Below are 144179 nucleotides of genomic sequence, written 5' to 3'. Positions count from 1 at the left end.
GCTGATCGCAGACAGGAGCCTACCTTGAAGTCGATTTATACACATACCGGTACCTTGCTCAGACCGGCGATAGCGTCGGCCTGGGTTTGTAGCGCTGTAGCAGCTTGGACAGATACCATGTCTGCTGAACTTGATACCCTGGATAAGGATACCATTTTATTGACCTTGGGTCATATTATAGATGCTGTCCTATATATGAGACATGCTCAGAGAGACGTTGGCCTACTGGGTTCAAGAGCCAAAGCCATGGCGATTTCTGCTAGGCGAGCCCTGTGGACCCGTCAATGGACGGGTGATGCCAACTCAAAGAGGCATATTGAGGTTTTGCCTTATAAAGGTAAGGACTTATTTGGGGAAGGTCTCACGGATCTGGTTTCCACAGCTACTGCAGGTAAATTTACTTTTTTACCTTATGTTTCCTCACAGCCACAGAAAACGCCACATTATCAGATGCAGTCCTTTCGATCGCATAAATCCAAAAGAGGTCGGGATCTTCCTATCTTACCAGAGGTAAGGGAAGAGGGAAAAAGCTGCCAGCTACAGCTAGTTCCCAGGAACAGAAGTCCTCCCCGGCTTCTACTAAATCCACTGCATGACGCTGGGACTCCACTGAGGGAGTCCACCCCAGTGGGGGCACGTCTTCGACTTTTCAGCCACATCTGGGTTCAATCACAGGTGGATCCCTGGGCAATAGAAATTGTATCCCAGGGTTACAAGCTGGAATTCGAAGATGTGCCTCTTCGCCGATTTTTCAAATCGGCCCTACCAGCTTCTTCCCCAGAGAGGGAAGTAGTTTTAAATGCAATTCAAAAACTGTGTCAACAACAAGTGGTGGTCAAAGTTCCCCTGCTTCAACAGGGGACGGGATTCTACTCAACCCTGTTTGTGGTCCCGAAACCGGACGGTTCGGTCAGGCCCATTCTGAATTTAAAATCCCTAAACCTATACTTGAAAAGGTTAAAATTCAAGATGGAATCGCTCAGAGCGGTCATCGCCAGCCTGGAGGGGGGGAATTTTATGGTGCCTCTGGACATAAAGGATGCATACCTGCATGTCCCCATATATCCTCCTAATCAGGCATTCCTGAGGTTTGCTGTACAGTATTGTCATTACCAATTTCAGACGTTGCCGTTTGGGCTTTCCACGGCACCGAGGATTTTCACCAAGGTAATGGCGGAAATGATGGTGCTCCTGCGCAAGCAGGGAGTCACAATTATCCCATACTTGGACGATCTCCTGATAAAGGCGATATCGAGAGAACAGTTGCTGAAAAGCGTGGTACTCTCCCTGAGGGTGTTGCAGCAGCATGGCTGGATTCTCAATCTGCAGTTGGTTCCAACGACCCGATTGCTTTTCTTAGGCATGATTCTGGACACGGAACAAAAGAGGGTATTTCTACAGAAGGAAAAAGCCCAGGAACTCCAGATCTTGGTCAAGGACCTGTTGAAGCCGAAAAGGGTGTCGGTCCATAAATGCACTCGAGTTCTGGGAAAAATGGTGGCGCCTTACGAGGCCATTCCCTTCGGCAGGTTCCATGCGAGGACTTTTCAGTGGGGCCTTCTGGACAAATGGTCCGGGTCCCATCTGCATATTCATCAGAAGATCAGCCTGTCCCCCAGGGCCAGGGTATCTCTCTTATGGTGGCTGCAGAGTGCTCACCTTCTAGAGGGTCGCAGGTTCTTCATTCAGGACTGGGTTCTGGTGACCACGGACGCGAGCCTACGAGGATGGGGAGCAGTCACACAGGGAAGAAACTTTCAAGGACTGTGGTTAAGCCAGGAGGCTTGTCTACACATAAACGTACTGGAATTGAGAGCCATCTACAACGCCCTCTGTTGGGCGGAGACTCTTCTTCGGGGCCTGCCTGTTCTGATTCAATCAGACAACGTCACAGCCGTGGCTCATGTAAACCGCCAGGGCGGAACAAGAAGCAGAGTGGCGATGGCGGAAGCCACCAGGATTCTTCGCTGGGCGGAGAATCATGTAAGCGCCTTGACGGCTGTATTCATTCCGGGAGTGGACAACTGGGAAGCAGACTTCCTCAGCAGACACTATCTCCATCCAGGGGAGTAGGGACTTCATCAAGAAGTCTTTACAGAGATTGCAAGTCAGTGGGGACTTCCTCAAATAGACATGATGGCGTCACGCCTCAACAACAAGCTTCCGATATATTGTGCCAGGTCAAGGGACCCTCAGGCAGTAGCAGTGGACACCCTAGTGACACCGTGGGTGTTTCAGTCGGTCTATGTGTTCCCTCCACTTCCTCTCATCTCAAAAATATTGAGAATCATAAGACGAAGAGGAGTACAGACAATTCTCATTGTTCCAGATTGGCCTCGAAGGGCCTGGTATCCGGATCTGCAGGACATGCTCACAGAAGATCCGTGGCCTCTTCCTCTTAGAGAGGACCTGTTGCAGCAGGGGCCCTGTCTGTTCCAAGACTTACCACGGCTACGTTTGACAGCATGGCGGTTGAACGCCGGATCCTAGCTGGGAAGGGCATTCCGGATGAAGTCATCCCTACTCTGATAAAAGCTAGGAAATATTATCACTGTAAAAGCTAGGAAATATTATCACTGTATCTGGAGGAAGTATGTCTCTTGGTGTGAAACCAAAAATGCTCCTCCGGAAGATTTCCATCTGTGCCGTTTTCTCCATTTCCTACAGACTGGAGTGAATATGGGCCTAAAATTAGGCTCCATTAAGGTTCAGATTACGGCCCTAACCATTTTCTTTCAGAAAGAATTGGCTTCTCTTCCAGAAGTCCAGACTTTTGTGAAGGGAGTGCTGCATATCGAGCCTCCTTTTGTGGGGACCTTAACGTGGTGTTACAGTTCCTTAAGTCTCACTGGTTAGAACCTCTTCAGAAGGTGGAATTAAAGTATCTCACTTGGAAGGTGGTCATGTTGTTGGTCTTGGCATCTGCAAGGCGAGTGTCCGAGTTGGCGGCTTTGTCACACAAAAGCCCATATCTGATTTTCCATGTGGATAGAGCTGAGTTGCGGACTCATCCTCAATTTTTGCCTACGGTAGTTTCATCGTTTCATATGAACCAACCTATTGTAGTGCCTGTGGCTACCCTGGACTTGGAGGATTCCGAGTCCCTTGATGTGGTCAGGGCATTGAAAATTTATGTAGCCAGAACGGCTCGGGTTAGGAAAACAGAGGCACTGTTTTTCCTGTATGCAGCCAACAAGGTTGGCGCTCCTGCTGGATTGCCGGTTCCAAATTCGGTAAAGGCCCATTCCACTAGGAAGGTGGGCTCTTCTTGGGCGGCTGCCCGGGGCGTCTCGGCATTATAGCTTTGCCGAGCGGCGACTTGGTCGGGTTCAAACACTTTTGCTAAATTCTACAAGTTTGGTACCCTGGCTGATGAGGACCTCATGTTTGCTCAATCGGGGCTGCAGAGTCATCCGCACTCTCCCGCCCGTTTTGGAACTTTGGTATGATCCTTACGGAGTCCCCAGCATCCTCTAGGACGTAAGAGAAAATAAGATTTTAAACCTACCAGTAAATCTTTTTCTCCTAGTCCCTAGAGGATGCTGGCCGCCTGTCCCAGTGTGGACAACATTCTGCAAGGCTTGTATATAGTTATTGCTTGAATAAGGGTTATGTTACAGTTTTGATCAGTCTTGACTGATGCTGTTTGTTTCATACTGTTGAGTGGTTCGTATATTCCAGGTTATATGGTGTGGGCTGGTATGAATCTTGCCCTTAGATTAACAAAATCTTTTCCTAGAGGGAGGAGCCAATGCACACCCATTCTATAGTTCTTTATAGTGCCCGTGTCTCCTGCGGAGCCCGTCTATACCCCATGGTCCTTACGGAGTTCCCAGCATCCTCTACCGACTAGGAGAAAAAGATTTACCGGTAGGTTTAAAATCTTATTTTACCTCATTCTGAATACCTGGTTGACATACGTCAGGAATCCTGGGAAAATCCGGGGACAAAATCACACCAAATAAGAGAACTGTTGGCTCGCTATCTTCTCTCTTCGGAGGTATGTAAGAATTGGGAAACTCCTCCACCCGTAGATTCTCATGTGGCGCGCATGATAGTTTCCTCTGCCAGTAACTACCGTCACCCCTCTGAAGGAACCGACGGATAGACGTGTGGAGGGTTGTTTGAAAGCGATTTACATCCTAACGGGGGCTGTGCATAGGCCAACCATTGCAGCGACATAGGCTGCTGAAGCTGTTGAGGCGTGGGCTAAGGAGCTTGAGGCGGAACTGCCTTCCAACGCATCTAAGCATGCTCGAAAATGTCTCCTATATTACCACGGCTCCTCTGTACCATAAAGGAGGCGGCCTCCAATGCCGCGGTGCTGGCGGCCAAGGCTGCTACTACGTCCGTCTTGGCCAGACGTATCCTTTGGTTGAGATCCTGGTCTGTGGATATGGATTCCAAGAAAACCCTGGAGGTGCTTCCTTTCAAGGGAGACATTCTCTTTGGAGAAGACCTCAATAAGATTGTGGCTGATCTGGCTACTGCTAAAACAGCTTGCTTACCTAGTACGGCTCCTTCCGCACAGAAGGCTAGAAGTATTTTCCCTTGGCCCTTTCGTCCTCCAGGTAAAGCAAAAGGTCAGGCGTACCCAAAGCAAGCTCGTGCTTCCAAACCTGCAAAGTCCAGACCGAAGCATGCCTGGGCTGCCCTTCAGCCTGCTTCCAAAACTGACAAGCCTGCCGCATGATGGGGCGGGCCTCCCTCCGGTGGATCCCAGGGTGGGGGGCCGACTTCTAGGTTTTGGCCAAGAATGGTTGAAGACCACTTCAGATACCTGGGTAAGAGAAGTCGTCACTCGAGGTTACGCCATACCCTTCCAGAATCGTCCCCCTCATCGATTTTGCCTGACAGATGTGCCTCTGGATCTGGCAAAAGCAAACATTTTGCACTTGGTGGTACATTCCCTCCTGACCACAGGAGTGGTGGTACAGGTGCCTCTAGCTCAGAGAGGCAAGGGGTACTATTCACCACTGTTCCTAGTCCCGAAACTGAACGGGTCCTCGCGGCCCATTCTCAATCTGAAGTCCAACTGTGCTCTATTGTTCTGGCCTTGGAGCCTGGGGACTTTATGGTCTCCCTGGACATACAGGATGCCTACCTGCATATTCCTATTGCGGTGTCTCATGAGCAGTACCTGAGGTTTGCGGTGGGCAACCTCCATTACCAATTTCGGGCGTCACCCTTTGGTTTGACAACGGCTCCCCGAGTTTTCACCAAAGTTAAGGGGTCAGGATCCTACTGTATTTGGACGATTTGTTGATCCTGGCAAATTCCCCAGAACTTCTGTGTCATCTCGATCTGACGGTCCAGTGCATGAAAGCCCACGGGTGGCTGATCAACTGGAAGAAATCCTCCCTGATTCCTGCTCAGAGCATGGTACACCTGGGAGCGTTATTGGACACTCGCAACCAGCGGTTGTTCCTGTCTCAGGAGAAAGTCCTGAAACTTCAGGACAGGATTCAATGCTTCCTATCTCGTCCGCAAGTGTCGATTCATTCGGCAATGCCAATGCTAGGTCTCATGGTGTCAGCTTTCGACATGGCGGAGTATGCTCAATTCCATTCTCGCCCTCTGCAGAAATTGATTCTGTCCAAGTGGGGGACGTCCTGCCTCACCGACAAATCTCACATGATCTCCTTGTCTCCGGAGGTCCGCCTGTCACTGAGCTGGTGGCTTCAGGACCAACGATTGAGCAGGGGCCGTCCCTTCTGGATATCCAACTGGGTCCTGCTGACGATGGATGCCAGTCGGAGAGGTTGGGGCACGGTGTTGGAACAACACTCTCCAGGGTCGGTGGACCGAGGAGGAGTCACTACTCCTGATAAACATTGTGGAATTGCGGGCAGTGTTCAATGCGTTGACAATGGCCCAGCATTTGATACAGAACAGACCTGTTCAAGTGCAATCGGACAACGCCACCACGGTGGCGTACATCAATCATCAAGCCACTCGAAGCCGCATGGCAATGAGGGAAGTATCGCGGATTCTTCAGTGGGCAGAGCGCTATCTACCGCCCATATCCGCAGTGTTCATTCCGGGCGTTCTGAACTGGGAAGTGGACTATCTCAGTTGTCAGGACGTACACGCCGGAGAGTGGAGCCTCCATCCGGAGGTGTTTCAGCTTCTCATGGTTCTGATGGCGTGTCGACACAATCACTAGGTTTCGGTCTTCGGAGCAAGGACAAGGGATCCTCAAGCTACGTTCGTGGACGCTCTGGCAATTCCATTGAACTTTCAGCTACCGTATGTGTTCCCTCTGGTGTCAGTCCTGCCCAGAGTAATACGGAAGTTCAAGCAAGAAGGAGGAAACCTACTTCTGGTCGCTCCAGCGTGGCCCAGGCGGCACTTATTCTCCGACCTACAGGGACTCTCATTGGATCGTCCCCTTCTACTTCCACCACGACCAGACATCTTTGTCAGGGCCCTTGTGTTTACCAGGATTTGCCCCGTCTGGCTTTGACGGCATGGCTCTTGAAGCTTCCGTCCTGAAGGCCAAGGGATTTTCTGAGGCGGCCGTTCAAACTATGTTGAAGGCCCGTACGCCGGCTTCTGCTCGGATCTACCGTAGGGTCTGGAATGCTTACTTTATTTGGTGTGCGTCTCACAATCATGACGTTTTCAAGTTTAGTACGGCCAAACTATTGGCCTTTCTACAACTGGGTCTGGATTTAGGCCTGTGTCTGGCCTCCCTCAAAGTTCACATCTTTGCCTTGTCAGTTTGGTTTCAGAGAAAGATTGCTACCCTACCTGATGTCCATACATTCACTCAGGGTGTGTTGTGGATTCAGCCTCCTTATGTGCCACCTGTGGCCCCTTGGGATCTGTCTGTGGTTTTGGAGGCCTTACAAGAGTCTCCGTTTGAGCCTCTTACCTCTTCTGACCTTAAGTGGCTTTCCCTTAAGGTATTATTCTTGCTGGCTATTGCTTCAGCTAGAAGTGTCTCGGACTTGGGTGCCTTATCCTGTAAGTCTCCCTATTTGATCTTTCACCGTGACCTGGCGGTTCTTAGAACACGGCCAGGTTATTTACCCAAGGTGGTGTCTTCCTTCCACCTTAACCAGGATATTGTGGTTCTGGCCTTTAATTCTCCTGAGTTGTCTACCAAAGAGCGGTCTTTGGATGTAGTACGGGCTCTCTGTATCTATGTGAAGAGAACTTCCTCCATTAGGAAATCTGATTCTCTTTTCATGTTGTTCGGTTTTTCCAAACGTGGCTGGCCTTCTTCCAAGCAGACTCTGGCCAGATGGATCAGAATGGTGATTGCACATGCTTATGTACAGGCTGGTCGTCCGGTTCCTGCTACCATCAAAGCCCATTCTGTCGATTGGACCTTCTTGGGCGACCCACCGTGGTGTAACCCTTGAACAATTGTGCAAGGTGGCTACGTGGTCCTCTGGTCATTAGATGCTATGCCTTCGATTCTTCCGCCTCCCAGGATGCTTCCTTTGGATGCCGGTTTCTTGTGCCCGCTACAGTGCGTCCCCTCCCATAAGGAACTGCTTTAGGACATCCCCAATGTTAATCCTTGTGGAGCCCAGTGTACCCAGCAGCAGAAAACAATATTTATGGTAAGAACTTTAACGTTGATAAATCTCTTTCTGCGAGGTACACTCGGCTCTACAAGGCGACCACCCTGACGTACTTAGCTTCTTTGGGTTGGTATGGCATAGCAGCTGACACCCTCTCCTGTGGTGAGTGTGTGGTGTAATTGGCTACAAGCGATTGTCGTCTTTGGTACCTGCTACCGCATTGGGCTGGTTAACGAAACTGAGCTCCTGTGCATGGAGGCGGGGTTATAGAGGAGGCGGCGCTGTGCATCTTGGGAACAGTCAAAGCTTTGAGCCTGTTGGTGCCTCGGATCAAGATCCTACTCTACACCCCGATGTTAATTCTTGTGGAGCCCAGTGTACCTTGCAGAAAGAGATTTAACAACATTACGTTCTTACCATAAATCTAGTTTTTGCCCCAGCTGCGAGCTGGCAGAGATCACATGTTGGAGAAGAAGAAAATACCAATAAATGGAGTCCTAATGTCCTCTCCTTGCTGTAAGAGAGGATAGACCGAGCAGTATCTCAGGAGAAAATCTATCAATGTTTATTTAATAAAAGGAATGTTTCTAACGGGTATGGATTGATAGGACGACAGGCAATAAGCCAACACCAGTCAACAGTGAACACTTGAAAAGGTTGACGGCTAATATCTGACCGTGAATTAATTTAACAGGGTTAAAAGGGCAACATGTTGAAAAGGTCTACACAAGGTCTTCAGATGGTCTAGACCAGGGCTGGCCAAACCGGTCCTCGAGATCTACCAACAGTTCACATTTTCCAGACCACCTAGCTGGTGCACAGGTGTAGTCATTACTAATTAAGATGTGCTGCATTTATTCCTAGCTGACAATTCTACAGATCTCCAGGAGGCCTGGAAAACAGGAACTGTTGGTAGATCTCGAGGACCGGTTTGGCCAGCCCTGGTCTAGACGAAAAGCTAGACATGATTTTTTTTTCTTATTTTAGCCTAACTCTTCTCCTAGTCAGTGCCTAATCCTAGCCCTCAAACTCGCAAAAAATTATTTATTGACCTTTTGACCCTTCTCAAGACTACAAGGCGGATATTCTAACAGAAGGTTGAATTGGATGTGGTGTTTCACTGTTATACTCGGTACACACTAGACGATGTGTGTGTACCCAGCTATATCGACAGCGACGGGATTGGCATGCACACTTGCCAACGATGGCCGTGGGCCATGCACCATGGCCTCGCAATCGACATCCCTGGATTGCGCTGCATGTACAGATGATGGGGGATGTTGCTTGCGACCCGCAGGAGTGCGCATCGCAATGCGTACACACTGGGTGATATCATGAACGATGTGTCGGAATCGGGCAGAGTGTGCATTTTCAGATCTTTAGAAGTGTCCTGACAAATGCCTCCCGAAAAGAAAAGATTAGTTAAAACCAGCCACCAGAGGTCACTGTTGTGTGTAACCGTATCAGACTACAGCAAGCATTTGTAGTTTGATTCAAAAGTTTATTTTAAAGTAGGCAACGGGAAACGATTGCATTCAGTTACTTTAATTACATTTAATATCTTTTCTGTTGCTTTCTGTAGATATCAGTAAATTAAAGTTGTTTATAACTTGTACTTGAGAGCTGGAGCTGTTGCCACTGCCGCCCTGAAGTGGTTTGTCCAGGTGGTTTGCTGAACACGAGTCACGCTGTATTGTGTCATTGTAGCTCCGCCCCTGCTTTACAATGCCAGGAATCACAGGTTTGTATAGTAGGAGGCGGGGTTTTGTGATGTGATCGCACCACCACAATCACGGCACCTCCCACCTAGCTGCCTCCTCCCGAATCGGACAGCTTAGATTTCATCATGTTTTGCATCTATAAGGAGACGTGAGGGATATAATAATATTAACAAAACTCCCACCAAAACTCTAAATGTTGCATGTTTCAAGGCTAAGGCGTCCTTCCTATATTCATACATCTGCATGTAAGCTGAAATGCACTCTTTGGTAAATATTACTGAAGGTCATTCTCCATCCAATTTTTGGCTTTTAAACCACACCACTATCTTCAATAAATCACTGGTTAAGTAACTGGGCTGTTCATAGTTTGTGGCATCTGCCGGTGTTTGCCTATTTAACACTGCAATATCAACACCTACACACACAGTATTTCCAAAAATATCATCGGAAGACTCCTGGGGGTAAATTTACTAAGATGGAAGTTCTAAGTTCCACTGCATTGTGGGACTTGGGGACCGAACCAACCTCTTATAGGTTTAATGGTCCGGATCCCTGCTGACAGGACAGTAAGCTCCTGAGGTGTTGTTGCGCATTAACCCCTGGGTGTGCGAACCCTCCGACAGCATGCCGCCACCCCTAATAGAGCTACACTCAAATCCATTTACACTGCGGAGGGTGTCGTACAGAGGCCCACCATTGCTTGTGGTTGGATCACCAGGGCCATTGTACGATGGTCTGGTAACATAATAGAGGGTCTTGATACCATGCCGCGGGATGAGCTACTGACACTCCTGCAACACATTCAGGATTCAGCTAACTTCATGAGTGAAGCAATTAAGGAGATTGGCATGCTCAACTCACGTTGTACCGCTAAGGCTGTGTCGGCGCGCAGGGCTCTGTGGCTGCGACAGTGGTTGGCGGACGCCAATTCCAAAAAGGGTATTGAAAACGTTTCTTTTCCCAGGGTGAAGAACTGAACAAGTGGATTTCGCAAGTGACTGCCGGGAAATCCACCTATCTGCCATCGGCAACACCTCCGGCCAGTCGTGCCTATCCCGGTCCCTCTTTCCAGTCCTTTCATGTGGCCATATTCAGGAGCAGAGGTGCTACCAACGCAGCTTGAGGAAGTGGAGGTTAGTCTCGCAGAGCAGCTGCCGCAGGTTCCCTCGAACAGAGCTCTGCCTCTGCCAAGCCCTCAACATGACGGTTGGCCTGGGGCCCAAGAGGAGGCTCAGGTGGGTGCCCGCCTCAAATATTTCAGCCACGTCTGTGCGGAATCCTGCCGGCTGGGAGACCTGGTCTCCCAAGGAGACCGGTTGGAGTTTCAACAGCTTCCTCCTCACAGATTCTTCAGGTCAGGCTTACCAGCTTCACCTATAGCAAGAGTTACCTTACAAGAGGCAGTTCAAAAACTTTTCAAGAGGAGTTATTGTTCCAGTACCTCCTCCATTCCACACTAAGGGTTTCTATTCAAGCCTCTTTGTAGTCCCGAAGCTAGACGGCTCTGTACGGCTGATCTTGAACCTCAAATCCCCGAACGCTTATCTTCAAGTGTTCAAATTCAAGATGGAATCACTAAGAGCAGTGATATCAAGTCTGGATGAGCAGGAGTTTCTAGTATCCCTGGATATCAAGGATGCTTACCTGCATATCCCAATATGGCCACCTCATCAAGCGTTCCTCCGGTTCGCTGTACTGGACCAACATTTCCAGTTTCAGGCCTTCCCCTTTTGTCTCTCCACAGCCCCAAGGGTATTCACGAAAGTCATGGCAGAGATGATGCTGCAATTGCGCATGATGGGTGTCAACATAATCCCGTACCTGGACGATCTGATAAAGGCGGTGTCCCGGGAACAGCTGCTGCACAGCATCAATTTGGCTACTCATCGTTGGCTACTCGTGTTTACGGACCACCGATGGATCCTCAATTTCCAGAAATCTCTGGTAACCTGGAACAGTCACAGAGAATTCAGTTCCGGGGAATGATCCTGGATACAGTGTCTCAGAAGGTTTACCTTCCAATGGACAAGACTTTGACTATTCAGTCTATGGTCCGTTCGGTACTAAAACCACGCAGGATCTTTGGGCAAGATGGTAGCCTCCTATGAGGCAATACAGTGGCAGGTTCCATACACGGACATTTCAACTGGATCTGTTGGACAAATGGTCGGGATCTCAACTGCACATGCATCAGCATATAACCCTGTGTCCGAAAGCAAGGATATCCCTACTATGGTAGCTACAAGTCTCCCATCTTGTGGAGGGTCGGAGTTTCAATACCCAGTCTTGGATGCCAGCCTCCGCGGTTGGGGGACTGTGACCCAAGGGTCGTAGTTCCAGGGAAAATGGTCGTGTCAGGAATCTGCACTTCCAATCAACATCCTTGAACTCAGCACAATTTACAGTGCTCTCCTGCAAGCCACATACCTCCTTCGGAATCTGGCCATCCAGGAGCAGTCGGACAACACCATGGCAGTGGCGTACATCAACCAACAGGGAGGAACAAGAAGCAGGGCCGCAATGCGAGAGGTATCAAGAATACTCCTCTGGGAGGAAGGCAACGCAAGGGCCATCTCAGCCATATACATTCCAGGACTGTTTAACTGTGAAGCAGACTTCCTAAGCAGGCACGACCTACATCCAGGGGAATGGGGCCTTCACCCTCAGGTGTTTCAACAACTGATTCACCGGTGGAGCTGTCCGCAAACAGACCTCATGGCTTCTCGTCTCAACAAGAAACTCCGTCGTTACTATTCCAGAACGAGGGACCTGCAGGCGATAGCAGTGGACGCTCTAATGACACAGTGGACTTACTAGAGAATAGAGGGATATACTCATTAGAACAACAGAGAGAGAATAGAGGGATATACTCATTAGAACAACAGAGCGCAGGTGTTATTTCCCTTTTTTTCTGTGACTACATTTATTGGGGATTACCACCCCCTACACCAGCTGCTATTGACAGCGCACCCCACTTGTATATTTTATTTTACCAGTTTGTGTACCTGTTTCCTCCAATTCCTCTCATTCCAAGAGTTTTAAAAAGACTCAAAAAGGAAAAAGAGTTCAGGCAATTCTAATTGCCCCAGATTGGCCTCGACGGACCTGGTATGCGGACCTCCCGACCTGGACTCTGACGGAACCCTGGCCTCTGTCTATCCAGACTTACAGCGGCTATGTTTGACGGCTTGGAAGTTGAGAGGGAGATTTTAACCAGAAAGAGTCTCCCATCCAAGGTTGTTTTAACTATGATCCAGGCCCGTAAGGTGGTAAAATCCAAACATTACCACCGTATTTGGAAGAAATATGTTTCTTGCTGTGAGGGTAGAAAATATTCTCCTGTGTCGTCTGGGCCGTTTTCTACTGTTCCTGCAAGCAGGCGTGGAAAAGGGCCTACGGTTAGGCTCTATTAAAGTTCAGATTTTGGCTCTCTATCTTCTTCCAGAAACAAATGGTGGTATTTCCTAAAGTACAGACCTTTCTAAAGGGGGTTATGCACATTCAACCACCCTTTGTCTTTCCCATGGCTCCGTGGGACCTCAATGTGGTCTTGACCTTTCTCCAGTCAGACTGGTTGGAAACCTTGCATAGGGTAGACTTGAAATATCTAACGTGGAAGACAGTCATGTTGCTGGCCTTAGCCTCTGCAAAACATGTGTCGGAAATGGGGGCCTTATCCTACAAGAGCCCGTACTTGATAATTCATGAGGATAGGGCGAAGCTCAGAACTTACCCACAGTTTTTGACTAAGGTAGTGTCGGGCTTTCACATAAATCAACCAATTGTGGTTCCAGTGTTATCCGACACTTCCGTTGCTCCAAAGTCCCTGTATGTGGTGAGGGCTTTGAAGATTTACATCAAAAGGACTGCTTGTCACAGGAGGTCTGACTTGCTTTTTTGTCCTTTATGATGCTTCTAAAATTGGTGGCCCTGCCTCAAAGCAATCCATTGCTCATTGGCTCAAATTGACTATTCAACAAGCCTATACTTCAGCAGCTCTGCCGCTGCCGAGTTCTATTCAGGCCCACTCCACAAGGTCAGTGGGTTCATCCTGGGCGGCTGCCCGGGGTGTCTCGGCCTTACAGTTGTGCTGGGCAGCTGTTTGGTCTGGTTCGAACAAGTTCGTAAAGTTCTACAGGTTCGACGTTGGCCACAGATGACCTTCAGTTGGTCTGGTGGTTTTGCAGGGGTCTCAGCACTCTCCCACCCATTCTGGGAGCTTTGGGACTTCCCAATGGTGGTAATGTCATCCCAGTATCCACTAGGACGTTAAAGGAAATATAAATTTAATACCTATCGGTAATTCCTTTTCTCGTAGTCCGCCTCAGTGCTTCGTTTCCTGCTTACCTGGTTGTAAGTGTTCTTGGTTGGTATTGCTGTTGCTTTCTCTGTTCCATGTTTGGTTAGTGTTGATATCCTTCTTATAGCTCTGCTATCTTTATTAATGTGTGTGTTGGTTCGTTACCTCACCGCTGTTTTGTGTTATATCCTTCTCTCTAAGTATGTCCGTCTCCTGGGGCACAGTTTTCCTAGACTGGGTCTGCAGGAGGGGCATAGAGGTGAGGAGCCAGCACACACTAATGATTACTTAAAGTACCAGGTTCCAATGGACCCGATCTATACCCCATGGTAATCTTCAATTCCCAGTATCCACTACGGACTACGAGAAAAGGAATTACCGGTAGGTATTAAATTCCTATTTTCTCTTACGTCCTAGAGGATGCTGGGGACTCTGTAAGGACCATGGGGATAGACGGGCTCCGCAGGAGACATGGGCACTTTAAGAAAGACTTTAGATCTGGGTGTGCACTGGCTCCTCCCTCTATGTCCCTCCTCCAGACCACAGTTTACTACCGTGCCCAGTGGAGACTGGGTGGTTTTCAGGGAGCTCTCCTAAGCTTCCTGGCAGAAAGTATATTTGTTAGGTTTTTTATTTTCAGGGAGCCTGCTGGCAAAAGACTCCCTGCCTCGAGGGACTGAGGGGAGAGAAGCAGACCTACTTCTGTGAGTTGAAAGGCTCTGCTTCTTAGGCTACTGGACACCATTAGCTCCAGAGGGATCGGTCCGCAGGTCTCACCCTCGGCGTCCGTTCCAGTGCCGCGCCGCTGTCCCCCTCGCAGAGCCGGAAGATAGAAGCCGGTTGAGTATGAGAAGAAAAGAAGACTTCATGATCTTCACTGAGGTAACGCACAGCAGTAAAGCTGTGCGCCATTGCTCCCATACACCTCACACATGGCAGTCACTGTAAGGCTGCAGGGCGCAGGGGGGGCGCCCTGGGCAGCATATAGACCTCTTTTTGGCAAAAATAAGTATGTATACAGCTGGGCACTATATATATATATATATATAAGAGCCCCCGCCAATTTTTACTGTTTTAAGCGGGACAGAAGCCCGCCGTCGAGGGGGCGGGGCTTCTCCCTCAGCACTCACCAGCGCCATTTTCTCCACAGCACTGCTGAGAGGAAGCTCTCTGGACTCTCCCCTGCTTATACCACGGTAGAAAGAGGGTTTTAAAGAAGAGGGGGGGGGGCACATAATTAGGCGCATATTGTATAAAACAGCGCTATCTGGGTAAACTTAAAATTATTGTGTTTTTTTTCCTGGGTCATATAGCGCTGGGGTGTGTGCTGGCATACTCTCTCTCTGTCTCTCCAAAGGGCCTTGTGGGGGAACTGTCTTCAGATAAGAGGATCCATGAGTGTGTGGTGTGTCGGTATGCATGTGTCGACATGTCTGAGGTAGAAGGCTTTCAGGAGGAGGAGGTGAAAATGAATGTGGTGTCTCCGTCAACAACGCCGACACCTGACTGGATGGATATGTGGAAAGTTTTAAGTGCTAATGTAAACTTATTGCACAAAAGATTAGACAAAGGTGAAGCTAGGGAACAGTCAGAGAGTCAACCCATGCCTGTCCCTATGTCGCAGGGACCTTCGGGGTCTCAAAAGCGCCCACTATCCCAAATAGTTGACACAGATACTGACACGGATTCTGAGTCCAGTGTCGACTACGATGATGCAAAGTTACAGCCAAAAGTGGATAAATGTATTCGATATAAGATTATTGCAATAAAATATGTTTTGCACATTACAGAGGAACCCCCTGTCCCTGACACGAGGGTACACATGTATAAGGGAAAGAAACCTGAGGTAACCTTTCCCCCCTCACATGAGTTGAACGAATTATGTGAAAAAGCTTGGGAATCTCCAGACAAAAAACTGCAGATTCCCAAAAGGATTCTTATGGCGTATCTTCAAAGAGACATTAGTCTACTGGGTTCTAGAATCAACGCTATGTCAATTTCTGCTAGACGAGTCCTATGGACCCGGCAATGGACAGGTGATGCAGACTCAAAAAGGCATATGGAGGTTTTACCTTAAAAGGGTGAGGAATTGTTTGGAGAAGGTCTCTCGGACGTTGTCTCCACAACTACAGCTGGTAAATCTAATTTTTTGCCTTATATTCCCTCACAGCCTAAGAAAGCACCACATTATCAAATGCAGTCCTTTCGATCACAGAGAAACAAGAAAGTACGAAGTGCATCCTTTCTTGCCAGAGGTAAGGGCAGAGGAAAAAATCTGCACAACACAGCTAGTTCCCAGGAACAGAAGTCCTCCCCGGCCTCTACAAAATCCACCGCATGACACTGGGGCTCCGCTAAGGGAGTCCGCCCCAGTGGGGGCACATCTTAGAATTTTCAGCCACATCTGGGTTCACTCACAGGTGGATCCCTGGACAATAGAAATTGTTTCTCAGGGATACAAGCTGGAATTCGAAGAGGTGCCTCCTCGCCGGTTTTTCAAATCGGCTCTGCCATCTTCTCCCCAGGAAAGGGAGATAGTGTTAAATGCAATTCACAAATTGTATCTTCAACAGGTGGTGGTCAAGGTTCCCCTGCTTCAACAAGGAAGGGGATATTACTCGACCCTGTTTGTAGTCCCGAAACCGGATGGTTCGGTCAGACCCATATTAAATTTAAAATCACTGAACCTATACTTGAAAAGGTTCAAGTTCCAGATGGAATCGCTAAGAGCGGTCATCGCTAGCCTGGAAGGGGGGGATTTTATGGTATCTCTGGACATAAAGCATGCATACCTTCATGTTCCCATTTATCCACCTCATCAGGCGTACCTAAGATTTGCGGTACAGGATTGTCATTACCAATTTCAGATGTTGCCGTTTGGTCTCTCCACGGCCCCGAGAATTTTCACCAAGATAATGGCGGAAATGATGGTGCTCCTGCGAAAGCAAGGTGTCACAATTATCCCGTACTTGGATGATCTCCTCATAAAAGCGAGATCAAGAGAGCAGTTGCTGAACAACGTATCACTTTCACTGAAGGTGTTACAGCAACACGGCTGGATTCTCAATTCCCGAAGTCGCAGTTGGTTCCTACGACTCGTCTGACTTGCTTGCGCATGATTCTGGATACGGACCAGAAAAGAGTTTATCTCCCGATAGAAAAGGCCCAGGAACTCATGACTCTGGTCAGGAACCTATTGAAACCAAAACAGGTGTCAGTGCATCACTGCAGTGTAGAGTGCTCACCTTCTAGAGGGCCGCAGGTTCGGCATTCAGGACTGGATCCTGGTGACCACGGACGCGAGCCTCCGAGGTTGGGGAGCAGTCACATAGGGAAGAAATTTCCAAGGTCTTTGGTCAAGTCAAGAGACTTGTCTTCACATCAACATCCTGGAACTAAGGGCCATATACAACGCCCTACGTCAAGCGGAGACCTTACTTCGCAACCAACCAGTTCTGATCCAGTCAGACAACGTCACCGCAGTAGCTCATGTAAACCGTCAAGGCGGAACAAGGAGCAGAGTGGCGATGGTGGAAGCCACCAGAATTCTTCGCTGGGCGGAAAATCATGTAAGCGCACTGTCAGCAGTGTTCATTCCGGGAGTGGACAACTGGGAAGCAGACTTCCTCAGTAGACACAACCTCCACCCGGGGGAGTGGGGACTTCATCAGGAATTCTTCGCACAGATTACAAATCGGTGGGGACTGCCCCAGATAGACATGATGGCGTCCCGCCTCAACAAAAAGCTACACAGGTATTGCGCCAGGTCAAGAGACCCTTAGGCAGTAGCTGTAGACGCCCTAGTGACACTGTGGGTGTTCCGGTCGGTTTATGTATTTCCTCCTCTTCCTCTCATACTTAAGGTGTTGAGAATAGTAAGAAAAAGAGGAGTGAGAACAATACTCATTGTTCCAGATTGGCCACGAAGGACCTGGTATCCGGATCTGCAGGAAATGCTCACAGAAGATCCGTGGCCTCTTCCTCTAAGACAGGACCTGTTGCAACAGGGGCCCGGTCTGTTCCAAGACTTACCGTGGCTGCGTTTGATGGTATGGCGATTGAACGCCGGATCCTAGCGGAAAAGGGTATTCCGGATGAGGTCATTCCTACGCTGATAAAGGCTAAACATCTAAACATTATCACCGTATATGGCGAAAATATGTTTCTTGGTGTAAGGCCAGGAATGCTTCTACGGAAGAATTCCATCTGGGCCGCTTCCTTCACTTCCTACAAACGAGTGAATTTGGGCTTAAAATTAGGCTCTATTAAGGTTCAGATTTCGGCCTTATCCATTTTCTTTCAAAAGGAATTGGCCTCTCTCCCTGAAGTACAAACTTTTGTGAAGGGAGTACTGCATATTCAGCCTTCTTTTGTACCTCCGGTGGCGCCTTGTGACCTTAAAGTGGTGTTAAGTTTCTTAAGTCACACTGGTTGGAACCACTTAAAACGGTGCAGTTAAAATATCTCACTTGGAAGGTGGTCATGTTATTAGCCTTGGCTTCGGCTAGGCGAGTATCGGAATTAGCAGCTTTATCACATAAAAGCCCCTATCTGGTTTTCCATATGGATAGAGCGGAATTGCGGACCCGTCCTCAATTCCTGCCAAAAGTGGTCTCATCTTTTCATAATGAACCAACCTATTGTGGTGCCTGTGGTTACGTGTGACTTGGAGGATTCCGAGTCCCTTGATGTGGTCAGGGCTTTGAAAATTTACGTGGCCAGAACGGCTAGAGTCAGAAAAACAGAAGCACTGTTTGTCCTGTATGCAGCCAATAAGGTTGGCGACCCTGCTTCAAAGCAAACTATTGCTCGCTGGATCGGTAACAAGATTCAGCAGGCACATTCTACGGCGGGATTGCCGTTACCTAAATCGGTCAAGGCCCATTCCACTAGGACGGTGGGCTCTTCTTGGGCGGCTGCCCGAGGGGTCTTGGCACTACAGCTGTGCCGAGCTGCTACTTGGTCGGGTTCAAACACCTTTGCAAAGTTCTATAAGTTTGATACCCTGGCTGAGGAGGACCTCCTGTTTGCTCAATCGGTGCTGCAGAGTCATCCGCACTCTCCCGCCCGTTTGGGAGCTTTGGTATAATCTCCATGGTCCTTACGGAGTCCCCAGCATCCTCTAGGACGTAAGAGAAAATAAGATTTTAAACCTACCGTCCCAAGTGCGGACTGCTTCTGCAAGACTTGTATATAGTTATTGCTTACTTAAGGGTTATGTTATAGTTTTCATCGGTCTTGGACTGATGCTATGTTGTTTTCATACTGTTAACTGGGTAGTTTATCACAAGTTATACGGTGTGTATGGTGTGGGCTGGTATGAATCTTGCCCTTGGATTAACAAAAATCCTTTCCTCGTACTGTCCGTCTCCTCTGGGCACAGTTTCTCTAACTGAGGTCTGGAGGAGGGGCATAGAGGGAAGAGCCAGTGCACACCCAGATCTAAAGTCTTTCTTAAAGTGCCCATGTCTCCTGCGGAGCCCGTTTATCCCCATGGTCCTTACGGAATCCCCAGCATCCTCTACGGACTACGAGAAAAAGATTTACCGGTAGGTTTAAAATCTTATTTTCTCTCTTGACCCTTTTATAGCTTTTATAGCTTGTGCTATGTCTTCAAAAAAGTGGGAATTCCTGCTCCAGTGACATGCACGTGCAGGGTTTGTGTCGAAGGGCCTAAGTCAGACCTGATCGCAGCAGCAAATTTGTTAGCCAATGGGCAAAACCATGTGCACTGCAGGAGGGGGGGGGGGGGGGGGGGCAAATATAACATGTACAGAGAGAGTTAGATTTGGGTGGGGTGTGTTCAAACTGAAATCTAAATTACAGTGTAAAAATAAAGCAGCCAGTATTTACCCTGCACAGAAACAGTATAATACCCCTTTCACACTGACAAATATTTCCTGGGGGGCACATGGACGCGCATCAACCCCGGAATTTGCTCAGTGCGAAAGGGTCCTGGAAGAATATCCCGGGTCAAGCGTCCCGGCATTTCATCCCAGGTGTCAACCTGGGTCGAAGCCGGAATCGACCCGGGATGCATCCAGTGTGAACAGGTAAGCTGGGTCACCCGTTCTCTGCATAGGAGGAGGTGGTGCTTGGAGATGATTATCTACAAGCACCACCTCCGGTAGCATCAGCGGTGACGTCACCAACCCGGCAATATGCCGGGTCGGGCCACAAGTCTGAAGGGGTCTCAAGCCGGGGCGCAGCTGGGAAGCACCCGTGTACACATTCCCGGGTGCGACTCGGCTATTGAGAATCTGAAAGGGGTATCACCCACCCAAATCTCTCTGCACATGTTATATCTGCTCCACCTGCAGTGCACATGGTTTTGCCCATTAGCTAACAAATTAGCTGCTGCGATCAGGTCTAAATTAGGCCCAATATCCTTTCCCCACACGATCCGGATAATGATGGTATGTGTGTTCCATGTTTCTCTGCTCTTTCTAGAACACAGCCGGTGACACAAGATTTTCAGGAGCCGGCCTGGGCTTCTATACTAACTCAGGTAATGTCTCAGCTTGTGGATCGTTTGTCTGCACCTCAGCTGTTAACCCCAGCAACTCCTCAGGTGGTCACTACACCTATGCTTGAGCCACCATGGATGCAGTCTTTTACACAATCTGTACAAAGTCTAACACAGGCTTCTACTTTGGTGCAACATTTCCTGGAGAAGGAAAGGTCTGCTACATGTAGACACCTAGTGGGGGAGAGCTCTTTTCTGGTCTCAGATGAAGAATCAGAGCCAGGGCTCCTCAAGGATCAGGAGGATAGCGGATCAGCCACATCCGAAATGGGATCGGCTTCTGTCCCGGATGATTCCTGGTCACTGACTGATGTTGAGGTGTTGCAGATTGAGGAAATACCAGCCACATAAGGCGCCTCTCTTTAAGAGGAAGAAGAGGGAGGCGACACTTTCCTCCCTCAGCACAGTCAGAGGATTTATAAGAGGTTGCGTGGACACAGCCATCTAAAAGGTTTCAACTTCCCAAGCGAATTTCTACATTCTGTCCTTTTCCACAGAAGGAGAGCGCCAGATGGGAGAGTTTGCGCCAGTGGACACTCACATGGCAATATTAGTGAGATCTTCGGTGCTCCCTATTCCTGAAGCTTCCTCACTTAAAGACCCTACGGATAGGAAGATAGAGAATTTCCAAAAGACCGCTTTCTCCCATGCAGGAGTTATTGCTCGCCTGGCATTAGCATCAGCTTGGGTAGCCAAGGCCGATGGTACCTGAGCAGAAAAGTTAGAGCATGGTCTGACTGCTAAGACAAGCAGAAAGGATCTTCTCACATATGTGAAAAACATTCAGAGGCTACGTAAGTGAAGCAGCAATGGATACGGGAGTATTGACATCTAAAGTGCCGTCCGCTACTATTACAGCCAGGAGGTCTTTATGGCTCCGCTCTTGGAGGGCTGATGCAAATTCAAAAAAGGCCTTGGAGGCACTTACTTTTGCAGGGGATACTCTCTTTGGGAGTGATTTGAATTGGATTGTTGAGACGTTGGCGGCTTCCAAGTCGGCATTTCTACCTTCTGGAGCTCCCACGAAGCCTAGGACTACTTTTTGCTCCTTTCGTCCACAGGGAAGAGTCAGGGGTCAGGCTTCGTCAAGGTTCCAAGCCCCTGCTAAGACGTCAAAATCCCAGTCTAAGCAGCCCTGGTCTACTAGACGTCTAGCTTCCAAGCAGGCTGACAAGCCTGCCGTCTGATGGGGCGGGCCTCCACCTAGGGGATCCCAGGGTAGTAGGCCATCTTCTGTCTCTCTCTCCAATGTGGATGAAAACCACGTGAGACGATGGGGTCAGGGGCATCATTTCCTAGGTTATGCTTTGGTATTTCAGAAGCATCCACCCCAGAGGTTTTTCGCCACACTCTTCCAGGCGACCCTCAGAAGCCAGGAGCCCTGAGGGGGGGGGGGGGGGGGGGGGGGGGCAGTCATTAGGTCGACCACTATTGGTCGACATTGACATGGACACATGGTCGACACATGAAAAGGTCGACATGAGTTTTTTCACTTTTTTGGGTGTCGTTTTTTGCGTAAAGTGACTGGGAACCCCAATTAGTGCACCGCTTCGCTCGCCATGCTTCGGGCATGGTGCCTTTGCTTCGCTCGGCACAGATTACCGTTCCAATCGTAGTCCACTTGGATCGTAAAGTATGGAAAAGTTCCCCAAAAGAAAAAAAAAGTAAAAAAACTCATGTCGATCCTTTAATGTGTCGACCTTTCACGTGTCGACCATTTTCATGTGTCGACCATGTGTCCATGTCGACCATGTCAATGTCGACCAATAGTGGTCGACCTAATGACTGTCGACCATAACATGGTCGACCATGTGAACGGATACCCTCTCTTGCAGGGCAGCCCAGTAAAGATCCAGTCAACAGCAGTCGCATAAATAAACAGACAGGGCGGCAGTAGCGAGGCCATGGCAGAAGTAAGACGCATCTTGAGATAGGCAGAGGATCATCTTCCGGTCATCTCGGCAGTATTTAATCCGTGCGTTCTCAATTGAAAAGAGGACTTCCTGAGCAGACAGGATGTACATTCAGGGGAGTGGGCTCTCCATCCGGAGGTGTTCCAGTTGTTGGTCAACAGATGGAGCCTTCCGGGCATAGATTATTTTTTTTTTTAACAGAGAAAACAAAAAGAACATAGAAAGAAAAAAAACAGTACAGAGAATAAACAGATACAAGCCGTGTTACAATGTCAAATATATAGCAATAAAAAAGTGCCATGTTTATATCAATACACAAGGGATTTGTAGTCATTAATCTCGCTTATAGTACAATCAATCAGAGAGTTGAGCTGGAGCCGATATAGCCGTAGCCAGACGGGAACTGTTCCATCTGTCCCATTTATTGAAATAATGGGGCTCTAGACCTATGTGTAAACCTTTCATGCCCAGATACTTCATTTACCAGAGCCCACCAGTTGTATAGGTTAGGAGGGGATTCAGCAAACAAGTTACGTGCTGTAATCACCTTCGCTAAGATAGTCAGGCAAAGAACATATTTATAAAGTGCCGGTCAGTAGGTTTCCTCCAAATCCAGGGCGAACCTACACAATTTAGGAGAGAAGGGAGGTAACGTTGGTTCAATAAGTAGTATATCTGACCAAATTGCTTCCCAGAAAGCATATACAGTTGGGCATAACCATAATAAGTGCCAGTAGTTAGCTCCATAGGCACCACACCTCGGGCAGATATCACTAGGCCGCAGCCCCGCATTAAATAGGGAGACTGGGGTTTTATAAGACCTATGAAGAATAATAAAAAAGACTTGTTGATATCTGATACAGGGAATAGTATACTTAAGAGAACACAACACCTGAAGCCATTGGTCATCTTAAAGTGGACCGATGTCCTGTTCCCATTTAAGTTTAAGCGGGTCAAAAACATTCGGGCAAATGTGGTCATTAAGGCTAGCATCAAAGTGGAAATTTGATGCCTCGTACCCAGGTACATAACCAGTTCTTTAATTGGCGAATTAGAAATGGACGGAGGCGAGACCCCAAATTATGCCCATACTGTATGGCGGCGCTATAGGAAATGATAAAAATATTTATTGGATATATCAAGCTCCTCCCGCAGTTGCGTAAAAGATTTTAAAACACCATTATCATATAGCTGTGAAATTGTTGTAAGGCCTGCCTTGATCCATATATTATCTTGTGTGAGATGCAATAGTTCCCTATATGTAGTGTTAAACCAAAGGGGCGTATCGGGATCTGTATCGCTCCAGTCATAAAAAGAGTGAGTCTGTCGCTATACAAGTAGCGACTGATGGAGAAAAGGAGGAAGACCAGCAGTAGAAGAGGAAGAAAGAAGGAACTGAACAGGGGACAAATGAGACCCCACTCACTCGGCAAAGAATCCCTCAAACCTGGGACTATCCCTATTTAAAATCCAATTGGACAAATGCACAAGTTGAGCAGCCAGATAATAAACGCGCATATTATAAAAACCCAATCCTCCATCAGATTTAGCCCTAACCAGAGCTCTCAGGGCAACCCTAGATGTCTTGTTACCCCAAACAAATGAAGAGAGTACACTATCGATGCCAGAGAATATCTTCTTGGGGATATAAAGAGGAGAATGTTGTAATAGATAAAGATATTTCGGTTGGATCACCATTTTAGTTAAATTAATGTGACCCGTGACCGTAAGGGTGGGCTTCTTCCATACATGGACCCGGCGCTTCAGATCCTCCAGGACCTGGTCTATGTTATGATGTACAAAAGTTGTAACACCAGGAGTGATCCAAACACCAAGATATCAAAAGCAGAGGGTCCACTTCAGTGAGCAAACAATAGGCATCGGGTCGGGGATAACACCAGATATGGGAAGGATATTAGATTTGTTCCAGTTGATAGACAAGCCAGAATATAAGCTAAATGTGTCAACAATATTCAGTTGGAGGTGAGTGAAATGTCGGCATCATTGAGAAACAAAAGCATATCAGCAGCATATAACGCGATGGCATCTTCATGTCCATCAATAGTAATGCCCCTAACGTCAGGGGATACCCTAATAATAATAACGGTCCTATAGCCAAGGCAAAGAGGGCAGGGGATAACGGGCAGCCCTGTCTAGTACCATGATACAACGCAACGGGGGACGTAACATAACCATTAACAGATAGTCGAGCCATAGGAGAGGAGTAGATCAGTTGCAACCATCGTATAAATTTGGGGCCAAAAGGAAATTTTCTAAGAACCTCCCATAAGTAATCCCATTCCACGGAGTCGAAGGCCTTAGCAGCGTCCAAGGAAACCACCACGGCCTCCGACCCCGAGTGATCCCCCCTCTGCAGATGACAAAACAGCCTTCTCAGGTTTTGAAGGGTAGACTTGCCTGGCATAAACCCTGTCTGATTATCATGAATAATTGATGTTATAACATTATGGAGCCGAATTGCCAAAATCTTGGCCAAAATTTTCACATCAGTGGATAACAATGATATTGGGCGGTAGGAGTCTGGGACCATAGGGTCTTTACCAGGTTTAAGGATCACTGCAGTAAGTGCTTCTGACATAGAAGGGGGCAAGCAACCACCTGCCAGTAGAGCATTAACAAGATTTAGAAGATAAGGGCCAAAATATTCATGATACTGTTTATAGACCTCAATAGGTATACTGTCACTACGCGGGGCTTTCTTATTGGGGAAGGAGGCAACAGTATCTCTATCAAGGAGGTTGAGGCAGCTATTATCGAGAAAATCAATATCTTGTTGTGACAATTGGGGCAAATCGATACCATAGAGGTACTGTTGCAATTGACCCAAGGTATAAGTGCTTCTAAAAGTATATTACGAGGAGTAAATGGACTGGAAAACTTGGGCTATCTCGGGGGCAGTATAGACCATTGCATCTTGGGGGTCACAAATCTTCTGAATGGATCCTCCAGCCCTCTCATGCCAGAAAAGTTAAATAACTACTGCCTGTGTCCGACTGTGAGTAGAGGGCATGTTGTGAGAAAAGCAATTTACGTTTGGATTTATCTAGTAAGTGGTCAGAACAGGCCTTCCTCGCCATATACCACTTCCAACGGTCACTAAGGGTTGTGGCAGAAAGATAAACAGATTCACTTTGGGAACAGGCAAGGTCCAGGCGTGATTCCTCTTCCTGGCTAGATTTTTTAACAGAAGCAATGCGCTGTATAAAAGAGCCCCTCAGCGAAGCCTTGAACGCATCGTGTTTAATAAGTGGGTCTCAACAGGTTACATTATGTGTTTCAAAGTCCCTCAACTCATGAACCAAGGCGTCATGATCAGTCAGCAAGGTCAACCAGAAGGCGTTAAGATTTTGTCTCCACATGCAGGTATTATATCCAAGGCCACCAGCAAGGGCGAGTGGTCCGAGATCCCCCTCTGAAAATACAGGACATCAATCATTCTGGTGGTGAGATCAGGGGAAACCAAGGCCAAATCTATCCTTGAAAAGGTGTGAAAACTGTCTGAATGGCAAGAGTATTGCAGCTGCAGAGGGTGTCTTAGTCTCCAAACATCTACGAGCCCAAGTTCAGTAACCAACTTTGCAAAAGGTATAGGGGAAGGGGTAATAGAGGGTAAAGAAGGCGGACGCTTAGACCACCTATCTAAAACTTTATCCATAACATGGTGAAATACCTCATTATTATAGGGGGGAGGAACATAGACAGCAAGTATATGGAGAAGTGAGCGATTAATATAGGCCCTAAGGAACACATACCTACCATACTGGTCAATTTGACTATGGACCAAGTGAAAACTAACTGACTTCCGTATCAAAACTGAAACACCTCGAGAATTAGTGGAAAAAGTGGAATGATATGACAGACCAACCCAAGGCTTCCTGAGAGCGAAGGTCCTAGTACCAAACAGATGGGTTTCAGAAAGAAAGATAATATCTGCTCTATACTTCTTCACCACGAGAGTACACTTAACATGGTCATTCAGGCCCCTCACACTCCAGCCGAGTATGCGGAGTCCATCAACCCCTGTAGCCATAAAGAGAAGAAAGAAGGGACAGAAGGAGAAAAAGAGCAAGGTGGAAATACAGAGGAGCAGAGGAGACATAGTACCTAAGAGAATAGAGGCACACAGTAAAGAGGAACCTGAATTGGAGAAAAGGAAAGACCAAAACGGCCTTTATGGCACCCCTCCAGCAAACAAATATGACATAGAGAAACCACAAAATATACACAGCGGAAAATGGAATCACACGGCAGTTCAAGAAAAAAAAAATAACACAGTGACACAGGTACTAATAGACAAATAAAAACAAAAATGATCACAAAAAAGCCCAACCACCCCCCACCCTGTATATTCATTACAACCAAGATACACTTAGATCCACAAAACAATCCTAACTAAAGCTAAAAAACGATTGCAACCCCAGTGTATAGAGACAAACGATACAGCTATAAAAAAGCTATATCCTAGCATTCAGCTCTGCAAACTAAAACAACATCCCCGCTGTATGGACAATGAAAAAGGTACATGGCTAAAATAAAAAACCCCAGCATACATTGTAACACCTAAGAGAACAAAAAGGGTAAGAAAGACCCCCGAAATATCAAAAAGCAAACAACCGTCCTCAATGAGGGGCACAAGGTCTGCGGTCCAGCCAGGCCTCCACCTCCTGTGGGGTATTGAAGAAGTGTGTAGAGCCATCAGGCACAACCCGTAAGCATGCCGGGAACAACCTGGAATACTGCAGCTGGCAGTCACAAAGCTTCCGCTTTACTTGAAGAAACTGCACACGTAACTTTTGGACATCCACAGCGAAATCCGGATAGACAGAAATAACATGGTTGTCAAACTTTAAAGGCCCCTGAGTGCGGGCCAGCCGGAGGGCCGCATCCCGGTCTTTGTAGTGTAGAAAGCGAGCTATGAAAGACGTGCAGGAGCACCCGGTGGAGGAGCCCTAGCAGGTAAACGACGTGTTCTTTCCACAGAAAATTGAGGACTGAAGTCGTCACATGGAAACAATTGAAGGAGCCATTTTTCAAGGAATGATTCTGGAGAAGAGCCTTCCACTCTCTCCGGGAGGCCAACAAAACGTACATTATTACGGTGAAGCCTTCCTTCAATGTCAGACAGTTTTGCTTTAACTGCTGACATCTGGGTTAGTGAGGTCTTCCAAATCTGAGATACAGTGCTCGGCCTCCCCCACCCGTTCACGGATTGTTTGCATATCATGTCTGATCAGGGTAATATCCACCTGCACTTGGCCAATTTTATGCATAACTTGCTGTTCGGATGTAGATATGACCAGAAGAATCTGTTGCGTCGACTGGGATGTGTAGTCAGCCTGAGGAGGGGTCCCTGAAGGTGAAGGAGGGGATGGGAGAGCAGCACCTTGGGAGGGCTGAGAGGAGGAGCAAGAATCCCTGGCAAATTTTTCAAGCAAAACTGCCCCCACGCACCATAATGCAGTATGAGAGCAGTAGGGAGGGTCAGCAGAGATAACAATAAAATCCAGGTGCTGGAACACACTCAAATATGGTGAAGAGAATGTACCTATATTAAGGATACAGTCAAATGGGAGCACAGGACTACGTGGTCCCCAAATGTACATCAAATGGAGGACAGAGAGTGTGTGTATACCTCAAGCTGTACAGAACACAGGCTGCCTTTCACAGGGGAGGGAGTGCAGCGTCAGCACAGGCAGGAAGAGACTCCCAGCAGACACAATCAATGGAGGCCAGAGCTCCTCTGGGAAGTGTGCAGCGATTCCCTGTATATGGTGTCCCCAGTCCGTCGGCCACAGTGTGCGGGAGCTCAGGGCAGTGGAGAGCAGGCAGGAGTGGCAGAGGTAGCGGGTATCGCTCTGGAGAGGAGCTCCGGTGTAGCACGCTCGTAGCCTCCACTCACAGCTCCCAAGATGGCACCGCACTTCCGGCCAGACGGAGACAGGGAGATTGAGCGTCTCAGACCACAGGTCGTCCAGCCGGCTGCACCAGGTAAGTTCACACGCCGGGAGACCGTCCAAAATGATCAGCGCAGGATACTAGGCAGGGTGAGCAGGGTCAGGGGTGTCCAGCAGCGGGGAGGACAGGATTATTGGAGGATTGTAGACAGAGCACAGTCACCTAGCTTCCTACTGCATGCTCGGCCAAGCCACCCCCCCTTCCGGACATAGATTTGATGTCAATACGCCTCAATCATCAGGTACCAGTATACAGCTTAAGGGTACGAGACCCAGAGGCAAGTCTGGTAGACGCTCTGACATCTCCATAGGGATTTTAGCTAGTTTACGTGTTTCCTCCAATCCAGTTGTTGCTAAGGGTTCTCCGTAAATTCAAGAAAGAAGGCATGTTAATTCTGGGGGCTCCAGATTTGTCACTGCGAGCATGGTACGTGGATCTACAGGTGTTGTCGGTGGATGTGCCGCTACCATTACCACGACGTCCGGATCTTCTAATACACGGTTCCCGCTAATGAAACATCTGTCTTAAGGAAGAAGGGGTTTTCATAAAAGGTGAGGGATACCCTGCTCGGGGCAGGAAAACCTTCCTTGGCAAGGGTTTATCACAGAGTATGAAGACGTTTTTTTCAGTGGTGTTCAGCGAGAGGATTCAGCCCAACGTCTTTTCGTCTGTCACGTTGTTGGCTTTTCTGCAGTCAGATCTCGATTTAGGACTCAGATTGTCATCCCTAAAGGAGAGAGAGCGTTATCCCAGAGGCCAGATGTTCGTACCTTTCTTCAGGGAGTGATACATGTGCAGCCTCCCTTTGTACCTCCGGTAGCCCCGTGGAACTTATCTATAGTCCTAGGGGCGTTGAAGAAGCTGCCGTTTGAGCCTTTGGAAACTGGATTTATGTTGGCTCACCTGGAAAACATGTTTCCTGCTGGCGATTGCTTCAGCTCACCGGGTATCAGACCTCAGTGTTCTGTGGTGCCGCTCTCCGTTCCTGGTGTTTCACCAAGACAGGGCTGTGCTTCGGACTCGACTGCATTGTCTTCCTAAGGTTGTCTCTAAGTTTCATGTGAACCAGGAGATTGTGGTTCCAGCTTTAACCGATTCCTTCCAAATGGAAGCATCATTTGATGTGGTGCGGGCTCTCCGCATTTATGTGGACAGAACCAGGGAAGTTCGTAAGTCAGGTTCCCTATTTGTCCTGTACGACTTTCGCAGGCGGGGCTGGCCGGCCTCAAAACAAACAATAGCCCGTTGGCTTTGTTTGACTATTTGTCAGGCTTATACGGCTGCTGAGCTTCCCGTCTGGTGGGGGTCAGGGCCCATTCCACTAGCTCGGTAGGAGCATCCTGGGCAGCTCAGTGGGGGGCTTTGGCAGAGCAGCTATGTGGTCTTCAGCCCACACTTTCCTGAGATTTTATGTGTTTGACACTTTTGCGTCGGATGATGCAGCCTTTGTGCGTAAGGTTTTGAACACAGTCCAGGAGCGTCCACGCCCTTGAGGGGACAGCTTTGGGATGTCCCATTGTAATGACTCTTGTGCCCCCTAGTGGACAAAAAAGAAAACAGGATTTATGGTCTTACCTTGTTAAAGCCTTTTCTTTGAGTCCATAGGGAGCACCCTCCCGGATGCACCTGACCTGCAGGGATAATGGCCCTCATTCCGACCTGACCTCTGCTACTTTTAGTCCAGAGCTGACGTCAGGAACCCTCCCTGGAAACAACTGGACACGCCTGCGTTCGCCTGGACACGCCTCCAAAACGGTGAGTTGACACCTCCGGCCGTCCTCTTCCTGTCAATCTTCTAGCGTTCACCACTGCAAACGCTTTCTTCGCTTAATTCGTCGCTGCCCGCCGACGGTCGTCACCGGGCAGCGACACGCCTGCGCATTGTGGCCCGCACGCATGCGCAGGACATACCCGATCGCAGGGCTCAAAAAACTGCAGCGTGCGATCGGGTCGTAATTATCCCGAACGTTCCTAGATTGTTTAGTGTGTCCTTAACTTGAGTGTTAGTGACTCGGTAAGAGTATTGGCCTTCCTTCCTTCCTTCCTTCCTTCCAGTTCCTTACTCCTGCCACAGGCTTGGTAACCAAAACTGGTGGGGAGGGGGGATATAGGGGACGGGAGGCCCAAGTGTTGCTGGGTTATGAAATATAACTCATTGGCGCACGGACGCCTCCGCATCCCACCTATACCCATTGTAATGACTCCTGTGCCAACATGGACTCAAAGAAAAGGATTTAACAAGGTAAGACCATAAATCCTGTTATTGCACCCATCAGTCAGTGACCTGTTATATATATATACCAGTGGCCCACTGTACAATGGGTAGCACTCTAAAAAGAAAAAGTATACACATAGTTGAATGTGAGCAGACTAAAGTCAGCATTTGCATATTAATGTTTCTTAGATTATGGATGGTATTTACTTGTCAGTGTAAAGTGAAATGTATATAAGACCTTATAATACTGTATGTAGACTTAGGTGTCTGAAATCTGAATGCCTAGGCTTACCATACTGTCCCTTTAAACCAGGACACTCATGAATTACACATGTTCTGTGGCTGCTGCATGTCACCTGGTTTTAATCAGCCACAGAACCTGTGTAATTCATGAGTGTCCCGGATTAAAGGGACAGTATGGTAAGCCTATGAATGCCCATATGTACGATATCGGCTATATTCATCTGAAATAGTGACGTTTCCTGTTTAATACAGTTGTGACACTTTAATGTCTAATTTTATTGCTATTCTTTTGCTTTGAAAACGTGTTTATTGGAAAAGTCGCACAAAGAATAAGAATAACGCATAATAAGATTGTTAGAGAGATCAAAAGAGAACACACAGAAGATGTTCCAACCAGCACTAGAAATGTGCAGACCGCTTATATACAATGCTTCATGGATGTGCAGATCACATGGAGAATAAACAATATAAAGTAGCACAAACAATGATGATAATAATAATGTGTATATAAAATGTGAAAATATATGCTCCGCGGCTTGGGCCCCCACTGGGCCACTCCAACAAGGCCGGTGTGTACTCACTACCCACCCCGCTTCCCTACAGTAAATGGTGGTAGTCATTTTTAAAGTAGCAATCATTTACAAAGCAGAACCAGATTGGCTTTGCCGTGTAAATGATTGCAGCTTTAAAAATCTGGTCAGACTCGCAGGAAATCCCGCACTTCTGGCTTCTCATAGGCTATTACATTTAGCCCACAATGTTAATCACAGTTGCCATTTGGCTGTAGGATGCTACATGTACTGATATGCCTACTGTAGTAGGGTAAGTATACTGCGATGCACAAATACAGAAATATGGAACACCTTGGGGAGTGAATGAAACAATGGAAAAGAACAGCAATAGAAATAAGGGTCCTTAATCCAGAACCACAACCTTCAGATCTTCTGATATTTGATAAGAAAGTAAGGGTAGAACTGGTCATTATCAAACACAACAAATATGTCTGGGCTTTGGAGTTTGTTCACACAAGAGTCATAGAGGAGACTTGCGGGGTCCTCGGCACTTATAGGTGGCGGACGAACATAAGTAGATTGGCCCACAGAAGGATACCCGGGTAGCACCTTGGCGAGGAACATGAAGCGATAGCCATCAGTGGTGGGAGGAGAATAGGTATTTGAAAAGCAGGCGTCCCTGGCGAAGTAGCAGCCTCTACCATATACAGTCTCATTGCACACACGAGGATCAAAGTTTTGCCTACAAATGGCCTCTACGTTGGTTGCGTTTGTGCCATGGAATAGATGTCGCTCCAAAGTACTTTTCTCTATGTCACCAGGAGTCTGAGACATGTACACCCTCTTCCTGTAAGAAACAACCATTGTCATAGGCAAGTTGTCACATAACTATGGTATCTGTAAAAGATATATTGCGGCCGAGAGAAAATGAACACACACACAATTAGTGTTCAAACAATACTCTGATTTTTAGGGGGTTTTATAGTTTCTTCATTGCTTATCATATATTCAGAGCATGCGTAAACTTTTGCCAAAAGTGTTATCAAAATCACATACACGCTGTAAGCTCTTCTTTGTATTAGCAGCAGGGGGCAACATTGCCTAAATTATTAAAAAACAAATAACTACTAACGTCTAGATTTTTCTACTGTCCGTGAGAACATACAGATAAAATCATTCCAACGAATCCATTGTTACATTTTATATATCTATCTCTATTTGGTGAGAACATGTGAAAATATGTGGAACATCCTTGTTTCTGCATGTCAGCATACATTTGAACAAACCATTATTTAACACTATTATCATAAATTTCAATAATTTACATTTCATCCAATGGCTGGATTATGTAAGTGTGAGCAGCAGTCTACGGGCGGTCTCATTCCCAGGCTTCTGGCCGATATCGAAGCAAATATTATTTAAGCCGTCAATCTCACCTGAAATATTTCTCCCACTGGAAGTAGTTCTGTACCCGGGAGATCTGGTGGATGATATATTTGTGCTCCGGCATTGTCTTGTGGAAGTAACTGTACACAGCCCAGTACACTCTGTTCGCCCATGTCAGTGGGGTCTTCTCGTAAACGAGTGAGGTATCTGTTATCAGCCAGGTATTGGGGTACACACTTCCAGCGGTCTTGTGCTTGTTACACTGTGCAGTTGAGTTTGGGGGCAGGCAACTGGAGAATTTATAGACGGAGGGTGTACTTGTATTGGCGTGACTGGGGAGTGTCCTAAAACAGGCAAAAAGCAACTATTTAATTTCAGTCACTGTCAGTCATTTCCATCCACATTTCCCCTTCTATTTTGGTGACACAAGTTTTAAGCAGCCTTGAAACGCTAGATTTACTGGCTCCAATATCAGCAATATCAGGAACAGTCAGAGATGTGTGCTTTCTCTCTAGTCCCCACATTTACATCATAAAAATTTACTGTCACAATTTACTTGCACACCTTTATAGCTTCAAGGACACTTGGCTGCATAGACATTAAAGGAGTACAATCCCCACCATGAAACTACTGAATTTGTTTTTAATTTCTAAGGTTTCTGTTCAATAATACCGTTTTCAGACCACCAGCTACTAACACGGGTTATTGCACAAGACCGCGTATAGCCCATGTTGCTGTGCGGTCTGAAAGGTGCCAGGGAAAATATCCCGGATCGAGTGACCCCGTAATTTCAACCCTGGTCCCTCTGTGGTGTGAATGAGTTGCTGGGTCAATGCGACCCATTTCTTGTTCACACTGAATAGAAGGGCAGCGCTTCAAGATTATCTGATCTCCAAGCGCCGCCCCCGCACACGTCACCAACCCGGCTATACGCCGGGCTGGAGTCGCCAGTGTAAAGGGACCTGAGGTGGGTTGCACCCATATATGGCTCCCGTGTGCGACCCGCCAATAGCGGTGTGAAAGGGGTTTAAATATTAATCTGTAAAACACCATACATTTCAGGAATTGCACTGTACTTATGATCACTATGGAAAACTAGGGACCTTTCTAATTACATATTTTTACAATCTGGGAGTACACCCAGGAATGAGGGACATATACACTGTGTGGACCAAAGTGATTGGACACCCCCACATAAGTGAAATGGTGCGCTCCTGCCGCAAACACAAGTTCATGAAGGTATAAAATGGGTAGAGGGGCACTGATTAGATCATTTGCTAATGAAACGGCTTGCTAGACGGAGCTAATCGAGTTTGAAAAGGGGATTGTCGTAGACTGTGTGATGTCATGTTTCCAGGGTGATGCTCGTATACAGAAAATTCAGTAACCAGGATGGATTGGCCATTTTAGAGTCCAGAGAGAACCTCTGGGACGAATGGGAGCAACGGGTGGTGTTCTAGGCTGACTCGACCTTCAGCGTCACAGTTGGTCACTGTACTTAATGCGGAATGGCAAAACATACCACCTGCTGCTGTCCAGGAACTTGTGGACGTCAATAACATCTTCTTAATCTATTTGCTATCAGTGTCCAATCACTTTTGTCTACATAGAGTAGAAGCTCCACATTCAGTCATTGGAATAAACAAATGGTGATACAAGTGGTGGCTTCCTCCCTCTGCTGGAGCACGGACAGGAGACTGGGACAGACTGGAGCAGGGGCAGAACACTACATAGCCGGGACGCATAGTAATATTTCTCAGGGAGACCATGTTGCAGGGTGATGCTCGTATACAGAAAATTCAGTAACCAGGATGGATTGGCCATTTTAGAGTCCAGAGAGAACCTCTGGGACGAATGGGAGCAACGGGTGGTGTTCTAGGCTGACTCGACCTTCAGCGTCACAGTTGGTCACTGTACTTAAGACGGAATGGCAAAACATAACGCCTGCTGTTGTCCAGAAAATTGTGGATGTTAATAAGGAGATTTATGGTAGAACTTGCCATAGTTAAATCTCTTTCTGCGAGGTACACTGGATTCCACAGGGAATAACAGCGGGGTGTAGAGTTGGATCTTGATCCGAGGCACCAACAGGCTAAATATTTGACTATTCCCAGAATGCCTTGCACCGCCTCCTCTATATCCCCGCCTCCAGGCACTGGAGCTCAGTTTTGTTAACCAGTCCAATGCAGTAGCAGGTAAAAAAGACGATAGTAGTTAGCCACATAGACCCACATTCTCACAACAGGAGAAGGTACCAGCGGCTAATGCCATACAAACCCAAAGAAGCTAAGTGCGTCAGGGTGGGCGCCCTGTGGAATCCAGTGTACCTTGCAGAAAGAGATTTAACAATGGTAAGTTCTACCATAAATCTCCTTTTCTACAGTGGGGTACACTGGTATTCCACAGGGAATAACATCAGGGATGTCCTAAAGCAGTTCCTCATGGGAGGGGACGCACTGTAGTGGGCACAAGAGCCCGGCGTCCAAAGAAAGCATCCAGGGAGGCGGAAGCATCAAAGGCATAAAACCTAATGAACGTGTTCACTGAGGACCACATAGCCGCCATGCACAACTGTTCGAGGGACGCGCCACGGCAGGCCGCCCAAGAAGGTCCAATAGACTGAGTAGAATGGGCCTTGATAGCAGCAGGAGCTGGAAGACCAGCATGCGCATAAGGTTGTGCAATCACCATTCTAATCCATCTGGCCAAAGGTTGCTTATTCGCAGGCCAGCCACGCTTGTGAAAGCCAAAAAGGACAGAGAGAGAGACTCAGATTTCCTAAGAGAAGCGGTTCTCTTCACATAGATATGGAGAGCCCGTACCACATCCAAAGACTGCTCTTTGGAAGACAAACCAGGAGAGATAAAGGCCGGAACCACAATCTCCTGGTTAAGGTGGAAATATGACACCACCTTAGGTAGATAACCATGGTGAGTTCTAAGAACCATCCGGTCACGGTGAAAAATCAGAAAGGGTGACCGACAGGATAAGGCACCCATGTCTGAAACCCTTCGAGCAGAGGCAATAGCCAGCAAAAATAAGACTTTAAGCGTAAGCCATTTAAGGTCCTCAGACTCAAGAGGTTCAAATGGAGACTCTTGTAGGGCATCGAGAACAACAGACAGATCCCATGGAGCCACAGGAGGGACATAGGAAGGCTGAATCCGTAAAACACCCTGAGTGAAAGTATGAACGTCAGGCAGAGACACAGTTTTTCTCTGAAACCACACCGACAAGGCTGAAATATGAACCTTGAGGGAGGACAGACGAAAGCCTAAGTCCAGGCCTTGTTGCAGAAAAGCCAACAGTTTGGCAGTACTGAACTTGTATGCATCGAAATTCTTAGCTGCACACCAGCTGAAGTAAGAATTCCAGACCCTATAATAAATCCGAGCCGACGCTGGTTTACGGGCTTTCAACATAGTTTGAATGACCTCCTCAGAAAATCCTTTGGCCCTCAGGAGTGAAACTTCAAGAGACACGCCATCAAAGCCAGACGGGCCAGATCCTGGTAGACACAAGGGCCCTTAACGAGGAGGTCTGGGCGTTGCGGAAGCAGAAGAGGACGCTCTATCGAGAGACCCTGCAGGTCTGAGAACCAATGCCATCTGGGCCACGCTGGAGCAATTACAAGTAATATTCCTCCTTCTTGCTTGAACTTCCGAATTACCCTAGGCAGGAGTGACACCGGATGGAACATGTACGGCAGCCAAAAGTTCCATGGAATTGCCAGGGTGTCCACAAACGCTGCTTGAGGATCCCTTGTCATTGCTCCGAAGACCGGAACCTTGTGATTGTGTCGAGACGCCATCAGGTCTACATCTGGTAGGCCCCACTTGTCCACTAGGAGTTGAAAGACTTCTGGATGAAGACTCCACTCTCCGGCATGTACGTCCTGACGACTGAGGAAGTCCGCTGCCCAGTTGAGGGCCTCGGAATGAACACTGCCGATAAGACTGGCAGATGGCGATCTGCCTATTGACGAATCTTTGACACTTCCATCATTGCCATGTGGCTTCGCGTGCTGCCTTGATGATTTATGTACGTCACTGTGGTGGCGTTGTCCAACTGTACTTGAACAGGCCTGTTCTGTACCAGAGGCCGGGCAAGTTTCAGAGCTTTTGAACAATGCCCGCAACTCCAGAATATTTAATCGGGAGGAGAGATTCCTCCCTGGTCTACCGACCCTGTAGAGAGTGTTGCGCCAACACCACGCTCCAACCCCGCAGGCTGGCATCCGTCATTAGGAGGACCCAGTTGGAGATCCAGAAGGGACGACCCCTGCTCAATTGTCGATCCTGTAGCCACCAGCTCAGTGACAGACGAACCTCCGGAGTCAAGGAAATCATGTGAGATCTGATCTGGTGAGGCAGGCCGTCCCACTTGGCAAGAATTAGCTTCTGCAGAGGGTGAGAGTGAAATTGAGCATACTCCAACATGTCGAAAGCCGACACCATGAGGCCTAGTACTTGCATCGCCGAGTGTATCGACACTCGTGGGCGAGAAAGGAAACATTGTATCCTATCCTGAAGCTTCAGGACTTTCTCTGGAGACAAGAACAAGCATTGGTTGTGTGTGTCCATTAGTGCCCCCAGGTGCACCATGCTCTGAGCAGGGACCAGTGAGGACTTCTTCCAATTTATGAGCCACCCGTGTGCTTATAGGAATTGGAGCGTCAGTTCCAGATGACGGATGAGAACCTCTGGGGAGTTCAGCAAGTCGTCCAGATACGGCAGGATCCTGATACCTTGCCGACGGAGAATGGCCGTCATGACTGCCATAACCTTGGTGAAGATCCGAGGAGCTGTAGTCAGTCCAAAGGGCAAGGCTTGGAATTGAAAATGCAGGTTGCCAATAGCAAACCGCAGATGCTGCTGATGCAACACGGCAATAGGTATGTGTAGGTAAGCATCCTGTATGTCCAGAGATACCATATAATCCTTGGGCTCCAAAGCCAGAACAATAGAGCGAAGAGTTTCCATACGGAATTTGGAGACCTTCACAAACTTGTTGAAAGATTTGAGGTTGAGAATGGGCCAGGAGGATCCATTCGGCTTCGAAACTAGGAACAGCGTTGAAAAGTACTCCCTTCCCCTCTGAGACAGAGGCACTGGCACTATCACTCCTGTGTCCAGGAGGAATTGCACCACCCAACGTAGAGTTTTTGCTTTTAACGGATCCGAAGGGATACCTGTCGAGCAAAATCTGTGAGGGGAACGTTTCCTGAAACAGATGGCATATCCGTGAGTGACGACTCCCCTCCCCCAGGCGTCAGAAGTGGTATGTAACCATTCCTGGGTGAACCGCAGAAGTCGGCTTCCCACCCTGGGGTCCCAAGGTGGAGGCCCGCGCCGTCATGCAGCAGGCTTTTCTGGTTTGGAAGCAGGCTGACAGGCAGCCCAAGAATGTTTAGATTTGGGCTTAGAGGTTTTGGAAGTACGAGCTTGTTTTGAGTACACCTGACCCTTTGCTTTACTTGGAGGTCAAAAGGAACGAAAGGAGGTACTTTTAGCCTTCGGAGCCGAAGGATTAGTACTTGGTAGACATGCAGTCTTAGCAGATGCTAAATCAGCAACAATCTTGTTCTAATCTTCCCTAAATAGTATGTCTCCCTTAAAAGGGATAACCTCCAAGGTCTTTTTAGAGTCCAGGTCCACCGACCAGGACCGCAACTACAGAATCCAGCGAGCCAGAATGGACGTAGTAGACGCTTTGTCCGCCAGAACACCGGCATCAGAGGCCGCCTCCTGAATGTAATGAGAGGCCGTGGTAAAATATGAAAGACACTGTCGGGCATTATCAGAAAAATTCAGACGTAGCTCTGCCTCAACAGCTTGAACCCAGGCTTCAATACCCTTGGCAGCCCAAGAAGCTGCTATAGTGGGTCTTTGTACGGCACCTGCCAGAGTGTAAATAGACTTCAAGCAACCCTCCACATGCTTATCGACGGTTCCTTCACAGAGGTGACTGTAGTGACAGGCAGAGTAGAAGACACCACAAGACGAGCGACATGTGATTCCACCGGTGGTGTTGTTTCCCAATTCTTACTTAACTCTGCAGAGAGGGGATAACGAGCTAGCATCTTTTTAGATAGGGAGAATTTCTTTCCAGGAGATTCCCAGGATTCCGGACATATGTCAACTAAATGGTCAGAATGTGGCAAAACTAATTTAGTGACCTTCTGACGTTTGAACTTATCAGGTTTCTTAGTCGTATCTGGAGTGTCAGTTTCATCATCAATCGGAAGAATCAGTTTGATGGCCTCCAATAGGTCAGGAGCATCAACCTGTGTTGTAGATTCCTCATCAGAAGCATCTGCATCAGTGTCTGATGGGTCATTATATACTCCATCTTCATCGGATGAAGTTTCCGAAACATGGGTAGATTGTGAGGAAGTAATGGCCCGCTTAGAGGACCCCTTGGTCTTAGGAGGGCAAGGGTTGAGCTTTTGTTTAACCAAAGACTGATTTAATTGCTGTAACTGAGTTGACAGAGTATCCGCCCATGGCGGATTAACTACAGGGACAATATGTGACTGTAATGGCACAGGAGGTCCCACAGGGGGCGTAAGTCACGTTACTAGCGTAGTCAGTAAATTAGAAAAAGCAACCCAAGGTGGGTCTTGGTGAGCTACCGGTGCTGCAGATTGACTGAGGGGTACAGAACCCCTGGTACCCGGACCCTCAGCTGGAATATTTTCCTCAGATAAATCCTCAGCGTCAGCACTGCATGAAGCAGGATCAGACACAGATCTTCCGTCCTGTGTAGCAGACATTATATGGAAACGTAGCCTTAGGGCGTACCAGTACAATATAGCCAGACACAGTACCTGACAAAAAACCCCTGTGCAGTGTGACTGAAAACGCAGAGCATAAACAGAGGATAAGTGGTATATGGTGACTGAAAAACACTGAGAAAAAATACAAAACAGCATATCCTGTGAAACACTATATATATATATATATATATATATATATATATATTATGACCCTGCTGCACTTAGCCCCCCTCAGGGTACAGAATACAGTGATAGCAATATGTGATACACAGAATGGAAACCACACAGAAGCTATTGGCACACACACAGTCACATGTACAATGCAGAAATGATTACACACAACAATAAGACTGCACTGGACTAGTATTACTACATAAAGCTATGTATGTATACAGTTATAACAATGCACAGTAAACACTGGATGTATATCACAGAATACTTGTACTAAATATCCCTGTAGATATGCACTTGTTCTTAACTAACACTGTCTAAACGACATGTAGAATACTTAAGTGTCCTGTAAAATGCACAGCGCTGATGAGGCAGGCGGCTTTACACAGAGGAGACAGTGCCCAGCAGTCCCAGATCAGCGCAGCTCTGTGTAATGGCGCCCAAACGCTGACAGGGAGTGAGGGAGAGAGAGAGAGAGAGAGAGAGAGATGCAGCTTCAGAGTGGGAACATTTGCAGTAAATGGCGCCTGGTCAGGTCAGAGCCTTATTTCCTATGCTGGACTTCACCACCGGGTACTATGGAGCCTGTAATAAATAAGAATTTACTCACCGGTAATTCTATTTCTCGTAGTCCGTAGTGGATGCTGGGAACTCCGTAAGTACCATGGGGAATAGCGGGCTCCGAAGGAGGCTGGGCACTCTAGAAAGATCTTAGACTACCTGGTGTGCACTGGCTCCTCCCACTATGACCCTCCTCTAAGCCTCAGTTAGGACACCGTGCCCGGACGAGCGTACACAATAAGGAAGGATTTTGAATCCCGGGTAAGACTCATACCAGCCACACCAATCACACCGTATAACTCGTGATATGAAACCCAGTTAACAGTATGAAACAACTGAGCCTCTCAACAGATGGCTCAACAATAACCCGATTTAGTTAACAATAACTATGTACAAGTATTGCAGATAAACCGCACTTGGGATGGGCGCCCAGCATCCACTACGGACTACGAGAAATAGAATTACCGGTGAGTAAATTCTTATTTTCTCTGACGTCCTAGTGGATGCTGGGAACTCCGTAAGGACCATGGGGATTATACCAAAGCTCCCAAACGGGCGGGAGAGTGCGGATGACTCTGCAACACCGAATGAGAGAACTCCAGGTCCTCCTCAGCCAGGGTATCAAATTTATATAATTTTGCAAACGTGTTTGCCCCTGACCAAGTAGCAGCTCGGCAAGTCGTAAAGCCGAGACCCCTCGGGCAGCCGCCCAAGATGAGCCCACCTTCCTTGTGGAATGGGCATTGACAGATTTTGGCTGTGGCAGGCCTGCCACAGAATGCGCAAGCTGAATTGTACTACAAATCCAACGAGCAATAATCTGCGTAGAAGCAGGAGCACCCAGCTTGTTGGGTGCATATAGGATAAACAGCGAGTCAGATTTTCTGACTCCAGCCGTTCTGGAAACATATATTTTCAGGGCCCTGACCACGTCCAACAACTTGGAGTCCTCCAAGTCCCTAGTAGCCGCAGGCACCACAATAGGCTGATTCAGGTGAAACGCTGACACCACCTTAGGGAGAACTGGGGACGAGTCCTCAATTCTGCCCTATCCATATGGAAAATCAGATAAGGGCTTTTACATGATAAAGCCGCCAATTCTGATACTTGCCTGGCCGAAGCCAAGGCCAATAACATGACCACCTTCCACGTGAGATATTTCAGATCCACGTTTTTAGTGGCTCAAACCAATGTGATTTTAAGAAACTCAACACCACGTTGAGATCCCAAGGTGCCACAGGAGGCACAAACGGGGGCTGAATATGCAGCACTCCTCTTATAAATGTCTGAACTTCAGGTACTGAAGCTAGTTCTTTTTGAAAGAAAATCGACAGAGCCGAGATCTGTACCTTAATGGAACCCCATTTAAGGCCCATAGTCACTCCTGCTTGCAGGAAATGCAGAAATCGACCTAGTTGAAATTCCTCTGTTGGGGCCCTTTCGGCCTCACACCATGCAACATATTTCCGCCATATGCAGTGATAATGATTTGCTGTAACCTCTTTCCTGGCTTTAGTAAGCGTAGGAATGACTTCCTCCGGAATGCCCTTTTCCTTCAGGATCCGGCGTTCAACCGCCATGCCGTCAAACGCAGCCGCGGTAAGTCTTGGAACAGACAGGGCCCCTGCTGCCGCAGGTCCTGTCTGAGTGGCAGAGGCCATGGGTCCTCTGATATAAATTCTTGAAGTTCTGGGTACCAAGCTCTTCTTGGCCATCCACGAGTATCGTTCTTACTCCTCGCCTTCTTATTATTCTCAGTACCTTTGGTATGAGAGGCAGAGGGGAGAACACATAAACCGACTGGTACACCCACGGTGTTACCAGAGCGTCCACAGCTATCGCCTGAGGGTCCCTTGACCTGGCGCAATATCTTTTATAGCTTTTTGTTGAGGCGGGACGCCATCATGTCCACCTGTGGCCTTTCCCAATGGTGTACAATCCTTTGGAAGACTTCTGGAGGAAGTCCCCATTCTCCCGGGTGGAGGTCGTGTCTGTTGAGAAGATCTGCTTCCCAGTTGTCCACTCCGGGAATGAACACTGCTGACAGTGCTAACACATGATTTTCCGCCTATCGGAGAATCCTTGTGGCTTCTGCCATCGCCATCCTGCTTCTTGTGCCGCCCTGTTGGTTTACATGGGCGACTGCCGTGATGTTGTCTGATTGGATCAGTACCGGCTGGTTTTGAAGCAGAGGCCTTGCCGGCCTCAGGGCATTGTAAATGGCCCTCAGGTCCAGAATATTTATGTGTAGGGAAATAACCTGACTTGACCAAAGTCCCTGGAAGTTTCTTCCCTGTGTGACTGCCCCCCAGCCTCAAAGGCTGGCATCCATGGTCACTAGGACCTAGTCCTGTATGCCGAACCTGCGGCCCTCTTGAAGATGGGCACTCTGCAGCCACCACAGTAGAGATACCCTGGTCCTTGGAGACAGGGTTATCAGCCTATGCATCGGAAGATGCGATCCGGACCACTTGTCCAACAGGTCCCTCTGAAAAGTTCTTGTAAGGAACCTGCCTAATGGGATTGCTTCGTAGGAAGCTACCATTTTTCCCAGGACTTGCGTGCAATGATGCACCGCTACCTGTTTTGGCTTCAGGAGGTCTCTGACTAGAGATGACAACTCCTTGGCTTTCTCCTCCGGGAGAAACACTATTTCTGGTTTATGTCCAGAACCATCCCCAGGAACAGTAGACGTGTCATAGGAACCAGCTGTGACTTTGGACTGTTTAGAATCCAACCGTGCTGTTGTAGCACTTTCCAAAATAGTGCTACCCCGACTACCAACTGCTCCTTGGACCTCGCCCTTATAAAGAGATTGTCCAAGTACGGGATAATTACAACTCCCTTTTTTCGAAGGAGTATCATCATTTCGGCCATTACCTTGATAAAACACCCTCGGTGCCATGTACAGTCCAAACGGCAGTGTCTGGACTTGGTAATGGTAATCCTGTACCACAAATCTGAGGTACTCCTGGCGAGGATGGTAAATGGGGACATGCAGGTAAGCATCCTTGATGTCCCGGGATACCATGTAATCCCCCTCGTCCAGGCTTGCAATAACCGCCCTGAGCGATTCCATCTTGAACTTGAATTTTTTTATGTATGTGTTCAAGGATTTTAAATATAAAATGGGTCACACCGAACCATGCGGTTTCGGTACCCCAACCCGTGTGGAATAGTAACCCCGTCCTTGTTGAAGTAGGGGCACCTTGAGTATTACCTGCTGGGAATACCGCTTATTAATTGCCTCTAGCACAGCCTCCCTGCCTGAGGGAGTTGTCAGCAAGGCATATTTTAGGAAACGGCTGGGGGGAGACATCTCGAATTCCAGCTTGTACCCCTGAAATACTACTTGAAAGAAACAGGGATCCACCTGTGAGCGAGCCCACTAATTGCTGAAATTTTTGAGACGGCCCCCCACCGTACCTGGCTACACCTGTGGAGCACCCGCGTCATGGTGTGGACTCACAGGAGGCGGGGGAAGAATCTTGATTCTGGGAACAGGCTGACTGGTGCAGCTTTTTCCATCTACCCTTGTCTCTGTACAGAAAGGAAGCGCCATTTGACCCGCTTGCTTTTCTGAAGCCGAAAGGACTGTACCTTTGTCTGTGAGGAAACCTGAGGTAAAATTATTTCTTCCCAGCAGTTGCTGTGGATACGAGGTCCCAGAGACCATCCCCAAATAATTTCTCACCCTTATAAGGCTCTCTATGCGCTTTTTAAGTCAGTATCACCTGTCCAGTGACAGGTCTCTAATACCCTCCTGACAGAATGGACATTACCTTCATTTTGGATGCCAGCCGGCAAAATATCCCTCTGTGCATCCCTCATATATAAGACGACGTCTTTAATATGTTCTCATATTAGCAAACTAGTATGCTTGACAGGGTCACCGACCACGCTGCAGCAGCACGATCTGCAGGTTTCAGTCTAGTACCTGAGTGTGTAAATACAGACTTCAGGATAGCCTCCTGCTTTTTATCAACAGGTACCTTCAAAGTGGCCGTTCCTAAAACGGCAGTGCCACCTTTTTTGACAACCGTGTGAGCGCCTTATCCACCCTAGGGGATATCTCCCAGCGTAACTTATCCTCCTGGCGGGAAAGGGTACGCCATCAGTAACTTTTTATAAATTACCAGTTTCTTAACGGGGGAACCCACGCTTTTCACACACTTCATTTATTCATCTGATGGGGGAACAAAACACTGCCTGTTTTTTCTCCCCAAACCTAACACCCATTTTTAAAGGTGCTTGGGTTAATGTCAGAAATGTATAACACATTTTTTATTGCCGGGATCAAGTCACGGATGTTCCTAGTGGATTGTGTATATTGTCTCCACCTTGTCGACACTGGAGTCAGACTCCGTGTCGACATCTGTGTCTGCCATCTGAGAGAGCGGGCGTTTTTGAGCCCCTGATGGCCTTTGAGACGCCTGGGCAGGTGCGGGCTGAGAAGCCGGCTGTTCCACAGCTGTTACGTCATCCACCCTTTTATGTAAGGAGTTGACACTGTCGGTTAATACCTTTCACCTATCCATCCACTCTGGTGTCGGCCCCACAGGGGGCGACATCACATATATCGGCCTCTGTTCCGTCACCATATAAGCCTCCTCATTCAACATGTCGACACAGCCGTACCGACACACCGCAGACACACAGGGAATGCTCTAAACGAGGACAGGACCCAAAAAAGCCCTTTGGGGGGACAGAGTGAGAGTATGCCAGCACACACCAGAGCGCTATATAATGCAGGGACTAACTGAGTTATGTCCCCTATAGCTTTATATATAATGTATACTGCGCCTAAATTTAGTGCCCCCCCTCTCTTTTTTAACCCTTTTCTGTAGTGTAGACTGCAGGGGAGAGCCAGGGAGCTTCCTTCCAGCGGAGCTGTGAGGGAAAATGGCGCCAGTGTGCTGAGGAGATAGGCTCCGCCCCTTTTTCGCGGCCTATTCTCCCGCTTTTTATGGAATTCTGGCAGGGGTATTTACCTCATATATAGCCCCTGGGGCTATATATTGAGGTATTTTAGCCAGCCAAGGTGTTTTTATTGCTGCCTCAGGGCGCCCCCCCCAGCGCCCTGCACCCTCAGTGACCGGAGTGTGAAGTGTGTGAGAGGAGCAATGGCGCACAGCTGCAGTGCTGTGCGCTACCTTGGTGAAGACAGAGTCTTCATGCCACCGATTTTCCGGACTTCTTGCTTCTGGCTCTGTAAGGGGGACGGCAGCGCGGCTCCGGGACCGAACATCAAGGCTGGGCCTGCGGTCGATCCCTCTGGAGCTAATGGTGTCCAGTAGCCTAAGAAGCCCAATCCGGCTGCAAGCAGGCGAGTTCGCTTCTTCTCCCCTTAGTCCCTCGCTGCAGTGAGCCTGTTGCCAGCAGGTCTCACTGAAAATAAAAAAATTTAAGACTATTACTTTCTAAGAGCTCAGGAGAGCCCCTAGTGTGCATCCAACCTCGGCCGGGCACGAAATCTAACTGAGGCTTGGAGGAGGGTCATAGTGGGAGGAGCCAGTGCACACCAGGTAGTCTAAGATCTTTCTAGAGTGCCCAGCCTCCTTCGGAGCCCGCTATTCCCCATGGTCCTTACGGAGTTCCCAGCATCCACTAGGACGTCAGAGAAAACAGATTTTAGTAAATCCGGCCTGTGCTCCTTGCCCTGGTGGAGATAGTGGGGTCCCTGTACGGCCACAGTGTCCACGCCAGCGGCGCGGTCCATCTCTGGAGACCGCAGCCGGATCGTGATTTTAGTGGGTCCCACCTGGGGGCCCCTCTTACCTCCTCTCGAACTTGTGCGGCCACGCGATCCAGGAGAGCCGCGGCGGTATGTGTGCCTGATGAGACCGGAGTGCCTCCGCTGTAAGTACCCGGCAACCAGGGCGCGGGAGTATACAGTGTCGCTGGGGGAAGATGAGGGAGCAGCAGCACGATATGTCAGTATGACATATAGCACCAAGTGCCTGTGCTGCGGCCCTTGAAGTCTTCTTTCTCAAAAAAGCTTTTTTCAGGGCTGCTTAAAGCAGGCCATCCTGTTAGCTGCCTGCACTGCAGGCACCAACTTACAAACTGAGCTTGAGTGCCTGGAGGCGGGGATATAGAGGGGGCGGTGCAAGGCATTCTGGGAACAGTCAAAGATTTAGCCTGCTGGTGCCTCAGATCAAGATCCAACTCTACACCCCGATGTTATTCCCTGTGGAATACCAGTGTACCCCGCTGCAGAAAATATCTTACTGATCTATTTACTGTCAGTGTCCAATCACTTTTCTCTACATAATGTAGAACACAGGTTCTCAAACTTGGTCCTCAGGGGCGCACAGAGTGCATGTTTTACAGATAACCCAGCAAGGGCACAGGTGTTTTAATTACTCACTGACACATTTTAAAAGGTCCACAGGTGTAGTTAATTATTTCACTTGTGATTCTGTGAGGAGACCTGCAAAACATGCACTGTGTGGGGTCCTGAGGACCGAGTTTGAGAACCTATGGTGTAGAACAGTGATGGCTAACCTTGACACTCCAGCTGTTGTTGAACTACACATCCCAGCATGCCCTGCTACAGTTTTGCTATTTGGCCATGCTAAAACTGATGCAGAGCATGCTGGGATGTGTAGTTCAACAACAGCTGGAGTGTCAAGGTGTAGAACAGGGCTGGCCAAACCAGTCCTCGAGATCTACCAACAGTACACATTTTCCAGACCACCTAGCTGGTGCACAGGTGTAGTTATTACTATTTAAGATGTGCTGCATTCATTCCTAACTGACAATTCTACAGATCTCCAGGAGGCCTGGAAAACATGAACTGTTGGTAGATCTCGAGGACCGGTTTGGCCAGCCCTGGTGTAGAAGCTCCACATTCAGTCATTGGAATAAACAAATGGTGATACAAGTGGTGGCTTCCTCCCTCTGCTGGAGCACGGACAGGAGACTGGGACAGACAGGAGCAGGGGCAGAACACTACATAGCCGGGACGCCCAGTAATATTTCTCAGGGAGACCATGTTGCAGAACATTGCAGTGCTATGGAGCATGCGTCCTGGTTCCAGGGGCAAGCATGAGTCCTCATAAAGCTATGGGATACACACATTTACTGTACACAGGCGGACAACCACAGCACTGGCCATGTACTGTAGAAGGACAGTGACAGCCTTCTCTGGAACCACAAGAAGATGGAGGATCAGTTAGATGGTAATGGTGGGCAGCAGGTGACCGGTTCATGGTATCTTTCTCTGGTTTCCGCTATCTCCCTTCATTACAACAGTGGGACACCACCATCGCTCCAATGTGGTACCAGCAGTTGGCTTGCATGATGCCTGGAACAGCACCCTGGAGATCTGCCTGGAGTGTCCTTAGGATGCTCTGAGTGCACAGCTCCTCCCAGGTACTGGCAGCTCCACACCCTCATTGTGACTTCATGACATCACATATTTGGGGGCAGGAGCAGCAAAGGGGGAAATATATACTGCTAAAGCCCTGCAGGTGGCGCTATGTATTATGTGGTCGGCAGGAGCACTATGAATTGTCATTAGCAGGGGGCGCTATGTATTATGTAGTCAGAGGGGAGCGCTATTATTATATGATTAGTGGGATCGCCGGGGACGGGTCAGCCAGAGGCAGATCCCAGGCCTGAGTAAAGATGGGTACCCTTTCCCCCTCCCCTATCAGCACCCCTCGGTTCTACATATGTGTTGAGGTTCCTCTTCTGTAGGACCAATTTGAATAGCAATGGGCTGTTAATAAAAATAATGATGAGCAGGATGTTTCCCCCTCTGGATTACCAGATGGGTTTCCATGAACTCTGTGAGATTTAGGGGTTTGATCTCACCACTTATCATCAGTGTTTTGATTTTTAACCATAGTAAATCCGGGTGTGGTATGTTAGATAGACTAGACTTAGGTCGACGGTGTCTAGGTCAACCACTATTGGTCGACAGTAAGTAGGTCAACATGGTTTCTAGGTCGACATGTACTAGGTTGACGTGTTTTTTTTGTTTGTTTTTTTGGCGTCATTTTCTTCGTAGAGTGACCGGGAACCCCAAATAGTGCACCGTGTCCCCTCGCATGGCTCGGTTACCGTTCCCAATTGTAGTCCACGTGGATCGTAAGTATGAAAAAGTTAAAAAAATTAAACAAATGTGAAAAATTCATGTCGACCTTTTGTCCTGTCGACCTAGAAACCATGTCGACCTACTTACTGTCGACCAATAGTGGTCTACCTACATATTGTTGTTGTCGGCCTAGAGACTGGATACCAGTAAATCCCGTGGTCTTCAGATGACAACCATTGGCCACATGCATTGGTTTCAAAATCTAAGATCTCAACCTTCAGCTAACTTATATATTTATATAGTAGTATGCATATTGTAACTTCCACTGGCACTGTTGCGGTAAATCACATTACTAGGCGCCATTTATCAAATGTAATAAAAATCGATTTCGCTGAATAGGGGCGAGCATGGAAATTTCCTCCACTTCACATGCAACCCTGAATCAGGCCAAAAATCATCCCCTATACAGAAAGTACAGGGTTTTCTCAGTCTGATGTGTAGTGAGCTCTACCCGTGTTTCTGGAATCAGGTCTACCCACCCAACTCTTCTCACCAGAGCTTTGATGTCAGTGAGGCAACTGATCTGAATATCGGCCGTTTCCTCATCCTCCTAATGGTTCCAGTATCGAGGTTTATTTGCATCATGTCCGTAAGATGAAGAGAATAGGCGAATTTGAAGCTCTTACAGTACACCTCTTCACAATTGTCCATCAGGCCTTCTTCTATGCACTTCATAAAGTCCTGCATGAGACAAGAAAAGATGGATAAGAACATATGACCCAGTAATAGTACAGAAGGAGACCAGAACTCCACCAGCTCAGAGCGGGATGTAAATGGCTGTATGGAGAGGTGACCTCCACCTCTTTGTGTCATTTCCTAGTCTCCGCAAATGTGCTCCATGGCAGTAGTGTGGGCGACTGTCCTTCTGCAAACACTGGACCTGACTCAGATATGGCGGTGACGCTCTGATATGGTAATGCAGCAGGGGCATCTAGTATAAGTAGACTCGGTTGCATCTTAGGATGCTGCATGGGATCACTCTGCAGCAACATCTGTCTGCTGAGTGACACTGAGGTCAAGCAAGCCGGTCGCCGCAGCTCAGGAAATCTCTGTCTTCCAACAAAGATCCTGACCCTGGCACTTCCCCAGAAATGGAGACAAGATGCCTCCATTTTGGGAAATGGCTGCTGTCGGCGCCCCCAAACGGCTGCAGACTGTATACAGCCATGGTGCGTCCAACAACACAGGACCCGTGTGGGCCCGGAAAATGTGAAAAAAGTACCAAACATCAGTTCTTGGTGTCATCATATGCCACAGATCCTTCAGAATCTGAATCGGGCCCACCGTTACCTTGCACCACATAACCCTGCAACTTGCTGCAAATTGAGTTACGGAGCACAACAATACAGAATGCCAATAAGGATTTTGCATTGTGCCTCAGATGTTTTGTGATTCTTTAATGAGGCCCAGATTGTTTGTTGTTGAATACCGGGCATGAGTTCTCTATTCATGCTGAATACTTGACTTTATTCCATGTCAAGTTCTGCTCTTAGTTGATGTAACAGACGGGGGGCACCATCAATGTACTGGCTTACATATAAACAGCTCTGCCTTGAGGGTGGGCTCGTAATACAGGACAGAGAAGATTACATCCAGGAAGCATTACGACAACTAGGCGATGTTAACTTCTATGAAGTCCTCTTACGGGATCCCACCCCCTATATCAAAAGGAACTCTATGCTCTCCTACAAGGAGCTTTTCAGGATGGAGTGATATCTAAAGAACTCCAGTTCCTTTTTCCTCTTCATCCCACCACCCCCATTTACTATCACCTCCCCAAGATTCACAAGTCCCTCACTTCACCCCCGGGACGTCCCATTATTTCAGTGTTAATTCCCTCACTTCTTTTCTATCTGTCGACAATTTTCTCCAGCCGCGTGTCTTTCGTTTAAGGTCCCATATTAAGGATACTATGCATTTTTTAGAACTTATCCAGGGGGTTACCTGGAAACCTTCATATGCATTTGCTACTCTGGATGTATCCAGTCTATATACAAATATACCTCACCAATTAGGTGTAGAGGTTATTAACCAAATATTATCATTAGATGGAGACCCATCGGAGAGACACCGGGGGTTCATTGTCGACTCCATTTCCTTCATTCTTTCTCACAATTATTTCCTTTTTTCGGACACGTGTTATCGTCAAACAATGGGAACCGCCATGGGGACGAGATTTGCGCCGAGTTACGCCAACCTCTATGTAGGACACTTGGAAGAAGACCTCATATGGGGAGGCGGACTCGGCGAACGTCTCGTCCTCTATGGACGGTACATCGATTACATTTTCTTCATTTGGGATGGGGATCACAGCACTTTTTCTGGTTTAGTAAGTTCTCTCAACACCAACACTTTTAATTTAACCTTCACTTTCAATTTTAGTTCTTCAAAAATCTATTTTTTAGATATCTCTCTAGAAATAGTAGACAATTGTATCCACACGTCCAATTATACCAAGGACGTTGACCATAATTTATATTTTAATTATAAGAGTGCACATCTTCAGTCTTGGAAGAGCAATATCCCCAAAGGTCAACTGTTGCGCATCAAAAGAAATTGCTCTACCCCCAAAGCTTTTTATTCCCAAGCAAAAAGATTAATAGAATCCTTTAATGACAGAGATTATCCCCAACATCTATTAGATAAAGCACTCCTAGAAGTAAACCAAGTAGATAGACATACACTCTTTCATCCAAAATCCAAAGTTTCCATTGACAACAATAAGGAATTGGCCTTTATATCTAGATTTAACAACCGTTCTAATCAGATCAAAAATACGATTACACAAAATTACCATATGCTCTTAAATGATCCGATTTTGAATGGTATTCTTCCAGCTAAGCCAGAGTTTATTTTCAGGAAAAACAAATCCTTAAAGAACATACTGGCACCCAGCCAATTAAAGAACCCTACAAGAAACCATCTATCAGATATAGGAATTAAATCGGAAGGGGGGTGGTTACCTACAAAACCTAAAGGTTTCTACAAATGTGGAGCCAATAAATGTACAACATGTTTACATGCTTGTAACAAAACCAAAAAGATCAATATGGTTTTTGAGGTGAAATGTATAAATATCTCCACTTTCATTAATTGCAACACGTCATGGGTTATATACCTATTGAAATGTGGATGCAATTTAAAATATGTCGGCAGAACGACTAGAGTGCTGAAATTAAGATTCATGGAACATCATAGAAATGTCATAAATGGGCTAATGAAACATAGCCTATCGAGACATTTCGTACATCATCACAATAAAGATCCCAGTTCCTTGAAAATCATTGGACTAGAATACATTCCACCGACATGTCGGGGAGAGGATAGATATACTCGTCTTTGTCGACAAGAGATATACTGGACACTCCAGTTGAATTCCCTATATCCCTGCGGCTTAAATGAAGCTTTGGAACTTAATGCAGTACTTTAGGGTCTAGGTATAATTCTAAAAGCATGATAAGAACATTTTGGCCATTTCCCTTATAGGGCATGTCATTTATTTTAGATACTTAGAATGGCTATGATGAGAATATCACTTTTTAATAAATCCACAAGATGGCACTATAGAGCTGAGATATTGAAAGCTTGAATTTCCAACATAGACAAACATATAATTAAGTCCGTATAGATTTATATTAAATTATGTTTATGCTGATATTTATAGATAAGATCACTTTACTATAATCTGCTATACAGAAGACTGTTGAATATGTTATGTCCATATAAACGTCTGTGTTTTCAAATAAGAATTGCTCTCTATTTAAAGTTTTTTTTGAAAGTAAAGTTCCTCTACTGTATCAGTTTAATATGTTTTTACTAAAGATATCAACAATCTGGGGGTTTTTCTGTCCTAATATATTAATACTATCTATTTCCAAGTGAGGGCAACTATGCCCATTGTGGTTGCTGGCCGGCAGGTCTGGACTGCCAGTACGTGACGCACTTCCGGGGACCGAGTCACGCAAGCGGACCCGATCATGTGACCGGAATCTTTATGTGCCTCTCACGGCCCTCGTGCAGCATCAGAAGCCGGTCACGTGCACGCAATTAGCGTCATGTGACCGACGTTTCTTATTCTAAGAACCTATCACGATCTGGTATGCGTACTGTCAAAGTCAGAAAAATATCGTGATGCACATTGCCATATTTGCACCTCATGCGAGTGCCTGCTGCACGTGCATGAGCCCTGCCGTGCGTGCGCATACTCGTCGTTGCGTGCACCCGCGGGCGCACGGTATGCGCATTTACGGTAGAGTTTGTGTACGCCTAGCGTGCGACTCAATCGTAACATATTTTAACCATATAATGTATTTTGTAGATTATGGTCCCTTTGATAGAATCTGAAAGTTTAGTTAATATAGCATGTTCATAGACAAAGAGATCCCTCTTTGTTTGATACGAAGGGTCAGACAGGGGTTACACAGTGATGTTTAGTATCCATCGGAAGAGTATTTAATTAGCAATATTCCGGTGTTGGTTTGAAGCGGATTACTCGCTCGTGCGTATAGTTATGGACATAAGAAGTTTATGGACATTTACTATATTTGCACTTTATTACCTATGCGGCGGGAAACCCAGTTCCCCTCCCACCTGAGCAGTTTGAAATAGTCACAGCCCACCTGTATGAACCAACCTATGACCTTTTGTTATAATGCAGATACGAATTCCTGTGTCCAATGAACAATGAGATTGTAGGGACCATTGTATTGTACTGTGTGTAGTGTATATAAAGACAAGCCGATCTGATCCAGCTCCCATTCTACTCTACTCTTCACAACGGTTCTCATCACTGATAATCGGGAGCTGGATATCCAGAAAGGCGCTTGCGATTGTTTCCCTTGTGCGTAAGTTCTCTGCAACCATATTGTCTTTATTGTTATTGTAAGCCATCTCTCTCTCTCCTTCCCCCTTAAAAGTAATTGTGTCTTTATTGTATTTTAACGTGTAGTATTCCTGTTAGGTGTTTATGTTAGTTTGGTAGTGTATAACTTGTATTGTGTATTCTTTTGCAATAGAACGTTCATTTAAGGTGTTAGAACCTAAGACCGGTATCTGAGTGTTTATTATGTTGCTAAAGGGTTTTCAGAGCGTCACAGACGCTCATACAGCTTTTAAACTAATAAGGTTACACTGTGTTGCATTTACACCTTATCACTGCACAAAGGTTTACATTATAAGTACATTGTAAATGGTATAGTTATAAAGGTTTAACTCTGTGGGCGTCAGCGCCGCTTGTGATCTCCTCGTGGTCTCGAGCGTCCGCTACGCTGATAGCGTATCATTGCGTTAGTCGGCAGCCTATAGCGTGCTTGCCTTTACGCTTTAAGCAGTGAGCGAACGTGCCGCTCGTGCGTCTCATCCACAGCTAAGCGTCTGTTACGCTACGTGCGTACTCTTACGGTATTTCCATACGCTAATTGCGTACCGTGTTCTTTCACCTTTTAGAGTGTATTAAATAGGATAAATATTAGGCTTTATCAATTGGGGGCTCGGCCGCTCTTCACATATCTGCACTAGGTAATTTCAGCAGACATTATCGGTCAGCAAAAGGCGGGAGGTAATATTCCTCGTAGTGCTGACCAGATAAGTGTCTGCTTCGCTTAGTAAGGAGTGCTGAAGGAATCCGGAACTGGAAGGTAGGAACAGTACGTTATTGTCTTTTAAAACTGTTTAGTTTCTGTTTTGCGTACGTACGCATAAGCACACACACCTGTATTTCTTGCTTAAGTAGTATTCGTCCGTATCTCATTCTTCTGGTTGCCATTTCATAATTGATAACGGGCTGAGAAAGATTTGTTGCTATTGGTAGTTAAAGAGTAAAAATAATACATTAAGGGGTAATTTGTAAAACACACACACAGCTTTGCCTAAAATACAAGGAGAGACCTGTGTGGTGCTCGGTAGATGATTACAGTTAAAGATCATCTACATTGATAAAGGTGCTAATTGTATTTTTGTGGCCAGCGCACACGTGTCTCTAACAAAAGGGTGAGACTAGCATACGCGACGCAAGGGTCGACGCACGGAGTGTATATTAGGCAATGGAGCGCCTGTGTACGCCCACCGAAACTCAAATCGCACAATAGCATTGTTTTAGTGGGGGCGGTATAGTATAGCCACACGATAATAGCACAAATTGATTTCAGTTTTCCAAAACTTAGGTTAAATACCTTACTTTAATGTAGTGCCTCTGGGGAGAGCTATCAGAGTACGGGAAATGATTTTTCTGATCAGAAAACTATAGAATGATAGTGGGTTGAAAACGGTATGAGTGTATTGAACTCCTCTTGGTGAAGTCTTGGTGAAATCTTGGTGAATCACAGTCTAGGTGAATACGTTTTGAGCACGGTCTAGGTGAAAACGTGCAACGGAGTGTGATAAAGTTTTTGTTGTATTACGCTCTGGCTGTTTTGGAGCACAGTAGGGAGACTCCAATGATCCTACCATCTATAGGCAACAAGTGTCTATAAGTGGTATGATTGGACCGCACGGTTGTATGTGTGACCAATAACACAACGTGATATGAGGTCGTATATCCATGCGTAAATCTTGTCCTCATACGTGTTGTAGGGAGCACATGCAAGCGTGATTTGTGTAAAGTAAGGAATTTTCGCTGGTAGGGCCTGCAACAATTACGTGGGTCTGCAAAAAGGGGCGGATTCATTGTACTCGGAGCAGAAGAAGCTGGTGGTAGAGCTTGGAAAACTTCCACCGTAGACTTCTGTGTTTGGTGCATTTTAGGAAGTTTTTCTGTGTTAAAAAAGGTCCACAATGGAAGCCAAGTGCACAACACAGGGACGTTTAGCAGTCAGGGTTCAGACTGAAGAGGCTTGCAGACCCCGAGGGTCTGCTCGGTTAGTAATGTGGGGAAGATATGGTCCCCACACTGAGACCTTTTGTGACAAATGGACACGAATGACTGTGGGGGATAAAGCACCATTTCCCGAGATAGGTAGTTTTGACTCAGAGGTATTGCATAATTTAAGGCGAAGGATCTGTCTCATAAAATCCTGGAAGTAACGAATTAGACATTATGATTGTTTACAGTTATGGCAACAGGAAAGTGAAATGCAAAGAAATTTTACTTACATATCTGACTCTCATCTTGGGAGGAGAGACATGGCAATGGAGAGGATTATGGCTGCAGAGAATGGCACAATGATGTACGATAAACATGCACTTAGCAACGGTATTATAGATGATAAGAGTAATTGTAATAAATGTAACAATGATAATTGTAATACTGTTAAATGTACAACTATTAACCCATGCAAGTCGCACCCCATGTTAAACTTTCCTCAGGATCACCAGCAAGAAAGTGAGCCCAGCACGATGTCGGTACCTTGTCCAGCAGCCACTACACAAGACATCCAGGTGGACGCGACCAAATCGGTAAAGGCAATAATCAAACCCCCTAACGGAGGGTCAGGTGAGGTCGTGTCCATAGGTACGTATGGTGTTATACATCACGCACAAACAAATGTACCTCATATTGTAGAACCAATTCAGAATGACGTTATTGGACTTAATCCTGTCAGGGTAATTGCAGTACCAAATGGGAAAACTGACACTTCAGGAGTCACTCCTGTCAGGAACATCGCCATGTACTGCCCCTTTTCCCGAACAGAATTAAGAACAATTTTGTCTGAATTCCCTGATCCTAGGAAAGACTTAGTTGCATGTCAAAAGTATATTAGAGAGCTAGGAAATTCTGCAGAGCCAAATAACAAAGATTGGAGGACAGTTTTGAGGGCATGTTTACCCCCCGATGTCGACTCAGTGAAATTTATCGCTGATTGCAAGTTAGATGAGGAAGTACCACTAACAGACAAGTATAATCAGGATAATGTAAAAAGAATCAATCTACAGTTAGGAGTATATTTTCTGCAGTAGTAAAGTGGAATAAAATCTTTACAATAAGACAAAAAAAAGGTGAATCCACACCAGAGTATTTTCACCGGGCTCTGCAGGATATGGCTAGGTATACTGGTATAGATGACATTAAAACTAATGTACACCACAGAGAGGTAGCTGTGTCTGTATTAATGGACGGCTTAAAAGACACACTAAGAATCAGGGTACAAACCTCTCTACCTCACTGGAGAGGTATTTCGGTGGCTGCATTAAGAGAGTCCGCTATCGAGCATGACCGTAATATCCAAAGAACCAGGGAAGTACAGGGAGAACGGTTGATGGTGATGAGCATCCAAGCATTAGAGGAGGCATCAAATCGACCGAAACCCCAGGCCACTAGCACATGGAGGAAGCCAAGGATTTGTTATCTTTGTAAAAGAGAAGGGCATTATGCCAGCAACTGTAACAGCCCACATAAAGTCAGACCCCCTAAACAAAGATATGAGCAAAGTTATGACACACCAAATTATAATCAGGGATCATATAGGGAGAATTTTGGGCCACACCCATGATATATAGTCAGGAAAGGTGATCATTAGGACTGATGGTAAGCCTGAGGTAACAGTTAATAAATTGGGAGGCCATTCCCTGAAGACACAGGAATGACCGGGTGAAACGTTGTAAATTTATCTGAAAATGTTTTTTTCTCTCCCCATCTCTGACGGTTATCGGTAGGACTCAAACGTTACATAGCTACTTGGTCTTTGCAGAAGTCTACCAAACCCCAGCATGACCTACCCGCATCAAAGTATCCTGGCCAGATACAAAGGGTGGAGTTTGGAAATGCTGGTGGGAGGGACTGCGCAAAGATACCATTGGACATGTAGGTGTGACAGCCTGATGATGAACGGAAGAACTGACAATGTTTTTTTTCTCTCCTGAAAAATGTTTGAAAAATGTTTTTTTCTGTTGTTGTTTATTGTTGATTTATGTGACACACATATATATATATGAACGGTTCTCTCTCCCTTGTTTTTTTTTCTCTCTCTCTTCTTTCTCATGTTCTCATAACGTTATAGATGGTATGTCACACATTGGTTGGACAAATGGTAATGCAAGATTTATTCTCCTTATAGAAAGAGCACTGAGCTAGAAGAAGTATTGTATCACCAGAATGTTTAGAAGACTGAGAGACAGCATCTTTGAGATGACAGCAGAACGAGAAGAACAACAAGACTAGAGAACTAATTATCGTAACAAGTTTCTCTCCCCCTCAAACTGTTTTTTTCTGTACCCCCATTACAAATTTCTCCTTTTCTCCTCCTGTAAGATGGACTTGCCCCAAGAGACTGTGATATGGATTTTCCTGTTGACCATGATGTTGACCAGAGCAGTCTGTTCCGGCGAGAGTACCATGGAGGTCGAGAGAGGTTCTGGAACGGGTTCTGATGACAAAGATGGAGGCGTAGTTTTCCAAGAACAACATAATCAACAAGCAAAGGCGAGTATCAGAAAACGATCCGATAGCATTGACAATAGAAGAAATTGTGAAGGATTGTTAGCTGAAGATAACTGTATCTGTAGACTCTGTGACAGTGTAGTTGAGGATGGGTGCATCAAGAAATGTCAGTCCAGTTTTAATATCCACATGGACCGGCATCCATTGAGTGACTATCACTCCTTAGTGGGTAAGGTGTTAAATCCGACAGATTGTTGGGTATGCTCTCAAGTACCTCAAGGCCATAGCAAATCAGGATTAGTACCATTCCCTTTAACGGTAGAGGGGGTACTTGAGCTAAGTGGTGGGAGGCCGATGGACAGGAGGTTTAATATCTCCAGTTCTCCTAGTTTGAAGCTCCACCAATATCATGTGGATAGATCCCTAATATGTTTTAACATTTCCAATCCCCGAAAGCCGGGAAATTGGGAAGTGTCATGGAATAACCAAACCATGACCTTTTCATATAGAGCAGATAGAATGCCTACAGAGACAGAACTTATACGCCACATAGCCGGTAGTGGAAAATCTTTCCGATATAGGTATACCCTAGGAAATAGGATCATGAGAGTTGGAGAAGTATCACCAGGATACTGTGCACATATCATAGCACATATCATACAAACGGATACGTGTACTAAACAGATGGGAGAATTAGGGTTAGGAGATTTCATATGGAAAATGTGTAATATGGTTATGTCCTACTCCGTCCCATATGTTCTCCCCGATGATGCATATTTCATATGCGGGAGGAAGGCGTATAAGTGGCTTGCCCCAAACTCAGAAGGATTATGTTATATTGGAAAAGTACTGCCTGAGGTAATGACTGTATCGCATACCAAAATGAAAGATATTCACCGTGGTGCCCAAGCTCCTTACACTCACACTCATTACGAGCACGTAGTTAAAAGGCAACTGACAGAAAAGACAGAGCATCCGGCCTCTGACCTGATCCATGAATCCACCGGGATTCAGGTTCTACTCGCATTAGACATCACTCGCACCGCCAGAGGAGTGTTGAACTATAAATATATCTGCTCTTGCAAATTTATTAGACAATATCACTGAAATGTATGACGACACTTTTAGGTATACTGGAAGGGAGCTCCAGGCTTATAAAATGGAACTGGTTCAGCATAGGATGGTTCTTAATTATCTCACGGCAGTGACAGGTGGATATTATGTCACACTGGCAACGCAGTACGGCGTACAATGGTGCACTTATATTACGAATAGCACCGAGGACCCGGTCGAGGTCATAGACCAAAAGATGGACGATATTCTCCAATTAAAGTGGGAATTCCGCAGGAGACACAATCTCACACTTGCTGCTGTGGGTAATGAGCTGACCGGTTGGGTGTCATGGTTGAACCCGCGAAATTGGTTCTCTGGTTTAGGAGAATGGGCTCAAGGAATTATAATGGATGTAGGGAAATTTCTTCTGTGTATCTTGGGTGTTGTCATATCGATTGGTTTGATATTTAGATGCGTTCAGGCTTTAACGAAGTGTAAACGAAGTACTAAGGTGATGGGTCTAAGGAGTGAGGACATTGTAATTCCAATGGATTTGATTTATGACCCAACGATAGAGACAATGTTGTGATGAAATTGTGATTCCACGGTCTGTTTCTTTCACCCGTTTCTCCTTTGTTTTTCTCCAAGGTGAAAAGACATCCGCTTGGAAGAAGAATTTGACAACCTTTTACACAAACAACAGATGGACTATGCCATAGACCCCCTTATCCCTAGTAACGTTAATTTTACGCTAGCCCAACACTTTTTGTAAGTCTATGGACATTGAGAGAACTTTTGCTTGCACTTTTGGCAAAAGCCCAAGGAGACTACAGTCAACATGTACATCAAGACAAGACACCAGACAAGACTTCAATCAACAAATGCATATTAACCTCACATAGAATATCACTGCATTTACCATAATTGTTTCTTATCTTCATCTCTACAACCTTCAGGTAATGACACACATAGTCGATAGGGAATACAGGCACAGATATCAGCACTCACATATCCCCCCATTCATGTATCATCAACTAAAATGTGCTCCCCCATTTTGTTGCAACCAAAAGCCGAAAATAGCTCGGTAAAGTTTGACAGCCCATCCACAGACCCTTAATACGGGATAAGAAGGAATTCAAATGTATACTTCACAATACCTCGAAGCTTGATTTAAAACACGTACGGCACGATGATACATGACCCCCCAAACATGGATTCATACACACATGCTTCTGCTATCTCACTAGGTCATACCTTTTTCTCACCTTCTTCTCTCCTCCCTTACCCAATCATAGAAATGTATTTACACATGACATATATTTTTCTCTTTTTGAAATGTTTTAGGAAGTGGCAGTTATTGGTGACTGCCAAAGGGTGGACTGTCAAAGTCAGAAAAATATCGTGATGCACATTGCCATATTTGCACCTCATGCGAGTGCCTGCTGCACGTGCATGAGCCCTGCCGTGCGTTCGCATACTCGCCGTTGCGTGCACCCGCGGGCGCACGGTATGCGCATTTACGGTAGAGTTTGTGTACGCCTAGCGTGCGACTCAATCGTAACATATTTTAACCATATAATGTATTTTGTAGATTATGGTCCCTTTGATAGAATCTGAAAGTTTAGTTAATATAGCATGTTCATAGACAAAGAGATCCCTCTTTGTTTGATACGAAGGGTCAGACAGGGGTTACACAGTGGTGTTTAGTATCCATCGGAAGAGTATTTAATTAGCAATATTCCGGTGTTGGTTTGAAGCGGATTACTCGCTCGTGCGTATAGTTATGGACATAAGAAGTTTATGGACATTTACTATATTTGCACTTTATTACCCATGCGGCGGGAAACCCAGTTCCCCTCCCACCTGAGCAGTTTGAAATAGTCACAGCCCACCTGTATGAACCAACCTATGACCTTTTGTTATAATGCAGAGACGAATTCCTGTGTCCAATGAACAATGAGATTGTAGGAACCATTGTATTGTACTGTGTGTAGTGTATATAAAGACAAGCCGATCTGATCCAGCTCCCATTCTACTCTACTCTTCACAACGGTTCTCATCACTGATAATCGGGAGCTGGATATCCAGAAAGGCGCTTGCGATTGTTTCCCTTGTGCGCAAGTTCTCTGCAACCATATTGTCTTTATTGTTATTGTAAGCCATCTCTCTCTCTCCTTCCCCCTTAAAAGTAATTGTGTCTTTATTGTATTTTAACGTGTAGTATTCCTGTTAGGTGTTTATGTTAGTTTGGTAGTGTATAACTTGTATTGTGTATTCTTTTGCAATAGAACGTTCATTTAAGGTGTTAGAACCTAAGACCGGTATCTGAGTGTTTATTATATTGCTAAAGGGTTTTCAGAGCGTCACAGACGCTCATACAGCTTTTAAACTAACAAGGTTACACTGTGTTGCATTTACACCTTATCACTGCACAAAGGTTTACATTATAAGTACATTGTAAATGGTATAGTTATAAAGGTTTAACTCTGTCGGCGTCAGCGCCGCGTGTGATCTCCTCGTGGTCTCGAGCGTCCGCTACGCTGATAGCGTATCATTGCGTTAGTCGGCAGCCTATAGCGTGCTTGCCTTTACGCTTTAAGCAGTGAGCGAAAGTGCCGCTCGTGCGTCTCATCCACGGCTAAGCGTCTGTTACGCTACGTGCGTACTCTTACGGTATTTCCATACGCTAATTGCGTACCGTGTTCTTTCACCTTTTAGAGTGTATAGGATAAATATTAGGCTTTATTAGTTCCAATGACAGGAAGCATACACATGCGGTCACATGACCGTGATACCAAATCAGGAAATGCTTTTAAGAATTTAAACATTGAATACAAATATTTACAAACAAAAGCTGTTTTTAAATAGATATACACTTGTCTCCATATATTAATAATAAACTAAACTGGATATAATTTTATTTTTCATGTTATTTAATGATTGCCCATTATTTACAGCTGTACTTAATTTACAATCAGCACAGCCTTTAAAAAGGGCATCCTCACAATGGACACACACACACACCTTGACAAAGCTGTTTGTTACAGTGAAACGAGTCGGTTTGCAGAGGCCTCCACTACAGCTAAACATCCTGATCCTGGAATACGCCTAGAAGTCCTTCATGTCGAAGGGGAGCTTGTGGATGTCCTGCTTTCATTAGGACTATAATTGTCCATAACCAAGCCTTGAAGGTTCTTCATTTACTCCGTATGGACTACACATCTCTACAAGTGTTATATACACCCCTTGGACTGTGGCACATTTCTTTCCAAAGGATTTATACAGAAGACTGTGATTGGCCTCTATAAGTGGTAATATATCCAACTAAGTGCTGTGCTGTGTTTGCCCTATTTTATTAATTATATAAATTTTATTATAATTTTACACATGTGGTTGCAACCAAAAGCTGATTTTGTTTAAATAAAAAATGCTACTGTTTATATCCAGTGTTTAGCGCTGTATATCCTCTTCCTATTAGTATTCTTCAGGGATTGACTATCCCTGTAAATAGCTGCTTTGGGTCAAACAACACATTTTGAGGCGTCGGGTCCATTACCTTGGTAATTTTTCTCTGCCTTGAGGAAATGGCTGAAAATCACAAGAATTAGGACATACATACAGGGCTGTAATTAGGGGAATGTGAGAAGTGCCGCCATAACGGACGCAGGGCCTAGGGGGCACACCAGCCCCAGTGGCACCTGTATTGGCTTGCCTGGAAAGGCACCCTGCAGCCTGGAGAGGCACCAGAAGCGCCCTAAGGATGTACCAAGCGCTTGTTTTGTCCCTTATCCCAGTTTCCCCATTCCCTTGTGATGACATGATGTCACATGTGCATAGGGCGGGGCTTGCTAGTGTGTAATCACTTGATGTGATGTCATGATGTCACATGTGTGAGGTGTGCAGGGACTGCCTGGAGTGCATAATCACCCTGCGTACTTTCATAAAGAGCCATCCGACAGTACTTTTATATTTATAACATACAGATATATCTACCCTCAAAGCGCCATGTAGCGGGTTAGTGTCCGGCATCTTTTTTTTTTGTTGCCGAAAATGTATTTTCTCTAACGTCCTAGTGGATGCTGGGGACTCCGTAAGGACCATGGGGAATAGACGGGCTCTGCAGGAGACTGGGCACTCTAAGAAAGAATTTGGATACTGGTGTGCTCTGGCTCCTCCCTCTATGTCCCTCCTCCAGACCTCAGTTTGAATCTGTGCCCGGGCAGAGCTGGGTGTTACTTAGTGAGCTCTCCTGAGCTTGCTATAAGAAAGTATTTTGTTAGGTTTTTTATTTTCAGAGAGATCTGCTGGCAACAGACTCTGTGCAGCGTGGGACAGAGGGGAGAGAAGCAGCCCTACTCACTGAAGATAGGTCCTGCTTCTTAGGCTACGGGACACCATTAGCTCCAGAGGGATCGTACACAGGATCTCACCCTTTGTCGTCCGATCCCGGAGCCGCGCCGCCGCCCCCCTCGCAGAGCCGGAAGACAGAAGCCGGTGACAGAAGTAAGAAGACTTCAAAAGTGGCGGCAGAAGACTCCAGTCTTCAAACTGAGGTAGCGCACAGCACTGCAGCTGTGCGCCATTGCTCCCACATTAATCCCACACACTCCGATCACTGTACGGTACAAGGCGCAGGGGAGGGCCCTGGGCAGCAATTAGAGACCTCTTGGCAAAAAGTAGCATATATGCAGTTGGGCACTGTATAAATGCATGAGCCCCCGCCATTATTTTACACACAAACGCGGGACAGAAGCCCGCCGCTGAGGGGGCGGGGCTTCTTCCTCAGCACTTACCAGCGCCATTTTCTCTCCACAGCTCCGCTGAGAGGAAGCTCCCCAGGCTTTCCCCTGCAGAAACACGGTAGAAAAGGGTAAAAAGAGAGGGGGGGGGGGGGGCACATACATTAGGCGCAAAAAGCTTTATATACAGCAGCTACTGGGTTAACACTAAGTTACTGTGTGATTCCTGGGTTATATAGCGCTGGGGTGTGTGCTGGCATACTCTCTCTCTGTCTCACCAAAGGGCCTTGTGGTGGAACTGTCTTCAAAAAGAGCATCCCCTGTATGTGTGTGGTGTGTCGGTACGCTTGTGTCGACATGTTTGGCGAGGAAGGCTATGTGGAAGCAGAGCGGGAGCAAATGAATGTGGGGTCGCCGCCGACACCTGATTGGATGGATATGTGGAAGGTTTTAAATGATAATGTTATTTCCTTGAATAAAAGGTTGGATAAAGTTGAAACCTTAGGACAGTCAGGGTCCCAACCCATGCCTGATCCTATGTCGCAGAGGCCGTCAGGGTCCCAGAAACGCCCACTATCCCAAATTGTTGACACAGACACTGACACGGAGTCTGACTCCAGTGTCGGCTATGATGATGCAAAGTTACAGCCTAAATTGGCTAAAGCTATACGTTATATGATTATAGCAATGAAGGATGTGTTGCACATCACAGAGGAAACCCCAGTCCCTGACAAGAGGGTTCATATGTATGGAGAAAAGAGGCAGGTGGTGACCTTTCCCCCTTCACATGAGCTAAATGAGTTATGTGAAAAGGCGTGGGAATCTCCAGATAAAAAACTGCAGATTTCCAAACGGATGCTTATGGCGTATCCTTTCCTGCCAACGGACAGGTTACGCTGGGAATCCTCCCCGAGGGTGGATAAAGCTCTAACACGCTTATCCAAGAGAGTAGCCCTGCCGTCACAGGATACGGCCACCCTAAAAGATGCTGCGGATAGAAAGCAAGAGGGTACCCTGAAGTCCATTTATACACATTCAGGTACCTTACTAAGGCTGGCAATTGCGTCGGCCTGGGTGTGTAGTGCTGCAGCAGTATGGACGGATACCTTATCTGAGGAACTGGATACCTTAGACAAGGATACTATATTAATGACCCTGGGACATATAAAAGACGCTGTCCTATAAATGAGAGATGCTCAAAGAGACATTAGCCTACTGGGCTTTAGAATAAATGCAATGTCGATTTCTGCCAGAAGGGTCCTGTGGACTCGGCAATGGACAGGCGATGCTGACTCAAAAAGGCACATGGAGGTTTTACCTTACAAGGGTGAGGAATTGTTTGGGGAGGGTCTCTCGGACCTGGTCTCCACAGCTACTGCCGGAAAGTCAAATTTTTTGCCATATGTTCCCTCACAACCTAAGAAAGCACCGTATTACCAAATGCAGTCCTTTAGTTCACAAAAAGGCAAGAAAGCCCGAGGTGCGTCCTTTCTTGCCAGAGGCAAGGGTAGAGGAAAGAAGCTGCACAACACAGCTAGTTCCCAGGAACAGAAGTCCTCCCCGGCTTCAACTAAATCCACCGCATGACGCTGGGGCTCCACAGGCGGAGCTAGGCCCGGAGGGTGCGCGTCTCCGAAATTTCAGCCACAAGTGGGTTCACTCCCAGGTGGATCCCTGGGTAATAGAGATTGTGTCTCAGGGATACAAGCTGGAATTCGAGGAGATGCCCCCTCACCGATACCTCAAATCGGCCCTGCCAGCTTCCCCCTTAGAGAGGGAAATTGTGTTAGCTGCAATTCACAAATTGTATCTTCAGCAGGTGGTGGTCAAGGTTCCCCTCCTTCAACAAGGAAAGGGTTATTATTCGACCATATTTGTGGTTCCAAAACCGGACGGTTCGGTCAGACCCATATTGAATTTAAAATCCCTGAACATATACCTGAAAAGGTTCAAGTTCAAGATGGAATCGCTCAGAGCAATCATCGCAAGCCTGGAAGGGGGAAATTTTATGGTGTCTCGTTGCCGTTTGGTCTCTTCAAGGCACCGAGAATTTTTACCAAGGTAATGGCGGAAATGATGGTGCTCCTGCGAAAGCATGGGGTCACAATTATCCCATACTTGGACGTTCTCCTCATAAAGGCGAGGTCCAGAGAGCAGTTGCTGATCAGCGTAGCACGCTCTCGGGAAGCACGGCTGGATTCTAAATATTCCAAAGTCGCAGTTGATTCCTACGACTCGTCTGCCCTTCCTGGGCATGATTCTGGACACAGACCAGAAGAGGGTTTATCTCCCGATGGAGAAGGCTCAGGAGCTCATGACACTGGTCAGAGACCTATTAAAACCAAAACAGGTGTCGGTGCATCACTGCATGCGAGTCCTGGGAAAGATGGTGGCATCATACAAGGCCATTCCCTGTGGCAGGTTCCATGCGAGGACCTTTCAATGGGATCTGTTGGACAAGTGGTCCGGATCACATCTACAGATGCATCGGCTGATCACCCTATCCCTCAGGGCCAGTGTGTCTCTCCTGTGGTGGCTGCAGAGTGCTCACCTTCTCGAGGGCCGCAGATTTGGCATTCAGGACTGGGTCCCGGTGACCACGGATGCAAGCCTCCGAGGGTGGGGGGCAGTCACACAGGGAAGAAATTTCCAAGGTCTGTGGTCAAGTCAGGAGACTTGTCTTAACATCAAAATCCTGGAACTAAGGGCCATATACAACGCCCTAAGTCAAGCGGATACCCTGCTTCGCATCCAATCTGTGCTGATTCAGTTAGACAACATCACCGCAGTGGCTCATGTAAACCGCCAAGGCGGCACAAGGAGCAGGGTGGCGATGGCGGAAGCCACCAGAATTCTTCGCTGGGCGGAGAATCACGTAAGAGCACTGTCAGCAGTGTTCATTCCGGGAGTGGACAACTGGGAAGCAGACTTCCTCAGCAGGCACGACCTCCAACTGGGAGAGTGGGGACTTCATCAAGAAGTCTTCACGCAGATTGCAAGTCGGTGGGAACTGCCACAGGTGGACATGATGGCATCCCGCCTCAACAAAAAGCTACAGAGGTATTGCGCCAGGTCAAGAGACCCTCAGGCGATAGCTGTAGACGCACTAGTGACACCGTGGGAGTTCCAGTCGGTTTATGTATTTCCTCCTCTTCATCTCATACCCAAGGTGCTGAGAATCATAAGAAAAAGAGGAGTGAGAACAATACTCATTGTTCCGGATTGGCCAAGAAGGACTTGGTATCCAGATCTGCAAGAAATGCTCACAGAGGACCCATGGCCTCTGCCTCTAAGACAGGACTTGTTGCAACAGTGGCCCTGTCTGTTCCAAGACTTACCGCGGCTGCGTTTGACGGCATGGCGGTTGAACGCCGGATCCTAGCAGAAAAAGGCATTCCGAATGAGGTTATTCCTACGCTGATAAAGGCTAGGAAGGACGTGACAGCTAAACATTATCACCGTATATGGCGAAAATATGTTGCTTGGTGTGAGGCCAGGAATGCCCCTACGGAGGAATTCCAGTTGGGCCGTTTCCTTTACTTCCTACAGTCGGGAGTGACTTTGGGCCTGAAATTGGGTTCCATTAAGGTCCAGATTTCGGCCCTATCCATTTTCTTTAAAAAAAAACTAGCTTCTCTACCTGAAGTTCAGCATATTCAGCCCCCTTTTGTGCCACCAGTGGCACCTTGGGATCTTAACGTGGGTTGAGTTTCCTGAAATCTCACTGGTTTGAGCCGCTTAAGACCGTGGAGTTAAAATATCTCACGTGGAAAGTGGTCATGCTATTGGCCTTAGCTTCGGCTAGGCGTGTGTCAGAATTGGCGGCTTTGTCATATTAAAGCCCCTATCTGGTTTTCCATATGGACAGGGCAGAATTACGGACTCGTCCGCAATTTCTGCCGAAGGTGGTGTCATCTTTTCATTTGAACCAACCTATTGTGGTGCCTGTGGCTACTCGTGATTTGGAGGATTCCGAGTTACTAGATGTGTTCAGGGCTTTGAAGCTTTATGTAGCCAGAACGGCTAGAGTCAGGAAAACTGAGTCGCTGTTTATCCTGTATGCATCCAACAAGCTGGGTGCTCCGGCTTCAAAGCAAACTATTGCTCGCTGGATCTGTAACACGATTCAGCAGGCTCATTCTGCGGCTGGATTGCCGCTTCCAAAATCAGTAAAAGCCCACTTCACAAGGAAGGTGTGCTCTTCTTGGGCGGCTGCCCGAGGGGTCTCGGCATTACAGCTTTGCCGAGCAGCTACTTGGTCAGGTTCGAACACTTTTGCAAAGTTTTACAAGTTTGATACCCTGGCTGAGGAGGACCTTGTGTTTGCTCATTCGGTGCTGCAGAGTCATCCGCACCCTCCCGCCCGTTTGGGAGCTTTGGTATAATCCCCATGGTCCTTACGGAGTCCCCAGCATCCACTATGACGTTAGAGAAAATAAGATTTTACTCACCAGTAAATCTATTTCTCGTAGTCCGTAGTGGATGCTGGGGACTCCGTAAGGACCATGGGGAATAAACGGGCTCCGCAGGAGACTGGGCACTTTAAGAAAGATTTAGTACTACTGGTGTGCACTGGCTCCTCCCTCTATGCCCCTCCTCAAGACCTCAGTTAAGGAAACTGTGCCCGGAAGAGCTGACATTACAAGGAAAGGATTTTGGAATCCAGGGTAAGACTCATACCAGTCACACCAATCACACCGTATAACTTGTGATAACTATACCCAGTCAACAGTATGAACAACAACAGAGCATCAGACAAACCTGATGCAACCATAACATAACCCTTATTTAAGCAATAACTATATACAAGTATTGCAGAAGAAGTCCGCACTTGGGACGGGCGCCCAGCATCCACTACAGACTACGAGAAATAGATTTACCGGTGAGTAAAATCTTATTTTCTCTAACGTCCTAGTGGATGCTGGGGACTCCGTAAGGACCATGGGGATTATACCAAAGCTGTGAATGGCAGTTAACCCTTTTTCCCTCTCGTGGGGGGAATCCGGCAGGGCCGTCAGTGAGGAGGCATCTTCTCAAAGTCCAGCTTGTATCCCTGAGACACAATATCTATTGCCCAGGGATCTAACAGGGAGTGAACCCACTTGTTGCAGAACTTACGAAAGCGTTCCCCAACCGGGCCTAGCTCCGTCTGTGGAGCCCCAGTGACATGCGGTGGATTTTCATAGAGGCCGGGGAGGACTTCTGTTCCTGGGAACTAGCTGTGTTGTGCAGCTTCTTTCCTCTGGCCCCGCCTCTGGCAAGAAAGGACGCATCTCGGACTTTCTTGTTTCTTTGTTCGAAAAGCTGCATTTGATAATGACGTGCTTTCCTAGGCTGTGCAGGAATACAAGGCAAAATATCCGAATTACCAGCTATAGCCGTGGAGACCAGGTCCGAGAACCCTTCTCCACACAATCCTCAGCCTTCCATATGCCACTTAAGTTGGCATCATCTGTCCATTGCATATTCTACAGGACACGTCAAGCAGAAATCTACATAGCTTTGACTCTAGGACCCAGTATACTCATGTCTCTTTGGGCATGTTTGATTATATATATCTCTTAAGACAGCATCTTTAATATATATACATATCTCTCTCTCTCTCTCTCTCTATATATATATATATATATATACATACTAGGGTCTCAATTTCTGCTGATAAGGTACCTGTCCACGCCGCCCCAGCGCTATAAACCCATGCCGACACAATCGCCGGTCTGAGTAGTGTACCAGAATGTGCACGCTATCTGCAGGATCCCTGAGAATAGCTAGGGCTACCTTCTGGGCAAACGTGACACCCTAGGGGAAGATTCCCATCACATCCTGGCCCTAGTGGGGAAAGGATACTGCCTGAGAATTCTTTGTGGGAAGCTGCAGTCTCTTGTCTGGAGATTCCCGCTCTTTTTCCTCATGAGAGGAGGGACATTTACCTCAGCTTTCTTCCCCTTAAACATGTGTACCCTCGTGAGCTCAGAAACATAATCTAGCTGCAGTCTTTGGTTGGCGCAGGTGGAAAACTATCTTTTCTTACATATGTGTACCCTCGTGTCAGGGACAAATGAGTCATCAGTGATATGCAAATCATCTTTTATTACAATAATCATATATTGAATACTTTTCTGCCATTTTGGCTGTAACTTTGCATTATCGTAGTCGACACTGGAGTCAAACTCCGTGTCGATACCAGTGTTTATTATTTTGGATAGTGAGCATTGTGAGACTCTGAAGGTCTCTGCGCCATAGGGACAGACATGGGTAGATTCCTGTCTGTTCTCTAACCTTTTGTGCAATAAATTCACCTTAGCACTTACACATATCCAATCAGGTGTCGGCGTTGTCGACGGAGACTCCCTCTCACACACATATTTGCTCTATCTCCTCCTTAGGGGAGCCTTTTACCTCAGACATGTCGACACACACGTATTGACACACCACACACACAGGGGATGCTCTATTTGAAGACAGTTCCCTCACAAGGCCCTTTGGTGAGACAGAGAGAGAGTATGCCAGCACACACCCCAGCGCTATATGACCCAGGAATCACACAGTAACTTAGTGTTAACCCAGTAGCTGCTGTATATATTGTTTTTATGCCAAATTTATGTGCCCCCCCTCTCTTTTTCACCCTCTTCTATGCTTCTGCAGGGGAGAGCCTGGGGAGCTTCCTCTCAGCTGTGGAGAGAAAATGGCGCTGGTGAGTGCTGAGGAAGAAGCCCCGCCCCCTCAGCGGCGGGCTTCTGTCCCACGATTTTGTGTAAAAATAATGGCGGGGGCTCATGCATATTACAGTGCCCAGCTGTATGTATGCTGCTTTTTGTCAGGAGGTACTCAATTGCTGCCCAGGGCGCCCCCCCCTGCGCCCTGCACCCTACAGTGAACGGAGTGTGTGGGTTAGTGTGGGAGCAATGGCGCACAGCTGCAGTGCTGTGCGCTACCTCATATGAAGACAGGAGTCTTCTGCCGCCGATTTTGACGTAATCTTGCTTCAACCCGCCGGCTTCTGTCTTCTGGCTCTGCGAGGGGGCGCGGCTTCGGGAACGGACGACCAAGGTAAAGTTCCTGTGTTCGATCACTCTGGAGCTAATGGTGTCCAGTAGCCTAAGAAGCGCAACCTAGCCGCAGTTAGTAGGTTTGCTTCTCTCCCCTCAGTCCCACGTAGCAGAGAGTCTGTTGCCAGCAGAAGCTCTCTGAAAATAAAAAACCTAACTAAAATACTTTATTAGCAAGCTCAGGAGAGCTCACTAACATGCACCCAGCTCTGTCCGGGCACAGATTCTAACTGAGGTCTGGAGGAGGGGCATAGAGGGAGGAGCCAGTGCACACCAGTAGTACTAAATCTTTCTTAGAGTGCCCAGTCTCCTGCGGAGCCCGTCTATTCCCCATGGTCCTTACGGAGTCCCCAGCATCCACTAGGACATTAGAGAAAATAAGATTTTACTTACCGGTAAATCTATTTCTCGTAGTCCGTAGTGGATGCTGGGCGCCCTTCCCAAGTGCGGACTTCTTCTGCAATACTTGTATTTAGTTATTGCTTAAATAAGGGTTATGTTGTGGTTGCATCAGGGTTGATATGATGCTCTATTGTTGTTCATACTGTTAACTGGGTAAGTTTATCACAAGTTATACGGTGTGATTGGTGTGACTGGTATGAGTCTTGCAGAAAGAAAAATAACCAATCAAATTGGAAGGGGCGCTCAAGCTGTGGTTCCAATTGGTGTATGTTAAAGCAGCTGTCTGAATAGGCTAGTCAAACCTATAACATCATACAAAACAAAATACCAGAATAAGACAGCGCTAACTGAGATGGATTGTCAAAAATTACAATATTATTTATTCAAATTTCATTGATAAAGCAGCAGTCAGCTGGGAAACGCGTCAGGTGTGAGCCTGTGTCACCTACACTGAATATCCATTACTGCCTGGACCCCTTAGGATTTCGCTAAACATCGCTACTTGGACCCACATCCATCCACAAGGACCGAACAGAACATTACTACGCATTACTGGTGAGGACATTCCTGTGGTATTGCCACACTACTGGGACAGTTATTCCTCCAGCGTTGTCATTGCAAGTATTTCGGCCCGGGGGATTGTGCTACAACCCCAGGATAAGGGACATTCAAATGTGCGGATCCCATGGGGACATTGGATAAAGCAGCAAATGATTAACAGTACATGTATGGTGACTATGAGCTCATTAGTGCAGTGAAACCATAATTTTAATGTGTTTGGCATTTTATTGAAATTTTAATAAATAATATTGTAATTTTTGACAATCCATCTCAGTTAGCGCTGTCTTATTCTGGTATTTTGTTTGGTATGAGTCTTGCCCTGGATTCCAAAATCCTTTCCTTGTACTGTCAGCTCTTCCGGGCACAGTTTCTCTAACTGAGTTCTGGAGGAGGGACATAGAGGGAGGAGCCAGAGCACACCAGTATCCAAATTCTTTCTTAGAGTGCCCTGTCTCCTGCGGAGCCCGTCTATTCCCCATGGTCCTTACGGAGTCCCCAGCATCCACTACGGACTACGAGAAATAGATTTACCGGTAAGTAAAATCTTATTTTTTGCATCGCTATGTGAATAGGACGCACAAGCAGACTCTGCTGATTAAAATTATATGCAGCATGTCTATATTCTGTGTGCGTCTGTGGCTGTATCTGTATACGGAATGCTACGTTACAGTGTTTTCTAAGAAAACATTGTAATGTACCATTTCGTACGCAGATACAGCCGCAGACACACACTGTATTTTTATGGAAAAAGTTGCACGTAAAGATGCTCGTCGCTACCATGTCGGCCACAGCACGGCGTGATTAGAAGGGCTGTTTAACGTGCAGGGAGGCTAGGTGTAAGTGGACACGTGTGTACAAGTGACATAAATATATTGAAGTATACAGATGTGGATAAATCCACAGGGAACCAGCGCTCAAACCCTATTTGTAGTGGTGAATTATGCGGTTATAAAGTGAAACTAAAATCAATAATGAAAAAAGCAGGTAATATACTTAAGGTTGTTTATTCTAAGATGCTGAGATACTTTCTTTCCCAAAAGGTATAAATTCGGTTTAAAAGTCAATCAGTGATTGGAGCACGCTCCTGGTTTGAGCTTAAATTCTGAAGTGCAAGGTTCAATTGAAAGAACATATGCTGTAATCTTTGTGAAGTCGAAAAAAGAAAAAGAAAAATGCCACAAAAAAAATAAAAAATATATATATATATATAAAAAATAAAAAATAAATAAATAATGATAATATGTACTAAAGTCCAAACGGTTTACAAGTCTCTACAGACTGCGGCGTCCCGCTAATCTGTGCTCTGAAGTGAAGGATTCTCTTGTGAAGTGATGAACAGTTGACAGCGGTAGTGTATGCTTTGGTTAGAGTGGAGAATAAGGACCCTGGACTGGCGCTATTCCTCCTGCAGCACGTCCCACAGTAGAGCGCCCGAATCAGGCCCGCTCTGTGGGGCCGCTGACCTGGGGTGTGCGCCTGTCACAGAGGCGAAGTGGACCCGGCCGGAGCTCTCCGAGCGGCTGGCCGCGCCTCTCCTCCTCCTACAGGGACTTACCTTCTCCCTTCCCCTCCGCCTTCCACTCTACGCTGTCTCGGGCTTCTTCCGTCGCCTGGCAACCGGTTGCTTCCGGAACTCCGGATCACGTGACCGGATGGTTTGCGAAAAGGATTAGCAGTACTGTCCTTCTTTGTAGTGAACATTCGTCCTCAGTCCAATGTAGCTACCCATCTATACTACATTGGACGACAGCGGGGAAGCGGATCTGCACCTCACGAGGCCGGTGACCGTCCCTCCCCTAACTCCCACGGTGCAGGTATGCTGTTGCCCAAACAGCATACCGAAAATAATAAAGTTTTAAAAGAAACTGAAGAAATCTCTCTGGAGCTAGCAGAGATGTGTATCCTCTCCTGAGGACACTTTTTTCTAAACTGAGCTGTAGGAGGAGGCATAGAGGGGAGGAGCCAGCACACCCAGTGGAAGAAATGTAAAGTGCACTCGCTCCTTTGGACCCCGTCTATACCCCATCGTACTAATTCTGTCCCCAATATCCCTTATGGATGCTAGAGAAAATACAATATATGGAGATAAACTACCGCCCTATCTCTCAGCTCCCTTGTCTCTCTAAGCTACTTGAGAGACTTGCCTACACTCGACTCACACACTTTTTTAACTCGTACACTTTATTGGACCCACTTCAGTCAGGCTTCCGTTCCCAACATTCCACAGAGACGGCACTGACTAAAGTGGTTAATGATTTGGTCACTATGAAGTCTAAAGGCCATTACTCACTACTTATTCTTCTAGATCTATCTGCTGATTTTGACCCTGTTGACCACTCTCTTCTCATACAGACACTACAATCCCTAGGTCTTAAAGACACAGCCCTTTCTTGGTTCCTCTCGTACCTATCTAATCGCTCCTTCAGTGTTCGCTTCTCTGAATCTACCTCCTCTTCGCTACCTCTTTCAGTTGGAGTACCGCAAGGCTCAGTCTTGGGTCCTCTGCTTTTCTCTATCTATACCTCATCTCTTGGTAAACTAATCAGCTCTTTTGGTTTTCAGTATCATCTGTACGCAGATGATACTCAAATCTACCTATCCTCCCCTGACTTGTCCCTATCTGTACTGGACCGTGTCACTGAATGCCTTTCTGCCATCTCATCCTGGATGACATCTCGCCACCTCAAACTGAATATTTCAAAGACGGAGTTAATTATATTTCCACCGGCCAATAGTAGTTACCAACCTGATATCTCTATCACTGTTGAAAACTCGACTATCTACCCTACCCCACAAGCTCGCTGCCTAGGTGTCATCCTTGACTCTGATCTGTCCTTTGTTCCCCACATTCAATCTGTCTCAAGATCATGTTACATGCATCTAAAAAACATATCCAAAATACGACCATACCTTACACAAGACACTGCTAAAACTCTAATCCACGCTCTCATTATCTCCCGCATTGATTATTGCAATAGTCTCCTAACCGGTCTTCCCAAAACAAGACTCTCACCACTACAATCCATTCTGAATGCAGCGGCGAGGCTAATCTTCCTCGCTAGATGTTCATCGTCTGCAGATCCACTCTGTCAGTCCCTCCATTGGTTACCTGTATTCTACCGTATTCAATATAAAATACTTTTACTCACACACAAGGCCATTAACCAAACTACACCAACGTACATCACTTCGCTTATCACAAAATATCTCCCAACCTGACCTCTCCGCTCTTCACAAGACCTGCGTCTCTCATCCACACTCATTACTCGCTCCCACTCACGATTACAGGACTTTCATCGGGCTGCACTCACTCTGTGGAATGCCCTCCCACGCACAATAAGACTCTCCTCTAGTCTCCAAACCTTCAAGCGTTCCCTGAAAACTCACCTCTTCAGGCAAGCGTATCAAATTCCAGAACCGCCCACAGAACTTTCACAAACCTTCCTATCAAATTGCATCCACCCTGTACAGTCCACACATATCCTCACATGTCTTCTCATTCTATGCTATAGCACCTTTCCCTATGTATACATGCCTATTTCACTATAGATTGTAAGCTTGCGAGCAGGGCCTTCCTACCTCTATGACTGTTTGTTATCACCTATTTTGTTATTGTTATTTCAAATTGTAAAGCGCAACGGAATTTGCTGCGCTATATAAGAAACTGTTAATAAATAAAATAAATAAATATGCTAAGATTCGGATTTTCCCTGCTGTCTGTGACTCGGACTCAGGACCTACTTGCACTAGTGTGATCAAACTTGCACTTGACTGATCACAACACATTTACACTCTTGTACTAGATCAACAGTAATTCATGGTACGAAGAGCCTGATCCATGTTTGTAAGGAAAGCAAAAAAACAAGTAACCTTGGGCCTGATTCAGGTTGGATCGCTATATTGCTATAAGCAATCCAACCGCAAAAAGTACAATGAGGATGTGCCCGCATTTTCTGCAGTTGCCCTCAGAAAATGCGGACGCCTCTGCGGGGGCGTAATAGGAACGGCTGCGTGATGTCACATGCGGTCGCTGCACCGGCAGGAGGTTACCCCAATTTTGCAATTCAGCACAAACTGTGGTGCGAGCAGTCAGCATACTTAGCAGAATTTGCAATCCTTACTGAATCAGGTCCGTTGTGTCTGGAACAAATCATGTTACCATGCACGGGGAGCAAATACATTTAGATTATTTCAGTGCAGGGTAAATACTGTCTGCTTTTGAATGTAGCCCACAAATGTTAGACAGCTTTATTTTTACACTGCAATTTAGATTTCAGTTCAGACACATCCCACCCAAATCTAACTCTCTCTGCACATGTTCCATCTGCCCCACCTGCACTGCAGCATGGTTTGCCCCAGGTGCCTGCTGTTTTTGCTTTACTTACAATCATGAATTAGGCCTTAAGTTTGCAGTGGGGTTCTCCCAATCTGCAGGACACCCCATGATCCCATGTGTAGCTGGATATTCATTGGCGAGTGAAATTAACTCTCTCTGCCTTACCGGACCGTATTCCTGCCACACATCACCTTTGGCTTCATAGTAGTACTTGTAGATGGTATGGAACGCCACCGCAGAACACCTGGAGGTGGAGAGACGTCGAACACAATTGAACACTTGGCGGTTGTGTACTGTCATGCAGTCGAGGTCAATGTGAATCTTATAGCCTCTGGGTAGGAAGAGAAGGACCAGGTAAGTGTTACTTCTATGAAAAGACTGGAAGAAACCTATTGTTAGAGTAATAATAAGATAAGAAAATTATCATTTGTCCCAAACTTACTGGTATATTACAGTTACTTGTTCCTTAGCGGGGTCACAGTACAGCCTCTCCAGAACTTGTTGAGACTCGTCTTCCACGCTACACCATGTGTTTGTGCTTTTGTCCCTTAGCTGCCATACATATGGTAAAGCTGTGTGATGTTTCGGGCAAAGAAGAAACTGAGAACAACGCCCAACCAGGTAGCTCGAGCAGATGTCTATGTCATCGTTCTGGTGTATATGATACATGGGGTTCAAGTTAAATATAGTCACCAGTTGTCCTTCCCATGGAATTTCTGGTGTCTCCTGGACCACAAGAGCCTCACTGCACTCTACAGGTTTTGTCTCATTCCCAGATTCCAGGCCATGTAGGGCAATCTCTTCTCTTGTAGGTTCTAGGCCTGTAACCCCACTTGGAGTGAGGGATGACTTCTTACAGCACTTTCTGACTGGAAGCATGTCCTGCAGGACAGATAAACAGAAACGCAACATTCAAACGGTTCACTTCTGAAACACATGGCCTCAATAAAATCAGAAGTTGACCCTTATCCTTCTGCCTGCCTTACTTCCAAACATTCCTAATATCAATCTACTTCAATCAGATTATGAATGGTCTCATTCTTGTTTTGGTGAGACACATACTGCAATATCAGCAGGGGCAAACACAGGATTTGCAAGGTGGTTTTCTATATATTGTGGAAAAAGGGGCAGTGTGCTACAAATGAGCCAGGGGTATTTAGCAAGCAAGCATCGTGAAGTTAAGGCCCGTATTCACGGGCCGATGTGGGAGAGATGTGTGCTGAGCAAACCGCTCAGCACACATCTCTCCCACCGCTCAGCACAGCGCGATGTGTGCTAAGCGTGCGGGGGTAGACGTGGGGGGGCGCTCATTTCACCCAGTGGGTGAAATGAGCGACCTGCTAGATTGGCCTGCATAGCAGGCCAATCTAGCACCAGCGATAGCGATGCGTGGGGCTGCGCATCGCTATCGCTGTAGGGGGTACACACGGAGCGATCATGCTTAAAATCGAAGCAATCTAGTCAGATTGCTTAGATTATCGCTCCGTGAGTACCCCCCTTTAGGCATTTGAAAGATAAAATGTGTGTTTTACCTGATTGTTGAAAATACAGAGTCTCTTTGCAGCTTGGCAGCCTGTCTGGAAAAATCAGAACACCTACTGTATGAAAGCCTCTCTTTTAAATATAAGGAGGGAGTGTGGTTTGTCTATCAGTCTGGAAGAGGGAGAAGGAATCTGGGGTATTTAAGGCTGCTGCAGGCCATTTGTCAGTAAAACCAATGCCAGATAGTGGCCGGTGACTATTGACTCTGTTAGTTAGTGAGTGACATAGAGGAGAACATTCTACTCTGTGAAAAGTTAGTTTTGTGGTCATCCAAATGACATAAAACATTGGTGAAGGAATCTAGAATCAGAGTGCATGCTTCCACTATAAGGCTACTTTAACACAAATGGTGTCAGAAGTGGGATGTTAAGGGAAGCTAGTTTCTACTTCCCAACCCACATAGAAGCTAAATTGGAGGAAATCCTGAAAATGCTTGTGAGTGGGCAGCAGAAACTGATACAAAGGCAGCAGCAGTTCCAACAGAAACTGTTACAGAAGCAACAGCAATAACAGCCATTTCCTAAGGAGGGGCCCAAGTTTCAGAAATTGTCAGCTGATGACATAGAAGCCTATCTCGTCACCTTTGAGAGAATGGCGAATAGGGCAAAATGGCCACCAGAAGTCTGGGTGGAGAAGCTAGCACCATTCTTAACCTGGAGGCAACAGTGTACTCAACCTTAAAGACTGAGATTGTGACTCATGTCAGGGTTACTGGGCAAGGCCAGTCTCAGCACCTCTATGAGTGGTGTTAATCCAAAGAGACTCCAGTTTGACTTCAGTTGGCCTCTATAATCAAAATACGGAATTGGTTAAAGCCGGTGGGGAACTCACCCCAATGGTTGACCACTGCATTCAGACTTTGGATCAGGCTCTTCAAAAGTGGATTTTGCAGGCAGACCCCCCAAAACCCCAAAGAACTTGCTACGCTGTGGGATAGGTTTGGGGTATTGCAACAAATGGCCAAGCCTCCTGGCTTTGCACCAAAACCTATGCCCAGACAAAAACCGGTGCTGGACAGGAACCACCCAGGCCTGATGGGGAAAACCCCTGTGGAAATAGAGATGAAACTGAGACTGGCTAAGGTAACATTTTTTGAATGTGGGGTACCCGGACATGTCCGGGTGGAGTGCCCAATACAGCAAGAGTCTATGGACTACTCTTTAGTATAGGAGACGGGGCCAGTATACCCATGGTCCTGGATCATGAGAGAACCCCAAAAGGGCAACGGGTTATTTTGGATAATTGTGGATACCAGTAGTGAACTCACTTTGATTTTGGGTTCTCTGATCCCAGTGAAGCCAGCACCTCGGTTACCAAAAGTGAGGGTCCTGTGTATTCATGGGGCATCTGAGGAATGCGAGAGATCCCTCCTGCCAATCACCCTCAAAGGCCAGACAGTATGGGCCATGATGGTGATAGCTCCTATGCTGCCATACCCCCTCATCTTGGGACAAGATTTTCCATTATTCCAGGAAGTGGTCTTAAAGCAAGTCCAACCGGACATACCGGCAATTGATTCACCAGCCTGGTCTTCAGTTTCAAAGGATATGCCAAAGAGAGAACAGGATCTACACTTCAGGACAACAAAGTTGCCACTGCAGAAAGATGTTCCAGTGACTGCAGGCAAGGTGACACAGAATTCGCCCCAGTTAAAGGACACGGGTCTACCACTCCCGGTCCTCCTGGAGCCCAATGTGGACATGGACTAGTCACCGATGCCGAGATTATTTCCATTACTTTGCATGGGACCAAGTTAATGATTCTACCATAGAACAAGCCTTCAAGGCAGTGAAGGAGGTAACTGGGGTGCACCCGGGTAGCCCCACCCTCAGGGGGAGGGCCCTACTTTCTGATTAAGAATCAATTCCTGTATAGAGTGAGCACTGTGCAGGAGAAAGTAGTGGAACAGCTAGTGGTACCCCAAGTACATGTCCTGCTGATTCTAAAAGCAGCACATACCCATGTTTGGAGGGGAAAAGGGGGGGGGGGGGGCACCTGGGTGAGGAGAAAACCCAGGAAAGAGTCCTGCTTAGTATTGCATGGCTGTGAAAAGTATTTGTCAGGCTTGTTCCATTTGCCAGCAAACCTTCCATACACCCACATACTGAGTCCCTCTTGTTCCACTACCGTTGATATAGGTGCCCTTTGAATGTATCAGTGTGGATTTGGTGGGGCCATTATAGAAGTCGGATCGAGGGCACCAGTATGTATTGGTAGTACTAGACTACACAACATGCTATCCAGAGGAAATACCTTTGCAAAAATGACAGTAAGTACTTAACACATTGGCAGGGACCCTATGAGGTGGTAGAGATGATTGGCCCTGTGAATTATAAGGTCTGACAGGCCGGGAGGAGGAAGGAAGAGCAAGTATATTGTGTACATTTATTGGAACCATGGCGTGATGGGAATTGAGTACAGTAGTGAAAAAAATAAGATTTTAAACCTACCAGTAAAATCTTTTTCTCCTAGTCCGTAGAGGATGCTGGGGACTTCGTAAGGACCATGGGGGTATAGACGGGCTCCGCAGGAGATATGGGCACTCTAAAGAACTTTTAGTATGGGTGTGCACTGGCTCCTCCCTCTATGCCCCTCCTCCAGACCTCAGTTAGAGAAACTGTGCCCAGAAGAGATGGACAATATGAAGAAAGGATTTTGTAAATCTAAGGGCAAGATTCATACCAGCCCACACCAATCATACCATATAACTTAGAATATACGCAACCAGTTAACAGTATGAACAAAAAACAGTATCAGTCAAAGACCGATTCCAACTGTAACATAACCCTTATGTAAGCAACAACTATATACAAGTCTTGCAGATTTAGTCCGCACTGGGACGGGCGCCCAGCATCCTCTACGGACTAGGAGAAAAAGATTTACCGGTAGGTTTAAAATCTTATTTTCTCTTACGTCCTAGAGGATGCTGGGGACTCCGTAAGGACCATGGGGTATATACCAAAGCTCCAAACCGGGCGGAAGAGTGCAGATGACTCTACAGCACCGACTGAGCAAACGCAAGGTCCTCATCAGCCAGGGTATCAAACCTGTAGAATTTTGCAAAAGTGTTTGAACCCGACCAAGTAACTGCTCGGCAAAGCTGTAATGCCGAGACGCCTCGGGCAGCAGCCCAAGAAGAGCCCACCTTCCTAGTGGAATGGGCCTCTATTAGAAGCAGGAGCACCAACCTTGTTGGCTACATACCGGACAAACAGTGCCTCTGTTTTCCTAATCCGAGCCGTTCTGGCTACCTATATTTTTAAAAGTCTGACTACATCCAGGGACTTGGAATCCTCCAAGTCACCCATAGCCACAGGCACCACAATAGGATGGTTCATGTCAAAAGACGAAACCACCTTAGGTAGAAATTGCGGACGAGTTCTCAATTCCGCTCTATCCACATGGAAAATCAGATAGGGGCTCTTGTGAGACAAAGCCGCCAATTCGGACACCCGCCATTGCAGATGCCAAGGCCAATAACATGACCACTTTCCAAGTGAGAAATTCAATTCAGCTGTTTGAAGAGGCTCAAACCAGTGAGATTGAAGGAACTGTAACACCACGTTAAGGTCCCATGGTGCCACTAGGGGCACAAAAAGAGGATGGATGTGTAGCACTCCCTTTACAAAAGTTTGGACTTCTGGGAGAGAAGCCAATTTCTTCTGGAAGAATATAAGCAGGGCCGAAATCTTTATCTTAATGGAGCCTAACTTTAGGTCCATATCCCTTCCTGTCTGTAGAAAGTGGAGAAAACGGCCCAAGTGGAAACCTTCCATAGGAGCATTCTTGGCTTCACACCAAGATACATACTTTCTCCAGATACAGTGATAATGTTTCGCCGTCTCTTCCTTCCTAGCCTTTATCAGAGTAGGGATGACTACTTCCGGAATACCCTTCCCCGCTAGGATTCTGTGTTCAACCGCCATGCCGTCAAACGCAACCACGGTAAGTCTTGGAACAAGCAGGGCCCCTGCTGCAACCGTTCCTCTCTGGGAGGAAGAGGCCACGGATCTTCTGTGGGCATCCCCTGAAGAACTGAATACCAGGCCCTTCGAGGCCAATCTGGAACAATGAGTATTGTCAGTACTCTTTTCCGTCTTATGATTCTCAATATTTTTGATATGAGATGAAGAGGAGGAAACACATAGACCGACTGAAACACCCATGGTGTCACCAGGGCGTCCACCGCTACTGCCTGAGGGTCCCTTGACCTGGCGCAATACCTCCAAAGCTTCTTGTTAAGGCGTGATGCCATCATGTCTATTTGAGGAAGCTCCCAACGACTTGTTATCTCTGCAAAGACTTCTTGATGAAGTCCCCACTCTCCCGGATGGAGATCGTGTCTGCTGAGGAAGACTGCTTCCCAGTTGTCCACTCCCGGAATGAATATCGCTGACGTGATTTTCTGCCCACCGCAGAATCCTGTTGGCTATCACCATTGCCACTCTGCTCTTCGTACCGCCTTGGCGGTTTACATGAGCCACGGCTGTGACGTTGTCTGATTGAATCAGAACCGGTAGGTCGCGAAGAAGATTCTCCGCTTGTCGTAGGCCGTTGTAAGCGGCCCTTAATTCCAGTATGCAGATGAGTAGGCAAGACTCCTGGCTTGACCACAGTCCCTGAAAATTCCTTCCTTGTGTGACTGTTCCCCATCCTCGGAGGCTCGTGTCCGTGGTCACCAGGACCCTGTACTGAATGCGGAACCTGCGACCTTCTAGAAAATGAGCACTCAGAGACCCCCTGGCCCTGGGGGACAGGGTTATCCTCTAATGTATTTGAAGGTGAGACCTGGACCACTTGTCCCGAAGGTCCCACTGAAAAGTCCTCGCCTGAAACCTGCCGAAGGGGATGGCCTCGTAGGTCGCCCCCACTTTCTCCAGTACTCGAGTGCATTGATGGACACTCTTTTTGGTTTTAACAGGTCTCTGACCATGTTCTGGAGTTCCTGGGCTTTTCCCATTGGGAGAAAAACCCTCTTCTGTTCTGTGTCCAGAATCATGCCTAAGAAAGACAGCCGAGTTGTTGGAACCAACTGTGACTTTGGTAGAATTAGAATCCAGCCATGTTGCTGCGGCACTCTCAGAGAGAGCGACACGCTTTTCTGTAACTGTTCCTTGATCTCGCTTTTATCAGGAGATCGTCCAAGTACGGGATAATTGTGACCCCTTGCCTGCGCAGGAGTACCATCATTTCCGCCATTACCTTGGTAAAAACCCTTGGGGCTGTGGAAAGCCCAAATGGCAACGTCTGAAATTGGGCAATAACAGTCCTGTACAGCGAATCTCAGGTGTTTCTGATGAGGATAAATGGGGACATGAAGGTATACATCCTTTATGTGTAGTGACACCATAAACCCCCCCCCCCCCCCCCCTTCCAGGCTGTATATCACTGCCCTGAGCAATTCAATTTTGAACTTGAACCTTTTTAAGTACAGGTTCAGGGATTTTAAGTTGAGAATGGGTCTGACCGAGCCATCCGGTTTCGGGAGCCCAAATAGGGTTGAATAGTACCCTTTTCCCTGTTGCATTAAGGGAACCTTGATAATCACTTGCTGTAGACAGCTTTAGAATTGCAGCCCACACTATCTCCCTCTCTGGGGGAGACGTTGGTAAAGCCGATTTGAAGAATCGTCAGGGAGGCACGTCTTTGAATTCCAGCTTGTAACCTTGGGACACAATTCCTATCGCCCAACGATCCACATCCGACTGAACCCAGACGTGACTGAAGAGTCGAATACGTGCCCCCACCGGAGTGGAATCCCTCAGTGGAGCCCCAGCGTCACGCGGTGGATTTAGTAGAAGCCGGGGAGGACTTCTGTTCCTGGGAACTGGCCGTAGCAGGCATTCTTTTTCCCTCTACCCTTACCTCTGGCGAGGAAGGAAGAGCTCCGATCTCTTCTGGACTTATGCGACCGAAAGGATTGCATCTGATACTGCTGCGTTTTCTTTTGCTGTGGGGGAACATAAGGCAAAAAAGGTAGATTTACCCGCGGTAGCTGTTAAAACCAGGTCCGCGAGACCTACCCCAATTAAAAGCTCACCCTTGTAAGGCAAAATTTCTATATGCCACTTTGAGTCGGCATCGCCCGTCCGTTGGCGGGTCCACAGCATAGATAAGACTGCATTGGTCAATAAAATGGTATCCCTATCTAGGGTATCAATATCAGCTGACAAGGTATCTGTCCAAGCTGCTACCGTGCTATAAATCCAAGCCGATGCTATTGCCGGGCTGAGCAAAGCTCCCATATGTGTATAAATTGTTTTCAAGGTAGTTTCCTGCTTGCGATCCGTAGGATCCTTTAGTGTTGCCGTGTCCGGGGACGGTAGGGCCACCTTTTTGGACAAGCGCGTTAAGGCCTTGTGGACCGTGGGTGATAATTCCCACCGTAACCTGTCCTTTGAGGGGAAAGGACACGCCATAATAATTCTTTTGGAAATCTGCAGAATTTTGTCTGGAGTTTCCCAAGCTTTTTCAAATAATGCGTTCCGCTCATAAGATGGGGGAAACGTTACCTCAGGTTTCTTTTCCTTAAACATGTGTACCCTCGTGTCAGGGACAGTGGGGTCATCAGTGATATGCAAAACATCTTTTATTGCAATAATCATATAATGAATACTTTTGGCCACCCTTGGGTGTAACTTTGCAATAGCATAGTCGACACTGGCATCAGAATCTGTGTCGGTACCAGTGTCTACTATTTGGGACAGGGGAAGTTTTTGAGACCCTGAAGGGCCCTGTGACCCAGTCAAATCCTTGGACTCTGCTTTGTCCAGTGTCCTATGTAATAAATTTACATTTGCATTTAAAACATTCCACACGTCCAACCAATCAGGTGTCGGCGTTGCCGACGGAGACACCACAATCATCTGCTCCACCTCCACCTTAAATGAGCCTTCCGCTTCAGACATTCCGACACACACGTACCGACACAACCCCACACACACAGGGATATTTATATGGAGACAGATCCTCAATAAGGCCCTTTGGAGAGACAGAGAGAGAGAGAGAGAGAGTATGCCAGCACACACCCAGCGCCAACTGACACCGGAAATAGAATTCCCAAATAAAAACCGTGCTTTTATATAAATATATGTATAATATACACTACTGCTGCTAATAAGTGACCCCCCCCCCTCTGTTTTGCCCTGTGTCTTCAGCAGGGGAGAGTTCGGGGGAGCCAGCTCCATGCAGTGTACTGTGGAGAAAATGGCGCTGGTTAGTGCTGAGGGATCAAGCTCCGCCCCCTCACCGGCAGGCTTCGGTCCCGCTCATTTTTACAATACTGGCGGGGGTTATGATATATATTGCCTCTGTAGCCTATACATGTATGTTTGCCAGCCCTAGAGGTTTTTTGATGCCCAGGGCGCTCCCCGCTGCGCCCTGCACCCATCAGTGCCTTGTGTGTTGTGTGTGGGAGCAATGGCGCGCAGCGGCTTACCTCAGTGAAGATCTGAAGTCTTCTGCCGCCTTGAAGTCTTCTTTTCTTCTTATACTCACCCGGCTTCTATCTTCCGGCTCTGCGAGGAGGACGGCGGCGCGGCTCTGGGACGAACGGCGAGGCTGAGACCTGCGTTCCGACTCACTCTGGAGCTAATGGTGTCCAGTACCCTAAGAAGCAGAGCCTATCACTTCAGTAGGTCTGCTTCTCTATCCTCAGTCCCACGATGCAGGGAGTCTGTTGCCAGCAGGGCTCCCTGAAAATAAAAAACCTAACAAAATTATTTTTCAGGGAAACTCAGGAGAGCTCCCGTGTAATGCACCCAGTCTCCTCTGGGCACAGGAACTAACTGGGGTCTGGAGGAGGGGCATAGAGGGAGGAGCCAGTGCACACCCATACTAAAAGTTCTTTAGAGTTCCCATATCTCCTGCGGAGCCCGTCTACACCCCGTGGTCCTTACGGAGTCCCCAGCATCCTCTAGGACGTAAGAGAAAGTTCTTGATTACCATAGAGCCTACCTTGTCCAAGAGCAAAAGGGGCAGGTAAAGGAGATGGTAAAACGAAGCAAGGATTTGTTCTGATCCGTACCAGGATGCACAGCCTTGATTGAACATGGGGCAGTGGCAAAACAAAATCCCTACCAGATCTCTGAGGCTAGGCATAGTGCAGTTAGAAAAGGGGTGGAAAGCATGGCCCAACGGGTGGGTAATTGAGGAGTCTACCAGCGAGTGGTGTAGCCAATAGTGCTGGTTACAAAGCCCAATGGCAGCTTACGGTTTTGCCATGGGCAACTACTCCACTGGCTCACTTCTCCACTCTTATCACTGCTTCAAGAATAGAGCCCTGAACCGTACAGCCCACCAAGAAACTCTGCAATCTGGCTGGACCATTATGTGATAGATAGCACATAGTTACCTACTTTTCAAGGCTCCTCTCCGTGAGAAGGCCGGAGAGGAGACACGGCACGCCACTTTAGGGGGCGGGGCCGAACTGTTGCGTCATTGGGTCCTACCCTGATACGGTGAAACACCCGTGATTTGCAGGTCCACGGTGAGGGGGTGGAGCAACACAGAAAACACCCCGTGATTCGCAGGCCGTCACAAGGGGCGGAGCTAAATGACGTAATACTAGTCATTTAGCCCCGCTTTCTTCCACCTCCCTGCGGACCGCGACTGCAGGTGGTAATTCTTATACCATCCTGCCCGCATCACTAGGAAGCAGGCAGAATGCGGAAGAGCCGACTACTCTGCCGGGTCTGCAGGGGACTACCCCAGAAATCAGTAGTCTCACGCAGCTTCCGAGAGGGCAGGCAAATATGAGATAGCACCTATCCTTCTCTGTGAGGTACTGAGCAGGGAGGTGTAAGCTGCACTGCATGGCCCTATAATTCTGTGAGGTACTGGGTGGGGAGGTCCAAGCTGCACTGCACAGCCCTATAACTCTGTGAGGTACAGGATGGGGAGGTGCACGCTGCACTGCACAGCCCTATAACTCTGTGAGGTACTGGGTAGGGAGGTGCACGCTGCACTGCACGGCCCTATATCTCTGTGAGGTACTGAGTGGAGAGATGCATGCTGCACTGCACGGCCCTATATCTCTGTGAGGTACTGGGTGGGGAGGTCCAAGCTGCACTGCACGGCCCTATAACTCTGTGAGGTACTGGGTAGGGAGGTGCACGCTGCACTGCACGGCCCTATATCTCTGTGAGGTACTGAGTGGAGAGATCCATGCTGCACTGCATGGCCCTATATCTCTGTGAGGTACTGAGTGGAGAGATGCATGCTGCACTGCACGGCCCTATATCTCTGTGAGGTACTGAGTGGAGAGATGCATGCTGCACTGCACGGCCCTATATCTCTGTGAGGTACTGAGTGGAGAGATGCATGCTGCACTGCACGGCCCTATAACTCTGTGAGGTACTGGGTAGGGAGGTGCACGCTGCACTGCACGGCCCTATATCTCTGTGAGGTACTGAGTGGAGAGATCCATGCTGCACTGCACGGCCCTATATCTCTGTGAGGTACTGAGTGGAGAGATGCATGCTGCACTGCACGGCCCCATATCTCTGTGAGGTACTGAGTGGAGAGATGCATGCTGCACTGCACGCCCCTATATCTCTGTGAGGTACTGAGACAGGAGGTGCACGCTGCACTGCCCTACAAGTCTGTGAGGAACTGGGCGAGGAGGTACACGCTGCACTGCACGTCCCTATAACTCTTAGAGGTACTGGGTAGGGAGGTGCACGCTACACTGCACGGCCCTACAACTCTGTGAGGTACTGGATGGGCAGGTGCACGCTGCACTGCTCAGCTCTATAACTCTGTGAGGTACTGGGCAAGAAGGTGCACACTGCACTGCTCAGCCCTATAACTCTGTGAGGTACTAAGCAGGATGGTGCACGCTGCACTATACAGCCCTATAAGTCTATAAGGTACTGGGAGTGGAGGTGCACACTGCACTGCATGGCCCTATAACTTTTTGAGGTACTGGGAAGAGAGGTGCACGCTACACTGCACTGCAGGCCCTATAACTGTCAGGTACTAAGCAAGGAGCTGCAAGCGGCACTGCATGGCCCTGTATTTCTTTGACGTACTTGGCAGGGAGGTGTACACTGCACTGCATTGCCCTATAACTCTGTGAGGTACTGGGCAGGGAGGTGCATGCTGCACTGCACAACCTTATAACTCTTTGAGGTACTGAGCATGGAGGTGAATGATGCACTGCACGGCCCTATAACGCTGTGAGGTACTGAGCATGGAGGTGAATGATGCACTGCACGGCCCTATAACGCTGTGAGGTCCTGAGCATGGAGGTGAATGATGCACTGCACGGCCCTATAACGCTGTGAGGTCCTAGGCAGGTAGGTGTACACTGCACTGCATGACCCTATATTTCTTTGATGTACTTGGCAGAGAGGTGCCGCTGCACTGCGCGGTCCTATAACTCTTAAAGTATCTTGGTGGGGAGCTGCACGCTGTACTTCGCTGCCCTATAACTCTGTGAGGTACAGGATGTGGATAGCAGAGTGCAGAGAGACCTGGGGATGATAGAGTGCAGAGAGACCTGGGGATGAGAGTGCAGAGACCTGGGGATGACAGAGTGCAGAGACCTGGGGATGACAGAGTGCAGAGAGACCTGGGGATGACAGAGTGCAGAGAGACCTGGGGATGAGAGAGTGCAGAGACCTGGGGATGAGAGAGTGCAGAGACCTGGGGATGAGAGAGTGCAGAGAGACCTGGGGATGAGAGAGTGCAGAGAGACCTGGGGATGAGAGAGTGCAGAGAGACCTGGGGATGACAGAGTGCAGAGACCTGGGGATGACAGAGTGCAGAGAGACCTGGGGATGAGAGAGTGCAGAGACCTGGGGATGAGAGTGCAGAGAGACCTGGGGATGAGAGAGTGCAGAGAGACCTGGGGATGAGAGAGTGCAGAGACCTGGGGATGAGAGAGTGCAGAGAGACCTGGGGATGAGAGAGTGCAGAGAGACCTGGGGATGAGAGAGTGCAGAGAGACCTGGGGATGAGAGAGTGTAGAGAGACCTGGGGATGAGAGAGTGCAGAGAGACCTGGGGATGAGAGAGTGCAGAGAGACCTGGGGATGAGAGAGTGCAGAGAGACCTGGGGATGAGAGAGTGCAGAGAGACCTGGGGATGAGAGAGTGCAGAGACCTGGGGATGAGAGAGTGCAGAGAGACCTGGGGATGATAGAGTGCAGAGACCTGGGGATGATAGAGTGCAGAGACCTGGGGATGATAGAGTGTAGAGAGACCTGGGGATGATAGAGCGCAGAGAGACCTGGGGATGAGAGTGCAGAGACCTGGGGATGATAGAGTGCAGAGACCTGGGGATGATAGAGTGCAGAGAGACCTGGGGATGATAGAGCGCAGAGAGACCTGGGGATGATAGAGTGCAGAGACCTGGGGATGAGAGTGCAGAGACCTGGAGATGACAGAGTGCAGAGACCTGGGGATGAGAGCGCAGAGAGACCTGGGGATGAGAGTGCAGAGACCTGGCGATGAGAGTGCAGAGAGACCTGGGGATGAGAGTGCAGAGACCTGGGGATGAGAGTGCAGAGACCTGGGGATGACAGAGTGCAGAGTCCTGGGGATGAGAGTGCAGAGACCTGGGGATGACAGAGTGCAGAGAGACCTGGGGATGACAGAGTGCAGAGACCTTGGGATGAGAGTGCAGAGACCTGGGGATGAGAGTGCAGAGACCTGGGGATGAGAGTGCAGAGACCTGGGGATGACAGAGTGCAGAGACCTGGGGATGAGAGTGCAGAGAGACCTGGGGATGAGAGTGCAGAGACCTGGGGATGACAGAGTGCAGAGACCTGGGGATGAGAGTGCAGAGAGACCTGGGGATGATAGAGAGCAGAGAGACCTGGGGATGAGAGTGCAGAGAGACCTGACAGGAAGTTATGTATTAGCCAGGCTGGGCAGAGCAGGGAAACCAGTCCCCTGAGTCACTTCTGCTATCAGTGCACTGACCACATTCCCATATTACCTCTTTCCTCCTGGGCCAGCAGCAGTGTCTGTGAGCAGTGAGTGACAGGCCTCTCAGCCAGTCAGCAGACAGACCCACCTCCAGCTCCACCACAGCCAATGAGCACTTAGCTCAGGCTCCTGAGTCCCTCCCTGTCTCTCATCCCCACAGTGCTCAGAGGAGTGAAACTGCTGTAGGAGGATTCTAGGGATGGTCATCGGTGGGTAAACCATCGATGGTCAAAATCGATAGTACCATTGGTGGCTAGCTGCATTAATGTAAAACTATCTGCAAGGGAACCATCGATGGTTTCACTGATGGTCATCCCTGCTCTACTATTCACTGGCCTGTGGGCTAATCAGAGCCTGGGGCTTTGTGGGTGCGTCGTAGACGTGGAGTGGAGCTAGCCACCATGTCCTGGCCCTTTGTAGTGAAGAAAAAAAATCGGTTGATTCTGTACCATCGATGGCGGGAAACCATCAATTCTCAACCATCGATGGCAAAAGTATTCACCATCGGGTATAGATGGTTATGAATCACTGATGGTCAACACTAAATGGGGCGTGGCCTGTGCAAAGGTGGGCGCGGTTATGTAACGTCCGCAAGCCAGGTCTCCTTTTTACTATCACTGTGGGGGCATCTCCTGTGCTCTGTGAGCTTCTGGCCACGCCCCAGTCCCTCGCACAGCGCAGCATCTAGTCACCGAGTAGCGAGGGACAAGCCTTGCCACCGCCATGTTTCTGACCGCAGGAAATGCAGATGACATCATCAGCCCCCCCCCGCGCACTGCTGCGACTGACACCTGTCAATCATGATGCTATCACATCACGATAGCACGTTCACTGCGTCCGCATGCGCATGTGCAGATGTCCAAAAATCACCTGATTGCACTCTATGGCCACCATTTATCAAGCCTTGGAGAGTGATAAATTGCACGGTGATAAAGTACCAACCAATCGGCTCTTAACTGCCATGTCACAGGCTGTGTTTGAATAATGACAGCTCAGAGCTGATTGGCTGGTACTTTATCACCGTGCAATTATTATCACTCTCCAAGGATTGATAAATCTGGGCCTTAACCCTTTATGAATTGTTCTGAGGAATTTCCCAGCGGTAGAATAGCTGTGACGATCACTTTGGCCTCTCCCATGTACACATTAGCGCTTCCTAATGGGGGAATTTCTGACAGGTTTAAAAATCTGCATTTTCCGCCGTTCTTAGGTCAAATTTCAATTCGCCCTATTCAATGTAAGTGACGTTTTTTCGACTCGTCGGAAATTCCGACACTGTCGAAAAACAGGTGGATCGGCGGATTTGCAGCCCAGCCGATCCGCCTGTTTTGGCGAATTTGTAGGCGTTTTCGACAGTTGTTTGCCCTGTTTTTCGCCTATGCCAATTTGACTTTAAAAAAAGTCGAATTGGCATGTCAAAAACGGGACAAAAGTAGTCAAAAACGCCCGCAAATCGAATAAGGACTGTCGGATCCTCTCCGTCGGAGAGGATCTGACAGGGATTGAATATACCCCTATGTGATATAATAATAGTATAGTTCTGAGGTTCCCAAATGCTGTCCTCAAGGTACCCTAGCAGTCCAGGTTTTAAGGATATCCATAATGGTATAATTAGACTGAGTGAGGTACTATTTAATTCGTCATTACTTTAGCATGGATATCTTTGGAAAATTGACCTGTTAGGGAAGCAGCGGTATAGTATCATAGACACGAGACATCCAAAGTAATGTATATGTATCTTACCCTCTTACAGTGCGCAGAATCCTTTGTTTTATATCTATCTACCCTCAAGGGGCTGGGAAACCCTTTTTTCTCTTTCGGTTGCCCATACCTATATTGTTTAATCCATGAAATAGACTACTCTCCCTGAGAGTACGTAAGATAGCCCCGCCCGCTCACGGTAGTGGGCAGTGCTACAATGGTGGGGAAGCCCTCTGGGCAAGGTTGCCTACCCTGCCGCATTCAGCGGGAGGCTCCTGATTTTTTATTTGATTGGTTCAGCTCCTCGCACAGGCCCCGCCCCCTTCTACGATCCCCCTTTTTCCCTCAGAGACAGAAAAACATTTTCTTCCTGGTACAGTAGCAGCAGGCATTTAGAAGCAGAGGCTCCGCCACTCTCCCAGGCCCCGCCCCCTCCGCGGCCCGCGATTTACTCCCCTCCAGGCCTCCATTTGCAATTATGAGGATCCAGCACTAAGGATGGCCATCAGTGGATTATCATTGATGGTTACCATCGATGGTACCAACGATTGACAACCTCGATGGTGGGAAACCATCTGTAAGGGAACCATTAATGGTTTTGATCATCGATGGTTACCCTTACTTTAATATTGAGTTAGTCGCGGGCCAATCAAGGCTTGGGGGCATGGCCTTGCGGGTGTCAGGGGGCAGATATCACGATTTTTGACCGATGGTCATTATCGCGGTATCTGCGACCACGCTAAAACACATGGGATCTGGGATAAGTCCCCCATCACATGTGTTATTGCGGCTCTAGCTGCCGCTTATTATGGATTTTGCTTCATGTGCACGTGGCATCTGAAGCATAATCAGCTATAATTGCCCGCACCAGGGGGAGGCGCACGCCGCACCGGGGCTAATAGGATAGTCCCCGACAATACAATAACCTGCGGTCATTGACCACAAGTAATTGGATACGCCCCCTATGTGTCAGGTCTGAAATCTACCCAGCTCTCTGTGTTCTTGAAGTCTGACATTCCTGATACAGGATGGGGCACAGTAACTCACACAGCACATACCAGTGGCGTGTAGTGAGGTCACTGGCTAAGTCCTGCCGATGATCCCTACCGCCGTTGAACCAATGCCCACTACTGCCCCTGAGCCGATGTCTACTACTTACAAAATCACCCACCATCGACTGCCCCGGGCTCCGCCACTAATTCGCATATCAGTCCGATGCCGCTACCGCCAGTGCCTGTAGCCACCTGCTCATCAAACTTGTGATAAGCAGGTGGCTAATATATTGTACATTTTTATCAAATAAAAAAAAACCTAGTCTTTGGGACTGGAAGGAGAACGTGAATGCAATTTTGTTGTACAGGGCTTCCATTAACTGAATAGCGCTATGGATGCAGCACTATTATGTTAATGGAAGTCCTGTATAAGGGTGACAGCAGTGGGTGACAGGGAGAGGGTGACGCCAGGTAGAGGGTGACAGCAGTGGGTGACAGGGAGAGGGTGACGCCAGGTAGAGGGTGACAGCAGTGGGTGATGCCAGGGAAAGCGTAACAGCAGTAGGTGAGAGTGTGACAGAGAGATGGAAAGAATGATGGGGACAGGCAGTGAGTGACACTTATATTGCTATTTACTTACCTGGTCCAGGGCCTAGAACTGCAGCGTGGCTCCTCCATTGATGTTAACTCCAGGGATCGCCGGTGGAAATTGCAGCCAGGAATATCGGGTCGGAGGTAGAGTATGAAAAGGGGGGATGAGCGGGGATCGTGGCCTCTCCTCCCCTCTCTGGCCGTACTGCCCTAGGTGACAGCTGCAGCTCATGATTTTAGTTACTGGCTGCAGAGTCTGGCAGAGTAGGCCAGAGACGGGCAGTGAAAGTGAGGTGGAGGTGGGCGCAAGGTACTGGACTGGGCAGAGCCAGCACCAGCTATTTTGATGCCCTAGGCAATATTCTGGCTGGTGCGCCCCCTCCCCCTGGAGATCGTGGGTGACTGGCGATGCAGGGGAGACAGGGAGATAGTGGGTGACTGGCAACGCAGGGATGACAGGGAGATAGTGGGTGACATGATCAGGGAGACATTGGGTGACAGGGAGATAGCAGGTGACATGTTTAGGGTGACGGAGATAGTGGGTGATGGAGGTACTGGGTGACAGGGTACAGCCAGCTCCTCAAACAACACCACCCCCCCCCCCCCCCATCGCAGGGGATGCCCCAGCAAACCCTTCCCCCCTCCCCATCACAGGGGGTGTCCCAGCAGCACAGACAGCCTCCCACCCCCACAAGTCACGGGGATGTCTCAAACTACAGAGGCAGCCCCCCGCTGTCACAAGGGGATGAAAGTCAGAAACATAGGCACAGCCAGCCCCCTCCCCGCTCACCGGTCCAGACTCAGCAGGTCCGGATCCCCGCACACCAACCACCGCCACACGTCGCGCGGGGAGAGAGTCCAGTCTGCCACCAGTTCACAGCCGGCCGCGGGAAGCTCTCACCTCCGAGCAGGGCTCAAGGAGGCGGAGCTCTTCGACCTCCATGCATGCTGCTGCTGCTGTGTAACTGGCAGCGCAGCGGCAGCAATAACTGTATATTACACTGCATGGGGCGGAATGGGCTGGCGGTCGGAGTGCGGGTGGTCAGACAGGGGCGGCCACGTGCCATATAGTATTGTATATAGTGTAGGAATTAAAAAAACAAAGATGACAGAAGGACACCTGCCTTGGTGTAACCCCCCCACCAAGCCGTCACTGACCAATCCCATCTTCCTCAGTGTCAGGGGCGTGCTTTCATATGGGCTGAAAGCACGCCCCTGACAAAGAGGCACTTGTTCTAGTGCCGCTTTCTGTGATTTTTTTGAATGGGCTTTTACTGCCCGATGTTTAGCCCCGCCCCCCGCTTCCACTCTTTTACAATTGACATCGGGAGGCACAGAGAACGGTGCCTCCAAAACACTATTTTAACGTATTTTTTTTTACAAAGGTACAAATAATTAAAACAATATAAAGGCCAAAGCATAATATGTGTCATAAGTATCTTCTTTGTATTATTTGAATCATTAATGACAGGGGAGGCACTGCCTCCCCTGACTGCACGTACCTGGCACATACTGTACCAGAAAGTGTTTATTTGATGTAGCCAGGGCCGGCACTCTCCCCAGTCTGCTGCTATCCCAGGCTTCCCTACCCTCCAGCAATAAGCGGGAGGCTCACAGTTTTTAATATAGCCTCCTGCTGCCCTGCAAATCTTACTTGTCTTCCCGGTATTTCACTGCTTCCCCCCCCCGTGAGAATCTGGACTGGGCATGCGTGAGTCCTGAAATGCCGGAGGCAGGACCCAGTAGCGGATCTTGCCACGGACAGACAGAATTTTTGCCCGGAGCGCCGCTGTCCCAAGGGTGCCACCACCGTGGCACGATCCGCTATAGGTCCTCTCTGCGAAGAGAAACTAGATGCTACCTCTAGTTTCTCTGACGTCCTAGTGGATGCTGGGGACTCCGTCAGGACCATGGGGATATAGCGGCTCCGCAGGAGACAGGGCACAATAATAAAAGCTTTAGGATCAGGTGGTGTGCACTGGCTCCTCCCCCTATGACCCTCCTCCAAGCCTCAGTTAGATTTTTGTGCCCGACGAGAAGGGTGCAATCTAGGTGGCTCTCCTGAGCTGCTTAGAATAAAAGTTTAAGTTAGGTTTTTTTCTTTCAGTGAGACCTGCTGGCAACAGGCTCACTGCTACGAGGGACTTAGGGGAGAGAAGAAAACTCACCTGCGTGCAGGATGGATTTGCTTCTTAGGCTACTGGACACCATTAGCTCCAGAGGGAGTCGGAACACAGGTCTCACCCTGGGGTTCGTCCCGGAGCCGTGCCGCCGACCCCCCTTGCAGATGCCGAAGTTGAAGATGTCCAGAGGTCCAGAAACAGGCGGCAGAAGACTTTCAGTCTTCATAAGGTAGCGCACAGCACTGCAGCTGTGCGCCATTGTTGTCAGCACACTTCACCAACAGTCACCAACTGTCACTGAGGGTGCAGGGCGCTGGGGGGGGCGCCCTGGGCAGCAATGTATAATACCTTTTTATGGCTAAAATACATCACATATAGCCCTTGAGGCTATATGGATGTATTTAACCCCTGCCAGATCTCACAAACTCCGGGAGAAGAGCCCGCCGAAAAGGGGGCGGGGCCTATTCTCCTCAGCACACGGCGCCATTTTCCTGCTCAGCTCTGCTGTGAGGAAGGCTCCCAGGCTCTCCCCTGCACTGCACTACAGAAACAGGGTTAAAACAGAGAGGGGGGGCACTTATTTGGCGATATGATTACATATATAAAAATGCTATAAGGGAAAACACTTGTATAAGGGGTTGTCCCTGTATAATTATAGCGTTTTTGGTGTGTGCTGGCAAACTCTCCCTCTGTCTCCCCAAAGGGCTAGTGGGGTCCTGTCCTCTGTCAGAGCATTCCCTGTGTGTGTGCTGTGTGTCGGTACGTGTGTGTCGACATGTAGGAGGACGATGTTGGTGAGGAGGCGGAGCAAATTGCCTGTATTGGTGATGTCACTCTCTAGGGAGTCGACACTGGAATGGATGGCTTATTTAGGAATTACGTGATAATGTCAACACGCTGTAAGGTCGGTTGACGACATGAGACGGCCGGCAAACAAATTAGTACCTGTCCAGGCGTCTCAGACACCGTCAGGGGCTTGTAAAAACGCCCATTTACCTCAGTCGGTCGACACAGACACAGACACGGACACTGACTCCAGTGTCGACGGTGAAGAAACAAACGTATTTTCCTTTAGGGCCACACGTTTCATGTTAAGGGCAATGAAGGAGGTGTTACATATTTCTGATACTACAAGTACCACAAATAAGGGTATTATGTAGGGTGTGAATAAACTACTTGTAGTTTTTCCTGAATCAGATAAATTAAATAAAGTGTGTGATGATACGTGGGTTTCCTCCGATAGAAAATTATTGGCGGTATACCCTTTCCCGCCAGAAGTTAGGGCGAGTTGGGAAACACACCTTAGGGTGAATAAGGCGCTCACACGCTTATAAAAACAAAGATACGGCAGCCCTCAAGGAGCCAGCTGATAGGAAGCTGAAAAATATCCTAAAAGTATATACACATATACTGGTGTTATACTACGACCAGCAATCGCCTCAGCCTGGATGTGCAGCGCTGAGGGGGCTTGGTCGGATTTCCTGACTGAAAATATTGATACCCTTGACAGGGACAAGATTTTATTGACTATAGAGCATTTTAAGGATGCATTTCTATATATGCGAGATGCGCAGAGGGATATTTGCATTCTGGCATCAAGAGTAAATGTGATGTCCATATCTGCCAGACGACAGTGGACAGGTGATGCAGATTTCAGACGGCACATGGAAGTATTGCCGTATAAAGGGGCGGTCCATCGGACCTGGTGGCCATGGCAACAGCTGAAAAATCCACCTTTTGTTACCCCAAGTCACATCTCAGCAGAAAAGGACACAGTCTTTTCAGTCTCAGTCCTTTCGTCCCCATAAGGGCAGGCGGGCAAAAGGGCCAGTCATATCTGCCCAGGGGTAGAGGAAAGGGAAGAAGACTGCAGCAAGCAGCCCATTCCCAGGAACAGAAGCCCTCCACAGCTTCTGCCAAGTCCGCAGCATGACGCTGGGGCCGTACAAGCGGACTCAGGTGCGGTAGGGGGTCATCTCAAGAGTTTCAGCACGCAGTGGGCTCACTCACAAGTGGACTCCTGGATCCTACACGTAGTATCCCAGGTGTACATTGGAAATTCGAGACGTCTCCCCCTCACAAGTTCCTGAAGTCTGCTTTACCAACGTCTCCCTCCGACAGGGAGGCAGTATTGGGAACAATTCACAGGCTGTATTCCCAGCAGGTGATAATCAAAGTACCCCTTCTACAACAAGGGAAGGGGTATTATTCCACACTATATTGTGGTACTGAAGCCAGACGGCTAGGTGAGATCTGAAATATTTGAACACTTACATACAAGCGTTCAAATCAAGATGGAGTCACTCAGAGCAGTGATAGCGAACCAGGAAGAAGGGGACGATATGGTGTCACTGGATATCAGGGACGCTTACCTACATGTCCAAATTTGCCCTTCTCACCAAGGGTACCTCAGGTTCGTGGTACAGAACTGTCACTATCAGTTCAGACGCTGCCGTTTGGATTGTCCACGGCACCCCGGGTCTTTACCAAGGTAATGGCCGAAATGATGATTCTTCTTAAAAGAAAATGGACGCTTTCCTGATAAGGGCAAGGTCCAGAGAACAGTTGGAGGTCGGAGTAGCACTATCTTAAGTAGTTCTACGACAGCACGAGTGGATTCTAAATATTCCAAAATCGCAGTTTTTTCCGACGACACGTCTACTGTTCCTAGGGATGATTCTGGACACAGTCCAGAAAAGGATGTTTTCTCCCGGAGAAGAAAGCCAGGGAGTTATCCGAGCTAGTCAGGAACCTCCTAAAACCAGGAAAAGTATCAGTGCATCATTGCACAAGGATCCTGTGAAAAATGGTGGTTTCTTACAAAGCGATCCCATTCGGTAGATTTCACGCAAGAACCTTTACGTGGGATCTGCTGGAAAAATGGTCCGGATCGCATCTTCAGATGCATCAGCGGATAACCCTGTCTCCAAGGACAAGGGTGTTTCTTCTGCGGTGGCTGCAGAGTGCTCATCTATGAAAGGGCCGCAGATTCGGCATTCAGGACTGGGTCCTGGTGACCACGGATGCCAGCCTGAGTGGCTGGGGAGCAGTCACACAAGGAAAAAATTTCCAGAGAGTGTGATCGAGTCTGGAGACTTCTCTCCACAAAAATATACTGGAGCTAAGGGCAATTTACAATGCTCTAAGCTTAGCAAGACCTCTGCTTCAAGGTCAGCCGGTATTGATCCAGTGGGACAACATCACGGCAGTCGCCCACGTAAACAGACAGGGCGGCACAAGAAGCAGGAGGGAAATGGCAGAAACTGCAAGGATTCTTCGCTGGGCGAAAAATCATGTGATAACACTCTCAGCAGTGTTCATTCCGGGAGTGGAAAACTGGGAAGCAGACTTCCTCAGCAGGCATGACCTCCACCCGGGAGAGTGGGGACTTCATCGGGAAGTCTTCCACATGATTGTAAACCGTTGTGAAAAACCAAAGGTGGACATGATGGCGTCCCGCCTGAACAAAAAACTAGATATTGCGCCAGGTCAAGGGACCCTCAGGCAATAGCGGTGGACGCTCTGGTAACACTGTGGATGTACCAGTCAGAGTATGTGTTCCCTCCTATGCCTCTCATACAAAAAGTACTGAGAATCATAAGAGGGAGATGAGTAAGAATGATACTCGTGGTTCCGGATTGGCCAAGAAGGACTTGGTACCCGAAACTTCAAGAGATGTTCACGGAAGACCCGTGGCCTCTACCTTTAAGAAAGGACCTGCTCCAGCAGGGGCCTTGTCTGTTCCAAGACTTACCGCGGCCGCGTTTGACGGCATGGCGGTTGAACGCCGGATCCTGAAAGGGCATTCCAGATGAAGTCATCCCTACCCTGGTCGAAGACAGGAAGGATGTAACCGCAAAACATTTTCACCGCATTTGGCGAAGATATGTTGCGTGGTGTGAGGCCAAGAAGGCCCCTACAGAGGAATTCCAACTGGGTCGTTTCCTACATTTCCTGAAAACAGGACTGTCTATGGGCCTAAAATTAGGGTCCATTAAGGTTCAAATTTCGGTCCTGTCGAATTTCTTCCAGAAAGAACTGGCTTTAGTGCCTGACGTTCAGATGTTTGTAAAAGGGGTACTGCATATACAGCCTCCTTTTGTGCCCCAGTGGCACCTTGGGATCTCAATGTTGTTTTGAGTTTCCTAAAGTCACATTGGTTTGAACCACTCACCACTGTGGACTTAAAATATCTCACATGGAAGGTGACGATGCTATTAGCCCTGGCTTCAGCCAGGCGTGTGTCAGAATTGGCGGCTTTATCATATATAAAGCCCTTACTTAATTTTTCATTCTGACAGGGCAGAATTGAGGACTCGTCCTCAATTTCTCCTTAAGGTGTTTTCTGTTTTTCACATGAACCAACCTATTGTACCTGCGGGTACTAGGGACTTGGAGGACTCCAAGTTACTTGACGTTGTCAGGGCCCTGAAAAATATGTTTCCAGGAAGGCTGGAGTCAGAAAATCTGACTCGCTGTTTAGCCTGTATGCACCCAACAAGATGGGTGCTCCTGCTTCTAAGCAGACGATTGCTCGCTGGATTTGTAATACAATTCAGTTTACACATTCTGTGGCAGGCCTGCCACAGCCAAAATCGGTAAAAGCCCATTCCAAAAGGAAGGGGGCTCATCTTGGGCGACTGCCCGAGGGGTCTCGGCTTTACAACTTTGCCGAGCAGTTACTTGGTCAGGGGAAAACACGTTTGCTAAATTCTACAAATTTGATACCCTGGCTGAGGAGGACATGGAGTTCTCTCATTCGGTGCTGCAGGGTCATCCGCACTCTCCCGCCCGTTTGGGAGCTTTGGTATAATCCCCATGGTCCTGACGGAGTCCCCAGCATCCACTAGGACGTCAGAGAAAATAAGATTTTACTTACCGATAAATCTATTTCTCGTAGTCCGTAGTGGATGCTGGGCGCCCATCCCAAGTGCGGATTGTCTGCAATACTTGTACATAGTTATTGTTACAAAAATCGGGTTATTCTTGTTGTGAGCCATCTTTTCAGAGGCTCCTTCGTTGGTATCATACTGTTAACTGGGTTCAGATCACAGGTTGTACGGTGTGATTGGTGTGGCTTATTATGCACGCTCGTCCGGGCACAGTATCCTAACTGAGGCTTGGAGGAGGGTCATAGGGGGAGGAGCCAGTGCACACCACCTGATCCTAAAGCTTTTATTATTGTGCCCTGTCTCCTGCGGAGCCGCTATATCCCCATGGTCCTGACGGAGTCCCCAGCATCCACTACGGACTACGAGAAATAGATTTATCGGTAAGTAAAATCTTATTTTCCCTTTGTGGAGAGGACCTTTCCCATAAGTCCGTGCGGTGCGCGATGACGTCATCGCCCACCGCTCGGCATTGTGGGAGCGGCCATAGACACTAGAGGTCATAATTGAGGGAACAGCTACAGGGGGCACAGCTACTGGGGGCACAACTACTGAGGGCACAGCTACAGGGGGCATATCTGTGACCACGCCCCTATCCCATGAAGCCACGCCCCTATTTTTTACAGCGCTTCTGCAGCGTGCACTCACCCTATTGGGAAATTAGCAGTAGCAGCAAGGTTAGGTCTAATTCCTAACAGGATAAAGGACCCCTGACGTCACAAGCACGTGACATGCGACAACAGGCGGAGGAGCAAGGTCCGAACATGGGAGCCCACATGCCATGCCTTGCTCCACTTCACTACCTGGTCACTAAAGGCAATGGTGGTGTGGTTAGTGACAGTGCTATCCCACCGACCACGCTCCTCCCCCTGCCGGCGCATGTCACATGGTACAGAAGCCAGAGGTACTTTAGCCTACTAGGATTTAGCAAAGACCGTAGCTGCAGCAGCTTGTATTATTACATATAGCTAATAGATAGAGATATTTACACTAGCTTCCTGGGTCTGCAGGTCTGCATGCACCACTCTCAGTCACTCTTTGCGGGACTCCACAGCCGCTAACATCCCCTGCCCCCCATAGAGTGGGGGGAAAAAAGTGTAGCTCCCCCCCCCCCCCCCCCCCCTACATTGGTGAAACCAGCACCAGGCAGAACCAGCCAGTGGGGATAATGCCATAGCAGGGTAGACACTCGGTATGGGGGTCCCCCTGCCATAGCATTAATCTGCCCCCCCCCCAAACTAGTCAGCCCAGTGCTGGAATTCCTCGGAAGTGGGGACCCCAAAAAATAAAAATGGAGTCCCCCTCCCGAGCAACAACCAGCCCTGGGCTATGCCCCGCACCCCTGGTGGCGGTGGGTGTGGGGTTCATTGTTAAAATTGTTCTTTACAGGTGGCCTACAGGTCCCAGCAAGCCTGCCCCAGCATGCTGGCACTTGGAGAACCACAAGTGCCAGCATGCCCGGATATAAATGGCCTGCTGGCACCTGTTGTCCACCTGTAAAGAAAATATAAAAAATAAAAACACCACACAGTCTTAAAAAATAAGTTTTATTGCACAGGGTCTTCACCTGGGGGCGGCGGCCTTTAAGCTCTTTTGCATGGCCGCCACCTCCCCAGGGCTTCCGGCGTCTTCACCTGGGGGGGCGCCACCTCCCCAGGGCTTTCAGTATCTTCCTCTGGCGTCTTCACCTGGGAGGTGGCGGCCTTAAAGCTCTTTTGCATGGCCGCCGCCTTCCCCAGGGCTTCCAGCGTCTTCACCTGGTGGGCGGCGGCTGCTAAGCTCTTTTGCATAGCTGCCGCCCATCCAGGACTTCCACTTCTACATTCAGGAGCTCTTCTCCGCTCCTCCTCCGCCGTCGGACTGACAGACGCTCCCTTGCGCTGACTTATATAAGTCAGCCGGAGGGGACGGGGCGATGACACAGCGAGCCGTGATTGGCTCGCGGCGGCCATCTTGAATTTAAAAAATGACGCAGAGGCGCCATTTTTTAAATTGGTACCGTTCCGCTGCCGAACTCTGCACTGCCGCCGGCACCCACGCCGCCCGCACCACTGCCGCCTGCACCCCCGCCAACGCCCTCACCTCCGCCGCGCCCACAACAGTTATTAACAGCGGATCCAGTGACAGATCCGCTGGCCAATCACCGTGGCCTCACTGATAGGGGCGTGCTTTCATGGGTTGAAAGCACGTCCCTGTGTGAAAGCGGCACCTCTAATGGTGTCTAGAGGTGCCGCTTTCCCATGTTTTTTCACTGGGCTTTTAATGCCCATTGGTAGGCCCTGCCCGCGCCCGCCCCCCACTCCCATATCTTTCCCTATCTGACAGGGAGGCACCACAATCGGTGCCTCCCAAACACATTTTACACAGGAGTAATGGTTAGGATAATATAAAGCAAATACTTATGACACAGAATATGTGTCATAAGTATCTTCTTTATATTATTTTAATCAGTAATGACAGGTGAGGCACTGCCTCCCCTGACTGCACGTCCCTGGGCTAAACAGGGAGACTTGTCACACTGGGTGGAATGGGTTAGGCTGTGGGAAGGCGAGGTTAGTTAGGCTGTTAGGGTTTAAGCTGCGGGACAGGTGGATAGGAAGGTATGGCTGTGTGTGTGTGTGGGGGGGGGGGTAGTATTAGGCTGCAGGAAGGGTAGGTTAGGTGCAGGGTAAGGGTTACAGTACCAAAATGTGTCAGTACGATGATTGCCGGGATCCCATACCCAACCTGGCCACTATTGAAATTAATGTGCAGTGCTTCTGGCAAATTTCTATTTTTAAGGAGAACTTCATTGGACAAGGGTCACAGCCCTCTTCTCTAATTGTTTACTGCACTCTTTTATATGGGTTCTAATTCAGACCTGATTGCGGCTGCACATTTGTTAGTAAAACCATGTGCACTGCAGGTGGGGCAGATATAACATGTGCAGAGAGAGTTAGATTTGGGTGGGTTATATTGTTTCTGTGCAGGGTAAATACTGGCTGCTTTATTTTTACACTGCAATTCAGATTTCAGTTTGAACACACCCCACCCAAATCTAACTCTCTCTGCACATGTTACATCTGCCCCACCTGCAGTGCACATGGGGGCTAATTCCGACCCGTTCGCATGCAGCAGTTCTTCGCTGCGGTGCAAATGGGTCAGGACTGCGGTTGCGCGGTGCACGCAATGCGCACGCGCGACGTTGCTCACCGGGCAGCGATGCCGCCAGCGCAGAAAGTGATCGCAGCGGCGATCGCATGAAGACTGATAGGCGGGAGCCGTTTTTCAGGCGTGGTGAGGCGAACGCAGGCATATCCAGGCGTTTGGAGGGCGGATGTCTGACGTCAATCCCGGGACCTTCGTTGCTGGATCCGTCGCACAGGTAAGTAGTTCTGACCCTGGTCTTGTTTTGCAGGAAACTTTTTTAGCATAGCTGGGCTGCACAAGCGATCGCAGCCCTGCTATGCAGATATACACTCCCCCATAGGCGGCGTCAAGTTGATCGCACGGGCAGCAAACAGTTGCTACGTGCGATCAACTTGGAATGAGGGCCCTGGTTTTGCCCAACTGCTAACAAATTTGCACAGCAGCCAATCAGGTCTGAACTGCGCATGCGCCGCAGTGCGCCGCCAGAGATGCGATCGGCAACTCAGCCCACGTTCGCTGGGTGGGAGAGGGCGGGCCGGCGGCGCGGTCTGGGCAACGCAGGTGTGCCTGGACCGTGCGGGGGGCGGGCCGCGGCAGCTGCGTGACATCACACGCAGCTGCTGCGACCCGGAGAATGACGTGTAGCTCCCTGACGGCGTGCAGGAGCTGCGCAGGTAGGGAGCTACTCTTCGGGAACAAAAGCACCGCCGTCATGCGATGCTTTTTTACTTGTGCGGGGGGGCACTGACATGGGGGCAGACTAGCCCTGTGCTGGGCGTTCCTCCCGCATGTCTGAGTAACTATTAGTAGCCGTGCAAAATTTTGCACGGCTACGACCATGTCTGAATGACCCCCATAGTTCTACTTATCCGGACTATTGGTTGGACTTTCAAAGACACTTTTTTATTCAAGTGAACCTGATTAGACCGTCTATTGGCCCTCATTCCGAGTTGATCGGTCGCAAGGCGAATGTAGCAGAGTTACACACGCTAAGCCGCCGCCTACTGGGAGTGAATCTTAGCTTCTTAAAATTGCGACCGATGTATTCGCAATATTGCGATTACTAACTACTTAGCAGTTTCAGAGTAGCTCCAGACTTACTCTGCCTGTGCGATCAGTTCAGTGCTTGTCGTTCCTGGTTGACGTCACAAACACACCCAGCGTTCGCCCAGACACTCCCCCGTTTCTCCAGCCACTCCTGCGTTTTTTCCGGAAACGGTAGCGTTTTCATCCACACGCCCATAAAACGCCGTGTTTCCGCCCAGTAACACCCATTTCCTGTCAATCACATTACGATCGCCGGAGCGATGAAAAAGCCGTGAGTAAAAATACTATCTTCATTGTAAAATTACTTGGCGCAGTCGCAGTGCGAATATTGCGCATGCGTACTAAGCGGATTTTCATTGCGATGCGATGAAAAATACCGACCGATCAACTCGGAATGAGGGCCATATTTGTATAACTTGCAGTGCTCACAAATGTGTTAATTGGTTGCAGCCATGTAGCATACAACTGTTTTGATGGCTGGGAATACGTTACATGTTGCACTGCAACTTTTTCTATTTTTTTTATAGATTAATCTTGTCCAGGTGCCAGCGTTTTACATCTGTTTAGTACATTTATGGGTTTTTTAATGTTTAAATAAATGGCTATATCTACTTAAATAATAGAGCTGAATTGAATTTAACTTTTTTATGCGACTGTCCGCGCTGCTTAAAGTCTGTGTTTTGTGGTTACCATTTATTGGGGCTGGCACCCCTTTAAGCAGCTGCTGTATAAGCCAATACTGCTGTGTGCCTGGAATTATTCTGTTTCTTCTAGTGTTTAGCCTAAGCGGTGGCCAGCGTGCGTGTCGGCAGTGTCAGTGTCAGCTGCAGTGGCGGCCTCTTCTCCCCTCACAGCGGCCTGTTAAAATGTAACGGATTTAAGTAAACCAGAACTGCATCATGGGGTCTGCGGTGGCTGGGATGGGGCAGGAGAAAGGGAAGAAACTGGGGGGGGGGGGGGGGGTGCTATTTACTAAGCCTTGGATGGAGATAAAGTCACTGGAGATAAATGCCCTTATTTATCAATGAGTGATACATTTCACTGTGAGTGATAAATTGCACCAGCCAATCAGCTCCTAGCTGCCATGTTGCAGGCTGTGTTTGAAAAATGACAGTTAGAAGCCGATTGGCTGGTGAAATGTATCACTCACAAGGAAATGTATCACTCATTGATAAATAAGGGCAAAAGTCCCAGCCAATCAGCTCCTAACTGTCATTTTTCAAACCCAGCCTGTGACATGGCAGTTAGGAGCTGATTGGCTGGTACTTTATCTCCAGCGACTTTATCTCCATCCAAGGCTTAGTAAATAGACCCTTTAGTGCCGAGTGCTGCTCAATCATTCCTGGAGATAATTATATGTCAGGTGCTAGATAAGGGGAGGGCTCACAGACAAACAGCACAGAGAGCGGGGGTGCTCCCCCCCCCACCTGGTATCCCCCCAGCACACTGACTATTACCTGTAACAATACTTGAACCTATCTGGTAATAGAATTTCAGAGAAATTGGTCTCATGCGTTTGCAAAGACATGTTTAGCTGCTGAGCCACGCCAAGGCTTCTCCGATATAAGCAGTCCTAACTCTACATAATAGCAGTGCCCACATAGGGCCATGTGATTTGTCTACAGTAAGCAGCGGTGCAAGTATGCGGGTATGGGTGGGTACGGCGCACCCTTAAGAATTTTGCCGTGGGTACGCTGTACCCACACCGACGGGCCGCCGCTAGCTACCGCTGATGTGAGGGGAGGAGAGCGCAGCCTGCGCCTCTCCTGCCCCTCAATGTCTTCGTTCAAATCAGCGCCGCCCGTGAGCCAATCAGAGCTTGCGGAGCTTTGATTGGCTCACGGATCGGCGCTGAATTGAACTCACCCGCCGGAGACTGAGGGGAAGGAGAGGCGCAGGCTGCGCTCTCCGCCCCTCACACACGGGAGACAAGACAGCAGCAGCAGTGAGCAGGGGGGGGGGCACTGTGGGGGTCAATGTATATGTGGCACTGTTGGGGGCAATGTATATGTGGCACTGTGGGGGGCAATGTATATCTGGCACTGTGGGGGTCAATGTATATGTGACACTGTTGGGGGCAATGTATATGTGGCACTGTTGGGGGCAATGTATATGTGGCACTGTTGGGGGCAATGTATATGTGGCACTGTTGGGGCAATGTATATCTGGCACTGTTGGGTGCAATGTATATCTGGCACTGTTGAGGGCAATGTATATGTGGCACTGTTGGGGGCAATGTATATGTGGCACTGTGGGGGGCAATGTATATGTGGCACTGTGGGGGGCAATGTATATGTGGCACTGTTGGGGGCAATGTATATGTGGCACTGTTGGGGGCAATGTATATGTGGCACTGTTGGGGGCAATGTATATGCAGCACTGTGGGGGGCAATGTATATCTGGCACTGTGGGGGGCAATGTATATCTGGCACTGTTGGCGGCAATGTATATCTGGCACTGTGGGGGGCAATGTATATGTGGCACTGTTGGGGGCAATGTATATGTGGCACTGTTGGGGGCAATGTATATGTGGCACTGTGGGGGGCAATGTATATCTGGCACTGTGGGGCATTCGTGTATCTGGCACTGTTGGGGGCAATGTATATCTGGCACTGTTGGGGGCAATGTATATCTGGCACTGTGGGGGGGCAATGTATATGTGGCACTGTAGGGGGCAATGTATATCTGGCACTGTGGGGGGCAATGTATATCTGGCACTGTTGGGGGCAATGTATATCTGGCACTGTGGGGGCAATGTATATCTGGCACTGTGGGGGGCAAGCACTGTGGGGGCAATGTATATCTGGCACTGTGGGGGCAATGTATATCTGGCACTGGGGGGCAATGTATATCTGGCACTGTGGGGCATTCGTGTATCTGGCACTGTGGGGCATTCGTGTATCTGGCACTGTTGGGGGCAATGTATATGTAGCACTGTTGGGGGCAATGTATATCTGGCACTGTGGGGGGCAATGTATATCTGGCACTGTGGGGGCAATGTATATCTGGCACTGTGGGGCATTCGTGTATCTGGCACTGTGGGGCAACGTGTATCTGGCACTGTGGGGGTCATATGTGTATCTGCCCCTCCCCCATATGTGTATCACGCCCACATTTTCATTGGCCACACCCATATGGCATTTGGCCACACCCATTTTTTGGCGCGTGCACACAGTACCTGTAAGACATTTTTTCTACTTGCACCACTGACCGTAAGGCCTCATGATAAAGGCTCATACAAAACGCATCTAGACAGAGGGCTAGCTTACCTGGGAGCCATTTCTCTGAAATTCTATTACCAGATAGGTTCAGGTATTGTTACAGGTAATTTTCAGTCTGCTGGGGGGATACCGGGGGGGGATTACATCTTCCAGCTCACCAGCGCAGCGTGAGAGGTCACGCTGCGCCGTCACACGCTGCTGGGAGCCGGCGGGAGAGAGCAGATGAAGTGTCCTACCTTTCTGCCCCCGGTGTATGCTGAGTTTTGTGTGCGGGCGGGGCGAGGGGGTGGCCACACATGGGGAAATGCCAATCCCAGGGATCCCGGGATTGTAAAAATAGCCCAGGATTGGCCACCCTAGTTACCAGGGTCATTACAGGAGGAAGCAAAGGGTGATTTTTAAATGAAATTAAGTGACCTCACCTTGCCCACAATCCTTCCATATTGCTGGTACCCCTGCACTGGGAACCACACAGGTACTAAACCCAGCAGCTCTGCTGCAGGACACACCCCTGAGTGGTAATAGATATGCCCATAGGTGGAGCTAGATACGCCCTTTGGGTGGTACATGACACGCCCCCTCATTCGTCCTGTCAGGATATCTCCTGAGGGAGCAGGCAAGTTGCGCTGTGAAGTACTGCAGCACTGACAGGCTCCATCAGTGCTATTTGGTGGCTCTCTCCCCATGAAGGACAGCCCTGAGGTGGCTCCCACCCTCATATACGGCTCGTGGTGGGCGCCAGCTGAGGGTAAAGCCCAGAGGAGTAAACACAGGATCCCACTTTTAGAGTTTATCACAGCAAATATGTCACAACTGAGGGCCTGAGCTGACGGGAAGCAGCCTCAGTTGTAGGGGCTGAGATGTAACGGAACCTGGGAGGTTGTATCAGACCCATAGACATGTAAGTAACATGTAGAATAACTGCCCGAAGGCGTGACCACGACAAACAGGATAAAAGTCAATGATGTTTATTATGACATACTCCGTAACACAGCAGCAAATAAGAAAACATAAAACTCAGCAGGGAAATAATACAGTTCCTGGGTACTACAGGGTGGCAAGGACCACAGGGCTCTGGTAGTATGAGATAGTTCTTAATAATCTTCTAGGTGGAAAGTCCTTACCAGGCCCGACTGTAGCAATGGAAATAGCCCAGGATCGTACCAGCTGGTGTTCCAGGAAAAGCTGGGCTGCTGTGGGTAAAACGGCTGCTGTGGATACTGGCAGAAACCAGACTGATGTTGACACGGAGTGAATACTGGCTGGAACCAGTTAAATAATAGAATGTAGCTTGAGAGCGATGAAATATGGAATGATGTGTGGAGCTAGAGAGCGGTGAAATAATAATACCAAAGGTGAATGGTAATCTGCAGAAAAGGGTACCGGCGCTTTAAGAAGAGCTGACCTCTGCTGGAAGCTGGATGCTGTAAGCAGGTGAATCTGTGGCTGGAAGCAGATGAGTCCAAATGGATAGGAGAGTCAGGCTACACCGCAGGTGGAAGGCTGGAGCGGATCTCTTTAGTGGAGGTTTGGAAATAGGAGCTGGAACCTGGAAAACAACCACAGGAGAGAGACAAACTGGAACTAGGTTTGACAACCAAAGCACTGACGCCTTCCTTGCTCAGGCACAGATTACTTATACCTGCAGCAAGAAAGGGATTGGCTAGGCAATTATGCAGATTAACATTGCAAACAGCAGATTGGTGGAAATGAACAGATGACAGAATCCAAGATGGCTGCGCCCATGCAGACACTTGGAGGGAAGTTTGGTTTGTAATCCATTTGGGAATTAAAACAGTAATGGCGGCGCCGGCCACAGGAGACGCCAGACTGATAAGTGCACATTTAACCACGCGGACACAGCGGAGGCCGCGGCTGACGTAATCACCACTCTGACATTCTGCATGTAGAAACTCAGGAACAGCGGCGGAGGCCGCGGGAGACGCCATTCCGGATGTAACAGGCGTTGCGGTGACCGCGTCTCAGAGTGACAGAAGAGGAGGCAGGAATGTGGACATCAGTATAACAGATGGGATCCGGTCCTGGAACGCTGAGCCAGCCTTAGGAGGCATCTGAAGGGTAAGTAATGGCGTCCAGATACCCGGATCGTGACAAAATAGAGACTGGTCATATAAAAGTGCAGAATATGCACAAAAACGGTATACAAGCGGGTCTGTGTCACAGCAACACCCCCTTCACATTTAGTGACAGCCTCCGTTATAGGCTCGCTGACCCATTATCTGAGTCAGGTTTAGAATGAACCACCCAGCACAGCCCTGACTAAGCCCTAGTTCACAGAGTGTATTAACAGTGTACAAACCCTAATGGTAGGGGGATCGTGTTGTCCTACCCACTGAAAGGAACATCCCCTCTCCACCCCACTAGGCAACAGAGACAGCACCAAGTATCTATGCTATGGGGTTTATTCAGAGTTAACAAACCAAAAAAGACGATCAGGTGAACAAGCTCCTCCCAGCGAAACGCGCGTCACTTCCGGTCCGGCGTTCGACTTCCGGGATCTCCGTCACGGAGCTCCGGCGGGCGGACTCCCTCACAGCACACTGCAAGTACCCGTTACCACCACCCCCTGTAATTTGTGACAGGCACCTCATCCCTCTGTGCTTTTACTAGTCACAGGGGATGAGTATTCTCCGCTCCGTGTTCATGGCACGGACAGGATAGGTTGCTATAGCAACAAGCCCTGACTCCAAACAGTTATCCGTGGCTGTCTCTCCAGATTTTCTCTATATAGTCCAGGTATTTAACCATTTCAGAGATCTATAAACAGATGGCAATGCAATGCATTATCCCTTTCAAACAGCCAAATCAGGACAGTGTTTTGGAGAAACTGAACAAATTTACAGGGAGGTCTACACACTTAATCTGCACTGCATTAATTATGACAAATATGGGGTTATGTGTGTAAAATAATTTCTCATTGCAAATTGATTAATGATTATATTGTGGTATCTTTCTTGTGTGCTGAACGTTATGGGTATCATTATGCTTTTTATGTGGTAACATATATCATTTCTGCAAAGCAGTCAGCAATTTATTTATTCTGATTGTATCTAAATTCAGACTGACTGATTCCCTCAATTACTAGTGACTGAATTCTCAATCATTAGAATATTTAGATGTGCATATATTTATGTGTAAGCCTTTTTTGCTTTATGAATAAGGAAACTCAATTTAATTGAGAACAGTGAGCATGCAGAATTTGTTCTGCCCTCTTTGAGGACTTTTTGCTTCACAGATATGTGTGTCTTTCTCATGGTTTTCCCCACAAACCACCACTATTGATACGGTTATATTTTGAATGCTACACTTTGAGCGAACAAACGGCACCAGTGTCAATATTAGGATACTGGCTGTCCTATGCTTCATTTGTTTGATACTATACATATGTGAATATTCCCTCTGCACTTGGTTGCATACTGTCTCACCCAAATTTTGGGACACAGTGCCTAGATACTTTTTAGTATCTGGGTTTAATTTTTCGCTATTCCTTTACTGACCAGCCCAAACCTATTAAGCAATTGGTTTTTTCCTTACGCAGATAGGTATTTACTTGACTATCTACAGTCATACCATGCTGGATATGCCCGATCCCGTCTGATCTTGGAAGCTAAGCAGCATTGGGCCCGGTCAGTACCAGAAAGGGTGACCCTCTGGGAATACTGGGTACCGTAGTATCAAGGAACACACCTCCTGTGTATATATCTTTCATTCACGGGCATTTCTATTGCCATTGGTCTTTGCAGCACGAATATCTGGGTTACCTATCAGAAGGAGTCTGGAGTCGTTAAAGCCGGTTTTTTCCTGTTTTTCTCATATGAATATACTGAAGTATAAAAACTCATAAATCCATAGAGAACACAGGATTTACTAAAAAAAAATTCGCTTTTGATTCAATTCATACATCAATACTCGCTTGTTTCAGTGGGTGTGCGGACAAACTTTCTGCCACCTACTTTACATTAAGAGAGTTACATATCGTCAATTTGTGATTTAATACTCTTTTTATCTATCTTGCTGATATATACAGCATCATTTATCTAATTTGTTTTTTCCCCCCTTTTTTTATCGTCTGACGTGAAATAAAAGTTAAGTTTTATCTTTATAATCACATTTCATTACACTATCCTCTTTAAATCAATTTATCAAAAGTGTGCCCCAGAAAGACATCCAAACAGTCTTTATATTTGCTTCTTTGCAAAAAAACCCCTTTTTCAAAGTTTGTTCTGAACTTATGTCCGGGAGCACCGCCAACCCCACACTACCTATACAAGCCAGCCAGGTGAATTGGTAGTTTTACGTTGGTTATTAATATGATTTCTGCCTCCTACGGCAGATAAAAATTTGCTTATAAACTGCTATCACTCAATCACAATCTGAACCAGTGCGGATTCCAAACCCCCAACCCATTACAACAAACCAAAAAAGTAAGCAATTGGGTAAAGCCATGCTGCAGTGCAGGTGGGGCAGATGTAACATGTGCAGAGAGAGTTAGATTTGGGTGGGTTATTTTGTTTTTGTGCAGGGTAAATACTGGCTGCCTTATTTTTACACTGCAATTTAGATTTCAGTTTGAACACACCCCACCCAAATCTATCTCTCTCTGCACATGTTACATATGCCCCGCCTGCAGTGCAGCATGGTTTTGCCCAATTGATAACTTTTTTGGTTTGTTAACAACTCTGGATAACCCCCTATGTGCACTGCCTGTAAGGAACATAATAAACGAATTGCTGGCAATACTTGCATGCATGGTAAAAGCAGGATTCAAAATAGAATCCAATCTTAAAACAGTTTTTAGGGTTATTGGCTAAGGGCCTAATTCAGACCTGAGCGCACTGCTGCGATCAGATAGCCGTCACCTACAGGGGGAGTGTATTGTCGCTTTGCAAGTGTACGACCGCATGTGTAGCAGAGCTGTACAAACAGATCTTGTGCAGTCTCTGAGTAGCCCAGGACTTACTCAGCCGCTGCGATCACATCAGCCTGTCCGGGACCGGAATTGACACCCGCCCAGCAAACGCCTGGACACGCCTGCGTTTTTCCAACCACTCCCTGAAAACGGTCAGTTGCCACCCACAAACGCCCTCTTCCTGTCAATATCCTTGTGATCGCCCGTGTGAATGGATTCTTTGCACAAACCCATCGCTGAGCGGCGATCCGCTTTGTACCCATGCGACGCACCTGTGCATTGCAGTGCATATGCATGCGCAGTTTAGACCTGATCGCCCGCTGTGCGAAAAAGCAGCCTAGCGATCAGGTCTGAATTGCCCCCTAACTCATTTAATTAAGGATAAAGATGGAATTCATAGTATTTACTGGCCTGAATCCAGCTGTCAAGATCCTTAAAGGGACATCCAGCCCACCAGAATTCTGGCAGCAGGGCGAGTGCCAGAGGCAGAACTCTGGGAGGCAACGGAGTCATCTGCCGCCGGGCTCCTGCTCTGAAGGGGGGCACCTCTCCTCCCATTCTGTGACACCATTGAATTAAGTTAATTGATAGCTGTTGCTGTCTTTTCAGTGGCCGACTTCCTCACTGGTCCCTGCACACTACAAATCACACCCTCTTTATTATACTGTAGATACACATTTTACAAGTATCACACCCAGGATTAGAACCCACAACTTATTACACTGGAAGCAGACACCTTACTGATGAAGCGGTTTGCTCCTGTATAGGAAATATGAGAATTCTAACTATATGAAGATACTTCTCTGACAATTCCACGTAACTTTATATAGTTACAATTCTCATGCTTCCTCTACAGGAGCAAATAGCTCCATCAGTAAAGTGTCTGCTGTCACACACACACACTTATCTTGATATAAGAAATAGGAGGGCACCAATATTTATCTTGCCTCCGGGCAACTGGGACGAACTTACGCCACTGGCGAGTGCTAACAGTGCCTTGCAGGCTTCTATTCTCACTCTATGTGTGTCGTGGGCACCCACGAGTGGGAATAGCCCGTGTCCTGGGGTTTCGGCTGTCGGCATTGTCGGCTGTTGGGATTCTGGCATCGATATCCTGACCGCTGGGATCCCGACAGCTGATGTAATTTATAAAGTACAGTGGGGCAGATGTATTAACCTGGAGACGGCATAAGGAAGTAATAAACCAGTGATAAATGCAAGGTTATATACGCACCAGCCAATCAGCTCCTAACTGTTCATTTACATATTGGAGCTGATTGGCTGGTGTCTTATCACCTTGCATTTATCACTGGTGTATCACTTCCTTATGCCTTCTCCAGGTTAATACATCTGCCCCAGTCTTTGATTTCATTCTCTGAGATGTTGTAATAATTATATTCTTTAGAAAAGTGCTTTGATCTTATTATACTATTATTTCCGGTGTTTCAAATAGCTGTGAGAAGCGACATTTCTTCCCAAGTGTCCAGTATAATAAAATTGTACTTTTTGTTTGGCGTGTACTACTGTTATAAGATTGGAGAGTAATACTGTGTATTCATAGTAATAGTAATATTATTAGTTTTTAACAAATCTTATTCTTCAAAGGACATCCAGTGATTTATCTCATTCAATAAATTGAATTCCAGTTCATAGTTCTTGTAGTTAATTCCGATATTGGGCTCCTCCCCATACCTCTCCGGCTTACTTCACGGAACCTAAGTCAGGACAGTAGGTTCTTCCAAGCCTGGAGAGAGGGAACGGTATTCTGTTGTACATCTCTATACTGACCTGGGTGTCACACCGCTGCCAGAAGCCGCCTCCACGTGGGGACTTCATCATGTGCCAACCGGGAAGTCAACGTGGAACCTACCGTGACCTTGGAGGAATGATCAAAGCAGCTCCCCATATTGCCTCCCATTACCCTACATGGCCATCTCCCTGCTGTGTGGGGCTAGGTTGCCCACCTGGTGACTGTTTCTGCACTGCCCCAGCTGCCCCCTTTGTTAGCAGCTCCTTGTGGGCCAGGCGTCTGGACTCTACCCTGTTGGATCCGCCATCTTGAGGGGCCTTCCTGCTGTGGCGGCTGTACAGCACACTGCATCCTACTGCTGGTCGGAAGTGAGGAAGGGTAACTCCCGCACACAGACCGGTGTAGCATACTGGAAAAAGGGAGAAATATAAATAGCAAGAGAGGGAGAAAAGGAGAAAGAAGAGAACAGAAAGGGACCATTGGGCTGGGATCGACGCAAACAGGGATGGGACATTTTGGGAGGCTAACCAAGGATACCGTATTTTCTCACATGATTTGGAGGCGTTTTTAATAATAGAAGTCATATATTGCATCTGGTATATGTACCATATGCGGGATACCATAGCCTGCAGATACGGGGGAGCAAGGAGCTTCCAATCTCTGCTACCTGGCAGGTCATCTCGGAACCAATATGACGCACCCATTTATTTTGATATTGAGACAGCGAGGGGATTCCCAAGAGGAGTGAGTATACGCAATAGGAGAGCAATGGCCCCTTGACGAATTCTTACAGCTAAATGTGATAGCCTGCAAGAAGCAGCAAGTGTGGGAATTTCGGTGAAATATGTTTAAAAACACAAAATAACACCCCAAGTCGACATTTTTGCGTCAATCTTTTTCATGTTGACCTTTTGACATGTCAACTTTTCGACTGTTGACCCTATGGTGTTGACATAATGACTGTCAGCCTTTATAATGTCTATATTCTGTATCATATCCCTTCAGTCTGATCTTTTTGGCCTGTGATGGAGAATAATGTGTCAGAATACTGTCGCTCATGCAGCAGTTGTGTTCTGAGAAAGACCCTACCTACTGTATGCGTACTGCCCCGCTGACAAGACCTTCTAGTGGGGGCCTCTGGATTTAGTTTGCATGGATTTCTTGTCTCTGGATGGAGGCTCGGGACAGGTCAGCAATATTTTAGTGGTCACAAATGATTTAATTCGGTATGCCCAGGCCTACCTTACACAAATCAATGGACATAGATCTAAATTAATGTTGAGTTCCCAGGGGTGAAACGCACGTTTACTAACATTGAACATTTTTTTATAACAAAAACACCTGTTAGCAGATGTGTGTTTTAGCCCCTGAAACCCAACATCGATTGAGATCATTAAGAAATCAATGAAAATCGACCTTTAGTAAATATACCCCTATTGCCCCTAGTGACAGGGTACTAGTGAAACTGTTAGGACTACCCCAAAAAAATAAGATACTATGCAACGGCTGGAAGTCTGAGCTTTACGCAGTTGTTGAGAAACTCCGAGGGATTCCAGCTCATAAAGGAAGACCGGACACGTCAGTCCTGTAAAGACTTGTGAGGTTTCCACAACTGGAGAGTGACGTGGAGGAGGAGAACTGTGGTCAAGATTTTGAAGATACAGACAAGCTACTGTATTTACTAAGGTGTAAGTTTTTTAGAAGTGGAGATATTCCACATAACAATCAATCAGATTCCACTTAGCATTTATCTAGCTACTTCTAGAAGATAATAGTAAGAATCTGGTTGGTTGCTATGGGCAACATCGCCACTTCTAAAAAAAAAACCCTCACACCTTAGTAAATATATCCCATACTCTTTTACTCACCATCCAAAACCCAACTTTTTACTCAAGTCCCCACTATTGCCTGCCGATCCTGATCGCATTTATGACTCAGAATGAGATTGGTTGCCATCTTTATTGCTCAATGTGAGAGAGTCACCCCTACAATTGGGGAGGGCAGGCATTCATCAGTTGGAGGAGAGAGGGGGCAAAATCAGTCACAGACCCACCCACCGAACTACCCAATGACCGGAGCCAGCATCCACAGCCGGTACGTCACTGAATATAAATGGCAATCCGGATGATAAGTCAACAGTAATTAGGCCAACAGTCAGTAGGTCAACCTTATATGGCCGATATACATTAGGTTGACAAGTACAAAAGATCGACATGACATTGGTCGACACACATATGGTCAACACAAGTTTTTGGGGGATTTATTATTAAATGTTTTCAACTTTTTTCACCATTTACCATCTACATAGACTACAGTTTGGAATAGTAACCTGTGCCGAGTGCAGCTGAGTGAGGAACCTTGCCGAAGCATGGCAAGCGAAGCGAGACACTAATTGGGATCACATGTACTTTAACATACAAAATGACACCCAAAAAAAAAAATCGAGTCGACCATTTCTATGTCGACCTTCTGACCCAGTCGACCACTTGTACCTATCACATGTCGACATATTGACCCTGTTGAATGTTGACGTATTGACTATCAACCTAACTCTGATCGACCCATTGATCACAACCATTAAAATGCAATCGCAGTCTAAGTCCTGGTAGGGAGGGGGCGGAGACGGGGTATAGTCGTGGCATTTTGGGGGCATCATAACGGCGTTGGGGGGGGGGGGCGGTCCAGACAATGGGGGCTTGTCTGCATCATTTGCGGGGCAGGACTTGTGACCCACAATATGGCGGGCTGGCGACTGCTAGGCTCCAAAGGCAGGGGGCTACCCTTAAGATGCATCGCTGTTTAGCGAAGTACTCAAGTTTTAGCAGGGGGAAGGACGCGGCATGCGGGGCGGCCGTGCTAGAGAAAGGAGTTGTAGTTTAGCGATTTCTCACAAAACTAAAACTCATGCTGAATCGGGCCCAATATCTGCTGTACTCATCTCATGGAAACGTGAACATTTTCCTATTTAATACAGGTGTGGCACTTCTTTAATGTCTCATTTTATCGCTCTTCTCCGTTTTTTTTGAAAACATGTTTATTAGAAAAGTCACACAAAGAATAACAACAACACACAATAAGATTGTTACAGATAGCAAAAGAGAACACACAGGAGATGCGCCAACCAGCATTAGAAAAGTGAAAACAGCTTAAATACAATACCACACGGATGTACAGAACACATGGAGAATAAAGAATGTAAAGTATCACAATCAATGATTATAATTATGTGTGTGTGTATGTGGGGGGAAGGGGGGAGCAGAGGTATGTCGCCAGGATGACACAAGGGGGCGTGGCCATGCCCCCTCTGGAATTTTTTGAAAAAATAATATGAGCGGTGCTGATCAGCAACTGACATGGGCCATATGCTGTGACCACTCCAGCAAGGCCAGGCCTAGATTAGTAGTACCCACCGCCTCCCCCTCTCAGCTACCTTGAAGATAAATGGCTGTAATTAATTAACCTAGATATCAAAGCAAAGTGCAACAATGCAGGATTGTGTCTGTATGATCCCAGCCATGCCCAACAAGATGAAATAACCCTCTCATTCCATGTGTCTCTACAATATTTAAAGTATCACAATCAATGATTATAATTATGTGTGTGTGTATGTGGGGGGAAGGGGGGAGCAGAGGTATGTCGCCAGGATGACACAAGGGGGCGTGGCCATGCCCCCTCTGGAATTTTTTGAAAAAATAATATGAGCGGTGCTGATCAGCAACTGACATGGGCCATATGCTGCGACCACTCCAGCAAGGCCAGGCCTAGATTAGTAGTACCCACCGCCTCCCCCTCTCAGTTACCTTGAAGATAAATGGCTGTAATTAATTAACCTAGATATCAAAGCAAAGTGCAACAATGCAGGATTGTGTCTGTATGATCCCAGCCATGCCCAACAAGATGAAATAACCCTCTCATTCCATGTGTCTCTACAATATTTCTCCAATTTCTCCACCAAATTAGTTTTTTTGTGCTTCATGATCCACCCCAACCGCACCACACAACCGAGTGACTGACCGCCATCATTTCAGCTCTATGCATGGACGGTAAATTCTACAAAAGGCTAATTTGCAAACACGGTGCACAACAGTATTGGAATATTTGTCCTAGGCACTTGTGGACTGCTCACAATATACATAGCTTCATCCATTGCAGATAAAGAGAAAGAGACAGAATGATAGTGACAGATGCCATTCGGCTGCAGGACGCTACATGTCTGATATGGTTATTGTAGGAAAGTATCCTGCAATGTATAAATGTACAAAAATGGAACAGCAATAGGAACAAGAGTCCCTAATCCAGTAGAACCAAGACCTTCACATACTTTGATATTGGATGAGAAAGTAAGGGTAGAACTGGTCATTATCGAACACAACAAATACGTCTGGGTTTTGGAATTGGTTCACACAAGAGTCATAGAGGAGACTTGCGGGGTCCTTGGCGCTTATTGGTGGTGGACGAACATACGAAGGTTGGCCCACAGTAGGACGTCCCAGTAGCACCTTGGCGAGGAACATGAAGCGGTAGCCATCTGCATTGGCATGAGAATAGTGATGAGAATAGCAGGCGTCCCTGGCGAAGTAGCTGCCTTTACCATACGCAGTGACACGGAACACACGGTTGTCAAAGTTCTGCTTACAGATGGCCTCTACATTGACTGCCTTTGTGCCGTGGAAAAGATGTCGCTCCAAAGTGCTTTTCCCTGTGCCGCCAGGACTCCGAGACATATACGCTCTCTTCCTGTAACAAATAACCACAAATGTCATTTACATTTCGTCTAATGGCAAGATGATGTAAGTGTAAGCAGGCAGGCTATTGGCGGTCTCATTCCCAGGCCTCTGGCCAATATCAACGCAAATATTGCTAAAGCCGTCAATCTCACCTGAAATATTTCTCCCACTGGAAGTAGTTCTGTACCCGGGAGATCTGGTGGATGATATATTGGTGCTCCGGCATCGTCTTGTGGAAGTAACTGCACACAGCCGGGTATTCTCTGTCCGCACATGTCAGCGGGATCTCCTCGTAAATGAGTGAGGTGTCCGTTATCTGCCAGGATTCGGGGTACACACTTCCAACGGTCGTGTGCTTGTTAGACTGTGCGGCTGAGTTTGGAGAACGGAGTTGATATACGGAGGGTGTAGTTGTATTGGCGCAACTGGAGAGTGTCCTAAATCAGGCAAAAAAAAAGCAGCTATTTAATATCAGTCACTGTCAGTCATTTCCATCCACATTTCCCCTTCTATTTTGGTGACATGAATTTTGAGCAGCCTTGAAACACTAGATTTACTGGCTGATAGAATCAGCAATATCTGGAACAGTCAGAGATGTGTGCTTTCTCTCTGCCCCCCACATTTACATAAAAAAGCATACTGTTACAATTTATGTGCACGCCTTTGTAGTTTCATGGAGACTTGGCTGCATAGACATTGAAGGACTATAGGCAGAGCCAGATTTAGACCTCATGGGGCCCTAGGCAGGATAACTTTGCTTTGGGACCTAATTCCCCCACATGACACCTGACATAGGTCGACTTGGAAAATGTCGACATGGAAAAAGGTCGATATGAGTTTTTAATTGGGTTTTTTTTTTTAGTCGTTTTCTTTGTAAAGTGACCAGGTACCCGCAAATAGTGCACCGTGTCCCCTCACATGGCGAGCGAATGCAAGGTGCCTTTCCCAATCGTAGTCCACGTGGATCGTAAAGTATGAAAAAGTAAAAACATTTTTAAAAAAAATGTGAAAAACTCATGACGACCGTTTCATATGTCGACCTTTGCCATGTCGACCTAGTGACCATTTTGACCTAATGCATGTCCACCAATAGTGGTGGGCCTAATGAGTTTCGACCTAAGTGCTGTTGACCTAAAGACCGGATACCCTTTTTTGGATGCGGGTAACAAATTTTCAACAGAATTTTTTTCAGTCTGGTGTGTAATTTGTTTTACCAGTGTTTCTAGAATCAGGTCTACCTCCGTACACCCCCGTGCCCCCTTCCTCCTTTCTCACCAGAGCTTTGATGTCAGTGAGGCAGAAGATCTGAATACCGGTCGTTTCCTCATCCTCCTCTTGGTTCCAGTATCAAGGTTTGTTTGCATCATGTTCACCAGACGAAGAGAGTAGGTGTACCTGCAGCTCTTACAGAACACCTCTTCACGATTGTCTATCAGTCCCTCTTCTATGCACTTCGCAAAGTCCTACATGAGGCAAGAAAGGATGGATAAGAACAAATGACCCAGTAATAGTATAGAAGGAGACCAGAACTCCACCAGTTCAGAGCAAGATGTAAGCGGCTGTATGGAGAGGTGACCTCCACATGTTTATGTCATTTCCCTATTCTATGCAAAATGTGATCCTGATTTTAATGCAGCAAAAAGCGTCTGGTATAAATAGACTCTTCCTGCAAGCATGTGTGATCCTCAGGACACAGTATTAGATCACTCTGCAACATCATCTCTCGGCTGAGTGACCCTGAGGCCAAGCAAGCCGGCATCCTCAGCTGCTACCAAGAGGCCAGGAAATATCTGTGTTTCGACAGGCTTGACAAGGCTTAGAGTGAAACGTGCGTTGGTTACCTGCACACATTAGGGATCCACTCTGTTATATAATGTTGACTTATTGAATACATACTGTATATGAGAAAAATGAAATCTGAATTGCAGGGTAAAAATAAAGCAGCCAGTATTTACGCTACACAGAAACAAAATAACACACCCAAATCTAACTCTCTCTGCACATGTTACATCTGCCCCACCTGCAGTGCAGCATGGTTTTGCCCAATTGATAACTTTTTTTGTTTGTTAACAACTCTGGATAACCCCCTATGTGCACTGCCTGTAAGGAACATAATAAACGAATTGCTAGCAATACTTGCATGCATGGTAAAAGCAGGATTCAAAATAGAATCCAATCTTAAAACAGTTTTTAGGGTTATTGGCTAAGGGCCTAATTCAGACCTGAGCGCACTGCTGCGATCAGATAGTCGTCGCCTACAGGGGAGTGTATTTTCGCTGTGCAAGTGTACGACCGCATGTGTAGCAGAGCTGTACAAACAGATCTTGTGCAGTCTCTGTGCAGCCCAGGACTTACTCAGCCGCTGCGATCACATCAGCCTGTCCGGGACCGGAATTGACACCCGCCCAGCAAACGCCTGGACACGCCTGCGTTTTTCCAACCACTCCCTGAAAACGGTCAGTTGCCACCCACAAACGCCCTCTTCCTGTCAATATCCTTGTGATCGCCCGTGTGAATGGATTCTTTGCACAAACCCATCGCTGAGCGGCGATCCGCTTTGTACCCATGCGACGCACCTGTGCATTGCGGTGCATATGCATGCGCAGTTTAGACCTGATCACCCGCTGTGCGAAAAAGCAGCCTAGCGATCAGGTCTGAATTGCCCCCTAACTCATTTAATTAAGGATAAAGATGGAATTCATAGTATTTACTGGCCTGAATCCAGCTGTCAAGATCCTTAAAGGGACATCCAGCCCACCAGAATTTTGGCAGCAGGGCGAGTGCCAGAGGCAGAACTCTGGGAGGCAACGGAGTCATCTGCCGCCGGGCTCCTGCTCTGAAGGGGGGCACCTCTCCTCCCATTCTGTGACACCATTGAATTAAGTTAATTGATAGCTGTTGCTGTCTTTTCAGTGGCCGACTTCCTCACTGGTCCCTGCACCTTACAAATCACACCCTCTTTATTATACTGTAGATACACATTTTACAAGTATCACACCCAGGATTAGAACCCACAACTTATTACACTGGAAGCAGACACCTTACTGATGAAGCGGTTTGCTCCTGTATAGGAAATATGAGAATTCTAACTATATGAAGATACTTCTCTGACAATTCCACGTAACTTTATATAGTTAGAATTCTCATGCTTCCTCTACAGGAGCAAATAGCTCCATCAGTAAAGTGTCTGCTGTCACACACACACACTTATCTTGATATAAGAAATAGGAGGGCACCAATATTTATCTTGCCTCCGGGCAACTGGGACGAACTTACGCCACTGGCGAGTGCTAACAGTGCCTTGCAGGCTTCTATTCTCACTCTATGTGTGTCGTGGGCACCCACGAGTGGGAATAGCCCGTGTCCTGGGGTTTCGGCTGTCGGCATTGTCGGCTGTTGGGATTCTGGCATCGATATCCTGACCGCTGGGATCCCGACAGCTGATGTTATTTATAAAGTACAGTGGGGCAGATGTATTAACCTGGAGACGGCATAAGGAAGTAATAAACCAGTGATAAATGCAAGGTTATATACGCACCAGCCAATCAGCTCCTAACTGTTCATTTACATATTGGAGCTGATTGGCTGGTGTCTTATCACCTTGCATTTATCACTGGTGTATCACTTCCTTATGCCTTCTCCAGGTTAATACATCTGCCCCAGTCTTTGATTTCATTCTCTGAGATGTTGTAATAATTATATTCTTTAGAAAAGTGCTTTGATCTAATTATACTATTATTTCCGGTGTTTCAAATAGCTGTGAGAAGCGACATTTCTTCCCAAGTGTCCAGTATAATAAAATTGTACTTTTTGTTTGGCGTGTACTACTGTTATAAGATTGGAGAGTAATACTGTGTATTCATAGTAATAGTAATATTATTAGTTTTTAACAAATCTTATTCTTCAAAGGACATCCAGTGATTTATCTCATTCAATAAATTGAATTCCAGTTCATAGTTCTTGTAGTTAATTCCGATATTGGGCTCCTCCCCATACCTCTCCGGCTTACTTCACGGAACCTAAGTCAGGACAGTAGGTTCTTCCAAGCCTGGAGAGAGGGAACGGTATTCTGTTGTACATCTCTATACTGACCTGGGTGTCACACCGCTGCCAGAAGCCGCCTCCACGTGGGGACTTCATCATGTGCCAACCGGGAAGTCAACATGGAACCTACCGTGACCTTGGAGGAATGATCAAAGCAGCTCCCCATATTGCCTCCCATTACTCTACATGGCCATCTCCCTGCTGTGTGGGGCTAGGTTGCCCACCTGGTGACCGTTTCTGCACTGCCCCAGCTGCCCCCTTTGTTAGCAGCTCCTTGTGGGCCAGGCGTCTGGACTCTCCCCTGTTGGATCCGCCATCTTGAGGGGCCTTCCTGCTGCGGCGGCTGTACAGCACACTGCATCCTACTGCTGGTCGGAAGTGAGGAAGGGTAACTCCCGCACACAGACCGGTGTAGCATACTGGAAAAAGGGAGAAATATAAATAGCAAGAGAGGGAGAAAAGGAGAAAGAAGAGAACAGAAAGGGACCATTGGGCTGGGATCGACGCAAACAGGGATGGGACATTTTGGGAGGCTAACCAAGGATACCGTATTTTCTCACATGATTTGGAGGCGTTTTTAATAATAGAAGTCATATATTGCATCTGGTATATGTACCATATGCGGGATACCATAGACTGCAGATACGGGGGAGCAAGGAGCTTCCAATCTCTGCTACCTGGCAGGTCATCTCGGAACCAATATGATGCACCCATTTATTTTGATATTGAGACAGCGAGGGGATTCCCAAGAGGAGTGAGTATACGCAATAGGAGAGCAATGGCCCCTTGACGAATTCTTACAGCTAAATGTGATAGCCTGCAAGAAGCAGCAAGTGTGGGAATTTCGGTGAAATATGTTTAAAAACACAAAATAACACCCCAAGTCGACATTTTTGCGTCAATCTTTTTCATGTTGACCTTTTGACATGTCAACTTTTCGACTGTTGACCCTATGGTGTTGACATAATGACTGTCAGCCTTTATAATGTCTATATTCTGTATCATATCCCTTCAGTCTGATCTTTTTGGCCTGTGATGGAGAATAATGTGTCAGAATACTGTCGCTCATGCAGCAGTTGTGTTCTGATTAAGACCCTACCTACTGTATGAGTACTGCCCCGCTGACAAGACCTTCTAGTGGGGGCCTCTGGATTTAGTTTGCATGGATTTCTTGTCTCTGGATGGAGGCTCGGGACAGGTCAGCAATATTTTAGTGGTCACAAATGATTTCATTCGGTATGCCCAGGCCTACCTTACACAAATCAATGGACATAGATCTAAATTAATGTTGAGTTCCCAGGGGTGAAACGCACGTTTACTAACATTGAACATTTTTTTATAACAAAAACACCTGTTAGCAGATGTGTGTTTTAGCCCCTGAAACCCAACATCGATTGAGATCATTAAGAAATCAATGAAAATCGACCTTTAGTAAATATACCCCTATTGCCCCTAGTGACAGGGTACTAGTGAAACTGTTAGGACTACCCCAAAAAATAAGATACTATGCAACGGCTGGAAGTTTGAGCTTTACGCAGTTGTTGAGAAACTCCGGGGGATTCCAGCTCATAAATGAAGACCGGACACGTCAGATAGTCCTGTAAAGACTTGTGAGGTTTCCACAACTGGAGAGTGACGTGGAGGTGGAGAACTGTGGTCAAGATTTTGAAGATAAAGACAAGCTATTTACTAAGGTGTAAGTTTTTTAGAAGTGGAGATATTCCCCATAGCAATCAATCAGATTCCACTTAGCATTTATCTAGCTACTTCTAGAAGATAATAGTAAGAATCTGGTTGGTTGCTATGGGCAACATCGCCACTTCTAAAAAAAAACCCTCACACCTTAGTAAATATATCCCATACTCTTTTACTCACCATCCAAAACCCAACTTTTTACTCAAGTCCCCACTATTGCCTGCCGATCCTGATCGCATTTATGACTCAGAATGAGATTGGTTGCCATCTTTATTGCTCAATGTGAGAGAGTCACCCCTACAATTGGGGAGGGCAGGCATTCATCAGTTGGAGGAGAGAGGGGGCAAAATCAGTCACAGACCCACCCACCGAACTACCCAATGACCGGAGCCAGCATCCACAGCCGGTACGTCACTGAATATAAATGGCAATCCGGATGATAAGTCAACAGTAATTAGGCCAACAGTCAGTAGGTCAACCTTATATGGCCGATATACATTAGGTTGACAAGTACAAAAGATCGACATGACATTGGTCGACACACATATGGTCAACACAAGTTTTTGGGGGATTTATTATTAAATGTTTTCAACTTTTTTCACCATTTACCATCTACATAGACTACAGTTTGGAATAGTAACCTGTGCCGAGTGCAGCTGAGTGAGGAACCTTGCCGAAGCATGGCAAGCGAAGCGAGACACTAATTGGGATCACATGTACTTTAACATACAAAATGACACCCAAAAAAAAAAAAAACTTGAGTCGACCATTTCTATGTCGACCTTCTGACCCAGTCGACCACTTGTACCTATCACATGTCGACATATTGACCCTGTTGAATGTTGACGTATTGACTATCAACCTAACTCTGATCGACCCATTGATCACAACCATTAAAATGCAATCGCAGTCTAAGTCCTGGTAGGGAGGGGGCGGAGACGGGGTATAGTCGTGGCATTTTGGGGGCATCATAACGGCGTTGGGGGGGGGGGGGGGGCGGTCCAGACAATGGGGGCTTGTCTGCATCATTTGCGGGGCAGGACTTGTGACCCACAATATGGCGGGCTGGCGACTGCTAGGCTCCAAAGGCAGGGGGCTACCCTTAAGATGCATCGCTGTTTAGCGAAGTACTCAAGTTTTAGCAGGGGGAAGGACGCGGCATGCGGGGCGGCCGTGCTAGAGAAAGGAGTTGTAGTTTAGCGATTTCTCACAAAACTAAAACTCATGCTGAATCGGGCCCAATATCTGCTGTACTCATCTCATGGAAACGTGAACATTTTCCTATTTAATACAGGTGTGGCACTTCTTTAATGTCTCATTTTATCGCTCTTCTCCGTTTTTTTTGAAAACATGTTTATTAGAAAAGTCACACAAAGAATAACAACAACACACAATAAGATTGTTACAGATAGCAAAAGAGAACACACAGGAGATGCGCCAACCAGCATTAGAAAAGTGAAAACAGCTTAAATACAATACCACACGGATGTACAGAACACATGGAGAATAAAGAATGTAAAGTATCACAATCAATGATTATAATTATGTGTGTGTGTATGTGGGGGGAAGGGGGGAGCAGAGGTATGTCGCCAGGATGACACAAGGGGGCGTGGCCATGCCCCCTCTGGAATTTTTTGAAAAAATAATATGAGCGGTGCTGATCAGCAACTGACATGGGCCATATGCTGTGACCTCTCCAGCAAGGCCAGGCCTAGATTAGTAGTACCCACCGCCTCCCCCTCTCAGCTACCTTGAAGATAAATGGCTGTAATTAATTAACCTAGATATCAAAGCAAAGTGCAACAATGCAGGATTGTGTCTGTATGATCCCAGCCATGCCCAACAAGATGAAATAACCCTCTCATTCCATGTGTCTCTACAATATTTAAAGTATCACAATCAATGATTATAATTATGTGTGTGTGTATGTGGGGGGAAGGGGGGAGCAGAGGTATGTCGCCAGGATGACACAAGGGGGCGTGGCCATGCCCCCTCTGGAATTTTTTGAAAAAATAATATGAGCGGTGCTGATCAGCAACTGACATGGGCCATATGCTGCGACCACTCCAGCAAGGCCAGGCCTAGATTAGTAGTACCCACCGCCTCCCCCTCTCAGTTACCTTGAAGATAAATGGCTGTAATTAATTAACCTAGATATCAAAGCAAAGTGCAACAATGCAGGATTGTGTCTGTATGATCCCAGCCATGCCCAACAAGATGAAATAACCCTCTCATTCCATGTGTCTCTACAATATTTCTCCAATTTCTCCACCAAATTAGTTTTTTTGTGCTTCATGATCCACCCCAACCGCACCACACAACCGAGTGACTGACCGCCATCATTTCAGCTCTATGCATGGACGGTAAATTCTACAAAAGGCTAATTTGCAAACACGGTGCACAACAGTATTGGAATATTTGTCCTAGGCACTTGTGGACTGCTCACAATATACATAGCTTCATCCATTGCAGATAAAGAGAAAGAGACAGAATGATAGTGACAGATGCCATTCAGCTGCAGGACGCTACATGTCTGATATGGTTATTGTAGGAAAGTATCCTGCAATGTATAAATGTACAAAAATGGAACAGCAATAGGAACAAGAGTCCCTAATCCAGTAGAACCAAGACCTTCACATACTTTGATATTGGATGAGAAAGTAAGGGTAGAACTGGTCATTATCGAACACAACAAATACGTCTGGGTTTTGGAATTGGTTCACACAAGAGTCATAGAGGAGACTTGCGGGGTCCTTGGCGCTTATTGGTGGTGGACGAACATACGAAGATTGGCCCACAGTAGGACGTCCCAGTAGCACCTTGGCGAGGAACATGAAGCGGTAGCCATCTGCATTGGCATGAGAATAGTGATGAGAATAGCAGGCGTCCCTGGCGAAGTAGCTGCCTTTACCATACGCAGTGACACGGAACACACGGTTGTCAAAGTTCTGCTTACAGATGGCCTCTACATTGACTGCCTTTGTGCCGTGGAAAAGATGTCGCTCCAAAGTGCTTTTCCCTGTGCCGCCAGGACTCCGAGACATATACTCTCTCTTCCTGTAACAAATAACCACAAATGTCATTTACATTTCGTCTAATGGCAAGATGATGTAAGTGTAAGCAGGCAGGCTATTGGCGGTCTCATTCCCAGGCCTCTGGCCAATATCAACGCAAATATTGCTAAAGCCGTCAATCTCACCTGAAATATTTCTCCCACTGGAAGTAGTTCTGTACCCGGGAGATCTGGTGGATGATATATTGGTGCTCCGGCATCGTCTTGTGGAAGTAACTGCACACAGCCGTGTATTCTCTGTCCGCACATGTCAGCGGGATCTCCTCGTAAATGAGTGAGGTGTCCGTTATCTGCCAGGATTCGGGGTACACACTTCCAACGGTCGTGTGCTTGTTAGACTGTGCGGCTGAGTTTGGAGAACGGAGTTGATATACGGAGGGTGTAGTTGTATTGGCGCAACTGGAGAGTGTCCTAAATCAGGCAAAAAAAAGCAGCTATTTAATATCAGTCACTGTCAGTCATTTCCATCCACATTTCCCCTTCTATTTTGGTGACATGAATTTTGAGCAGCCTTGAAACACTAGATTTACTGGCTCTGATAGAATCAGCAATATCTGGAACAGTCAGAGATGTGTGCTTTCTCTCTGCCCCCCACATTTACATAAAAAAGCATACTGTTACAATTTATGTGCACGCCTTTGCAGTTTCATGGAGACTTGGCTGCATAGACATTGAAGGACTATAGGCAGAGCCAGATTTAGACCTCATGGGGCCCTAGGCAAGATAACTTTGCTTTGGGACCTAATTCCCCCACATGACACCTGACATAGGTCGACTTGGAAAATGTCGACATGGAAAAAGGTCCATATGAGTTTTTAATTGGGTTTTTTTTTTTAGTCGTTTTCTTTGTAAAGTGACCAGGTACCCGCAAATAGTGCACCGTGTCCCCTCACATGGCGAGCGAATGCAAGGTGCCTTTCCCAATCGTAGTCCACGTGGATCGTAAAGTATGAAAAAGTAAAAACATTTAAAAAAAAATGTGAAAAACTCATGACGACCGTTTCATATGTCGACCTTTGTCATGTCGACCTAGTGACCATTTTGACCTAATGCATGTCCACCAATAGTGGTGGGCCTAATGAGTTTCGACCTAAGTGCTGTTGACCTAAAGACCGGATACCCTTTTTTGGATGCGGGTAACAAATTTTCAACAGAATTTTTTTCAGTCTGGTGTGTAATTTGTTTTACCAGTGTTTCTAGAATCAGGTCTACCTCCGTACACCCCCGTGCCCCCTTCCTCCTTTCTCACCAGAGCTTTGATGTCAGTGAGGCAGAAGATCTGAATACCGGTCGTTTCCTCATCCTCCTCTTGGTTCCAGTATCAAGGTTTGTTTGCATCATGTTCACCAGACGAAGAGAGTAGGTGTACCTGCAGCTCTTACAGAACACCTCTTCACGATTGTCTATCAGTCCCTCTTCTATGCACTTCGCAAAGTCCTACATGAGGCAAGAAAGGATGGATAAGAACAAATGACCCAGTAATAGTATAGAAGGAGACCAGAACTCCACCAGTTCAGAGCAAGATGTAAGCGGCTGTATGGAGAGGTGACCTCCACATGTTTATGTCATTTCCCTATTCTATGCAAAATGTGATCCTGATTTTAATGCAGCAAAAAGCGTCTGGTATAAATAGACTCTTCCTGCAAGCATGTGTGATCCTCAGGACACAGTACTAGATCACTCTGCAACATCATCTCTCGGCTGAGTGACCCTGAGGCCAAGCAAGCCGGCATCCTCAGCTGCTACCAAGAGGCCAGGAAATATCTGTGTTTCGACAGGCTTGACAAGGCTTAGAGTGAAACGTGCGTTGGTTACCTGCACACATTAGGGATCCACTCTGTTATATAATGTTGACTTATTGAATACATACTGTATATGAGAAAAATGAAATCTGAATTGCAGGGTAAAAATAAAGCAGCCAGTATTTACGCTACACAGAAACAAAATAACACACCCAAATCTAACTCTCTCTGCACATGTTATATCTGCCCCACCTGCAGTGCACATGGTTTTGCCCATTAGAGACAGATTTGCTGCTGCCATCAGGTCTGAATTAGGCCCTATATTCCATAATTATATATAGCCTGTGTGACTGGTTCAAATAAATGACCTTCCAGATAAATTCACGGTACTAAGTGAGAAGTGAGCAGTGGGGTTCTCCCAGTCTGCAGGACACCCTTAGCTGGATATTCATTGACACATGAAAACAATCTCTTCATCTCTTACCGGACAATATTCCTCCCACACATCATCTTTGGCCTCATAGTAATACTTGTAGATGGTATGGAACTCCACAGCAGAAGACCTGGAAGTGGACAAACGTCGGACACAATCGAACACTTGGCTATTGCGGACCATCATACCAGCAAGGTCAATGAGAATCTTAGAGCCCCTGATAAGGAAGAGAAGGGGCGGGTGTTACTTCTAGCAAATAGGCGAAGGAACCTATTGTCAGAGTAGTAATAGGATATGAAAATGATTCCCAAACTTACTGGTTTATTACAGTTACTCGTTCCTTAGCGGGGTCACTGTACACCCTCTCTAGGACTTGCTGAGCCCCGTCTTCCACGTTACACCATGTGTTTGTGCTTTTGTCCCTTAGCTGCCATGCATATGGTAAAGCTGTGTGATGCTTCGGGCAAAGAAGAAACTGATAACAACGTCCAACCAGGTAGTTTGAGCAGATGTCTATGTCATTATTCTGGTGTGTATGATACATGGGGCTCAACCTAAAAATAGTCACCAGTTGTCCTTCCCGTGGAACATCTTGTGTCTCCTGAAACACAAGAGCCTTACTGGACTCTACAGGTTTAATTTCATTCCAAGATTCCAGGTCATGTAGAGCTATTTCTTCTCTTGTAGGTTCTAGGCCCGTAACCTCACTTGGAGTGAGGGATGACTTCTTACTACGCTTTCTGACTGGAAGCATGTCCTGCAGGACAAAGAAACAGAAAGACTATAAAACATGAGCGCTCTAATACCCAGAGCTCCAAAAAATTTCACTATTGTTGACATATTCGGTCACCTATCTTATTTGCACTTTAACTAATCCACAAAAATCATCCTTTGCTTTTGGACGATTAATACACTCTGCCCTATTCCAATTAGTTATATTCTGGGAACATCATTCTTCATTCAGACGGTCCACTTCCAAAACACAGGGCCTGATTCTGATTTGTAAGTAAAGCAGAAACAGCAAGTAACTTTGTGTCTGGTACAAACCTGCGGGGTAATTCAGAGTTGATCGCAGCAGGAAATTTTGTAGCAGTTGGGCAAAACCATGTGCACTGCAGGTGTGGCAGATATAACATGTGCAGAGAGAGTTAGATTTGGGTGGGTTATTTTGTTTCTGTGCAGGGTAAATACTGGCTGCATTATTTTTACACTGCAATTTAGATTTCACCACACCCAAATCTAACTCTCTCTCTCTCTGCACGTTATATCTGCCTCCCTGCAGTGCACATGGTTTTGCCCAGCTGCTAACAAATTTGCTGCTACGATCAGGTCTGAATTACCCCCCATGTTACGATGGAAGGGGAGCAAATACATATTTTTCTGTGCAGGGTAAATACTGTCTCCTTTTGCATGTAGCCCACAGGTGCAGCTGTATATAAATGTGGGCATTATACACAGGTGCAGCAGTATATGCATGTGGCCATTATACACAGGTGCAGCACTATGTACTGATGAAAATATAGTGAGTGTTGATCAGAGATGAGCAGAAAAGATAGGCGGGGGGGGGGGGGGGGGGGTAGAAGGGTAGCACTGCCTCCCCTGCCATAGACTTTTTGCTCCAGAGTTTTGATTATAAAAATGATTAGAATAGTACACAAAAGATATTTAGAATAAATTCTTTCTATTTTTCATATACTTTATATAGTCAGAACTCTGGCGTAGACGTAAGTATGACAGGAAAGGCTCTGCCTCACCTCACCGCACGTCACTGCTATAGAAAGCCATCTACAAACTTGTTTTGAGTTATCAGATAATTTATATATATATCTACAGTGTATGTATGTATATATATTTATATATATATAGAAGTGATGATATGGTCGAGTCACATTATTATGACCATCTCCTACATGTGACGTCACCAGCGTGTAGCCCATGAAGTACGTTATGTGTCGTGCGCTGGCTTGGTGGGTATATACGGTGTGCGATAGACCGTCTGCACACATATCACTCGTTGCTGCCATGGGTATAAGGGGCGATTTATCCGAGTTGCAAAAAGGGATGATTATCAGCATTTGGGCCAAGGGTGGCGGTGTTTCTGACACTTCAGATATTTGGATCCACAGGAGAACTTATACTATTTGACTTGGGGGTTGAACACATTTGGGACTTTTCCCTGAACCTGATTGTCTAAGTATCTAATTTATCACACGTCCTTTTGAACCAACCAGGTAATTGGGCCACGTGTATAAGAAGTTTGTGTTCAATCGAGTGTCCCAAGATAAATTAACCACACCTAACTTTGTTGGTCGTATAATTTGTAGTAAGATATACCCCTGATGAAGTCTCGGCATAAGACGAAACGCACTGGGTTATCTGTTCTTATTGTGACCTCCAATCTTCACGAATAGTAAGGAGGAGAAAAGGGATATCTGTGAAACAATGGACACTTTTTTTGCTATATTTTATGAATTTTTAATAAACATGTGAAATAAGTGGAACAATTTTGTCATTTTAGATTTTAAGGGGGGTATTCAATTTAAGTCGGAAACTGCCGTCTTGTCAGAAAGATACAGTGTCCGACTTTTTTAGGTCCGAAGGGGTTCCGACCTATTCAATGCTGCCTTCGTTTTTACGACAAGTCGGGAATCCCGACTTGTCGGAAAACGCGTGGATCGACGGGTTTTGGCCCTGGTTCCGACAATGTCAATCCGACTTTAAAAATTGAATACTCAGATGTCAAATCCTTTCCGTCGGAAAGGATCTAACATCTATTGAATATACCCCTAAATGTTATATTTCGCGAATTGGTGGTTCTTGCTGACGGTGGAACGATTAGAGGTGCCTACTCACTATTGTTGTGTGTGTGTATACAGTCTATATATATGCAGATACAGACTGTCTTTGAAGAAAAGAATAGAAATGTGCTGAAATGTCGGCAAGCATATACAAACGTGTCGGCGTGTCCTATGAGTGCCAGCTATATGCTGTGTTTGTGCGTGTGTGTATAGGCGCACTATATTTATATATACAGATATATATCTGCACTCACCTTAATAACTCACCATAGTAAATAATAGAGATGAGCGGGTTCGGTTTCTCTGAATCCGAACCCGCACGAACTTCATGTTTTTTTTCACGGGTCCGAGCGACTCGGATCTTCCCGCCTTGCTCGGTTAACCCGAGCGCGCCCGAACGTCATCATGACGCTGTCGGATTCTCGCGAGACTCGGATTCTATATAAGGAGCCGCGCGTCGCCGCCATTTTCACACGTGCATTGAGATTGATAGGGAGAGGATGTGGCTGGCGTCCTCTCCATTTAGATTAGAAGAGAGAGAGAGAGAGATTGACCTGATTTACTGGAGCTTAGGAGTACTGTAGAACTGTAGAGAGTGCAGAGTTTACTAGTGACTGACCACAGTGACCACCAGACAGTGCAGTTTTATTTAATATATCCGTTCTCTGCCTGAAAAAAACGATACACAGTGACTCAGTCACATACCATATCTGTGTGCACTGCTCAGCCCAGTGTGCTGCATCATCTATGTATATATCTGACTGTGCTCAGCTCACACATCTTATAATTGTGGGGGAGACTGGGGAGCACTGCAGTGCCAGTTATAGGTTATAGCAGGAGCCAGGAGTACATATTATTATTAAAATTAAACAGTGCACACTTTTGCTGCAGGAGTGCCACTGCCAGTGTGACTGACCAGTGACCTGACCACACTGACCACCAGTATAGTTAGTAGTATAGTATACTATATTGTGATTGCCTGAAAAAGTTAAACACTCGTATCTGACTGTGCTCAGCTCACACATCTTATAATTGTGGGGGAGACTGGGGAGCACTGCAGTGCCAGTTATAGGTTATAGCAGGAGCCAGGAGTACATATTATTATTAAAATTAAACAGTGCACACTTTTGCTGCAGGAGTGCCACTGCCAGTGTGACTGACCAGTGACCTGACCACACTGACCACCAGTATAGTTAGCAGTATAGTATACTATATTGTGATTGCCTGAAAAAGTTAAACACTCGTCGTGTGACTTCACTTGTGTGGTGTTTTTTTTTTTATTCTATAAAAAACTCATTCTGCTGACAGACAGTGTCCAGCAGGTCCGTCATTATATAATATATACCTGTCCGGCTGCAGTAGTGATATATATATATTTTTTATATCATTATTTATCATCCAGTCGCAGCAGACACAGTACGGTAGTTCACGGCTGTAGCTACCTCTGTGTCGGCACTCGGCAGTCCGTCCATAATTGTATACCACCTACCCGTGGTTTTTTTTTCTTTCTTCTTTATACATACATACTACTACTACATCTCTTTATCAACCAGTCTATATTAGCAGCAGACACAGTACAGTACGGTAGTCCACGGCTGTAGCTACCTCTGTGTCGGCACTCGGCAGTCCGTCCATAATTGTATACCACCTACCCGTGGTTTTTTTTTCTTTCTTCTTTATACATACATACTACTACTACTACATCTCTTTATCAACCAGTCTATATTAGCAGCAGACACAGTACAGTACGGTAGTCCACGGCTGTAGCTACCTCTGTGTCGGCACTGGGCAGTCCGTCCATAATTGTATACCACCTACCCGTGTTTTTTTTTTCTTTCTTCTTTATACATACATACTACTACTACATCTCTTTATCAACCAGTCTATATTAGCAGCAGACACAGTACAGTACGGTAGTCCACGGCTGTAGCTACCTCTGTGTCGGCACTGGGCAGTCCGTCCATAATTGTATACCACCTACCCGTGGTTTTTTTTTCTTTCTTCTTTATACATACATACTACTACTACTACATCTCTTTATCAACCAGTCTATATTAGCAGCAGACACAGTACAGTACGGTAGTCCACGGCTGTAGCTACCTCTGTGTCGGCACTGGGCAGTCCGTCCATAATTGTATACCACCTACCCGTGGTTTTTTTTTCTTTCTTCTTTATACATACATACTACTACTACATCTCTTTATCAACCAGTCTATATTAGCAGCAGACACAGTACAGTACGGTAGTCCACGGCTGTAGCTACCTCTGTGTCGGCACTGGGCAGTCCGTCCATAATTGTATACCACCTACCCGTGGTTTTTTTTTCTTTCTTCTTTATACATACATACTACTACTACATCTCTTTATCAACCAGTCTATATTAGCAGCAGACACAGTACAGTACGGTAGTCCACGGCTGTAGCTACCTCTGTGTCGGCACTCGGCAGTCCGTCCATAATTGTATACCACCTACCCGTGGTTTTTTTTTCTTTCTTCTTTATACATACATACTACATCTCTTTATCAACCAGTCTATATTAGCAGCAGACACAGTACAGTACGGTAGTCCACGGCTGTAGCTACCTCTGTGTCGGCACTGGGCAGTCCGTCCATAATTGTATACCACCTACCCGTGTTTTTTTTTCTTTCTTCTTTATACATACATACTACTACTACATCTCTTTATCAACCAGTCTATATTAGCAGCAGACACAGTACAGTACGGTAGTCCACGGCTGTAGCTACCTCTGTGTCGGCACTCGGCAGTCCGTCCATAATTGTATACCACCTACCCGTGGTTTTTTTTTCTTTCTTCTTTATACATACATACTACTACTACATCTCTTTATCAACCAGTCTATATTAGCAGCAGACACAGTACAGTACGGTAGTCCATGGCTGTAGCTACCTCTGTGTCGGCACTCGGCAGTCCATCCATAATTGTATACTAGTATCCATCCATCTCCATTGTTTACCTGAGGTGCCTTTTAGTTGTGCCTATTAAAATATGGAGAACAAAAATGTTGAGGTTCCAAAATTAGGGAAAGATCAAGATCCACTTCCACCTCGTGCTGAAGCTGCTGCCACTAGTCATGGCCGAGACGATGAAATGCCAGCAACGTCGTCTGCCAAGGCCGATGCCCAATGTCATAGTACAGAGCATGTCAAATCCAAAACACCAAATATCAGTAAAAAAAGGACTCCAAAACCTAAAATAAAATTGTCGGAGGAGAAGCGTAAACTTGCCAATATGCCATTTACCACACGGAGTGGCAAGGAACGGCTGAGGCCCTGGCCTATGTTCATGGCTAGTGGTTCAGCTTCACATGAGGATGGAGGCACTCAGCCTCTCGCTAGAAAAATGAAAAGACTCAAGCTGGCAAAAGCAGTAGCACCGCAAAGAACTGTGCGTTCTTCGAAATCCCAAATCCACAAGGAGAGTCCAATTGTGTCGGTTGCGATGCCTGACCTTCCCAACACTGGACGTGAAGAGCATGCGCCTTCCACCATTTGCACGCCCCCTGCAAGTGCTGGAAGGAGCACCCGCAGTCCAGTTCCTGATAGTCAGATTGAAGATGTCAGTGTTGAAGTACACCAGGATGAGGAGGATATGGGTGTTGCTGGCGCTGGGGAGGAAATTGACCAGGAGGATTCTGATGGTGAGGTGGTTTGTTTAAGTCAGGCACCCGGGGAGACACCTGTGTTCCGTGGGAGGAATAGGGCCGTTGACATGCCTGGTGAAAATACCAAAAAAATCAGCTCTTCGGTGTGGAAGTATTTCACCAGAAATGCGGACAACAGGTGTCAAGCCGTGTGTTCCCTTTGTCAAGCTGTAATAAGTAGGGGTAAGGACGTTAACCACCTCGGAACATCCTCCCTTATACGTCACCTGCAGCGCATTCATAATAAGTCAGTGACAAGTTCAAAAACTTGGGCCGACAGCGGAAGCAGTCCACTGACCAGTAAATCCCTTCCTCTTGTAACCAAGCTCACGCAAACCACCCCACCAACTCCCTCAGTGTCAATTTCCTCCTTCCCCAGGAATGCCAATAGTCCTGCAGGCCATGTCACTGGCAATTCTGACGAGTCCTCTCCTGCCTGGGATTCCTCCGATGCATCCTTGCGTGTAACGCCTACTGCTGCTGGCGCTGCTGTTGTTGCTGCTGGGAGTCGATGGTCATCCCAGAGGGGAAGTCGTAAGCCCACTTGTACTACTTCCAGTAAGCAATTGACTGTCCAACAGTCCTTTGCGAGGAAGATGAAATATCACAGCAGTCATCCTGTTGCAAAGCGGATAACTGAGTCCTTGACAACTATGTTGGTGTTAGACGTGCGTCCGGTATCCGCCGTTAGTTCACAGGGAACTAGACAATTTATTGAGGCAGTGTGCCCCCGTTACCAAATACCATCTAGGTTCCACTTCTGTAGGCAGGCGATACCGAGAATGTACACGGACGTCAGAAAAAGACTCACCAGTGTCCTAAAAAATGCAGTTGTACCCAATGTCCACTTAACCACGGACATGTGGACAAGTGGAGCAGGGCAGGGTCAGGACTATATGACTGTGACAGCCCACTGGGTAGATGTATGGACTCCCGCCGCAAGAACAGCAGCGGCGGCACCAGTAGCAGCATCTCGCAAACGCCAACTCTTTCCTAGGCAGGCTACGCTTTGTATCACCGCTTTCCAGAATACGCACACAGCTAAAAACCTCTTACGGCAACTGAGGAAGATCATCGCAGAATGGCTTACCCCAATTGGACTCTCCTGTGGATTTGTGGCATCGGACAATGCCAGCAATATTGTGTGTGCATTAAATATGGGCAAATTCCAGCACGTCCCATGTTTTGCACATACCTTGAATTTGGTGGTGCAGAATTTTTTTAAAAACGACAGGGGCGTGCAAGAGATACTGTCGGTGGCCAGAAGAATTGCGGGACACTTTCGGCGTACAGGCACCACGTACAGAAGACTGGAGCACCACCAAAAACTACTGAACCTGCCCTGCCATCATCTGAAGCAAGAAGTAGTAACGAGGTGGAATTCAACCCTCTATATGCTTCAGAGGTTGGAGGAGCAGCAAAAGGCCATTCAAGCCTATACAATTGAGCACGATATAGGAGGTGGAATGCACCTGTCTCAAGTGCAGTGGAGAATGATTTCAACGTTGTGCAAGGTTCTGATGCCCTTTGAACTTGCCACACGTGAAGTCAGTTCAGACACTGCCAGCCTGAGTCAGGTCATTCCCCTCATCAGGCTTTTGCAGAAGAAGCTGGAGGCATTGAAGAAGGAGCTAAAAGGGAGCGATTCCGCTAGGCATGTGGGACTTGTGGATGCAGCCCTTAATTCGCTTAACAAGGATTCACGGGTGGTCAATCTGTTGAAATCAGAGCACTACATTTTGGCCACCGTGCTCGATCCTAGATTTAAAACCTACCTTGGATCTCTCTTTCCGGCAGACACAAGTCTGCTGGGGTGCAAAGACCTGCTGGTGACAAAATTGTCAAGTCAAGCGGAACGCGACCTGTCAACATCTCCTCCTTCACATTCTCCCGCAACTGGGGGTGCGAGGAAAAGGCTCAGAATTCCGAGCCCACCCGCTGGCGGTGATGCAGGGCAGTCTGGAGCGACTGCTGATGCTGACATCTGGTCCGGACTGAAGGACCTGACAACGATTACGGACATGTCGTCTACTGTCACTGCATATGATTCTCTCAACATTGAAAGAATGGTGGAGGATTATATGAGTGACCGCATCCAAGTAGGCACGTCAGACAGTCCGTACTTATACTGGCAGGAAAAAGAGGCAATTTGGAGGCCCTTGCACAAACTGGCTTTATTCTACCTAAGTTGCCCTCCCACAAGTGTGTACTCCGAAAGAGTGTTTAGTGCCGCCGCTCACCTTGTCAGCAATCGGCGTACGAGGTTACATCCAGAAAATGTGGAGAAGATGATGTTCATTAAAATGAATTATAATCAATTCCTCCGCGGAGACATTGACCAGCAGCAATTGCCTCCACAAAGTACACAGGGAGCTGAGATGGTGGATTCCAGTGGGGACGAATTGATAATCTGTGAGGAGGGGGATGTACACGGTGATATATCGGAGGATGATGATGAGGTGGACATCTTGCCTCTGTAGAGCCAGTTTGTGCAAGGAGAGATTAATTGCTTCTTTTTTGGTGGGGGTCCAAACCAACCCGTCATATCAGTCACAGTCTGTGGCAGACCCTGTCACTGAAATGATGGGTTGGTTAAAGTGTGCATGTCCTGTTTATACAACATAAGGGTGGGTGGGAGGGCCCAAGGACAATTCCATCTTGCACCTCTTTTTTCTTTTATTTTTCTTTGCGTCATGTGCTGTTTGGGGAGGGTTTTTTGGAAGGGACATCCTGCGTGACACTGCAGTGCCACTCCTAGATGGGCCCGGTGTTTGTGTCGGCCACTAGGGTCGCTAATCTTACTCACACAGCTACCTCATTGCGCCTCTTTTTTTCTTTGCGTCATGTGCTGTTTGGGGAGGGTTTTTTGGAAGGGACATCCTGCGTGACACTGCAGTGCCACTCCTAGATGGGCCAGGTGTTTGTGTCGGGCACTTGGGTCGCTGAGCTTAGTCACACAGCTACCTCATTGCACCTCTTTTTTTCTTTGCGTCATGTGCTGTTTGGGGAGTGTTTTTTGGAAGGGCCATCCTGCGTGACACTGCAGTGCCACTCCTAGATGGGCCAGGTGTTTGTGTCGGCCACTAGGGTCGCTTAGCTTAGTCATCCAGCGACCTCGGTGCAAATTTTAGGACTAAAAATAATATTGTGAGGTGTGAGGTATTCACAATAGACTGAAAATGAGTGGAAATTATGGTTTTTGAGGTTAATAATAATATGGGATCAAAATGACCCCCAAATTCTATGATTTAAGCTGTTTTTTAGGGTTTTTTGAAAAAAACACCCGAATCCAAAACACACCCGAATCCGACAAAAAAAATTCGGTGAGGTTTTGCCAAAACGCGGTCGAACCCAAAACACGGCCGCGGAACCGAACCCAAAACCAAAACACAAAACCCGAAAAATTTCAGGCGCTCATCTCTAGTAAATAATGGGGGATTTGTTCATATATTGATCAATGGTTTTGGTATGAAAGATAGATAGTGTCTAGTTAGACAGTCAATAGATAGACACCATATGTTAGATGGACATTAGGTCGACAGGGTCAAAAGGTCGACATAGAAAAGGTCGACAAGTCAAAAGGTCGACATGAAAATGGTCGACATGAAAAAGGTAGACACCATGTTTTTTGCATTTTTGTGGTTTGTGTGGATAGTTTTGTCATCTGGGACCCCCAATTGCAGAAAGGCATACCCTCGCGGAGCTTGCTTCGCTCGCCACGCTTCGGGCACGGTGGCTCGCTGCGCTCGCCACAAGGTTTATAACCAACTCTATGCCGACATGGATAGAGAAAGTATAAAATAATCCAAAAACATGTTACATAAAAAAAAAACATTTGTCTATCTTTTTTATGTCGACCATTTTCATGTCGACCTTTTGACCTGTCGACCTTTTGACCCTGTCGACCTTTTGACCCTGTCGACCTAATGTCTGTCTAATATATGGTGTCTATCTATTGACTGTCTAACTAGACACTGTCTATCAAACGGATAGGTTGATCAATACATCTAAGCTTGCAGCCCCCGGCAAGGGACCCCGCATTCTGCAAGGGGTTGGGTATGGGATCCCAGCGGTCAGTTTACCGAAGCCAGGATCCCGGATACCGGCAGAACAGCTCTCCTCTTACACCCTGCCCCGGAGTAACGCTGCCGTCACTTCCAAGATTTTGCCCCAGAGTGCAGTGCGGCCGACATTCTGGAGCGCATGCTCCGGGGAAGCACAGTGCGGGGGGTAGGGGGGGGGGGGGGGTAATTCAGACTGCATCGCAGCAGCAGTGATTGCAGTCTGAATTTCTTTGTGGAGTGCGCAGGCGCAGCGGCTGCACTGCACGTGCGCAACCCGGGAGACCAGTGAGATGCTATCAGCATCTCAGGGCTGCGATCGCCTCTGCATGATTGACAGGGTAAGGCAGACGCGGGGCGGGAGGAAGCGTGCCAGCGGCGTTAGAACGCCGTTGGCGGGGCACGGTCCGGACAATGGAGGCGTGTCCGGACCGTTGGGGGGGGCTGCGTCGGCTGCGTGACATCACACGCAGCCGCTGCGACCCAGGACGCAGCAAGTAGCGGCTTTCCAGCGTGCAGGAGCTGCGCTGGCAGGGAGCTACTCGTCAGGTACAAAAGCATCGCCGCTGTGCGATGCTTTTGTTCCTGTGCGCAGGGAGGGGGGGCAGGGACTGACATGCGGGGCGGACTAGCCCCTGCCCAGCATGTGAGAGAGGAATGAGGATTATGACTATCGAGGGCTGAGGGAAGAACCCCAGGGGAATAAACAGAAAAAGGGGTTGGGGGAGACTGAATATAAAAAATATATATATATATATATATACTGTACATGGGTCACAGGGTGGGGGTGAAGGGTGCATAAAAGGGGCTTTTTATAGGGTGGGGGTTTTATAGAGCATGGATTTTTTTTGTTGCTACTAAATTGGTGTGGGGGTACTATTATTAGGGTTTAAGAACACTGGGGGTGTATTGCCAATGGGGGGTGAGAAGTTATTTAATAATGGGGGCCTATGGACAAGGGGGGGGGGGGTATGGGGGGTGCAAAACACTTCTAGATATTTATATATTTTTTAAATAAAATACACACCTCCTTGCTGCATTCGCGATCCCAGCTTACACAGGCCGGCCGTGGCAGGGGGCCTTGTGAGGCCAAGATATCTGCATCTGAGACACAGACCTTGGCTTCGCCACTCCCGGAAATCTTCTGGAAACACCAGCTCCCCCCCCCCCCCCCAAATGTCTGTGCGTGTCAACCAGGCAGAGGCTGTTGTAAAAGTGCGAACCGCACGCAGGACCCGCTCTCCACACGTCCAGAACGGTAATCGGGAACACACAAGCGATCCATCCTGAATGAGGGCCATAGGTCAATGGATTTTACAGCGTTGTGTCATTTTCCATTTTATCCTTTTAGTTTCTTTTTTTCCAGAATAGTTACACTTACACAGTATTCCTGAGTGTGACTTTGTGCCTGAGGCTCAGAGACTGCAGCAATGAGACACGTGAGAATAATGGGTGAGAGGCGCTGCGTACTGAGTGCACACACCACCAGTGACTGTAAGTAGCTGTACATACCTGCACACATCCCCCTGTGCACACTGCACTGCCCTATGACTGTGAGGTACTGGGCAGGGAGGTGAGGGGGTCACTGCCTGCAATACACCCTGTAGCAGAATGTAGCAGTAAAGGGGGGTAAACACGGAGCAATGTTCACGGAATTTCTAAGCAATCTTACTAGATTGCTTAGAAATTGAGAACATATTACTCCATTTGTAGACGGCCCCGCACGTCGCTATCGCCGGCTCTAGATTGGGCATGCATGCCCAATCTAGTGAGATTGCTTATTTCACCGCGGGGTGAAATGAGCGCCCCCCACCGTCCGTCCCCCCTCGCTCAGCACACATCTCCAGGAGAAATCTCTCCGTGTATACCCCCCTTAACACAGAAGCATGCATTGACTGAGGGAGAGTGTAGAGACCTGGGGATGACAGAGTGCAGAGACCAGGGGATGACAGAGTGCAGAGACCTGGGGATGACAGAGTGCAGAGAGACCTGGGGATGACAGAGTGCAGAGACCTGGGGATGAGAGAGTGCAGAGACCTGGAGATAGCAGAGTGCAGAGACCTGGGGATGACAGAGTGCAGAGAGACCTGGGGATGAGAGAGTGCAGAGACCTGGAGATAGCAGAGTGCAGAGACCTGGGGATGACAGAGTGCAGAGAGACCTGGGGATGAGAGAGTGCAGAGAGACCTGGGGATGACAGAGTGCAGAGAGACCTGGGGATGAGAGAGTGCAGAGACCTGGAGATAGCAGAGTTCAGAGAGACCTGGGGATGAGAGTGCAGAGAGACCTGGGGATGAGAGAGTGCAGACACCTGGAGATAGCAGAGTGCAGAGAGACCTGGGGATGAGAGTGCAGAGACCTGGGGATGACAGAGTGCAGAGAGACCCGGGGATGACAGAGTGCAGAGAGACCCGGGGATGACAGAGTGTAGAGACCTGGGGATGACAGAGTGCAGAGAGACCTGGGGATGACAGAGTGCAGAGACCTGGGGATGACAGAGTGCAGAGACCTGGGGATGACAGAGTGCAGAGAGACCCGGGGATGACAGAGTGCAGAGAGACCTGGGGATGACAGAGTGCAGAGTCCTGGGGATGAGAGTGCAGAGTCCTGGGGATGAGAGTGCAGAGACCTGGGGATGAGAGTGCAGAGACCTGGGGATGACAGAGTGCAGAGACCTGGGGATGAGAGTGCAGAGACCTGGGGATGAGAGTGCAGAGAGACCTGGGGATGAGAGTGCAGAGAGACCTGGGGATGAGAGTGCAGGGACCTGGGGATGAGAGTGCAGAGAGCAGAGAGACCTGGGGATGATAGAGTGCAGAGAGACCTGGGGATGAGAGTGCAGAGACCTGGGGATGATAGAGTGCAGAGAGACCTGACAGGAAGTTATGTATTAGCCAGGCTGGACAGAGCAGGGAAACCAGTCCCCTGAGTCACTTCTGCTATCAGTGCACTGACCACATTCCCATTACCTCTTTCCTCCTGGGCCAGCAGCTGTGTCTGTGAGCAGTGAGTGACAGGCCTCTCAGCCAGTCAGCAGACAGACCCACCTCCAGCTCCACCACAGCCAATGAGCACTTAGCTCAGGCTCCTGAGTCCCTCCCTACCCATGCGATGGCAAGGCTGAGTAATGCCCCCCATACACTTGTGCGATGCGCAGGGCATCGCACCGGCAGTTCAGGTTCAATGAAATCGTACCTGAACTGCCAAAGTGATTACCATGCGATATATCGTAATCACGGGATGGGCACGTCACCGCCGAGTGGGAGCGGCCAGAGTGCCCCTCACGCATCATAGTGTGACATATCGCATGTGATTTTAAAAACAGCATGCGATCGCACTGCAATGCGATAAATATTATGTGCAGCACATAATATCTTGAGACGCGAGATTCGACCGGCGTGCCCGCGCATCGCATCACATGGTACATAAAATGTGCATACAATCCTGCGATTTATCTCACAGATGCGGTCGAAATCGAATGGTTGTACCAGATATCTCACAAGTGTATGATCCCCTTAAGATGTTCACCTGAGATGCAATCGCATCGCAATGCAGGGTGGAGGTGGTATCACGGCCTCAACTGGGGGGAGGGGGCTGAGGGGGCACGAGACCTGGGTGTGGCATGAGAGAGGGCGCCAGCGCGAGGCGGTAAGCATGTAGTGCAGTGGTCCGCAGCGTCGGGATGTGCCGGAGATCTGCTGCCCAAAAAACGGAAACACACGTACATAGAGGCGCCACTTCACACACACGCTATCCTCTGCCAGCGCGACCCAGTGTGTGTCTGCTGGAGCACTGCAGTGTAACTTTGTGTGTGTTCTGGGGCAGTGCAGTGTAACCGTGTGTGTCTGCTGGAGCACTGCAGTGTAACTTTTGCTGCATTCACACCGCAAATGCCGGGTCCTACCCGGTAAGACAAACGTGTACTTACCGGGTGGGATCCGGCATTTGCGCTCCGTTGCAGGCTTCCCGACCCGGCAATATACCGGGTCGGTTGCCATGACAACGGAGGCCGCAGCAGCAGCAGGGGCGGGGGTGGAGGCGGCGTCGGGAGATGAGCTCATCTCCAGCGCCGCCTCTCCCTATCTTGTGAATGGGAACCGTGTCGCATCGACACGGCTCCCATTCACACCGCACCTGACCCGGTAATCAACCCGGGTAAAACCCTTCTTTTTTACCGGGTTGATTTACCGGGTCAGGCGACCCGCTAAATCACCCAGTGTGCTTTCACATCGCACACTGACCCGGTTCGACACGGCAATATGCCGTGTCGGTACCGGGTTATTTGTGCGATGTGAAAGGGGTATTTGTGTGTGTTAGAGCAGTGTAGTGTAACCGTGTGTGTTTGCTGGAGCAGTGCAGTGTAACCCAGTGTGTATACTGGAGTACTGCAGTGTAACTGCGTGTGTGTGTGTGTGTGTGTGTGTGTGTGTGTGTGTGTGTGTGTGTGTGTGTGTGTGTGTGTGTGTGTGTGTGTGTGCGTGTGTGTGTGTGTGTACTGGAGCAGTTCAGTGTAACCATGTGAGACCTGGGATAACAGAGTGCAGAGAGACCTGGGGATGAGAGTGCAGAGACCTGGGGATGACAGAATGCAGAGAGACCTGGGGATGATAGAGTGCAGAGAAACCTGGGGATGAGAGTGCATAGAGAGACCTGGGGATCTGGGGATGAGAGAGTGCAGAGATCAGGGGATAGCAGAGTGCAGA

At 47.5% G+C, this 144179-nt stretch overlaps 3 protein-coding genes and 1 pseudogene across 5 annotated transcripts; 1 reads left to right on the top strand and 3 right to left on the bottom strand.

Annotated features, from left to right (window-relative positions):
- Window positions 1-30705: 30705 nt before the first annotated feature.
- LOC134935972 (protein mono-ADP-ribosyltransferase TIPARP-like) lies at window positions 30706-94570 on the bottom strand. 3 transcript variants are annotated; one of them, XM_063930834.1, is made up of 6 exons: window positions 94321-94570; window positions 75837-76276; window positions 75560-75725; window positions 48435-48622; window positions 32378-32671; window positions 30706-31788 (listed from the first exon to the last, which is right to left on the bottom strand). In XM_063930834.1, exons 2-6 carry the CDS (start codon window positions 76271-76273, stop codon window positions 31365-31367), a joined length of 1509 nt encoding a protein of 502 aa, XP_063786904.1. In that variant the 5' UTR covers window positions 76274-76276; window positions 94321-94570; the 3' UTR covers window positions 30706-31364. The 3 variants fall into 3 exon arrangements, with proteins under 3 accessions (XP_063786904.1, XP_063786906.1, XP_063786905.1); XM_063930836.1 differs by lacking the exon at window positions 94321-94570 and adding an exon at window positions 92943-93036; XM_063930835.1 differs by lacking the exon at window positions 94321-94570 and adding an exon at window positions 88879-88912.
- A 15568-nt stretch (window positions 94571-110138) lies between these two features.
- Window positions 110139-110257, top strand: LOC134937839 (5S ribosomal RNA; annotated as a pseudogene).
- Window positions 110258-116648: 6391 nt separating this feature from the next.
- Window positions 116649-119426, bottom strand: LOC134934780 (protein mono-ADP-ribosyltransferase TIPARP-like). The gene is made up of 3 exons (XM_063930137.1): window positions 119244-119426; window positions 118121-118405; window positions 116649-117978 (listed from the first exon to the last, which is right to left on the bottom strand). Exons 1-3 carry the CDS (start codon window positions 119333-119335, stop codon window positions 117555-117557), a joined length of 801 nt encoding a protein of 266 aa, XP_063786207.1. The 5' UTR covers window positions 119336-119426; the 3' UTR covers window positions 116649-117554.
- Window positions 119427-125082: 5656 nt separating this feature from the next.
- Window positions 125083-129166, bottom strand: LOC134934778 (protein mono-ADP-ribosyltransferase TIPARP-like). The gene is made up of 4 exons (XM_063930136.1): window positions 129007-129166; window positions 128030-128217; window positions 126907-127191; window positions 125083-126764 (listed from the first exon to the last, which is right to left on the bottom strand). The coding sequence occupies exons 1-4, from the start codon at window positions 129139-129141 to the stop codon at window positions 126341-126343; spliced, it is 1032 nt and encodes a 343-aa protein (XP_063786206.1). The 5' UTR covers window positions 129142-129166; the 3' UTR covers window positions 125083-126340.
- Between the last annotated feature and the right edge of the window lie 15013 nt (window positions 129167-144179).

The sequence above is a fragment of the Pseudophryne corroboree genome, chromosome 6 (genome assembly GCF_028390025.1).
Source record: "Pseudophryne corroboree isolate aPseCor3 chromosome 6, aPseCor3.hap2, whole genome shotgun sequence".
In the NCBI taxonomy this organism is placed as follows: Eukaryota; Metazoa; Chordata; class Amphibia; order Anura; family Myobatrachidae; genus Pseudophryne; species Pseudophryne corroboree.
Note: the sequence above shows the minus strand (reverse complement) of the source record. Positions and strands in the feature narration are given on the sequence as shown.

Bases quoted from the DNA above. Each gene is read 5' to 3' on its own strand.
- LOC134934780 (XM_063930137.1), bottom strand. From the start codon at position 119,335: ATGATGCAAACAAACCTTGATACTGGAACCAAGAGGAGGATGAGGAAA. The intron at 118,406-119,243 runs GTGAGAAAGGAG...TGCCTGATTTAG, and splicing joins TCACTGACATCAAAGCTCTG to GACACTCTCCAGTTGCGCCA. The intron at 117,979-118,120 runs GTGAGATTGACG...TATTTGTTACAG, and splicing joins CAGTGGGAGAAATATTTCAG to GAAGAGAGCGTATATGTCTC.
- LOC134934778 (XM_063930136.1), bottom strand. From the start codon at position 129,141: ATGATGGTCCGCAATAGCCAAGTGTTCGATTGTGTCCGACGTTTGTCC. The intron at 128,218-129,006 runs GTAAGAGATGAA...TGCCTCATGTAG, and splicing joins TGTGGGAGGAATATTGTCCG to GACTTTGCGAAGTGCATAGA. The intron at 127,192-128,029 runs GTGAGAAAGGAG...TGCCTGATTTAG, and splicing joins TCACTGACATCAAAGCTCTG to GACACTCTCCAGTTGCGCCA.
- LOC134935972 (XM_063930834.1), bottom strand. From the start codon at position 76,273: ATGCTTCCAGTCAGAAAGTGCTGTAAGAAGTCATCCCTCACTCCAAGT. The intron at 75,726-75,836 runs GTAAGTTTGGGA...CTTCCTACCCAG, and splicing joins CAAGTAACTGTAATATACCA to AGGCTATAAGATTCACATTG. The intron at 32,672-48,434 runs GTGAGAAGAGTT...TGCCTGTTTTAG, and splicing joins TCACTGACATCAAAGCTCTG to GACACTCCCCAGTCACGCCA.